This window comes from Protopterus annectens, chromosome 11.part0 (genome assembly GCF_019279795.1).
Source record: "Protopterus annectens isolate FY-2018-M chromosome 11.part0, PAN1.0, whole genome shotgun sequence".
Classification (NCBI taxonomy): Eukaryota; Metazoa; Chordata; order Ceratodontiformes; family Protopteridae; genus Protopterus; species Protopterus annectens.
Window position 1 is genome coordinate 1,351,671,005 of NC_056745.1, and position 144,179 is coordinate 1,351,815,183.

Here is a 144,179-nt window from a genome sequence, read left to right on the forward strand (position 1 = left end):
TGATAGGGTGAGAAGGTGAGGAGGAATGAAAGAAGACAACACAAATACCAAGATATGGAACTACATAACTAATAAATCTGATGTTGTCTCTTATTTCTTCTCATGTACAGGTACAGTCTCCCGCTATGCAACTCCTGGGTCGTCTCAAGGAAGGATATGCTAAAGCACTGCTGAACCGAATGAAGCCCTGCTCCAGGAAACAAGATCCAATTTATAATGTGATACAAACATTAGAGCCTTAGACCATGTGGCTGCTGCACAGACATCATCTAAAGAGGCCCTGGAAGAGAAGGCGGGTGAGGTAGACAGACCTGGTGGAGTGGGCCTTGGGAGGGCAAGGTAGCTGTAAATCCATTTTTATTATAAATGAAGCCGATACAGTCTGTAATCCACTTGGCAAGACTAACTTTTGAAACTGCCTGACCTAGCGGCTAGCAGAAAGACACAAATAACTGATCTAACTTTTGAAAGGGCTTAGCCGTGTGCAGGTGAAAATGTAACTGTCTGTGAAAATCTAGCAAATGCAAAAAAAAGTTATGTACCTACCATAACGTTCTATGTTAGTTGTCTTCATCTCGCCTTCCTTCTTGCTGTTTGGGTTCGGAACCGATCCTCGGCTCCGACTCGGCCATCTTCTACATCTTGAGAGCTGTTTATTGGCTCGAGGCTACCCCTTATCCCAGCGACAGCTACCCAAATCTCATTTGTGATAGTGCACACTAAACATAAGTAGAGTAACCAGTTCCTAAAAACTGGTTGTCCAATACACCTAAACAAGGAAAGAGTTATAAATTACCTGGCATGTGAAGTAATAAAAGATGCTCAGCCAGTGAAAACAAAAGGAAACTTCCTCACAATCCTCTAGGAAGGGGGAAGGAGGGAGGGACGCAAGAAGTAAGGCGAGATGAAGACAACTAACATGGAACATTATGGTAGGTACATAACTTCTTTATGTTAAGTTGTCCATCTCGCCTTCGCTCTTGCTGTTTGGGACAGCGTCCCTAGCACCTACAATCCCGGATGGCTCATTTGAACAGACTCTTCAGAACAGTAGAACCAAAGGAATGTCTACTCCGGGAGACCATATCTACCTTGTAATGAGAGCTAAAAGTGTGAGGGTTTGCCCAAGTGGCAGCTGTACACATTTGAGTCTATGGGCAACCTAGACTGAAATGCTACAGAGGTGGCTAATGCTCTAGTTGAATGACCTTTTGGTTTAGCTGGTAGCTCTTTATTTCGTAACTGATAAATGAAGGCAACAGTATCAGATAACCATCTGGATAAGGTCACTTTAGAAACTGGAAGGCCTTGTTTGTTGAAAGCATAAGAAAGAAATAACTTGTCTGACTTTCTTAGTTCCTTAGTTCTATGGAGATAAAAACGCAACTGTCTGTGTACATCCAGTTGGTGGAGCTTGTATTCTGCCTTGTTGCTGTGATTAGGAAAGAAAACTGGGAGATCTATGGGTTGATTTAAATTGTTCTCTGAGCAGACTTTAGGAATAAAGGACTGATTGGTCCTCAGAGAAACTCTGTCCTTGTGAAACACCAGGTAAGGAGGACGAACACATTGTGCTTGAAGTTCTGAGACACGTCTAGCTGAAGTGATAGCAACCAGAAAAAGTGTCTTCCAAGAAAGAAATTTTAAAGAACATGATGCCGCCGGTTCAAAGGGAGGCAAAATTAAGGAAGCTAAAACTAAATTGAGATCCCAAGGAGGAGGAGGATCTCTAACTGGGGCTCTAAGAAGAGATGTTCCTTTCATAAAGGCCTTGCAGAGCTTATGAGACATTATGCTAGAATTAAACATACCAATATGAAAATTAGAAATGGCAGCTAGTTGTACTCCAATGGTAGTGGAAGTCGCACCAGACTGAAAAAGCTGCACTAGAAATTCAAGAATTTTCATGGACTGGGGCTGAGAAAGGATCCAAATTTCTAGATTCTTCCCAGTAAGAAAACTGTTTCCATTTGCTAGCATACGTTTTCCTTGTAGTAGACTTATGTGAGGAAACAATAATATCACGGACTGCTGGGGAGATATTGGAAAGCCTGGCTAAGGTTGGAAGTGGAGTAACCAAGCTGTGAGCTGAAGAGTTTGAAGGGATTGGTGCAACCCGCCTGGTTGGTGAATCAGAAGATCTGGAACTGGGTCCAGATTCCACGGTTGATCCAGAAGGTGGAGGTGTAGGAATGGGAAACATATCTGGCGAGGCCAATATGGGGCAATGAGGATCATTCTGCAACCCAACGATTTTGCTTTCTGTATGAGTCTTGGAATTAGAGGAAAGGTGTAAAGGAGTCCCTGAGGCCAATCGTGGACTAAAGCATCTCTGGGTATATGAACTGGAAGAGGAAGTGGAGAAGTAGCTGCTGCATTTGTTGTTGAGAGGAGTGGCAAATAGGTCACAGCAAGGCTGTCCCCATTTGTGGAAGATAAGATCCGCAACTTCCTGATTCAGAGACCACTCGTGAGGCATGAGGATAGCTCTGCTGAGCGTGTCCGCTATGACGTTTGATTTCCCAGGGATGTGCATTGCTGTCAGAAAACATTGGGAGGAAATCGCCCATTGCCACAGTCTAAGTGCTTCTCGACACAAGGGGTAAGACCTGGTCCCGCCCTGTTTGTTGATGTACCACACCACTGACATGTTGTCCGTTTGGATTGCAATGGTCCCGGAAGGAAGAGAGTCTTGAAGGGCTTGCAACGCTAGGAGAACCACTCTCACTTCTAGGACATTGATATGCAGATGGTACTTGTGAGGTTGCCAAGTGCCTTGGACTGTCCTGCCTAGATAATGCCCCCCCCCACCCTATCAAGGAGGCGTCCGTGGTCATTGTGGCTACCGGAGGGGGTTGTATGAAAGGTCTGCCTTGAATTACTAGTGGGGAGACCGTCCACCAAGAAAGGTGCCTTTTGCATGTTTCTGTGATCAGGATCATGTGAGACATGGGTAGTTCCTGGAAAGACCACTGCGCGAAAAGAAGCCACTGAAGGATTCTCATGTGGAAACGCGCTAATGGGACAAGAAGAATGGCAGCTGCCATGGAGTCTAGGGCTTGGAGGACATGTCTGACTTGAACCCTTTTGCTCTGCATTAGAATTAACACTTGTTGACGAATAGTGGAACCTCTTTCCTGTGGTAATCCTGCAAACATTTCTTTTGTGTTTAATTCTGCTCCTATGTATGTAATAGACTGACAGGGCAACAAGGCAGACTTTTTGAAATTTACTGTAATGTGTAGTTGAGTGCATGATGTGATTGTATAATCCCGTGCCTCTAAGAGTTGACGCCTGGTGGTAGCAGTGGGGAGCCAGTCATCTAGAGAGGGAATCACCTGGAATCCTTGACGCCTCAGGTGAGCTGTGACTACTGCCATACACTTGGTGAACACCCTGGGGGCTGAGGTGAGACCAAAGGGCAGAGCTCTGAACTGGTAATGACTGGCCCCTACCCGGAAGTGAAGAAATCTCCTGGAGCGTCTGTCCATCTTGATATGGTAGCACGCGTCCTGAAGATCTATCGAGCACATCCAATTGTCCTGACCCAGAAAAGGGAAAATGGACTGCAGTGTCACCATCCGGAACTTTTCTTTTTGTACAGATTTATTCAATCCGCTGAGATCCAGTACTGGTCTCCAGTCCCCTGTCTATTTTGGTATTAAAAAGAATCTTGAGTAAGTTCTGGATCCTAGTTGGTCTGCGGGGACTTCCTGAATGGCTCTTTTTTCTAGCAGTCTTGAAACTTCTGTGACTGCTTAATCCCTTAGACTGGGTCGGACATCTGGAATGGGCTTTTTTGATTCTATGGGGGAATTGATGGAAGGGAATTTTGTAACCTCTGGATATGATGGATAGTACCCCATTTGTCTCTTGTTATATTTTGCCAGGCTTTTGGGTACAGCGAAAGTCTTCCCCTGACTGCCTCCAGAGGTGAGCAGTCGGGCAACCCTTCAGGGATGCTGGAAGGGCTTGGCAGAGAAGGTTTCTCTGTCACCCTGGTTTTGCGGTCCCCCTCTGCCACGAGGGCGGCATCTGTTACTGTTGTTTCCCCCTCTGCCCCTGGGGGAAAAATCACCACATGTGTCAGGCAAGGGTCCCTGGGATTTTCTGAACCACATCTTTCCGCTCTTCTGACACTTGGGATAAGGTCTGGAAGGAGTGGAAAAACGGACTCTCACAGCAGAGAGAGTCTTGCCTTCCTGCTCACACCCGGTCAACGTGTCTTTCACCTGAGGCCCAAAGAGAAAGGAGCCATCAAAGGGAGTATTGGTGAAGGACGCTCGAAAGGGTTCCGCAAACTGACACAGCCGCATCCAAGCACGTCTCCTGAGAGCCACAACTGTCCTGGCGGCTCTGCTCGCGCCATCGGCTGCATAGGAAATCAGCCTCATGCAGGAGTTGACTATGGAATTAAGAGTCGCAAGCTGAGAAGCTACTTTGGCTGGTGCTCCCTCAGCTGTAGGATCTTGAAGGGTATCTCCAAGCTCTTTCAGGAGATCCCTTTGAAGACGTGTAAAATGGCATAGATAGTTCAGGGACCTCATTGAAAAGGTCACTGAAGCAAACATTCGCTTTCCATATCTGTCCATCGTCTGAGACTCGGAGGAGGAACAGATGAAGAGGTTTCTGCTCACTCTTTCTTGGTGGCTGTTGCTACCACCATGGCATCAATGGGCACACCTTTCTTTGCTTGTCCTGGGGGGCTGTAATAAATTGGTTTGGTCTCCTCAGACTAGGTTCCACAGAATCTGGAGCTGACCAAGCCTTTCGAGCCACTACAGACATGAGTGAATCGAAAGGCGGAGATACCCAGGAGGTGGAAGGTCGGGAACCAAATGCGTCCAGGTATACAGACTCATCCTCGATAGGGGCTAGGGAAGTCCAGTCCCTCTTCTGTCTAAGCATTTCAAGGATGTCCGAAATCTTCAGAGGGGGACCTTGGGGACCCTTCCGATTCATCCATGTCTGTATCTGAAGTGACAGACTCAGGAGAGTCTATATGCTTCCTCTTGCACTTCTTCCAGGGATGCTCTTCAGAGTGATCAGAGGAGGCTTCGGAAGAAGAGCGATCACCCAATGTGGTGTCCTGGGGCATAGGTTCCCTACGCTTGAGGTCTAGAGGTGGAGTAGAGGTTGGAACAGACAGCACAGGGGGAGGAGCTGATGGAGCTGGCAGTAGAGCTGTTTCAGGGGACAGCACACTCCGCATGACCTCGAAGGCATCCCGACTTCTAGGCAGAGAAAGCTCTAGCTCCAAAGAAACAGGAGTCTTTCTCTGCGTCGAGGGTGACGGCTCCGAGGCCAATGTTGGAGCCGAGCTCACCTGCACTGAAGCTTCGAGGGGGAGAACGGGGTCAGACATGGGTCCAATGCCACTCCCCTCGGAGCTGACGAGAGAGCCTTGGTGCCCAGATCCCTCGATAGAAGGTATAATCGAGGTAATCGGAGCAGACGTCGGAACCGAAGGAGAGATGATGATTGGCGCCGACGGTTCTACTACCTGCGGATCCATGGTCTCCAGCTCCGAGATAAATGTAGTCGGAGGAGGAACAGAAATAGAGGCTGTTTGGAGCCGACAAATGTTGAGGTGGGCTGGACCGAATTTTTCCAGTGCCTGTGACTTAAGCAACCTACTTACTACTCTCTCCACATCATGATCCGATAATCTAGAGGATCGAGAGGAGTGGGAAGAATGATGGCTACGTTCACTCTGTAACAAAGGTGACTGAGGAGCCAAGTAGATGGACTTAATGGAGACCTCAGTCTCTCATGGCTCCAAGACGGCTCCAAAATAGCAGATGGAGCCGACGGAGGAGTTGTCTTGTCGGTGCCAGCCGGCACCGACATACTTGGTTGGTCAAGTAAAGGAGTCAGCTCCGAAGGTGAAGCTGACAGCTTGACAGACTTAGGGGATTTCGCTGGCTGAGTACTTTTAGCCGGAGAATCCCGAGGCTTCAATAATCCCCGAAGGATTAATTTGTTTCTGCGCTCCTGCAGGACCCTTAGACTAAAAGCATGACATAAAGAACAAGAGTCCTGCAGGTGAACAGCGCCCAAACAATATACACAACTAGTGTGCTCATCTGTCAGAGACATTTTCTGACAGCAGGAGTCCTTTTTGAAGCCAGATACCTTGGTATCTTTAGACATTACAGTAACAACAACCACAACAACAATAATAAAAAACTATTCTACAAAAAACAAGAAACAAATAGACTTTTTTTTTTTTTTTTTACAGTTAAGGAACAGAAAGGAAAGCCTCTAATTTAAATGACTATCCTAAGGGGGGGAAGGGAGAACTCTCTAATTTAAATGAGTTCAAGGAAACAGAAGGCCTGCGAGTTATGGAGCGACGGCCAACAAAGCTAAAATACACAAGAAAGCGATAAGGGATAAAGGAATATTATCTAGACAAAAAATTGACAAATACTTGACAAACGTTCAAGAATAAACAACAATATATTAATAGAAAAAAACTACACTAAGCCTGAGCCAGTAAGGAAGCAACCTCGCAGCTGAAGCGGCAAATGAGATCTGGGTAGCTTACGCTGGGCATGCTGGGATAAGGGGTAGCCTCGAGCCAGTAAACAGCTCTCGAGCTATAGAAGATGGCAGAGTCAGAGCCAAGGATTGGCTCCGAACCCAAACAGCAAGAATGAAGTCGAGATGGACAACTTAACATTAATTGTTCTCCCTCAGAGAAATTTGGGAAGAAAACTGGTAGCTGAATAGTCAGGTTACAATCGGCTTCTGTAGCTAACTTGGGCATAAAGGAAGGGTTTGTATGAAGGGACACTTTATCCTTGTGGAAAATTATGTAAGGCGGTTTAGAAGATAAGGCCTGAATTTCCAATATTCTCTTTACTGAGGTGATGGCAACGAAAAGTACAGTCTTCCATGAAAGAAACTTTAGGTCATAAAGGGTTTTGAGCTAAGCTCTGCAAAACCACAGTGAGATCACATGGTGGAGAGGGATCTTTTACCAGAGATCTGAGGAAAAAGAACCCTTTCAAAAAGGCCTTCCATAGTTTGGAAGCTGAAGGGCAGTTGAGAATGTTGCCGGAATGAAAATAACTAAAGTTTGATGGTAGAGAAGCTGGCGCCTTTGTTGAAAAGAGTCACAAGGAAACACAGAATATCTGAAATAGGTGCCAAAAAAGGTCAATGTTCTCTTTAGAAGCCCAGGAAACAAATCTCTTCCATTTGCTACCGTAAACTTTCTTAGGAGCTGGTTTTTGAGATGCTAAAATAATATCTTGGGACTGTGGAAGCAAGCCTGGACCTTCGAATGATCACTGGAAGTGGAGAAATCAAGCAGTCAATTTGACGGACATCAGATTGGGGTGATAACCCTCTATTGGGTGACAAAGGAGGTCCTGTTTGGGTTGCAGAATCCATGGAGGAGATTTCAGGTGAGACCAGAGGAAGGGAAACCAAATCTGATGAGGCCAAAAGGGGGCAATGAGGATTACAGAGGACTTCAGATGCTTTTCGTTCTGGAGAAACTGTGGGATCAAAGGTAGTGGGGGATGAGCATAGAGGAGACTGGGAGGCCAATCATTAACTAGAGCATCCCTCGGGGACTCCCCCAGAGGGGGGAATCAGAACGAAATAGTTGCTGCACTTGTTGTTCTGGAGGGATGCAAACAGGTCACAGCAAGGTTGGCTTCAATGGCTGAATATCAAGTCTGCTACTGATTGATTGCGAGACCACTCGTAAGGGGTCAGAATGGACCTGCTGAGCTTGTCTGTCAGGACATTGGATTTTCCCACTGTGTGTGCTGCAAGCAGAAAATGGTCCGAAGACATTGCACATTCCCAAAACCTCATGGCCTCTCTGCACAGTGGGTAAGAGCAGGTTCCTCCTTGTTTGTTGATGCACCACACCACTGACATGTTGTTTGTGTGAATCACAATCGCTCCTACAGGGAGAACGTCCTGAAAGGTTTGCAACATGAGGAGGACAGCTCTCATCTCCAGAACACTGATATGCAAACTGGTATCTGCATGCGACCACGTGCCTTGGACTATCTTTCCCTTGTAAGTCCAACTGGGAAGCATCCGTTGTCACAGTGGTGGAGGGGGGGTGGGAGAAGGAAAGGTCTACCTAATGTCAGGTCGTCCGACAGCAGCCACCACTGAAGCTGCCTTTGGCAAACTAGTCAGCTCGGTAGGAACAGACAGAGGGTGGTAGAATATAGACCACTGACCAGATGCTGCCACCAACCATGGCATCCACTGAATACCTTTACTCCAATACGGTCCATCTTTGGGGGAGATAAAAATTTGTCTGGGCACTTGGGGATCAGTTCATTCGAGTTTGGCTCCTTCCAGGCCCAGTTGGACACCAAATCCACTTGTTTGTCCACTGAGGGAACCATGTAGGATATAGACGGGCCCATCCCAAAGGCCTCCAAAAATACTGACTCCTAAGAGGGAGTTTGGGCTAACAAACAAACTCTCTGCCACATGATCTCTCAAATATCTCCAAAGGAGATGTCTTCTGGTGGTGATCTGATGGATCCTGGTGGATCCTTCCCTTCATCAAAGTCTGTAACCTCGGTGATGGACTCCTAGGGGGAGTCAATGTGCCTCTTTCTGCACATCCTCTTATAAGGAAAGGAATCTCCTCTGTGGAGTGCTTAGGAGAGGTCTCGGAAGAGGAGGGGCCTCCTTCTGGGGAAAGTGTTTGGAGGCCAGTCTGGATGGGCTGACTCAGCACAGGAATGACAGGCTCAAGTTTCTGATTTAAGGGAAGTTGGCGGGAAGGGTCATGGCTCAAAGGGACCGGATCCCTATGGGTACAGACAGCCCTTTATCACTAGGAACACTGAAGGACCCGTTGAATCCCACTCCAACTCCACAGGAACACAGGCTACAGAAGAGCAGGCCAGAATCCCTGTGCCCTGGGTCCCTAGTAGAATCGGACCTCAACTGTCCAGCGCAGAACAACTGAGAGGAAGAGATGGCTCTGACAAAGTAGGAGCCGAACCCCTCCTCCCCCGGATCCGATGGGGACACCCTGGATCTGAGACCCACTAGGATCTGAAGACAACAGGGGTGATTAGGTCAAGGCAACAGTTGGAGTGGAGGAAAGCAAGCTCCATACAATTGACTCCAGATCCCTCTGCTGGCTACAAGTCTAAGACTTGTAAACGGATCAGAGGAAGAGATTGGACTTGGAGGGAGAGGCAGAACCTGCAGGGGACAGTGCCGACAAGACACCCAAGCTGGATCTGAGTCTTGAGAATCTTCCTGATCATCTTCATAGGTACTAGGCTATTGGGCCTAGGGCCTATATAAGCCTAGCCAAAAAGGTACCCTGGCTTTCGCCACCCAAGAAAATTATTTTCTTGTGCCCCTGTCGAGCAGAGCCACAGAAGTGATCCCTGGGGTGAATTTCCTATTTCCCATCCAATCATCAAGATTTTTCTTGAAGAGTGCTAATGAGGAGCTCTGTTTGACACAGATAAGTAGTCTGTTCCAGAGTATGGGAAGTCTCTGGGACAGGAATCTATCCCTCCAGCATGTTGTTTATTGTGGTGACAAGGCTTAGGTACCTACAGCGTGTGTAGCTCAGAGGTATTGTGATTTCATTAAGTGGAGCATGTCCAACAGCTCTGGGCTTGACAAAGATTTGTATGTTAGGCAGGGATCGCCTCTGAGTAGGCGATATGCAATGGAGTAAAGCTGGAGTTTTTTGAGATGGTCTGCATAGGGCATCTGTTTGAGGCCAGTAATCCTCTTTGAGAGGAGTGGCAAATAGGTCGCAGTTGTTGTAGAGGTCTTGTGAGGTACATACCAAAAGGGGCGCTGTACTCTATAATGGGTCTAATGAGTGATGAGTAGAGGGGAACAATGACCTCTTTTTTTCTGGATGAGAAACTTTTTGTGATGAGGTCTGCCACGTAGAAGGATTTCCTGACCACTGTGGTGAAGTGATTATCAAAGGAGAGACTGCTGTCCACCTGTGTCCCAAAGTTTCTTATCACACTTTCGGTGTTAAGTAGACTACCACCTATGTGGTAGTTCATGGGTACAGAGTTTTTACCAAAGGGGATGACAATGCACTTTTTGGCATTGAGCTTCAGGCTATGGCTTTGACACCAGGCATCTGTCTCAGTGAGGCCCTTTTGTAGGATGTCCACATCGTTAGGAGTTTTGATTATGACTCCTAGTTTGCAGTCATCTGCAAACTTCGTTAGCCAAAGACCTTCTGTGTTAGTCCATACTTCAGAGATGTAGATACCAAACAGGAGAGGAACCAGGACTGAACCCTGTGGTACTCCACTTGTCACTGGTCTGAAGTCGGATTTGGAGTCTGCTACTTTCACAGTGTGGGTTCTGTTCATGAGCCAGCTGGGAACCCATCTTGTGACACAGGGATTTATACCTAGTTTAGTGAGTTTATCTATAATTCCAGAGTGGGGGGTGGTGTCGAAAGCCTTGGCGAGATCTAGACAGGCTGTGTGAACCACCTTATCCTCATCTATGGCTTTGGTGACTGCTTCAAAGAAGTCTATCAGGTTTAGGAGACATGATCTGCCTTCAACAAACCCGAACTGGGTGGAGTCCAGAGTTTGGAGATGACATTCATAACTCAGAGGCTCCCTTCACTCTGGAATAAAATCCCAGTCCAGGTTAGGCAGAGTCTCTCATTGACTCTCTTCAAGAGGAATCTTGATGAGTGGATGGGAGATCGTAGGTTTACCCCGGGTATCACTTCTGTGTCACTGTTAGACAGAGGCACAGTATACTAACCTCAAAAAAGGGCATAGCAAAATTAATTTAAAATGGGTGGCGAAAGCCAAACACATTCTGGCTAGGCTTATAAATGCCCTAGGGCAGATAGCCTAGTATGAACCTATGAACCAATGTCTTTGTTTATGAGTTCCACGATGATACGTTCCATGGCCTTGCAGGCCAGGCTAGTCAGGCTAATGGGGCGGTAGTTACTGGGGTCCGTCGTGGCTCCCCCTATGTGGAGTGGGATAACTGTTGCGGTGTGCCATTCAGTGGGCACAAAGCCTGAGGTGAGGCTATGATTGAACATGGTACTTAGGTGGGGTGCCAGTTCGTTCTGTAGTTCATGTAGAATGCAGCCTGGGATATTGTCAGGTCCCATGGATGCTGTGTTCTTGGCTTTGGAGAGTATGTTTTTTACCTGTACAGCCGTGATTACAGGAACTTTGCATTCTTCCGGTATAGAGATGGGCCCTCTAGGGGGGGGTGAGAGGGGGCTAAAGTTAGCACTGAATCTATCTGCCAGGATGTTGGCAATGTCAGCTGGTTCTGTATATTTAGTGCCATTGTGCTGTAACTCAGAAAAAATCTGAGTGCTGCCACTGAGATTCTTGACATAGCTATAGAATGCTTTGTAGTTGTCTTTAGAGTCAGTGGCAATTTTTTCGTAACTAGCTTTGGAGGATTTTATGAGGGATCTCAGCTTCTTACTGAGGCTGACCAAGGAGCTCCTCCAGTCATGGGATTTTACTCTTTTTGCAACAGTTTCTTTCTTCTGTTGTAGAGTTTGTTTATGGCAGAGGACCAGCAGACTGGCTTCCTTTTTTTGGAAGATAGCATTTTGGTTCTGTTAGGGATAGCACGATCCATGCACTCGTGTAAGTGCTTATAAAGTGCATCTGTGTAGAATTCAGCAGTCGTACCTCTATTGTCTGTCTGCATGGGTGCCATGAAGTTTGCCACTTCTGTCTTAAGAAGTGTGAATTTGGCTTTGGAGAAGTTTTTTACAGTGGTTTCCCTAATGGGGGGTGGGGGCAGGCTGTAGATGTCTAAGGTGATTAGCTTGTGGTCTGATCTGACCAATGAGGAATTGACCTCTGGTGTGGAACACCGGTCGCCCATGTTGGTAATGACCAGGTCTAGGATATTGCTGCCCCTGGTGGGGGTGTGAATAAGCTGATCCAAGGCGTTGGAATTTATGAATTCCAGAAAACGTTGAGCAAAAGAGTTGGTACACGAGTAGTTTTCCCAGTTAATGGTGGGGTAGTTGAAATTGCCCATTATTAGGGTGTTGGGTTGTACCCTAATATTTTCCAGTGTATTAAGAAATGAGGAGTGGGTATCCTGTGGCATGGTGGGGGGTCCTTAGCACGCTACAATTTGGATTGCGGTCTTGCCCAGAGTTAGTTGCACTTGGATAATCTCGGATGCATTATGCTGTGCAACTAGCCTGGAGGTGTGGATATCCTTAATGAATATGGACACGCCTCTGCCTATTGTGGTTAGGTGTCCGAAAGGTGTGGTATGAGTTATAGCCTGGTAATGCAGGGGTGCTCTCCGGAGCTTTGAGTCAAGTGCAGGGGTGCTCTCTGGAGCTTTGAACTTTGTCTATGTCAGCCTCTGAAAGACTCCTGGAAGAGCTGGAAGAAGCTATGGAGGGGTGGGGTCTGGAGTGCCTAGAGGGAGTCTGCTGTAGTCCACAGCAGAGCCAACTCGAACCCCAGCAGCAGTGGATGGCACCTCATTGTTTGATCTGTAGGCTTAGGATCCAAGGTGGAGGGGGCAGGAGCTTCAGGTGAGCTTGAGATCAAGACCGACTCTGACGGATCCGAGGAAAACTTTGGATCCACCGGAACTGAAGTAGGTCTGTGATCCATAGTGGTCGGATCAGAGGGCCTCCTGATCTTAGCAGGCAGCTCTGAAGACACCCTCAAAGATTTATGAGGGTGCTTCTTGGAGTCGGAGGATCCAGAACAACTCTTGGAGGGGGTCTGAGCCCTTGGAGAGGAAGCAGGCAAAGGCCCTTCAGAAACAGTTTATTTCTGTGGTTGGCTACTGCTCTTGGGTTAAAGCTCTCATAAAAGGAGCAGGCCGACCACAGATGTTCTGCACCCAGGCAGTACAGACAAAGAATGTGCATCAGAATACAGGAACTTGCAGCTGCATTCTGAGCACCGTTTGAACCCAGAGGGTTTGTCAGCCATAACAGAGAATTATGACACTCTCACAAAAGACTCTTAAAGATAGGAAGGAAACCAGATAACCCAGACCAAACAGTACACACCTAAAAATAGAGAGTTTTTTTTTTATATTAATAGAAAGGATACAAGGAGGAGGGAAATGAGAAGGGGAGCCTAACAGACCACTACCCTGACCACGGAAAATACTTTTAAAACAACTGCCGAAGGAGCAAAGGCAGAAAAACATCATGCACACTCAAAAAAGGTAGGACAGGAAGATAAGAATATAATGAAAAAAAGAACTTATCTGGACTGAGGACACCCAGAAGAAAAAAACACTGACAGCTCGAGACTAATGTGACCACGTCTGATTCCGCTGGTGGCAAACGAGATCTAAGGAGGCTGACTGGAGTGAAGGGCATTGTGGGTAGTGGGAGGAGCTCGATACATGGATTCTAGTCTGAAGTGGAGTCAGATCTGTGGATGGATCAGTAACCCACACGAGAGGAGGAATGAAAGAGACAACATCAAATTGATTTTTATTATATGTCACTCCAAAAGGCAATACAATGATACAATGGGTCAGCCGCTTTGATAAAGTCTGTTCTGAGACAGACTATCTTTACTTTTTATATTCTTCAAAAAAATACAAAATAATCTGTTTTTCATAAAGAATGTGCCCTACTTGTACAGTTTCTCATTTTTCTGTATACATTTAAGTCACATAGATGTTATTCAGCATTTGAGTTATTTGGATGGAAAAAGCATTTGAATAGATCAGCTGATAGAAACAGTAGATTCCATTCTTCATATAAAAGGAGGACTGTACTTTACTAACAAACCCTCATTATGAAGATTGTGTAAAGGGGACTGCCCATTAATGACACTGACTCAAGAGATTCCCCCTGAAGTGACTGCTAACAATAATGGAGTTTGAGGATACTTCATTTCTCTCTGAATCTGATAGTTTAGACACAAAACAAGTCTACATTTCTACCATAAAATTTGAGTCCTAGGAAATTTTTTTTTTTGGCTGGTATCAAGGAAAATTCTGCTACTTCAGCAAAAATGAATGCATGCTGAAACCATAGCAATATAGACAACGATAAGATTTGCCTAAGAATAAAACAAAAAGTTAGCCTCAAAAAAAGGTATCCACTCTCTCTTGCACAGACAAGGCATCTGTGCTGCCAGTCCAGCAGGTTCAGGAACAAGCATGGCGCACTGGAAGGAAGGTTGGGACAATGGCAAGCTGTAACCTCTAAGACAGAACATCACATATCTAAGTGCATGAAGGAGAGGCAAGCATGTTGTGCTCATTGATTAACATATAGCTCTGTCAACTATCTGAACTGAATGATGGCTTCCAGCTCCCACTACCTCTGTTCAAACAAGACTTTACATCTTTGGCCTTAGAATTAACAGTTGGAAAGGTATACTGTCCAAGAAATCAAAGGCCGACAGGTGAGCAGGAGCACACATCAGGGATCACCAAGAAACAAGCTACAGAAGCATTTGGGAAGGTGATGAAAGGCTGGAATAACCACTGGTCAGAGGGACATAAAATTAAATACAAGATCTTCCATTTTGCCATTGATTTTCTCGTATTAGATCTATTAGTCTCCTTGAGAATGTTCAACACTTTGGGAGAAAAATATTTTTTCTCCAAGAGGAATGGTTCTACGACTGGATAGGTTTGGGTGAAAAACTATGGAAAACTGCCATCATTTTATTTTGGTGGTTTCATCAGATAAGAAAACCATGCTTGTCTTAGCCAAGCTGGAGCTCTAAAGATCTATTTTGCCTTAACCTATTTCCTGATTAAAGGTACTGACAAGTCCCGAGTTCAGGGAACAGAGAAACTGTCTGTTCTATTAAATATGTGGTGCAGAATGAGGAAGCAAAATGCTGGAAGCAAAGTATAGAGAACCGCATCATACATGTCCACATTTGATGCATCACAGATGCTTCATTAATTGATCTGGATGGTGCAGTGGTATCGTTGAAAAATGCAGGGCCTAGCTGCCATTTGCGTCAGCAATATCTGCCTTTTGAAGGAATTTGTCACAAGATCCTGTTGACCTGGGAGGCAAACACCAGAAATAATGGTATGCTGGATTACGTAATGCAATAGTCACAAATACCTTCTCACTGGTTTGACGGGACCTTATACCCTCACATTACTGTGGTACTAGCTGCATTCATATGGAGTGACTTTGGAAGTAAACAGTTTTGGAAAGCTGCCAAATCCCTTGCAAATTCATTCACCTCCCTCAGGTTAGTGTACAAACTTTTCTTAAGGAGTTCAGCAGCCCTGCAATGACATTTTCTTGAAGTGAGTACCCAAAGTCAAGTCTGCAACTTTTGTTGGATAAGATGGGAGACAAGAGATATTCATGCTGGCAAGTTATGAATGCTCTTGCCATGGTAAAACTACTTCATTAAATTCAGAAGAGAACGCTTGTCGATTGATACCATACATTCATATACTTCAGAACACACTTTCTCACGTGACAGCTGGCAGCGTGAGGAACTGGGAAAGACTGATTTGGCTGAAGAGGGAATGGCTGAACAATGGCAAGGAATGCAGATAGCAATCATGTGAAAGTGTCTGCATGACAAATGCAAGCTATTCCTTTCAGGAACAGGAAATAGAGTGAGATCTTAACTTAGTGGTAGACTCCATGGAGGTACATGTTTAGACAACTGGAATTTTACATCATGGGGTGCATTGCGTAGGCACAGAGGCAACCAGGAGCTGAGAATTTTAATGAAAAACTACAGTATTCTGAATGAAGTACCACTAGTCAAATGCCCAGCGAGCTCAGTTCTTGATATTATAACGGAGTATATTCCAAAATAGCTAAAACCACCAAAAAGACAACAGATAAATGAAAAAGCTTACAATACTGCCCCTAAAATTAAACAGCATGCACTTATAACTGCAAGATAAAAAGCCAACCATGAATGTCAGGAGTCTGAATTCTATTCAAATTTGGAAACAAATTCCAAAATGGTCAGCCCTCTAGAGCGTTGTAGAGGAGACCAAAAGGATACAAACAAACAAAAAAATAGCACAGTCTATACCATATTTAGTTTATTTTGTGTAAAAAAAAGACAGGCACTTGTCACTGCTGGATCTACATGGCAGTACTGGAACAAGTCCAGCAGACAAAAATCTTCCCTCCCTAAACTGTGTGTGTGTGGGGAGGAAACACAAAGTAATGGAAAAATCAGTCTCTCTAACCCATGCTATCTGGGGTAACAGTGATCCCTATACTTGAGTGCATAATGTTACAGATGAATTGCTCACACACATGTATTACATTCATTAAAATGACCACTGCTGCAGTACAACTCATCCTGAACTGGATGAGTACTACAGCAGTACAGAACCTGGCCACAGGTCTAGGAAAGGGAAGCAGACATGCCCTGCAGACATGTAATGAGAAACCTACACTGCTCCTGGAATAAATGCCTAGTTTGCAACATTTAGAAAAGCTGTAAATGGAAGTGCAAGTGGTAGCCTAACATATTATGAGTTGAGTCCTTCCTAAAAAGGGCTGCTGTTGCTATAGAGCCTGCCACTGTGGACGGAGTTTTGATATGTTCCTGAAGAAGTTTCCTATGGTATTCAAAAAAGAACATAATTAGCCAGCCATTTAGAGATAATTTGTTTGGATGCTGTCTGTTTGCCTTAAATCTTGTATCTTCATTGTTTATGCATATCCATCAGATGCAAAAACCTTCTCTGCTTGGTGAAGAAAAAAAAGTAGCTGAATGGTCTTGGTTCACAGCCAACTCAGACTGCCTCAGGTATAGATGAGGGGTTAGTCCATATTAAGACCCCATGTCCGTGAAACACTAAGGTTCTTTCACATCATGACTTGCATATCAGATTCAATACATACAGAGGTTAGTGCTACTAGAAAGAGCAGTATCCAGGACAAAATTTACAAAGCAGCTTTGATGGTTGGTTTAGACGGAGTCAGTCAACTTTTCAATCACACAGCTGAGTTCTCAGGGAGGAGGAACTGTTCTCCTTTGGGGAAATGGTGACTCACATGGAGAATATTATTCTTCTTTCGGCTTTTCCCAGTTAGGGGTCGCCACAGCGGATCATCTGTCTGCTCATGATTGGCAGTGGAGTTTTACAGTGTTGAGTTGCCAGCCCGGCGCCCAACCTTCCACAGAAGGCACACACATGCACACACTCACACCTAGGGCCAATTTAGAGTGTCCAATCCACCTACTGCATGTCTTTGGGATGTGGGAGGAAACCGGAGCACCTGGAGGAAACCCAGCGACCACAGGGAGGACATGCAGACTCCGCACAGAAGGCACCGGTGACTCACATGCAGAATACCTTTCAAAAAACATGTTTAACTATGGGGATACAGTCAAAGGAGGCCCTGTGAGTAGGCAAGCTGAGATCGATAAAATGAACAGAATCGTGTCACCCCTTTTTCAAGCAAGGTCTTCATCTCAGTCCAAACCACATTGTACTGAAGCTTCCTCAAGCTGAGTACAATAAGAGGCACACAATGAGGTACACTATTATCATTTCACAATGCAGGATTTTCCTGGTAGTTCATTTCCAGGCTTTCTGCAACATATGCAGCATCTCTGGTAAGAATGTGTCATAGCATCATTTGAATTTCAGACCCTAAGCTGCTTTTGTGGTTTGATGTTTCACAGTTTCGTCCACTATGTCAAGTAATGTGCATGATTTGGAAGGATTTGTGGGTCATCCTTAGTCATACCAGTTGTGAGAAAAAGTTAAGTACTTACCATAGCAAAAGCTCTGCACTATCAGTTCCACCATCAACTTAAGGACATAAGCAAGCAAGATTTAGACAGCTCACTATCTAAAACTTTCCAAGATACCTAGTTCCTCCTCTTTTAACCATAATGGTATGTGATGTCTGGAAGCCCATGCTAAGGCAGGGAATGAAAAAGCAGGAGTCCATCCAACTTATGAAGGCAGAATGCCCTGGCCTCATCACAAGACAAGGGGGACGAAGGGAAGGTATGGTGACTAAGATGGAACAGTCAGTCTATATCTAGCTACATAAGTGGGCCTCATATCTGAGATTTCCTGTTCCATCTTCGTCACCTTAGAACAGAGTTCAAAACAGCCTCTAAGGGTGGCTTCTCTAGGAATCATGTCACTGACAACAAGTCCGAAAAAGGGTCTCACTCCATGACTGCATTCATGTTAACATTGGAGGACTGTGAAAAGCTGTCAAATATATACAGAGTAAAACAGCAACCCAAACTGAACTGCTAGGGACAAATAGGTAAAATCAGAGGATTACTTGTGGGAAAGAACAGCATACACAGTTTCTGCAGATGAACTTTAAGGTGTATACAGATTGTATACTATGCCTAATTAAATGTAGGAGGTAGAGTCAGTCACAAGTTATCTATAAATAACCAGAGGTATTAAAAGATTCTTACAGCAACAGCAACAAATGGCAGGCTAGAAAAGGCAGTAATTAAACAAGCTGAATCCCTCCAAGCTACACGCTCTAGGGACCTAAACCTTGTCACCACAATAAACAGGACACGCTGGAGGGATAAATTCCTGTCCCAGAGACTTCCTATACTCTGGAACAAGCTACCCATCTATGTCAAGCAAAGTTCTTCATTAGCACTCTTCAAGAAAAATCTTGATGAGTGGATGGGAAATAGGAAATACACCCCGGGGAACACTTCTGTGTTTCTACTGGACAGTGGTACAGGAAAATAACTTTCTTGGGTGGCGTAAGCTACGGTACCTTGCTGGCTAGGCTTACGTAGGTCCTTGGGCTGATAGCCTAGTACCTACCTATGAATACTTACAACTATCATACTGGCAAGGTGCAGACCAGCTTTGGGGCTGAGCGTTTGACCTCTTACGACAGAGGAGTGAGAACGTGGAAATCTCCTTGATGGAAAATACTACTTGTGCATACGTGGCAAATAATGCTGCCTTGTAACTAAAAGTTACTTTAGTAACAATGTGGAAAGCAGTGGCCAAAAAATTGGGTCTAAAAGATACCCTGAAAAAAATGTACACGATGTGAAGTATAGCTGATTTTCTTGGCTCATGAACTGGAATCAGTCAGAAGTACAGTCTCATATTAATACTCAAAGGTGGGCATATGAAAATTAAGTGTACAAATTTATCTACACCAGAGTACACGCACAAAGGACGAAAGAATATTACACCTTTGGTAAATAATAAAAATCAAAGTACCCAATGACAAGATGCACAAAAAAAGTCAAAATACAATCCTTACGCTGGCTAAACAGGCCTGACACTGTGACCTGATCAGTTGCACTGGCAGTGCCTAACAGGACATGCAAACGGAAGGGAAGGGCAAGATTCAATTATCCTTAGCAAAAAAAATTAAAAGAACTGGCTATAAAAATACAATACATAATTAAAAGGTAATGAAGGTGCCAAGCTGGAATGGAGGAAAAGATATTAAACACACTAAGTTGGCAAGTGCAGAAACTTGCCAAAAACAGGGTTGAAAGGGTGCTACACCACTCAAGTATGACATAGATCGCGGCAGAGAGATGATACGGTCACAGATATAAACTCAAAGTTGGAGTTGCCCCATGTAGCCGAAAACTTAAAAATAAATAAATAAGGGAGTATTGTTGGGAAATCTAGACATACTTTTTTTTTCTTTTCCAGGAATAACTGAAGAAACACAACTACAGAAGAAAGCCTTATGCCAGAAACAGAAGGATATGAAACAGAATTGTTTTGTTTAAAAAATAAGGCTTTTTACAAGATGGCCCTCACAGCACAGCCAATTGTGCAGAACAGTCTGAAAGGGAACCAAAAGGACTGAATTTTAAAATGAGTATTTTGATGTGGAATAAGATGCAGGATGACCTAGCTAAAGCTAGAAACCAAACTTTGAAGGCAGTACTAGATGTGCAACATGGTCTGGCAGGAAGGAGGTATCCAGCATGGAAGAGCAACCTGCACCAGGTCCCATTAGGTAACTCACAAATGGACTGTCTAGCAAGAATGTAAATTCTGTTTACATGAAACAAACAAGGTGTGCTATGTAGCACAGTCCTAAAATAACAGGATTTACTCCCCTAAGGTGGAGTCATAAGTGAATGCTGGTCACTTGTAACTTGACAATTGGTGGTGGCTACTATTACTACTACGAATTTGTGTGTGCTGATCAAACAGCAATATACTAGAAAAAAGCTTGTTTAATAATGAGGTTAAAAACTAGAGGATAAAAAAATAGCATATTATGTCTATGTGGAATGCTAGAACATAGCCCACTGACTGGTATTTCTAGAGGAAGGCATAATCGCTCAATGTTGGAGCCAAATGCAACTTCTGAAAGATTACCAAAGGTATACACTCACTTTGAGAGTTGCAGGGAACAAACAGGCAGAAATCAGAGCTTCTCAATCACTGAACTAGCATGGACAGTGATGACACCAAAGAGTATCAAAGTGTCATAATCAGGCAAAAGGATATCTGACATTATCTTATAATAGCCCAATGTGTGGTAACGTTTAGTTATGTACTTACCATAACTTCGGATGTATGGGATCCATCTTGTCTACATTCATAACTGATGGGTTCGGAGCCGATCCATCGGCTCCGACTCGGCCAACTAGTATACTAGAACGAAGTCTCTTATTGGCTGGGCTACCCTCTATCCCAGGATGCACCACACCTGCTTCCCCAGATCTTGTTTGTTCGCTTTCATACTTACATGCAAACACAGAAAAATACCAGTTACTCCAACCAACTAAAGTTCTTCAAGAGAAGATCTCCAAATGGACCAACATTTCTTCTAGATCCGAATGGAAGGGGGAAAGGAGGGTGGGTACGAATGAATGTAGGCGAGATGGATCCCATACATCCGAAGTTATGGTAAGTACATAACTAAAAGATGTAATGGGATCCTATCTCGCCTACATTCATAACTGATGGGACAGCGTCCCTAGCACCTAAATCCCGGGTGGCTCATTGGAAAACACTCCTGAGAACTGTGGAACCAAAGGAAGCCCTGCCTCGAGAAGCCACATCTATTCTGTAATGAGAAATGAAAGTGTGCGGAGAAGTCCAGGTAGCCGCAGCACAAATATCATCTATTGATAATTTGGAGTGGAATGCTACAGAAGTAGCCATTGCCCTGGTAGAATGAGCCCTGACTGGAAAGGGAAGCTCTTTGTCAGCCTGCGAATAAATGAAACAGATGCAATCTTTAATCCATTTGGCTATGGAGGTTTTAGCCACTGGTTGACCCAACCTGTTTACTGCAAAGGACACAAACAGTTGATTTGACTTCCGTCTGAGTAGTCCTGTTCAAATAAAAAGCAGTTGTCTATGGACATCCAACTGATGAAAGATATATTCTGCGTTATTGGAGAATTTGGGAAAAAATACAGGGAGCTCTAGGGACTGTTGAATGCAGAAAGAAGATGCTACCTTTGGTAAAAAAGAGGGATTTAATTTAAGGGACACTCTATCTTTGTGAAAAATCAAATAGGGAGGATTAGAACAAAGAGCCTGGAGCTCTGAAACCCGCTTGGCCGAAGTTATGGCCACTAAAAAAGCGGTCTTCCAAGACAGGAATTTCATATCACAGGTAGCTGCTGGTTCAAAGGGGAGGGCAGTTAAGGCAGCCAGGACCATATTTAGGTCCCAAGGGGGGACAGAATGAGATATCGGGGGCCTAAGGAGCCACGCTCCTTTAAGGAAAGCCTTGCAAAGCTTGTTTGCCATTAATGAAGGTTCAAAAGAAACATGAAAATTAGAGATGGCCGCTAGCTGAACTTTAATCGTGGAAACTGAAGAGCCCAACTGAAAAAGAGAGGCCAGGAAATTTAAGACCTCCGGTACTGGGGCAGTAAGAGGGTCTATACCTCGTTGCTGTGCCCAAAGGGCAAACCTCTTCCATTTGCTGGAATACAGTTTGATAGTGAAAGGTTTGTGAGAAGAGGACAAAATGTGGATAACCTCCGGAGAGAGGGAACTGTCCCTGACTAAGGATGGAAGTGGAGTAACCAAGCAGCCAACCTCAAGGACCTGAGAGATGGGTGAGACTGTCCTGACTGATGAGTCAACAGGTCTGGCACCGGGTCCAGAAACCATGGACCTTCCACCGCATACCTCCGAAGGAAGGGGAACCAAACCTGACGAGGCCAGTGCGGGGCAATCAAAATCATGTCGCTCTCCAGGTAAATTGCCTTCTGTATCACCCTCGGCAGGAGGGGAACCGGAGGGAAGGCATAAAGGAGACCGGGGGGCCAAATGTGGGTTAGAGCGTCCCTGGGAATCTGTCCCTGAGAGGGAGTCAGAGTGAAGAACTCTCTGCACTTCGCATTGTGGGGGCTGGCAAACAAATCTCAGCAAGGGAGACCCCAGTTGGCGAAGATTTTCGCAGCCACTCTTTGGTTGAGGGACCACTCGTGGGGTAACAGGATAGTCCTGCTTAGTCTGTCCGCAATCACATTGGATTTCCCCGGGATGTGCGTTGCCATTAGGAAGCGGTTGGTAGCTACCGTCCAGTGCCAAAGTCTCATGGCTTCTCTGCACAGTGGGTACGACCTGGTCCCGCCTCGCTTGTTTATATACCAAACTACCGACATGTTGTCGGATAGGATAGCAATCAGACCTTGCGGGAGAGCGTGATGGAGAGCTTGTAGTACCAGTAGCACCGCTCTCATTTCCAGGATATTGATGTGTAAATGCGCTTCCTGGGGTTGCCATGTGCCTTGGACAGACCTGTCCAGATAATGACCCCCCCCACCCTACCTGGGAGGCGTCCATGGTCACAGTGGCAACGGGGGAATGAAGGATAAAAGGTCGCCTCTGGTCGAGATTGGATCGGAGGAGCCACCAACGCAGATCTCGACTGCAACTTTCCGTAATCATAACCAAGTGGTTCAAGGGAAGTTCCTGATAGGACCACTGAACCGAAAGTAGCCATTGCAGCACTCGCATGTGCAGTCTGGCTAAGGGGACTAGGAGAATAGTTGATGCCATCGATCCCAATACCTGCAGAATCAGATTGGCCGGAGCTCTTGATAGGGGGAGGCAGGATCGAACTTGATTCTGCAAAACCTGAATCCTTGCTGCCGGTAAGAAGGCGCGCCTCCTTCTTGTGTCTAACTCTGCGCCTATAAAGGTAATACGCTGAGATGGCTGTAGCACAGATTTTTCCCAGTTGAAAGTGATTCCTAGGAAACGGCCCAAGCTGACTGTGGCCATGAGCGACTGAATTAGTAGATGCTTGGAGGTGGCAGTAAGGAGCCAGTCGTCTAGATATGGAAACACTTGGAATCCTAGACTTCTCAGGTGAGCAGTCACCACTGCCAGACACTTGGTGAACACCCTGGGGGCTGTGGTGAGACCAAAGGGCAGTGCTCGAAACTGGAAATGACTGTCTCCCAGGCGGAAGCGTAAATGACTCCTGGACTCTTGACTTATCAGAATGTGATAGTAAGCGTCCTTGAGATCTATGGAGCACATCCAGACATCCTTCTCCAATAGTGGAGAATGGACTGAAGAGTGACCATTCGGAATTCAATGAACTGAGGTCCAAAATGGGCCTGAAGTCCCCTGTCTTTTTTGGCACCAAAAATAGTCTTGAGTAAGTTCCTGATCCGATCTGATCGGCGGGGACAGGCTGGATGACTCCTTTTTCTAGCAGCTTTGAAACCTCTATTGCTGCTTGATCCCGCTGACTGGGTGGCACGTCCGGGATTTCCCTGAAGGGAAGGGGGGGCTTGATGAAGAGAATGAGACAGCCTCCGGTAATAATCCGGAGCACCCAGTGGTCGCTGGTAATAGCTTCCCAAGCTTGTGGGTGTTCTGCAAAACGACCCCCGACTGGCTCCGGAGCTGCACAGTCGGGTACCAACTCAGGGACGGTGAGTGTAGGAGGAACCACAAAAGGAATCGCGGTCTCCAGAGTTGCGGGGGCCTCTGCCACCTCTGGGACGGCGTCTTCCCGAATCCCCCCCCCTGCCTCTAGAGGGGGGATCACTGGGTGGAGTAGGGAAAGACCTCTGAGTTTTCCTGAACCACATTTTCCCTCCTCTCTGGGCCTTGGGGTAAGGCCTAGAGGGAGCGGAAAAACGGGCCCCAACGGCAGTCAAGGTCTTGCCCTCCTGCTCGCATCGAGTCAGTGTGTCCTTCACCTTGGGTCCAAACAAAGAGGACCCATCAAAAGGGGCGTCGGTGAAGGAAGACTTGAAGGCCTCCGCAAAGGAACACAAGCGTAACCAGGCGTGTCTCCTAAGGGCCACGCCTGTTCCCGCTGCTCTACTCGCCCCCTCGGCTGCATACGAGATGAGCCTCATGGACGAGTTCACAATGGATGATAAGGTAGTCATCTGGGCGCCAACAGTGCAGGCTAACGCCTCAGGTAGATTACCTGTGAGGGACTCACCTAGCTCTTTAAGGAGGTCCCTTTGTAGCCTAGTAAAATGACACAGGTAATTCAGCGACCGTAAGGTAAAGGCCGCTGAAGAAAGGGTACGCTTCCCGTACCTATCCATGCTCCTGGAATCCTTATTAGGAGGGTGGATAGACGTTGAAGCCTCTGCCACGTCCTGCTGTGTGGCAGATGCCACCACCATCGCATCTACAGGAACTCCTTCGTTAAAAATTCCTTTTGAGGGGGAGCTGAAAGGAATTTGTTGGGTCTTGCAGGCACCGGTTCCACAGAGTCAGGGTGTTCCCAAGCCCTTCGAGAAATTAAATCAAGTAACTCATCGAAGGGCGGAGACACCCAGGAGGCGGAGGGCTGGGCCCCGAAGGCCTTGAGGAAGACTGACTCCTCAGCGGAAGGGGTTTTGGCCTGCCAATCTCCTCTCTGTCTCAGAATCTCAAGGATATCCGAGAAAGAGACATCATCCGAAGATGATTTTGGGGACCCCTCCGCATCATCGAGGTCAGTGTCAGATGTGATAGACTCATCTTGGGAGTCCACGTGCTTCCTCTTGCACAATTTCTTCCGTGGAGGCTCATCGGAAGCGGTTTCGGACGGACCCCCCGGAAGAAGGGAACCCCCCACGGGGGTATCCTCAGGCCCTGGGGTCCCACTGTCATGGGACTGCAGTACACCAGAAGCACCAGTCTCTAGGTCTAGGGACGGTGAGATGGAAACCTGCTGAGCCGGCAAGGACATGGCCAGCGCGCTCCTCATGACCTCAAAGGCAGGACCTCCAGACTCCATGGAGGTCACTGGCCGAGAGACCACGACGGCAATAGGAATCCCCGCAGCCGATGCTCCGAGGGGAAGACTAGGCACCAAGGCACCTAGCTCCAAGATGTTCCCCTCGGCCCCGGCTGAGGAAGTCCCAGTACCGAACCCGAGGACAGGGTAGGAACAATGGTCGGAACAGATAAACTCCGAAGGGGTCTCGGTTCCGACTGTACGGCTCCGCCTTGCTCCACCATCACCGACTCCAACGGCTCCGAGGAAGTTGGAGGAGGAATCGAAAGCTTCGAGGGGGGATTGGCTCCGGGGCCGAATGGGCTGGAGCCGAGACCATTTTTGGGAAAACCGGAGACTGGAAAAGCCTCTGAATAACTCTATCCAAATCCGAATCAGATAATTTGGAGGATCTAGAGGAAATAGAAAGGGGCCGAGACGACTTCTCTCTCGGCTCAGACAAGGTAGGGGACCGGCTCCGAAAGGGCTCCAACACTATCAGCGCCGGATCCGACACAGTATGAATAAGGATCGGCGCCGAAGAAGCTTTCGTAGCCGAGGGGGAAGAGTCTGAGCTGCACACCTCCATCGGCTCCGAGACCAATGGAACCGAGGGAGGTGATTCGCCTCTCGATGCTCCAACCTGCGGCTCCGAAACTAATGGAGCCGAGGAAAGAGGCATCGAGGCAGACCCTTCGACCCTCGGCTCCGAAGTCAGTGGAGCCAAGGAAGAAGAAGTCGGCCTATGCTTCTTAGTAGTCGGCTCCGACGGACTGGTCGGAGCCGACGACCTTTTCTTTTTAGAAGCAGTAGCAGAAGATGAAGCCAAAGCTTCCTCAAAGGAGGGCTTAACAAGGCCCTTCAGGATTAATTTATTTTTGCGTTCTTGAAGAACCCTAGCGGAAAAGGCATGGCAGACACTACATGTCTCTTGCAAATGCTTTGGTCCTAAACAATAAACGCAAATGGCATGACTATCCATGATAGACATTTTATAATTGCACTTAGTGCACTTTTTAAAGCCAGATTTCTGCTCTTTAGACATTTTCACCAACAAACTAATGAATAGTGGAACAATCTAACTGCCACACAAAAAGCAGTACTTCATCAAAAACTTAAAGCGCGAGAATAGGGCGCGAGCCCTCTGAACACAAGATTTACCTCACAAGGAGAAGGACAACAACAAAGGGAACACAACAACGGGCAAAAGCCCTCTAACTTAAACGGGCTTTACCCGAAGAAGAAAAAGGAATAAAACAGACAACACACTCACTCCACTAAGAAGGGCAAAGGCCCTCTAACTTAAACGGGCCTTGCCCGAAGTACCAACAGATACCAAAAATGCCAATAACACTCAAACAATACACAAACTTAATAGCAGCTGTTAAAACAGCTGTTGATTGAATTTATGAGGAAACCCCAGGTCAAAAGACCAGAAAAAAGAAGAAAATACACTTAGCTCCAGCCAAGTCGAGACCACGTCTAGCTTGTAAAGCGGCAAACGAGATCTGGGGAAGCAGGTGTGGTGCATCCTGGGATAGAGGGTAGCCCAACCAATAAGAGACTTCGTTCTAGTATACTAGTTGGCAGAGTCGGAGCCGATCATCAGTTATGAATGTAGGCGAGATAGGATCCCATTACATCAGGAGGTGCATGTCACAATCTTTATTCTGAAAACACCTAGAATGAATATCAAAAACTGGGGGACATGCAAAAATAGACCTCAATACACCCATATATGTGTATACATGTAAACAAGCACTGGTATATACACATAAGAACACATGCACAGACCATCTCCTGTCAATGTGGAAGGAGGTAGAAGGCTGAAGGTAAGGACTCAGGAAATATAAAGTCAAGGTGGCAGAATCAAGTGCAGACTCAGATAAACTGATCAAAAAACAGTTTCTCCATCGTTCAGTAGAGGAAGCAGGGTTGCAGCTCTTGAATAAACTGGACTGAAGTATAGCGACTTCCAGTAACTGATTAGATGAAAATTAACACAGCTCAGTTCCATGTGCAGTTTGAAGAGAAAAGGAGAGGAAGGTTCTACAAAGGCTAATGAAAGACTTGCAAATTCCACCTCGAGTAAACAGAAGGGGGGGGGGGGGAGGCAGACATGTTGGTGTAACACTGACAGCTACAGTGGAAATCTAACCCAAGCTAAAACACCCGAGATCCATCTATCCAAAAAAGGTCTTTCTTGAGCTGAAATGGAACTAAAATGCAAGTTGTGCACAAAAAAATTAATATGGTTGCACACATTTAATTTCTGCATTCTATGCTAACATGCAGGGAATGAAAGGTCAACTGGTAGGTCTGTTGAAATTTGTGCAAAAGGGAAATAAAGCTGAAGGGGAACTATCACTGGAAACTTACAGTAACCAATATCTTCAGCCAAATCTTTTCCGTAGGATATCTTGAGCCAAATCTTTTCTGTAGGATGGCTAGGTTGACATGAAAACAGTGCAGTACTGAAATTCATTTCTGTACCAGTATTTCTGAATACTAGTGTGGAAACTAATTCCTATACTGTTTCTACATTAGTCCCAGAGTGTGGAGGACTTTGGGGGACATTTTTCATTATTCCTTTTTTTCCCTTCTTGTCTCAACAGAAGGATAACTTGAAGGGGGATGCCAGACTGAAGTATTGCAGAGGATGCCATATTAGCTAGCTACACCTCTAGAGGAATCTCCCCAGCTAATATATCAAGTTCAAGACCAAGAATATCATCTTTGAGTTTAACCTTGAGTAATGCCCATCTCAGATCAACTTGAGAGCTTGATGCTAAACTGGAAGATTCTGTGTCAGTGTGATTGGCCATGAATCTGGACAGCCTAAACTGGTGTGGAAGAAGGCTCCAAAAACATGACCAGAAAAATAAGGAATGAGGTCATGAGCATGGTCAAGACACACAGTCTGATCTTTGACAGGTAATTCCTGACTAAAGAGCCAGATTAAGCATTGAGAAGGATCATCCTAAAAAACTCCTGGAATTTAATGTTCGACCCAAAACAGAAGGTACTGATATCTAAAACAAGTTAATTTTTCAACCCAGAGGCAAGGTAAAAGTCGATATGGAATGTGAAACACAGGGTTGCAAACCTGAAAACAAGATTCAACAAAACCCTGAAAAGAGGTTGATACAGAGAATACTAAACCCAAAAAACAAAGACTTGACAGTAGACCTAGAATGAAAGTTGAAGCTGATATGGAGATGGACATCAAGGGTCTTGACCTCAAGCAAATGCTCACCTGCAGCTAATTCCAATCATTACAAATTTTTCTTAATGAATTATATCACAGCAGTGATCTTTATGATGAGCATATGACCTGCTACGTAGAAGTGAAAGAACTTCCAGGTCCTGTTGCCTATATGACATTTAGGGAAGACATTTCAAGAAGGAACATACCTAGAGCATGGACAAAATGGAGAAGTTGGAAGGCTGACATGCTGGTGAGGCAATTGTATACTACCAAAAGAATGGGAAAATGAAAAAGGACAATGCAGTTCTGCAACCTTGGGGGGGGGGGGGGTAATTGCTTACACATGTAGAAACCCATGAAGGAATACTGCAAAGCTCTAAATCTTGTCTATGCCATTTTCTGTATAGTACTTTTCCACAATCAGTGGGCAGTGAAAAGGGTGTACGAGCGTATAAATATGCATATACCAGAACATATTCACCTTGCTTCCCAAACTTTGATTCCAACACATGCATTATGTGTGTGTGTGCATGTGTTTGTGAGTATGTATATACACACATGTGCACAAATACACATTACATACATTAGGAGCACAGTACTATAAACCTACATATATGTGCTCTATAACTAAACACAGAGGTACAGACACAACCATGGGCATAATAAATACACACACACAAATATCCGCAGATGTTAATCTACCAAACGAAATGCAAAGAGAAGTCATAAAAGCTGTGCAAGAGTCAGACTTGTCTGCAACCTTATGAGAAGATAAAAAGCAGTTGCTTCCAAGGTTTCCTGATGTCTTGCCCTATAGGAAGGCATGAAAAATTCATCCCAGGTCAGACCTCATGTCTCTGATAAGAGGCAGAGAGTAATGCCCAGACTAACATATCCTCTCACCACCCCACATAACCTCTAGAAACTTCCTAACATATCCCGCCTAATAAATGCCCATGATACACAGGGACACAACTGGATCGAATTTCATGTCTAGCTCTGGTGGTTGTTAGCCTTGTATATGCTTATGAACCTATACAAATATGTTACTTTAATTTTTCTAAATATTTTTACCAAGCTGATGTGAAATATTTCTGTGTAGCTGTTCATGCAGATCCTGTGGTATACTCAACACTGCTCAAAAACAGCAACTTTGAAGGAATGAGGACTGCTGATTAAAAGTGGTGCTTCTAAGAAATATCAGAGTCCGGTGTCGACCCAATACACTAACTGCTTCTAAAGGGTTATCACTGAAGTGTAGTAGTAAATTAAGACTGCATCACTCAGTCTCTGAACACATACAACTGTAGTACACATCTTTCTGAGTAAATTTCCAAAGTGCCAGCATCAGACTCCTGTAAGATCGCTCCAGTTTTATTAGGTAACTTAGTAATCCATACATCTAGCTAGAGTGTCCACTGCAAAAGTGGGATATCAATGTAGACTCACTGAAAATTGAGCTACAGCCTGGTCATCGGTCTCTCTCAGACCATGCACAATTCTAAACAATATAATTTCCTGAAAGCTACTGCAAAGACACCGTGCTGAAGAAATGAGGAGCCAAGCTAAGTAGAGGTGACCTCTGTCTGGCATACAAGCCAATCTCGGACCCCGCCCTGATGGGACTGGTGCATATCCGCAAGTCAAGTTCCACTCAAGTAACCCACACATCCGACCTCAACCTGGTCTGTGACATCAATAGGACTTTCTGGCGGGACAGATCTGTGTCCCAGAGACTCCCCTAATCTATGGAATAGACTCCCTCTCCACGTCAAGCAGAATACCTCATTACCCCTTTTTAAGTGCAATCTGGATAGCTGGATGGGAAATAGAAAACACATACCTGGGATTCCACCCGTGTCCCTGCTGGACAGGGGCACTGGGTGCTAATTTGTCTATGCATGGACTAAACTCTTGGCTACGCTTATAAGGGCCTCAGGGCCAATAGCCTAGTAACTTCCTATGATTCTATAAGCATGCCTTTAGGCCTGTTGGAGACTGAGATGGTGTAGATCAGAGTGTGTATGTTCCTTTAAGAGCTATTCTAGTCAGTGAGCAAGTGCATAAAAGTACTGAGCACGTGCAAGCAAGAGTGCCATTTTGAGTGAGCAGCTAGAGTGAAAGCATGTATATGGGCAATAGTCAGTTCATTTAAGTTTAATGTTCCAGTCATCCATCCTGATATGTTTGTGTGTAATAAACTACTTAAATGAACACCCAGCCTCATCGTCTTATTTGAATACACAAAACAAGCAACATGGTGCCAGAATGGGATCTGAAGTAAAACAACTTCAAGACCATGAGCCATGCAGTTACAGTTAAAGGAATATACAGAAGTGGATCATCCTTGCTCAAATGACTTGCACACAAGTCAGAAAGACAAATCCATTTACTAAAATTAATTTAAATGATTTGTTTAGTCAACAAATATAAAACAAAGCATTCAAAATGACTTTCTAATTAAACAAAATGGTCAAAACTATGATATACTGATAAAATACTCAAAATGCTTACAAAAATGCTTGAAATAACTTCAGAATTGCATAAAATATATAAAAAAAGTGAAAAAATATGGTTATTTTCCCCTATGTGCTTATTTTTCATATTAACTAAAGCTATCTGAGATATCCATAGTGTACAGTGTTCACCAGTGTGTGCAGTATTACAGTACAGTTACTTCTCAAAATACTGTCATTTCAAAGGGGCTGTTGTGCAGCTGAATATTTTTCGAGTGCCTGGTGTGCATTTCAACATTATAAGGGGCACGTCTATACTACTGTTGTAGGCATGGCTGATGTATTTCACACACCTCATCCACTTGTACTTAACGTTGCTGAAAACTGGACAGTGTTTGAGCAAGAGTCTGACATTTTCATTTAGGCCCCTTTTTCTGATAAAGATGCATGCACAAATGCATTTTTTCTGCTTAACGTAGCTGGTTTAGAAGCGTGTTCACTTATGTATGCCCCAAGTGTGTATGCAGGAGAGGGGAAAAACCACCATACTGTGGTACTTGCTGTAACCGGGGAAGACCCAGAAAGCTTAAAACGTAAATTTAGAGAAACGTGTAACCCCCAAATGAATACTACAATGGAAAGGCACATATTCTACACAAGGTATCAAAAGCCTGGTGAAACTTCTGCAGTAAATATAACCGACTTGAGAAACAAGGCAAAAATGTGCAAATGTGGTGATCTGAGAGAGGAGTTGATAAAAGACAGGCTTGTTTGTGGTATTAAATATGATGCAGTGTGAAAACATTTGCATGGAGACAGTGATTTAACTGAATATGGCCACTGAGATCGGTCAGATATACGAGCTCACAGAAAAGCACACAAATATGCTTACAAATGAGAAAAGCACGCACGTGGCTTCTTCTACTACTAATGTTGATGGTATACAGCACGTGGTTAAAATATACAGGCTCAAGGGTGGGGCAGCTTCAGTGAAACCCAGAGCCTTTCTAGCAAATTCCAGGGCAGCTCCAGTAAAAGCCAGAGCATGTTCAGTGAAGCACAAAGGTGACTCAACAAAATCAAAGAATATGCCCCCACCTAGCCACATCGTCAGCTGTCGTAATTGTGGTGGTAATCATGAGCCTAAAATGGAAAAGTGGTTAGCTTTTGGATAGCAGTACCACACATGCAAAAAGTGGAATCACTTCAAAAGGTTTTGTAAATCAAATGAAACTCATTCTTTTATTAAAGGAGAACATTCAAAGAGGCAAGATGATCAACTAGAAAGCTGCGACCCTACTTTTTATGTTGATGGTGTCAGTGCTTGATACAACAGTCAATGCAGTAGATTTGTGGGCAAAGAATTAAGTATTTTTGTACTGTTCTGATTAATGGGAGACCTGTATAGCTCGAAGTTGATACTGGCTCAAAGTGCAATGTTATGTCAGCAGAAATGTTTGCCAAAGTAAGAGCTGGTGAGAAGCTTGTTACTTACGGTGGGGAAACAATTCAAACCGAAGGCTCAGTAGTGCTTTCATGTTATTCTGCTGGGAACAGCTATGACTTGGTTTACGTAGTCAAAAGGAACGTGTAGTCACTGTTGGGCCTTACAGTTTGAAAATGGGACTGCTTTCACTTAATGCAGAAGTCCCCCAGGTAAGCACGTGTAACAATGAAAATTTCGCACAAGCTATTTTTTCTGACTATGCTGATCTTTTCAAAGACAAGTTAGGTAAAGTCCCAGCTGTATATTCCATGAAGTTAGACCCTGAAGTAAGCCCAGTCATCAGACCAACAATGAAAGTTCCAGCAGCCTTGCAAGGCAGAGTCAAAGCTGAGCTAGAAAGAATGGTGCATCTAGGTGTAATTTATCCAGTATAAGAACCAACTAAATGGGTATCCTCTATGATGGCAGCTCATAAAAAAAGCTCAGATGATATTAGAATATGTATTGATCCAAGATATTTGAACAAAGCACTAAATCTACCTCATCATCCAATGTGAACAGTCGAAGAAGTTGCTGCTCTTATGACAAATGCCACTGTTTCTTTTTGTCATAGATGCAAAAAGTTCATTTTGGCACATTTTACTTGAATGAAAAGCTTCACTGCTTACTACTTTCAGTACACTATTTGGAAGGTATAATTTTCACTTGGTTTATACTAAAGACAATCTTCTTTATCTTGCTCATACTTTATCCAGATTGCCCAGAAAAAACACTGAACAGCATGAAAATGAGCAGCCTGATTTTTATTTCATGGAAGTGAGAAAAATTTCTTCCTCACGTCTTGATAAGTTTAGAACTCACACAGCTTCAGATCCAATTCTCCAGATGCTTAATCACTTTATCAGTTTAGGATGGCCGTCAAAGCAATCTTGTTTGTCACCAGATGTGAAGCAGTATTTTCCTTACAGAGATGAGATTTTGATGGAAGATGGTATCATTATGAAAGGTCCAAAAATGATTGTTCCAAACTCCTTGCAACAAGAGTACATTGAAATCTTCCGGAACCACATTTTTCCACCTTCTGCCCTTTGGGGTACGGTCTAGTAGAGGTGGAGAAACGGACGCCTATGGCAGTTTGAGTCTTTCCATCTTGCTCACACCTAGTGAGGGTCTCCTAGACTTTAGGTCCGAAAAGGGATGAGCCATCAAATGGGGTATTTATGAAGGAAGACCTGAAGGCTACCGCAAAGGAGCATAAGTGCATCCAATAATGTATCCGAAGAGCTATTGCTGAACCCGCTGCCCGACTCGAACCATCAGCTGCATAAGAAATGAGCCCCATGGACGAGTTAACTATGGAGTTAAGGGTATTAAGCTGGGCTATCACCTCCTCAGAGACACCTCCATCTGTACTACCCTGCAGAGCATCTCCAAGCTCTTTTAGGAGAGCTCTTTGAAGACGGGTAAAATGTGTCAAGTAGTTGAGCGATCGCATAGCAAAAGTCGCAGAACTAAAGATGTGTTTCCCATACCTGTCCATAGTCCTTGAATCTCTATTAGGAGGATGAACAGTAGAAGAGGTTTCAGACATCTCTTTCTTGGTGACTGCTGCCACCACCATGGCATCAACCGGCACTCCCTTGGTGAGGAACATTTTATCTTGGGGGGGGGGGGACGTAATAAATTTGTTGGGCCTCCGAGGGACAGGTTCCATAGTATCAGGACGCCCCCATGCCCTTCGAACAACCAATTCCATTAGTTCATCGAAGGGTGGAGTCGCCCAGGAGGTGGAGAGTTGAGACCCAAAAGCCTTCAGGAGCACCGACTCATCATCAGTAGGGCTAACGGACTGCCAGTCACCCTTCTGCTTAAGGACTTTAAGGATATCAGAAAAGGAGATATCCTTTGAGGGGGACCATGGGGACCTTTCTGACTCCTCTAAATCTGTGTCTGATGTAATAGACTCCCGCGGGGAGTCCAAATGCCTCCTCTTGCAAAGTTTCTTCCTGGAAACTTCAGTGGGGGCTTCCGGTGAGGTCTCAGTAGAACATGGGTCACCCAATGGGGCTACCTGAGGCTCTGGGTCTTGACGCTTTACAGGGACCTGTGATGTAGAGGCAGAAAGAGGCACTTTAGGGGAGTAGGAGGAAGGCCCTGATGATGTGCGAGTCTTGGAAGACATAACCCTCCTCATAGCATTGAAGGCTCCACTGCTCCGATGCGAGGAAGCAGCCGGTTCCGAAGAAGACTGCAATCTCCCCAGTGCCGACACAGTGGGCTCCGACCCAGAGGAAGGAGCAGAGCTCATCTGTGTGGAAGCTCTGAGAGGAAGGGTCGGAACCGAAACATCGGTTCGACCCCACCCCCCGCAGCCATTTCAGTTCGGTTCAACTCTCCCCCCCGGAGCCGACCAGAGAGTGTCGGCTCTCAGACTCCTCGAACGGCACCGAAGTAGTCCGGGTTGATGGAGCCAATAGCAGACTCCGAAGACTGCAGAGCTGGCGACCGCACCTTAACAGCAATGCTTGGAGCCGATAACTTAAGCTCCGACGAAGCTTTAGAGGACTTCAACCCCTTCGATGACTTGGAAGCCTGGTCAGCCTTGTCCAAAGACTCCTGAAATTCTGGTTTCAGCAAACTTCTGTCCACTAGTTTTCTCCTGCGCTCCAGTAACACCCTGCTGCTAAAAGAGTGGCAAATGGAGCAATCCTCCTGGAGATGGACTGGCCCCAAACAGTAAACACAATTAACATGCAAGTCAGTCACTGACATTTTCTGCCCGCACTTGGGGCATTTTTTAAAACTGGACTGTTTCTCTCTCTGATCAGCCATATCAACAACAAAAAAACTGTATGCACCAATCAGATAGCAAATCTAGATTAAGATATGCAAACCACACGAGAAAGTTAACAGCTAATAACACAGCACACACACAGCAAGCTCTACAGAATCTACAGAACTAGCAAATATATATATATATATATATATATGAAAATGCTAACCACAATATAACTAACTTCTAAAGTATTTATTATCAAAAGGTTATAATAGGATAGGAAAAAACACTGTTTAGCAAACAACAAAAACACGGCCAACAGGCCTAAGAGCAGCTGCTCTTAAAAGATGAAATTATCGTCAGAAAAAAGGCAAGGATAAAGCCTAAACTTAAACTAAGGCTAACTAGCCCAAAACACACTATTTAGAGAAAAATTTTTCAATAGCAAGATTATAAGAAAACAAGAAATACTGGCCAGAGCTCTCTCTCGACCTCCGATCTGTTGCAGCGGCAAACTAGATTTGAGGTGAGACAGAGCATCATGGGATAGGGACTTGGCCTCGAGCTACTCTAAGATCTTGAGCTTGTGAAAGCGGCCGACTCTGAGCTGATGGATCGGCTCCAAACCCATGTGTAAGAATGAACGGCGAGATTGAACAACTTCACATTTATTGTCCCAAACTCCTTGCAACAAGAGTACATTGAAATCTTGTGTCGTGGCCACCTTCTACATCAAGGGATATTGAGAAACAACTTTCAGCTTGTTCGGTCTGTAATAGTACTAAACCGCATCAACAAAAAGAACCACTTCAGCCAAGTCAGATTCCTGAACTACCTTGGTTGACAGTAGCTACAGATATTTTCTAATGGAATGGTCAACATTACTTGGTGGCAGAAGATTCTTATTCAAATTGGTTTGAGATTGACCTACTTCCTAATCTGACGTCCAATACTGTCATTGCAAAGTTGATGAACCATTTTTCTTGTATATATTAGCATTGTGCCCTTAAACACGATTTTATTTTATTTATTTTATTGAACATTTCTTTATCGGGAAAATCCAACTTGGAGTGAAGCCAATTTTCAGCAGAGGCCCAGGGAGAAATGCTCCAGACGCATGTCTTTGAAATGTGGAAGAAAGCCCACATGAATGCAGGGAGGACATGCAGACTCCGCACAGAAGGCACCCCAGCCGAGAACCGAACTGGAGAACCTCTTGCTGTGAGGCGGCAATGCTACCGCTGCACCACCCAATTTTATTTCGATATACATTTTACGTTTTTAGTTGCACCACTATTAATACATGCTTATGCTTATATCATTGTGATAGTTTTTACGTTTGAGCGTAAAGTTATTTTTGTTGTTGCTTTAACTGTAGGAATGCAGTGAGCTTCAGAGTGGGAGGGCTTAGATAATCTACATGTTTAGTTGCTGAGCAAATAGAAATTCTCAGATGTTTACTGGTTGCTGCTATAACACTAGTTTCTTGAGTTAAGTATTTAAATAAAGATGGTTATATGCATGTTTCCGATCTGATAAAGAAAACTGTTTTTTGCGAAAGCACTCATCTTCCATTAAACTTTGTTTTAAACAAGTTGACAACGCATCCGTTCGTTATTTGATTTGGTTTATCGGAGTACTGTTTTTTAAATAGTGTTCTCAGCCATGTTTCTACTTCGGTACATGATTTGCTAGTTATATTCAGTTATTTTGGTACCATGCAGTTTATTGCAGAGGGTTTTCTTTTTTTGGAGTTTAAAAGACTTGCTGAAACTTGGGACTTTGTTCATGGTATGAGTAGTCCTGAATACCTACAGTCAAATGGCTTGGCAGAACGTGCAGTTCAAAATGCAACACAGCTGTTGGGAAAATCTAAACATGACAATACTGATATGTTTGAGATTTAGGAGATTTAGAAAAACATCTTATAACAATCTTCTTGGTTCACCTGCCCAGAGGGTAATGTTGGGACAAACCAGAACTAAACTGCCAATCAGTAAGAATTTGTTAGTTCCAAGTGCTAACAACAAAGCAGTAAATGCTCAACTCCTAAAGAAGCATTTGTCTCAAAAGTCTTATTATGATAAAACCTGCAAACCTCTGAATCTGTTAAAAGAAAGACATAGTGAGGATGCAGACAACAAAAGGATTTGGCCAAACTGGACTTGTGAAACATTTGTGTGAAGAACAGAGATCGTACATCACTGAGTCGCAAGAAATGGAAATCAGGCAGAATCAGAAACATTACCGGTGTCTGAGCCAGTGTTGCAACATTTTGCGTGTAACAGAGACTAATTCTCAGAGTGATTTGTTCAATATTCCTGTTCCAGAGAACATTTCATCACCTGTTCCCATTCCTGAAACTATCCCTGAAGGTCCTCAAGAACATCGTTGCCTAGCGACTACCCCGTTGCTAAACCCAGTTCTAGTTATTACGTTACGAGGTCAGGTTGCATCGCAAGACCTACTCTCAAAAACACAGCAACCAGGACATGATTATTTGTACACATCTGTGCAATTTGCATTCTCACATGATTGTCACTGTATTTGCATAACCAACTTTTCAAAGAGGGAGGATGTAGATCAGAGTGTGTATGTTCCTTTAACAGCTATTTCAATCAATGAGCATGTGCATTCAAGTTCTGAGCATATGCAAGCAAGAGTGCCATTTTGAGTGAGCAGCCAGAGCGAAAGCATGCATGTCTGTTGTAGTCAGTTCATTCAAGTTTAATGTCCCAGTCATCCATCCTGATATGCTTGTGTGTAATAAACTACTTAAACGAACACCCAGTCTCGTTTTATCTGAATACACAAGACGAGAGACAATGGAGACTTGGCATTTATCAGATATACTATCCAGTCAAGATGATTATCCACATTTATCAAAAGGGAGTTCTTATTTACCTTGGGCAAGTCCAATTTTCAATTTCTAATCTGTTATGGATAATAAATGTCATTCTCGTCCCTCTTCTGTCCCCCAAAATATGACGCTCTATGACCCACCAGACCACTCCACAGATTTGCAGAAGCTCCCTGCCCAAGCCTGGGCAGCAGCTAGCACTGTCCTCCAAGTCACCAGCTGTGTAGTGCCAGGATGGCCTCCAGGTAGACGGAGTCATTAAAATAATTTATTGACAAGGGTGCTCACATGAAGCAAGGGCCATTAAAGGGCCAGCAAAAAGAAAGCAAAGGTTCCAAAAGATTTTGGAAACTTCAATAAAAATGCCTCCACTTGTGGAAAACCACCTACATTCTACTCTGCACTTTTAATTTTTTTTTTTTGCTCTAAAATTTCAACTTAAATGAGGAAGCAGCAACATAATGCTAGCCTAGCTAAAAAAAAAAAAAGAAAACTCACATGGTACAGTGGAGAGATCATATCTGACTGTACAGATCGGGACATAAGTGACTGTACAGCTTGGGAAAGGAATGTTGCACAAGTCCTACACACCTGTAACAGCAGGCATTCGAATTTCACATTGCGTCAGAGGCACAAAAGTTCTGTGCCTGCACAAACCCATACTGGCAGCTTTCCATAGCTCAAAATTCCCTCCTTTGACTCCCTGTGATAGGGGATAGATTATGGGCCTCCCATCAGGGAAAGCCTAACCCAGTCACAGGAAGTCAACTGTTCAGTCTTTTAGTGATAATAGGAGGAACCAGGAAGCACCAAAAGCAAGAACTGCCTGAAATTAACCAATCTGCAGCCAAAAAAACACCAACACAAATAACCAAAGCCAACCAACAACACAAGGTTAGGCACCACCAAACACTGTATAAAATAAGTGAGATGGTGGGTGGGTGCTGCCATTGGCGCAGTGTGAAATTCAAATATCTACTGTTACATGCAACTAGGATTTACATAACTGTACTATGTTTATCATGCAGCCTATTTCAGTGACATATGGGTAGATTACCAAAGCTTAGCCTTCCTGGGAGGAGGCTTCTTGAATGGTCCTCACAAAGCCTGCTGTGGAATGTGAGAAATCAGTCTGCAGTGCGTCAAAGGTATAACCAGAGGACCAGGTTGCTACCTCTAGAATGCTTCTAGTGTCCACTCCTTTCCAATATGCCACTAAAGAGGATAACTCTCTGGTGGAATGTGCCTTAACCTTACCTGGAATAGATTTACCATGGTGAGAGTAACAAAAACAGCAGCAGAGGACAACCAAAGGCAATCATTTGCTTAGAGACAGAATGACCCTTCTTAGACCCAGAACAGGAAAAAAACAGTTGTCAAGGTAGTAGCTTAACTGCCTGTGCACATCCAAGGTATGCACACTCTAACTGGGAAATTGATGACTTGACTCAGAGTAAATTCAGAAAAAAACTGAGGCATGAAAGATGGATTTGTGCATAAAACAACCCTGTCCTTGTGGAAAATCAGAGAAGGTTGGCCCACCATGAGAGACTCTTCTTGCAGATGTCTGAGCAATAAGCAAAACAGATTTCCACACAGTGAACTTTACATCAGCCTGAAAGGCTGGTTCAAAAGGAAATAAGATCAATTTTAAGAACAAAGATAAGAGCCCGAGGAGGAGGAATTTGCTTTCCAGAAGATCTCAAGAGGGGGAATTCACTTTCAAGGGGATCTCAAGTGCAAAACTCATTATGCAAACTGTTCTATCACAAATTGAGATGAAGTGGGGGGGTGCACAGTCAAACCAGCTAAGATGGCCGCAAGATGTACTTTGACAGATGCTTAAGATAAGCCATTGTTGAGTAGCTCACACGTTTAAAAAAAAAAAAGGGACATACACCCTACCAAGCCCTCTGTTAAAGGTTAGGCACCACCTAGAAAGCCTTTTAGACTCGCAAAGTTTTTCAAGTTGTAGGTTTTCTTGCTTCCCTCAATATCTGCTGAACATCCTCATGGAACAAGTACCTAAAAGGTATCAAGATAGAGCACGTTCATTGGACAGCCTGGATGATTCTGAGACAGGGTACACTAGTCACCCTTGACACCGTATGAGCAGATGTAGAGTGTGAAGAAGATTCTGGTAATGCCCTTGGCCAATTCAATTAAGATAGAGAAACAACTTTGCCTGGGCCAAAAGGGGGTTAACCACAAGGATATTTGGCAATTCTTACCCAAAGTACTTCTGAAGATTCAGTATCAGTGGAAAGGATGGAATAAAAGAACATTCCTGTCCAAATAAATTAGAATGCATCTGTCCTCTGAGTACGGATGCAAGGATATCTCAAACAGAATTTTTCAAACTGCTTGTTTAGAAAGGAGGTGAACAGATCTATTTGAGGTGTTCCAGGATTTGGCCCAGAAAAGGGGAACACCTGTGGCCCAAGTTTCCACTCTAAGGGTCCAGCCAGGGTCTGCTTAGTCTGCCTGTCACTATGCTTTGCTCTGCTGGGATGTAGGAGGCCTGAAGCATCACAGAATGTCGAAAGGTCATCTTCCTGGCCATCACTGTCAACTGGCAAAGAAGGTATGGTATGACATTGTGCTCGCTTGTTTGACAAGGTGCTACATGATTGTGGTTCCGCTTAAGGCAACTAAAAGGGGGCCTGTTGACCATAAGCGGTGAAGAACTTAAGACCTGAATCTCTGCTAGCATTTCTTTGACACGTGCTTTGTAGCATCTGAAGGACTGCATTTGCCTTGCATTTGAACTCCCCTGTACAGTTAAAAATCTTCAAAACCTGACCAAATTTATCTGGACTGATTGAACTGGGGTCAGGAGGGAGAAGGGTAGGCTTGGATTGAAAGAAATCAGATCCCTCCACCACTTTAACTCTTGTTTTATAAATTATAGCACTGGTATCTGGAACTCTGAGGACTGTAGGTGCTGGAAGAAACATCTGTTTAAGTAACACTGAATCCTTCTCAAACAGAGTCTGGTCAGCGGTATCGTGGGGATCACAGATGCCATGAGGCCTAGAATTTTGAAAAACTCTCTTGTGGGAGCCACTTGAAGTGAGAAAGACATGAAATCTCCTGAACAGTCAGAATTTTTCAGTGTCTATCATACACCCCAAGAAGACAACTCTTTGAAAGGGTGTGAGACTGGGCTTTTGCAGGTTCAACTTGAAGTCTAGGTAGGCTAGAATGGTTGAGAACCTGTCTAATGATTCTAAACACCAGTAAACAGACTCCACACAAATCAGGTTATCTAAATAAGAAAAACATGAATGCTCTGGGTCCATCAAGAGTAAGCAACCACTGGAGACAGGCACTTTGTGAATATGCAAGAAACAATATATAGCCCAGAGAGTTATGAGGAACACTGATAATGTAAACCAGACACTGCAAATCTCAGAAAATCTCAGATATTTCCTGAAGTTGGGAGCAACTCTAATGTGATAATAAGCATATTTCAGATCTAAAGTCACCATAAAACAGTGGTTCGGAATGAGGAGTAGAGCCATACGCAGGGTAAGCATTTTGAATTTAGGTACTTTCAGAAGATATTTAGGTATGCTACATCTAATACTGGCCATCACAACAGCTCCTTTTTAAGTACCAAAAACATTCTGGAGTAGAATTGTTTTCCTGTTTGTGGTAAATTAACTGGTTGTATAACCCCCTACTTGCTTGCAACATGTGAAGTAGCTGGGAAAACAGATGTGTCTGAACTGGTGAAGGGAGAAGGATTTTCTGTCCACTGCTAAGAGTTTCCTCTCTGAATTATTCTCAGCACCCATTGGAGACTATTTGTGGTCATACTGCTGGACTGAGTGAAAGTTTGGGAAATGAAGAAAAGGGAGGAGGGGCAGAAAGAAGAGATGGGGATACTACAATCTTGGATTAATCATTCTTTAGCAGGGGACTGATCCTTTTTGAGAAAGGAAAGTATAGTTAAAATTTTACCATAACAGTAGATGTCCTCTTCATTGTTGCAGTATTCCTTATGTAAGGGATCTCCTGCCAAGGATAGCTCAACTTCCAGCCAGTATACCAAAGCCTTTAGAGTTTACAGGTGCCATACGTCACATGTATGCTCCCTGCGCAAGACATAAGTCATAAAGGTGACATATGGATGCACACACCTCAGAACTGAAAAGCCCCAGGGGAAACAATGTCCCTAGGGACAAGGAAAAACATGTACATACAGAAGGAGAAAAATAACCCCTGGCCATCAAGGCAAGGAGAACAGGGCAGTGGAGGGGGAATAGAAGGGATGGAGCAAATACTGCAACAGTTCAAAGGACATCTAGCGTTACGGTTAAGATTTTACACAACTGTACTATGTCATTCCATATCACTGTTGCAGTATTTCTTACGTAAGGAAGATTACAAAAGCTCAAGGGGAAAGCTGGGAGGAGGAAGGTACTGAAGAGGCCTCTACAAACTCATGCAGGATAGTCCTGGCAAAGCCAGCACTTTTTCTGGAAATAACATAAAACTTGTAAGGCTTAGTGAAGGTATGGGCAGACTTAGTGGCCTCAAGGATGGAATTGGTGTCCAGTTCTTTGAAAAAGGAACCAGAATAAGCAACAGCTGTGATAGAATGAGTCTTTACAGAACAGAAAAAAAGACATTTACTATTAAAAATCACAAAAAGAAATGGCCTTAGAAATCCAGGAAGAAAGAGAGTTTGTTTAGAAACTGCCAAACCCAAAGACATGGGATGAAAGGAAACAAAGGTGCTCAGATTTGTGAATAGCCTTAGTCTTATCCAAATAATATCTAAGCTGTCTATACAAATCCAAGGTACGAAGAACCTTCTCACTGGTAGACTGCAGAGAAGGAAATAAAGGTGGGCAAATTGACAGACAACTCACTGACCACCTTGGGCACAAAAGAAAAGACCATGACCCTGTGAAAAATTAAAAAGGGAAGACCATCCATGAGAGCCTGAAACTCAGATACCCCCCTAGCTGAAGTAAAGGTCAAGAGAAGAACAGCCTTCTGAGTACAATGCTGCAAGGAAGCTGAAGCAGCAGGCTAGAAAGGAGACAGAGTCAATTTTTCAAGAACAAAACTGAGGTCCCAAGAAGGAGGAGTAGGCTTACTGGGAAGCCTGATATGAAGAACACCTTTAAAGAAATTGTTTGACCTCAAACCTAGAAGCCAGAAAAGGAACCAAGGGCAGACATGCAGAAACTGCTGACAGGTCAGCTTTAACTGAAGAATATGCCAACCCAGCATGCAGCAGATCACACAAATAAGGGAACCAGGGAATCTCCACTGAAAAGGGATACTGGTTATGAGAGGCGCACCAGTCAGAAAATCTCTTCCAGTTGGATAAATATGATTTCCTGGTAGTGGGTTTCCTGGCCTCCTGAAGGACCAGAAGCACATCCTCAGAAAAGAGGTTCTTAAAAAGGATCAAAAACCTATCACACACAGCATCAGTTGAAGAGTTGATAAGTGAGGATCGATAAGAAACCTCTTGTTCTTGTGTGAGAAGGTTCACCCAGTGAGGTAACTTGTGGTGACTGCCTCTGGGCCATGTGAAAAAGCAGGGGAAACCAATGCTATCTGGGCTAAAATGGAGTCACCAGCAAGATGTTGGGGTTGCCTTGTCTGATCTTGTGCAGGACCATTGAAAGCAGAGGAAGGGGAGGGAATGCATACAGAAACATCCCCTTTCAAGGAAAAGACAGGGCATCCACCTTCCATGCCAGAGGACTTGGGACTCTGGAACAGAAGAGAGGATGTTGTCTGCAAAAAGATCTACCTTAGGAATACACAGTGAAGGACAATGTCTAGAAATACATCTCTTTGAAGCATCCATCTGTGTGCCTTGTGTGCTGGACCTGCTATAAGAGTCTGCCACTATATTCCGCTCTGAAGAAAGGTAGACAGCTTGAAAAGTCATCTAATACTGGGCAGCTACATCCCAGACCTGAACAGTGAGCCTGCAGAGAAGGTAGGACAGCGGTCCTCCCTTACTTGTTGACATAACACATCATTGTGGTATTGTCTGCAAAAACTTTGAGGGGCCCAGGAAGAGAGAGGGCATGAAAGGCCTGAAGAGCTAAAAGCAGAGCTCTCATCTCCTTGAGGCTGATGTGGTCCGATCTCTGATGAAGAGGTCAGCAACCCTGGATCTTGAGAGAACCAAATGAAGCTCCCCACCACCTTGTCTGAGGCATCCAAAAAGATCTCTGGAAATAGGATTACAGATTGGAAAGAAATCCTGGGTTGAGACAAAGCTGATGAATCCACCAATGTAGTTCGAGCCTGAGACAGAGACGAAAGAAAACTAGGAAATCCAGGGGATGGCAGTGTTGAAGCCACACTGACCAAGTGCCACTAGAGTTTTCATATGCAGCCTGGCCAAAGGCATCATAGGAATGGTGGAACCTATACACCAGAAGACCTGGGAAAATCCCAGTATGTGACTGCTTTTTCCCCCAAGTCTCTTCTTCCTCTGGCTTCAGTAAGAAAGAAGCCTGGGGGAAGGCATGGATGCCAGCATGGGAATGGTCTGGATCCTGCAACTGAGAAAAACCATGATCCTGAGAAGGAATAAAAACTGATTTTTGAAAGTTTATGGTGAACCCCAAGCTTTGCAGTAAGGAAAGAAAAATGGAGACCCTGAAACAGAACCTTGGGAGACTAAGCCTGAATGAGCAGGTTGTCCAAGTAAGGAAAGACAGGTAATGATAGGAGCGAGGCATTTGGTGAATATCTCTGGAGCAATAAAGAGGTCAAAGGGCAAAGCAGAGAACTGAAAGTATAAGGAAGTAAGACAGAAAGGCAAAACTTTCCTGAAAACAGGATAGAAAGGGATGTGAAGGTAAGCATCCTTGAGATCCAGAGATACCAGAAATGCCTGTAGAAGAAAGAGAGGGAACAAGGATTGAAGGGACAACATCTGAAAAGAGGGGACCTTTAGAAAGGTGTTCAGCTGAGAAAGATCCAAAATTGGTCTCCAGGTGCCTTTCTTCCTGGGGACCAGAACATTTCTTGAATAAAAACCCTTCCTTTCCTGGGCAGAGGGCACAACTTGAATGGTGTCCTGGGCCAAAGACCATGCAGCACCTCTGGAAAGAAAGGAAGCCATTCCTAAGGATAAATGTCAAATATGCAAAGGTATGGCTCCAGAATAAACAGTTGTAAAAAATCCAAGGCAGCAATAATATAAATCCAAATACTCAAAGGAACTTGATGTTAGCTCAGCTTTATTCATACAAAGCCCTTTCACACAAAGCGCTTTCACAAATAGCTTCGTCAGGCTGACCTGACGAAGCTATTTGTGAAAGAACTTTGTGTGAATAAAGCTGAGCTAACGTCAAGTTCCTTTGAGTATTTGGATTTATATTATTGCTGCCTTGGATTTTTTACAACTGTTTATTCTGGAGCCATACCTTTGCATATTTGACTTTCAATGGGTTTCCATTTTTATTGCAAAGGTTATAGTTGTTGGTTTGGTGAATTTTTTATTCCATTCCTAAGGATGTTGAGAGATGCCTTGAAAAAGGAAAAGATTTCCACATCACGAAATACTCCTGGCAGATGATGGAAAAACCTGAGAGTCTTGTGTGACCCTTAACCAATATGGAAGGGACAGAGAAAGACAAATGGACAAGTGAACCTGGCCAGGGGAAAAACAAAAAATGTCAGCTGGAACCTGGTTTGCCCTGAAAAGGAGGTTTCTAAGAAACAGGGGGTCTGATTATACTTAGCTGGAGGTACTCCCCTAGAACCCTTTTTACCCTTGGGAGGAGGGCGAAACCGTCTGTGAACAAAAGCAGAGTTGGAAGGATAATTCCTCTGAAACTTAGGGATAGGATAAACAAATATTTCAACTCCTGCAACGTCTTGCCCTTATTCTAGAGGGATTTAAAAAGTTCAGTAGCAGAGCCAATAAGACTTTTATTATTAAGAAGTCATCTAATTTTTTGGCTTTAATGTCATCAGGCAAAGCCTGAAGATGAAGCAAAGAATCAGGTCTCAGAACAAACCCAAATGCAGCAGCCTTAGGAGGAGCATCAGCGGCATCATAACTACACTTAATGGAGAGGTGAGCCACTTGAGAGGTAGAAAGGTTCCCTTCACAATCAGTAAGATCAGAAACTACCTGAGAAAGAAGGGCTAAAACATACCTAGTCATAACAGTTTGGTAATTGATGGCCCTAAAAGCCATGGTGGCAGCAATATAAACCTTTTTGCCCAGTTGCTCCATGGGCCTACTATCTTTGCCTGACGGAAGCAGCTTAGTAGAAGGTAACAGCTTAGAGGGTTTGTCAGAAGAGATAGACACCATGGAAGATCAGCATAAGGACATTTATACAGAAATTTATAATCAGGCACTTTCTAAAATCTGTCAGGCTTCTTGGGAGCTGGAGGCTGAGAATCAGGGGCTACAGAAGCTGCTGAAAAGGTATCCAGGTGGGCAGCCAGAACTGGAGGAACATTAGAAGGTTTGAGAGACTCTGTCTGGAGGAGTTCATAATACCTCTTCTGAATATCAGAAACCCGAGAACAATCCTACTTGAAAAATTCCATCAAAGATCCTCATCAGAAGATTATTGATCCCTAGATCTTTTAAGAGGAGTACAGGACCAGGGAGGGGCTGCCAGGCACAGAGACTCCTTGAGGAGTCTTTAAAGCCATCAAAGCACTGAACAACCCCAGAGTAAAATCTTGCCATTCAAGTTGGGGATCTTTAACAGCAGGGTAAATATGCTTTTTTGTTTCTTATTTTGTGGTTCCTTCCACACAAAAGTTCCTAGGAGGGTCAGACCCTTGCCGACACTACCAGCTTAATAGGAATCTCCTCCAGAACTACAAGCTGCAGAATCCCTCCTGGTTCCTCAGAGATAATCAGCCGAGGTTCCCCCTCAATGTCTGAAGCAGACATCTGAAAAGCTTCAGAGGACATGCAAGAAGTCGGATCCATGTTGGCCTCAGACCGGGTCATGGCAGAGGAATCAGAAGCAACAACCAGATGATCCTTCAGGTCTTCACAAGCCCTGAGAGAGATGTCCACGGGGAGGATGGACAGCAGCCAAATCAGACTGGACTTTTCTGGCCTTTTTCTTGGCCAGTGGGTGACCCTCTGGATGAGAAGACTGCCACAGCATCTTGTGCTAACAACTTTAGACACTGGTTTTCTAGGTAAATAGACAAGGAGGAGGTAGGGTCTTCTGAACAAATGCTTATCAAATGGAACACTGCGTATGGTCATGAAAAACACCCAAACAGAAGAGACACCGCTCATGATGATCTTTATGGGTATTCTGCCTCCCACACAGACATCTTCTCTTTCTAGAAGACATGTAAACCAACAACACTAAAATAAAAGAGAAGATAAGAAAGAACCACAATGGGGCAGTTATCTGAAAAAAGCTCGTTAACCAGCACAGAAGAAAGACATACATTCAGTGATTGAGTTTGGACTGGTAGTAAAGAAATTCTGAAGTGTGTGTCCGTACATCACCTTTATGCCCTATGGCTTGCATGGGAGCAGATGCGAGACATATGAAGCCTGTAATCTCTAAAGGCTTTCGTATATTGGAAGGACATTGGTCTAGTCTTGCAAGGAGATCCCTTACATAAGGAATATTGCAACAGTGATATGGAAGGACATCCTCTTTTATTTGGTTTGGAAGCACTATCCTCCTGCCACTTCTACTTGGTACCCTGACTCTTGCAAGGCTAAAAATTTTGTTTCTTCTACATTTGAAGTTGGACATCTTGTTTGGGGAGAACCTGGGAATATGAAACATTCTAGATACCATGCATCAATTTACCTATATCATCCCATTGTTTGAGAACCTGGGTAGCAGCAGGGCCAAACAAATCCTAACAAAGGAGGGCTCAAAACCTCATTTTTAAATCCTCAAAAATGCAGGTTATGTAACGAAGCACACCTTCTCAGTAAAACAAAAGTGACTGTATTTTTAGAATTTTTATCTCAACCTTCCAAGACGCATCTCAACGCACATTTCAAAACCTGAGACACTTACAACCTCATTCATTCATGTAACACTTCTGTTCACCAGGAAAAGATGCAGCAAAGAGCCCCCCTCGAGAATCAAACCACTTGCCAATTTTATCAAGAGGTGTAGGGTTAGAAGAAGCAGAAAACCTTTTGTCAGAGTTAGGACATGGAGACAGTGCAGCTGGGTCAGCTGACAAAGGAGCAAAGAAAAATGCAAGATAAGAGTATACCTTATATTTCACTATAGCCTTTTGAGGAAATGGTTCACTAGTCAAAGGGGATTTGACATGCAATTTTATAGACATCTTCTAAGGCCAGTAACAGATGAATAAAGCCAAGACATTTGGAATCTCACCCTCAATATGATCATAAACTCTGCCGATCTCTGGTGCAGCTCCAGATTGCTTCCAGTCAAATACATCACTAGACCTAGGCTAGAATCTGTGGAAAGGAGAACATCTGCTTGGGGTTTTGAACTTTTTGAGTCTGCCCAATCTGATTTTTTGGAAGGTAAATGAGTGTTCACTATTATCTACATCACAGTCACCATCAAAATCTGCAGCCACAGACTGATGCCAAGAGAAGGTAGCCCCAATGGCATTCTGAACAGGAACACAGTCTTAGAAATAAACTGACTAAAACACACCCTTAGTTAAGGAAACCACATCAGCCACATGTCTGGTAAAAACCTGGTGGTCTGCAATGTGGTGAAATGTCTTTCTTCTCAGTGTGAACTACACTAGCAAACAAAAGATCTTGGGACAGACTATTATGTCTGGCAAGGAAACTCTTATTCCCTACCTTTCCTGCACCTGAAGGGTTTGGTTCTCTGAACCACTTACAGGAACAGAGCTAGAGGATGTGTCTGATCCCAATATCACAGAGGACTGTGGTCTCACATCAGGGGTTGACAGGGAAAAAAAATAAATGGTCTTTGGGCCATTTAAAGCAACAGATTCATAAATTGTAGACGGAGGCATGTTTTTTATTTGTAGGTGCAACTAGATTTAATGGTAGGGCAGCCATATCAGGATCTATCAGGTAAGGGGAAAAAACACTGGCCAGAATACTACACTGACACTACTAAGGGCAACAACAATAGAAAATTATGTCCCCACAGAGTAAATGGGGCTTAATTGCATAAAATATAACAAAGTTTATATGTGCTAAGCCTTGCTTTTTACACTAAACAGATTCTAAAACAGCACATACAGTCACAGTACCAAGTAAATGTGCCCTTAAATCAAATAGAAACTTTTTAAAACAGCATAAATAAGCATTTACATAGATAGTCTTTTGTCAGAAATGAAAAAAGGAGTCTCCACAGAAAATGCAAATAAAATAATTTTCTGTAAACAAAATCACAATTTAATAACAGCTACAGTACTGTTAACTCTGAAGTACATATCAAATAAATTAAAGGGCGAAAAAAAAAAAGAAGTTATGTACTCACCATAACGTTCCATCCGACTAGTTCTACTTCATTTTTCAACCTGTGGGATACTGGACCCGTATCGGATCTGAGCCGGCAACTTTACTAGCATCTGCTCTGAGCTCCAAGCTCCTCCCCCTTACCCATAATACACCTCCACTACCTTCCAACCCCCAGATAGAGTATGCTGAACCTTATATCAATAACCCGACCTGAAAAAAATACTTGTGACCTACAACTGCAGCCCGTAGGCTGTTCATATGCCAAGGTCTAGGGAAAGGGGGGGAGGGATGGCTGAAGACAAATGAAGAACTACTCAGATGGAACGTTATGGTGAGTACGTAATTTCTTTATCTGAAGTAGTTCACTTCATTTGGTCTTCAACCCGTGGGACAGAATCCCCAGCTACTAAACTCCTGGGAGGCCCTCATGGAAAGATATTCCGGAACACTGCGGAACTAAAGGATGCTCTCCTTCTGAAAGTCAAATCCAATTTGTAATGAGAAATAAATGTATGAGATGAGGACCAAGTAGCTGCAGAACAAATATCATCCAAAGACCCTCTAGACCAAAAAGCCACAGATGTAGCCATCGATCTAGTGGAATGAGCTCTCACCTGACCCGGAGACATGCCTCTGTCCTTATAGACCTGAAAGATGCATGAAGAAATCCATCTAGCTATAGTGACCTTGGAGATAGAAGGATACAAACAATTGATCAGATTTACGGAAATTCTTTGTCCTGTGTAAATAGAATCGTAACTGTCAACGAACATCCAACAGGTGAAGTTTGTATTCCATCTTGTTAGTAAAATTAGAAAAGAACACAAGTAAATTGATGGTCTGATTAATATTGATTGGTGATGCCACCTTAGGAAGAAAGGATGGATTGGTCTGAAGGGAAACCCTATCTTTGTGAAAAATCATGCAAGAAACTTTGATGGACAAGGCCTGTAGTTCTGAAACCCTTTTAGCAGAGGTAATAGCCACCAGAAAAGCTAAACAGATAAAAGATAAATATTTCAGATCTGCTGTAGCAGCAGGTTCGAAAGGCAGAGCGACCAAAGCTTGAAGAACCACAGTAAGGTCCCATTGGGGAACAAGGTCCTTAACCGGGGGGAGGGGAGGGGTGACACAGTCTAGAGGAGGTTAGAGAGGCAGAATTCTCACCCACATGAAAATGAGAAATGGCAGCTAACTGAACCGTGACAAGAGGAACTAGCTCCATGTTGAAAAATATCAGCTAGAAAATCAAGAATGGTGGAAATAGGAGCCGTGAAGGGGTATAAACTCCTCTGAGACGCCCAAAGGGATAAACTTTTCCACTTGCTGTGATAAACCTTCCTGGTCGAAGACTTATGAGCAGCCACCAAAACAGACTTAACGGGTCTATGATATATATTCGAACTTTCAAAACGTTGAATTTGAATACCATATGTTCGAGACCATATGGTCGATATTTGAAAGTTCGAAAAAAAAAAAGAAAAAACATACCTGAATGGTGCGAGCAGGGGGGCATGCCCCCCTGCACCCCCCCACACACACACCCTACTTAAATATACCAACTTCGAGACTACACTTCAGTGCAGAAAAGGGAAATTCCCATTGTGCACTGTTAAAGTCAACCTTCGAACACTTGAAATGTTGATATGTTCTCGACCATATGACGTTCGATATTTCAAGCATTCGTTTATTTGACATAGACCCCACCTAACTCAGGAGGATAATTCAGGAGTCCTAGCAATCATGGGAGCTGGAGCAGCCAAGCTGTGAGCTTCAAACTGTCCAGATTCGGATGCGGTACCCCTGAAGGGTGTGAAATCAGATCCTGAATGGGATCCAAGATCCAAGGCAGAGCCAGAAGGTGAGACCAAAGGAAGGGAAACCATACCTGGCGAGGCCAAAACAGGGCAATGAGGATCACTTTGCTCCCCAGTTGATGAGCTTTCTGTAGAAACCTCAGAATAAGAGGTACTGGAGGGTAAGCCTACAGAAGACCAGGAGGCCAAGCATGAACTAGAGCATCTCCGGGGGACTCCCCCCAGCGGGGGTTCAGAGCAAAAAACTCACTGCACTTCACGTTGGAAGGAGATGCAAAGAGATCGCAGCAAGGTTGACCCCACTCCCGGAAGATCTGTTCAGCTACTGAAAGATTAGAGACCACTCGTAAGGCATCAGAATAGTCCGACTTAGCCTGTCCGCTAGGATGTTGGACCATACCGGAATGTGGGTTGTAATGAGAAAATGACCGGTGGAGATCGCCCATTCCCACACTCTCATGGCCTCGCGACAAAGGGGGTAAGATCTAGTCCCTCCCGGTTTGTCGAAATACCAGACCACTGACATGTTGTCCGAATGAATTGCAATCGTTCCCAGAGGAAGAAAGGAATGAAGGGCCTGCAACGCTAGAAGGACCGCCCTCATCTTTAGGACATTTATGTGCAAGTTGGTCTCTACAGGGGACCACAGGCCTTGGACTGTCCTGCCCAAACAATGCCGCCCCACCCGAGCTGGGAGGCGTCCATGGTCACTGTGGCTTGGGCTGGAACAAAGGGTCGTCCCTCCAAAATGTCCGGAGAACACATCCACCATATGAGGGACGACCGACAGACTCGACTGAGTTTAACTGGATATGCCAATGGCAATTCCAACAGGGACCACTGTACAGCTACAGTCCACTGTAGAATTCTCATGTGTAACTGGGCACATGGGAGAAGTGTTAAGGTCGCCGCCATAGAGCCAAGGCCCTCAACACAGATTCCGCCATTGGGAGATGAGAGTGGTAGATCAGAGAGACATGCATCCTCAGGTTTTGCACTCTCTCCGAAGTCAGGAAGATTTTGCACTGTAAAGTATATATCCTGGCACCAATGTAGTCTATCACCTGTACAGAATCTAGGAGTGATTTGGATGCCTTGATTGTAATCCCCAAACGCAGGGCCAGGATCAGGAAATAATCCCTGGTTTGGGAGAGTAGACACCTGGTGGGAGCAGTGAGGAGCCAATCGTCCAAATACGGATAGACCTGAATCCCCTGAAGCCTCAGGTGAGCCGCTACCACCTCCATCACTTTGTTGAACACCCTGGGGGTTGTGGTGAGACCAAAGGGTAGGGCTCTAAATTGGTAATGACTGACTCCTAGCCAGAAGCGGAGGAACCTCCTGGAGCTTCTGTGCATCTTTATGTGATAGTAAGCATCCTGGAGGTCTAACAAGCGCATCCAGTCACTCTGTTGCAGAAACGGCATGATGGACTGTAGTGTGACCATCCGGAACTTATCTTTGGCAACTGACACGTTCATGGTAGAAAGGTCCAGAATGGACCTCAAGTTTCCCATTTTCTTTGGCACCAAAAAGAACCTGGAGTAGAAGCCCGATCCAGACTGATCTGGGGGGACGGTTTTGATGGCTCGTGGTTTCGATGGCTCGTTTTCCTAGCATGGGAAATATGTCTTTTAGGCAGCTTAGCTCAAGCTGATTAATGGTTTGATAAACCAAGAAAGTTCACAGGCTCCAAATGGAAAAACACCAGTTTATTGTAGAACAGGTACAGATAAATTCCAGTTAGCGCTTTCGTCTCCCTCAATTTACATACAGACTTCTTCAGACTGAATTATCTGGAAACATCCAACATTTTAAATACTCTAAAACCACATGATCTTAGTAAGTCACATGACTGATATAAAAACCATTTGTTAAAAAATACATAACTAATAATCACAAACCTCTTGCACTTAATCTAAAACACACTACTAATGCTTAAATATTTTCCTTTTAAGGTACATTACAAATACTTCGCTGTTATTAAGCCCTGGTGGGAAGCAGGCATTCAGCCTGACTTGCCAACAGTATTCAAGCCAGCCTAGCTCTTCCTCAATATTTACAATATTCAGACTATTGGAAAGTGCTTCTGAAAATATAAATTTAAACTCAAGCTTACATTTTTTCACTTTATAGTGTTTACTCCATGCATTCTTTTCATCCCCAGATTGAACAGCATACTTGCGCTCATAAATCCTTCTATATAATTCACGGGTAGTTCTGATCACAGAGAAGGAGTTACATTCTACACAAAAACTCAAATACACATTTTTGGACTTACAACTGTATAACCCTGACATTTTAATTATTTTTCCTCCAATAACCACTTCACTGGACTCTGTATAAATATACTTGCACATATTACAATTGTGGCATTTAATCATCCCACATTTTTGTTTATTTTCTTTAGGTTTTTTTCAGTTTGCCTTGAAAATAATTTTTGGCTTTTTCTCTGGGTGAACTTGGGGTAATTCCCTAATCTATTAAGTATTTCACTATTTGCTTTAAATAAACCTCAATTCCTGTTTATAACTTTTTTGATAGCTTGTGAATCCACACTATTTTGAATAGCCATAGACGTTCCATATCTAAATGGGGGCCTCCATTCTCTATTTCCTTCTTTACTTACTCTTCCTTCATTTTCTTCTTTTAACAATTTTTTTTATCTCTAATTCAGGATACCCTCTTTTAATAATTTTGTCACAAAAAAGATTTGCTTCTTCCAAGAAATCTACTTGTTTTTTCATTAATCTGCTTATTCTTGAAAGTTGTCCTTTTACTATATTCATTTTAGTTTTTCTAGGGTGCATACTCGAAAAGTGCAGGTACATGTTATTCTGTACTTCTTTTTTAAATATCCTAGATGCTAACCTATTGTTTTCCTTGTACACAATCAAATCCAAAAAAACTAATCTCCTTGTTATTAACATGGTGGGTAAATTTCAAGTATGTACATATATTATCAATGTATATAAGGAACTCTTCAAATATTCTGTTCTTTGCTGCTTTGGGAGTGAATAATGGTTTGGTCATGTGAAAGGTGCCTTGAAACTTTGGAAGCTGGTCTGCTGTTACATCCTATGCAGGATATAACCCAGACTTCTCAACCACACCGAATTCCAATATATTTACTGGTTTTGAGGGCAAAATATTGGGATGTCACGAATTCCTGAGTTCCCTCCTTAATTTCTGAATTTTATTTTATTTATTTATTTTTTTTAATTATTATTACCAGTTGTTACCACTTTAAATTTTTGGCTGATGTCACCACGCATCACCAACCTATAGGAAGGTGCGTGATGACATCAGCTACTGTCTGTTGGACTCTGAGGGAATAGGGAGGAATATAACAGCGAGGGTGGGGGCTGGGCGGCATAATTTAAATTTTGCAGAGACAGAGAGTTCTCCAGGTAAGAACAACTGTTATTTATTGTGCACTCCCATATTGCATTATTTTATTTATCTGCTGGCCTGTCCAGCCAAGATACTGTGCATTCGTTGTTGTGTATTTACTATTTATGGCATTATAACTCCCGGCTCTAATTCAGCAGTTGTTGCATTTTTAAGTCCACTGTCTGCTGGCCAAGAGATACTGTGTGCAAGTTGCAGAACTGTGTATTTGACCTGCATTTACCGTTGCTTTCATTGTGTGTGTGTGTGTGTGTGTGTGTGTGTGTGTGTGTGTACACTACCCCCCAAACAAGGATTACCCCGACTGTTTCAGACACAAGAATGTGAAATAACAGTTAGAACATGGCTGCTGAGCTTTGTTTGGTGCCAGGCCACGATTACGAGCGCTCTGCTGCTTACACTTAATGTGGTGAAAATATACATTGTTTAAATGTTACATGACTTATATTCGTGCTTTTTGTCTGCCATATGACCCGCTTCTCCGGGGTGTTTTTTCTTCCCCTTTTCTGACTTGCTGAAAAGTGACAAAACTGGCTTTTTGACAAAAGTAATGCAGCCTGAATCTCTTGACTGATGGGATGTAGTTTTAACTGCTTATTTCAGTTTACTGCCTAAAATACAGTACAGATTCCATTTAGGATTCTCCTTCAGTCATTCATCTATCCATCGCCGCTGCATGTGAACTCATGAGCTAAACGTATACTAGCGGAGCAGCTAAATACACATTGGTGCTTTGTATTTATTTACTGAATTTGTGACTTGTGGAATTTAGTAATACAGTTTTATTTCACAAGTTATCCTATGGAGTAGAGATCCTTTGGTCAGCCCTGTAAAATAGAGTTTGGTTTACTTCATGTTTAACTACAATAATACGATAGACATATCCCCAAGAACCTCATTTCAAACACCTCAAGATTCAGGAGAATATAGGCATTAACATATTTAAAATAAATTCATCATTTTAGGTAGACTGCCACAGCATCGCTTAGCCCCTGTGGACTGCCGCATCAATCAGCTTAACAGCAGAACTCTTCAGGGTTCTAATTGATCTGTTTATTTGTATGCCAAGGTCAAAACTTTGCACCTAGCTAATTTTGGTTTAATAGGTCTGTTTTGCATCTGTGAGGTGCACCGTTATGTAACCCAGGACTATGTATGTGAGGATAATGTTAGTACATCTGCCCAAGAGCTGTGGTGATATGTAGTATATACAAAAAATGCTGTCACAGCACACATGCAACAGCAAGTAATGGGAAGCAGTGCATTGTGTATGGAACTGGATGCTTTGCACTCAGCCAGGTGCAAAACATGCCTTTAGCAGGGCATAAGAAAATAATTTAAAGGATTGAGAAGTTACAGGAAAATAACTAAAAATGTAGCCATCCATTTCATTTTTTCCATCACTGAAAATATGTTTTCCAGAAATGTAAACAGTCTAGGATAGGGTGGGAATTACACTTGGATGAGGGGAGGGGGGCTATACTAATGATAGCTGGTGTGCAGTTCCAAATATTCTCACTGTGTCCCTGACTTCAAATACTTTAAAGTTGAAGGCTTCAAACAGCTAAAGACAGTGGGTAAATAGGCTGAAGCTATAAGCATGGCTTTAAGTCAGGGATAATGGAATCTAAAAGGGGTGGTGTTTTAAATTTAATTCCTGGAAGCCATTTGCTATAGTATCACATCAGAGTCTTCCTTACAAGATAACCCCCATATGGACTAAACACTGTATTGGGATGTTTTCCAGTTACCTGGATCTTATAATGTGACGGTTGGACAACCTTTTCTATCTCATCTGCAATCTGTACAATTTGCTGTTCCTGAAGGACCTTTCTTGGGACCACTTGTGCTCACCTGTTTATAAATAACTTTAGCCATTGTTTTCCAGTCAGCAAAATAATGCCTTATGCAGATGAAGTCAGCTCCACGGGTATCTGCTCTTTTCTCAGAAACACTTTATGAGGTTCTTGATTCAGATCTGTTTGGAGCGGTCAGACTGGTCAATTTTATCTCCACTAGTAGAAGAAATGGCATGTTAAATACTACTTATTACTCTCTGGTTGGATTCTTCACTTCTATTCACAATATGCATTTGGCAGACCATTGCCAAAACACAGACCCTCTTAGGTACCTGCTGCAGTCTACAAACTTTGCATAAAAGAAGCCAGGATTGCATCAAGTAAAGGAATGTCATCCACATGCAGGAATATAAACTGGTTATTGTAAGGTTGGTTAACACTAACAGATTTCACATCAGATTGCCTTATCTCATTCACTCCAATGGAGCTCAGGAAGTTTGCACCAACTTCCAAGGGGCGGAGCCTACACTTTTTCACAGACTCAAATTATGTCCTCACATTTCAAACAAATGTTCATATCTCTGGGATCATAAGGATTATGAAAGTATAAATGGCAAACTCTTCCGCACAAACTATTTTTTATAGTGGCATTATTCTTTAGGTTCTAGGTCTTAAACCAAATTTTATAAGTCACAGCAAACACAGTAACTATTACATTTGTAATATTTTGTAAACAACTTATAATATCTCAGCAACCACTCTAGTTACACACATACTGTCAACATCATTTTATTCATCTAGCTGAGAGCTTTCATATGAGGCTAGGAAGTTTTGTCTGTGTTGCTTGGTTATTGAAATATTTAGAAAAATGAGAAAATTGTATCTATATAAACTAATATCATAAAAACAACAGTTAATATTTACCTGAACCAGACAGAGGTCAAATATCAATACAGTTGAGTTTTCTATTGTGTAAACTTTAAAATGAACCTAGTACATAGCATGGTTTTCAACTTATTGATGCACATATGAACAAATATTTGATACCCTGAGGCATCAGCAGGAGTTAGCTGCATATGCACCTGGAGGCGTCACTCGGATGTGTGTCTGTAATTGCGACATGTAATGTCTGCCATTTCTTGATCAACTCACCAAGGATGGAATACCACTGTATTACCCTTCAAAGGGCAGGGAGACTTCATTTTACCTATAAACTGGACCTCGTTTTCATATTTGCACAATACTTTTAAAAATTACAGCCTCCAACATTGTGCATTTCTTGACAAGATTCCAAAACTCAAAATGTAATTCTGTATGTCCTGCACATCTGCCTTCCGTGCTTTAACCATTACTCCTTATTCACTGGAGTGCTTGTCTAAAGCTTTTCTGGTCTTTTGTCCCAAATGTTGAAACTTCATACCCTCTCTTATGAAGAGCCACCGTTTATACTGCAAGAGTAGCATGGTGGCTTCTGGTTAGTGTCTACATAGAGTTAATATTCACTTCCTGGGTCCGCATGTTTTTTCTCGGAGTACTCCTTTTTCTCACACAAGTAATAGGCTGGTTGACTGGCTACACTAAATCATAGTTATACCTACCGTATTTATGGTTGCACTTATTGCCCAGTTCATGACTTATTCATCTGTTTAGTAAATGAACAATAAGGGTCAAATTATTATTCTTCACACATGCTTACTGCAGCTTTATTACAGATATTACCACAAAGAAATATGTAGGTTACCCAAGTTTTTTTTTATTCCACCATCAAGTTGACATATATTTGCAACAATGAAGGGCAATTAACCAGGTCAGAATGGTGAATTGAATTATACAAAATATGGCTTTTTTTAATTTTTATTTCTTGAAGATACTTTTAGTTACAGTAAAGCCTGCTTAGTTGTTTACTAACCTTGAATTTAATTTTTGTTTGCATTACTATGTTTTCTACTTTTGTTAATTTTATTTAATAAGTAACTTCAAGTTTCAAGGGCAGAGAAGTTTTAATGCTAAGTCTGTTTTCATTGTGAGACTGTATTCCTTTGTTTAGTAGATGTCTATTAGTGTTTGTGTTATAAAACGTAAAATAAAATCCAAATAATCATAAAGAAGCAGTATGCACATTACAGTGTTTATGGTAAATGGGGTGAAATAGTCAAGTAAAGGGACATTGGAGTGGTTGCAGGGGGACTATGGGGCCATTTTTTGTTGTCTGTTCTTCAGTTTGCATTTGAAAGTTGGTATCCCACAATTCCATTGGAGTGGGTAGGGTTACATAATTATGTATGCAGATTTTATGTTAATCAGCGTGCAGATTTGTACCTATTTTTCATGGACCTTTGTCCAGATTTTTGATCTTTCCAGGTTAAGAGGTATGACATAACTTACATAGCTTAGGCTACTGCAGCAGTGATCAATATGCACACTGTTATTATCTGACAGCACGAATTGGGAACGTATCTGGTGGAACAAATCAAGAACATTACAGGTTTAGCATCCTGGCATTCAAATCTGGTTTTGGAACACCATTTGGTAATCCAGCACAGTGATGAACAAAAACTACTTGCGTATGAAGAAATCATGTCTTCAAGCTGTGGTCAATCACAGCGTGGATCACGTTCCTCATCAGAGTGTAGTCATTCTTTCTCCAAGAACACTGATTTCAAATGGTGCTAGACACAGCATAATTAAATCTAAACCACCATATGAAACCAGTTTCCTGAAAAAGTCTGAAATTGCCTTCTGATATTCCAGATACACAAGAAAAAAATTACAGGACTCATGAAGGACACATCTACAACACAGAGTCAGTTAAGACTGCAAGCATACAGGAAAAAAAAAACTGCTGATCAAGATTTGTAATCAATCCAAGACACATCCCTGACCAATGACACTTGTGCTAGTGTGCAGTTCTTCAAAAGGTACAATACTGACAGATACACATTGGGGTGAGGGACAATATCCAGAATTTCTGAATGACACTTCAAATTCTCTGTTCCACTTTCTTCCACACTATTAAAAGTGTACAAATCACCTTTCCCGCAACTTATTTTTGTTACTTTTGTTCAACCATGTGCATTCTCTTTGGCAGAAATTATTTTACAGTTTAGCAAAGTGACTCTCCGGAGCATCTACACACCTCAGAAATCAAAGGATATTTCCTTTCTTTTTTTTTTTTTTTAAATAAGAAAATGTCTATTAAATGTCATTTATGACACAGCCAATCATACATTTATATATATGAAAACAAACAATAATGACATATTTTTAGTTGCAAACATAAATCATTTATGATCTACCCAGCCACTTAGTCAAACATTACATAGCTCATTCAAATCCAACCTTCTTATAGACATCATTCCTCCTCCAGAATGTTATTTTGTGTGTATTGTTCCCACAATTCCCATTCTGTTCTATGCAATTTGCTCCAACCCTTTTCTAAATATCTCAGTTCCAGTTGTTCTATATTTGTTACTATATTCACTACTTCTAGGACATCTGGTTTAGACTTTGATTTCCATTTTCTAGTAATTGCTTTTTTTGAAGCCATCATAAGACTCGGCAAGGCCTTACTATGTCTAGGCACTTTCAATTCTGTATCATAGCTCAAAAAAATCATTTACTTAGTTATACCAATTTGCTCATCCAGTAGTCTGCAGGTAACTTTTAAGCTCATTGCAACACAATGCAGAACTTCTCACAACATTTCTCATGCTTCCCCTGACTGACCCGTTTTACTTTATTTGCTTGCTTTCACCCTTTGTTGTTAGACTTTTTTCCACTTTTTGTACATTCATCTTTCACTTTAAATTATATATCTACTTCATGCAGCAAGTTTTCCCATTCTTCTGATAACACACCTGGCACTATCTTATACCATAAGAACCATGATGGCTCAACTAAACTCACAGACCTTGGCTAGAGTCAATGTTCTATGCAGAACCTTGTACCCTCAAGAAAAAAAACGGACATCTACATTATTTTTTTTTCTTGGCTCAAAGTTAAAATATCAGTGCAAGATTTTCTGCCTCCTTCTTGAAGCTGTAACATACTATAAATTTACAAGATTTCTTTCCCCTGCAGTATGTAAAAATAGCGCACACTATGAATACAGTTGTGAATACCACAAATTTATGGATCCACAGCTCTGTTTACTAAAACTGCACTATTCTTAAGCAACTGGTGACAAAAAGGCAGAGTACTACTGAGTATGTAGCATTTGTATTTGCCAACACAAAAGGAAAACTCTTGCCTTCTCCTACAGTTTAACCCAATCCTTAGGTCGCTTTTCTCCAAACAATATGGTTCCAGTACTGTGTAGGTATCAGACACTTGTTTGTACTTTATGATACTTTCATTCTCTTGTCTTGGAATCAAAGGAAGAGAAAGCAGACCTACCTTTTTTAAGCTTAACTTTTCACATACTTTGCTGAGTAATTTGTCTCTGCCTGCATGACACGCTACAGACAAAGAGAAATCTGTAGTTTACCCCGTCAGGTACTGCTGTCAACTTTAGATGGGCAATTAATCCTGCTGATGTCAGGAGCACAGCAGCTGCTATAAAAAAAAAAAAGACAAAAAGCTGTGGAACTGTTTTTCACCGTTTTACTGGAGACAGGAGAACGTAACACTCCCCTTTCATGGTAAAACAAAGCAATTAGGTCAGTCAGGGGTTTTAAAGGCAGTTGTCAGCTCTTCTGACAATTTTATATAAGCAGCATCACAGTATTAAAATGCTAAGATTCAAATGTTGGTTATTTATAACAGTTTCTATATACTAAGATAACTTAAATGCAGTTATCCAAAATTTCTGTGACATTTACAAAAAAGTCATAAAAAATTATTATTTCACCCCCACTCACACTCACACACACACTGGGCAGAACTGCACAAATCAGGACCAGAAAGAGCCAGGAGGTAACCCTATCAACCAGATGCACTGATACTGTTTTTTAGTCTTTTTTGTGACATCCTTCCAGAGAGGGATGTAACCGAATGATTTGGGTCAGTCCTTACAGCAGTAAACTGCAACAGCATTTTCTAATCCACAAAGGAAGTGTGACTATTAATGGCAATAATGATATACAACTTAACATATGTCTGCTATGTGCCCTTGCATAAAACCATCAAGAAAAGGAAATCAGAAGTACTTTATGTACAATGCACATGGGGGCCTGTGTGTGTGAAGGCAGAAGTGTAGCACTGAATTGAGAGAGATGGTGACAGTTAACTAACACAACACCTTAACCCCATGTAGAAAATGGGTTGATGACACATCTATATACATAGACATTCCAAAGACATGCATCTGGAATGTTTCGACCCGGGCCTCCGCTGAAAATGGGCTCTTTCCCTGTAAACAAATAGGTTCACATGTTGGTATTAAGGCTATCGGCCCTACAAGCCTAGCCATAACAATTCCCTGGATATTTCTTCCCACGATATTTACTTCTCTGGACCCCTGTCTAGCAGGGCGACTGACATGATCCCCGGGGTGAATTACCTGTCTCCCATCCAATCATCAAGGTTCCTTTTGAAGAGGGCTAAGGAGGCGCTCTGCTTGACATGTATGGGCAGTCTATTCCAGAATATGGGGAGTCTCTGGGTCAGGAACCTATCCCTCCAGCATGTTTTGTTCATTGTGATGACAAAGTTTAGACCCCTGGAGCGTGCGGCTCTGAGGGATTGGGATTTCTTTAAGTGGAGCATGTCCAACAGCTCAGGGATTGACATGGCCTTGTATGTTAAGCAGAGATTGTCTCTGAGTAGACGATATACCAGAGTATAGTTTTTTTTTTTAGACGGTCAGCATATGGCATCTGCTTTAGGCCTGTGATTCTTTTAGTGAGGTATTTCTGTGGCCTTTCCAGCTGTTGCAGATGTCTTGTGAGGTACATACCAAATGGGGCATTATACTCTATAATGGGTCTAATGAGGGATGAGTACAGTGGGACAATGACCTCCTTTTTTCTGGATAAAAAGCCCTTAGTGATGAGGTGTGCCACATAGAATTTCCTGACTGTTGTGGCGATGTGATTATCGAAAGTGAGACCACTGTCCACCTGTGTCCCTAAGTCTCTCATCACACTTTCGATGTTTAGTGTACTGCCACCTATGTGGCAATTCCTGGATACATGTTTTTTTCCAAAGGGGATAACTATACATTTCTTGGCATTAAGCTTGAGCCCATGGCTCTGGCACCAGGCATCCGTTTCTGTAAGGCCCTTTTGTAGAATATCCACATAATCTGGGGATTTAATAATGGCTCCCAGTTTGCAGTCATCTGCAAACTTTGTTAGCCAGAGTCTCCCTTAGTGTTGGCCTGCACTTCAGAGAAGTAGATGCCAAAAGTACAGTTTTGTACCTACCATAAATGTAGATGTCCGATAGGAATGCATCTGCAGTCCTTACAAATGGGTAGTCCTGTCGTCAGGCAGCCCTTCGGTCGGCCGGATTCCAAAGTCTGGGTCTGGCTTCGGCTGGTGTCGCACTTCACCCGACGTCATAGCTGCAGTTTTTCAGGTATAAAGGCATCAGCCGACGCCATCTTCCTCAGTGTTTCTTGCCCCAGATGCCAGGTGCCCTCTTTGATGGCTAAATTTGGATAAATGCCAATGTTTCCAAATAGTAGAGAGCAAACACATAAAATAAACATGTATGTACATATATACAAACAAATACACCATAATAGATCCCCCCCAAGCTAGCTGAAGGATGGCAAATACCCTAGGAGTACCACAGAGGGGAAGGTGGGTGGGTAATCCTGACTGCAGATGCATTCCTATCGGACATCTACATTTATGGTAGGTACAAAACTGTACTATGTCCTTCAAGGATGCATCTGCAGTCCTTACAAATGGGTAGAATACCATAGCTAAACTAGGGGAGGAGGAAAAAAGTAGAGATTATGGTGTAGTTAGGATCCCTTGAAAAACAGCAGTGGCAAAACCTGCTCGGGATCTAGAGTATAAAGGTAAATTGTAATGCTTAGCAAATGTATGCACGGAGGTCCAAGTAGCAGCCTCTATAATGTCCTTGGTAGCCACTCCTCGTAAGAAAGCTGTGGTAGTGGCTGTAGCCCTTGTGGAGTGAGGCCTGATGTTCTCTGGAGTTTTCTTTCCATGGTAGGAGTAATAAAATCTAATGCAATTTCCTATCCATTTGGAGATTGTCTGTTTTGAAATAGGTTTTCCTTCCTTTCCTGTTGCATATGCTACCAGAAGCTGGTCAGTTTTTCTATTGGACTTGGTCCTGTCCAGGTAGTAGCGTAATTGCCTATTTACATCCAAGGTATGCAACAGTCTTTCTCCCCTGTTCTGTGGGTTGGGGAAGAATGTAGGTAGGTGGATAGCCTGATTTAAAGATACTCTGGATACCACCTTAGGCATAAATGTGGGATTTGTTCTCATGGACACTATCTTGATGGAAGATCAGGAAGGGTTGCACTGCCATTAATGCCTGTAGTTCAGAGACCCTTCTTGCTGAGGTGATTGCCAGCAGGAAAGCAGTCTTCCAGGATAAGTATTGTAATTCTGCTGTTGCTGCTGGTTCGAAAGGGGGAAGTGTCAATTTTTCTAACACAAAGTTCAAGTCCCATGCTGGCAATGGTGGTTTCCTGGGAGGTTTTACATTTTTAATTCCTCTCAGAAACTGTCTGAGCAGAGGATGAGAGAAAAAAACACACCTTTATCAAACACAAAGCTTTCAGGTACAAGACCCTTTCTCAATGTCTATCATTGAGAAAGGGTCTTGTACCTGAAAGCTTTGTGTTTGATAAAGGTGTGTTTTTTACCTCAACTTTTTCGTTGTGCTTTGTACAGAGGATGAGAGAAGACAGGAGGATCCAAGCTGTATTCTGCTGAAATAGCTGATGCATGTATCTTGATGGAAGAATAGGACAGGCCTGCATGGAAGAGCTCTGCCAAGTACTCCAGGATGTTGGCTATGTTTACTAGCGCCACATCTTCTCCTTTTGCAGTACTCCAAATGAGACTGCTTTTCCATTTTGCTGCATAATTCTTTCTTGTTGAAGGTATACGAGCCTCAAGGAATATGTCTTTAACCCTTTGGGATAAATCTGGGTTAATTGTCCTTATGTAATGTACCAGGCAGTTAGCTGCAGAGTTTTCAGGTTTGGATGCAGGATGTTGTAGTTGTTCTGTGTTAACAGCAATGGGATCAGGGGCAGTGTCCATATTTGTTCCCGAGACATGCTCCTCAGCAATGGGTACCAATGTTGTCTTGGCCAGTTTGGAGCTATCAGAATGATCCTTGGACGTTCCTCTTTGATCTTCAAAAGCACCTTGTGCATCAAAGGAAGTGGTGGGAATGCATAAGCTGTCAGGTTTTTCCAACTGAAAGATAGGAGTCCACCTTCCAAGCAAGTGGGTGGTACGTCCTTGTGCAGAATTTCTTTAGCTGGTGATTGAGTGGGGATGCAAATAAGTCTATTTGTGGTAATCCCCATTCTCTTGTGATGGCTTTGAAGATGTCCGGATGCAGCATCCATTTGTGGGCATCTGTGGTAGTTCTGCTTAAAATGTCTGCCAGAATGTTTTCTTTTCCCGGTACAAAAATTGCTTGTAACTGAATGTTGTAGCTCAGAGCCACATCCCATAGGTCCAGTGCCAGCCGGCATAGAGGATATGAATGTGTGCCTCCCTGTTTGTTGATGTACCACATAACTGTGGTGTTGTCTGTCCTTATCATCAACTGACCTTCTTGGAGAAATGGTCTGAATGACTGGATTGCCAATTTTACTGCCAGCATTTCCTTTAGATTTATGTGCAGGCAGCTGGTCTTGAGTCCATAAGCCTTGTATGCACTTGTCCAGCATGTGTGCCCCCAACCGAGGTCTGAGGCATCTGTCGTGATGGTTTGGCTTGGTTGACTGTTGCAGAAGGGCAATCCTTTGTTTGATTGACAGACCTGAGCCCACCATAGGAACTCTTGTTTCAGGCATGGGATTATTGGAATTTTGGTTTCTAGGCTGTGCTTGTGTTGGGACCACAAATTCTTTAGGTACCACTGTAGCTTTCTCATATGCAGTCTGGCATGAGGGACCAGAATTATGCAGGATGCCATGAAGCCTAGGGCTTGCAGTACTTTTCTTGCAGTTAGATGGTTCTGCTTTGTTAATGCCAAGAAGTAGAGAGGTAGTTGCTCTTGCTTTTCTGCAGTTAGGAATGCCATTTGTTTTGATGTGTCCAGCTCTGCACCCAGAAAAGTTATTCTTTGGGATGGAGTCAGCCTTGACTTTTTTATACTGACTGTATATCCCAGGGCTTGCAGTAGGTAAATGACTCTTTGTAAGTCTTCTGTTAGTTTGCTTTTCTTGTCCGCTTGAATCAGGTAGTCGTCCAGGTAGGGATAAATTTGGATCCCCTGAAGTCTGCAATGAGCAATTACTGATGCCAGGCATTTCGTGAACACTCTGGGCGCAGTAGATAAGCCAAAGGGCAATGCTGAGAATTGATAATGCTCTGATCCTGCAAGAAATCTGAGGTATCTTCTGCAAATTGGTCGTATGGGGACGTGCAGGTATGCCTCCTTGAGATCTAGAGTTACCAGCCAAGACTCCTTGCCCAGCATGGGAAGAAGCTGCTGTAGGGTCAGCATTTTGAATTTTGGAACAATGAGGAATGTGTTTAAAGCAGACAGGTCAAGAATAGGCCTCCATTTGTTCTCTTTTCTTGGTACCAGGAAGAGTCTGGAGTAAAATCCCTTTCCTTGCTCCATAGATGGTACCTTTTCCACAGCTCTCATTCTTAATAATTGAGATATTTGCTTTAGAGCTTCTGCCCTTTGAGTAGGTGGTAGGTTTGGCATTCCTCTCTTTCCTGGTAGAGTATGGAAATGGAACCTGTAACCTTGGTCTATAGTTTGCAAAATCCATTTTTCCCTTGTGATGCAATGCCAGTTCTTTGAAAATAAAGTTAGCTTTCCGCCTAAGGGTGCTTCCAGTTGTTCCCTGGTAGGCGGTGCCACATCCAAGTCACTGTGATTGTGTTGTTGTAGTGGTGGTGGCTGCGTCCGTGCCTCGCTGGTTGTTACCTTGCCACTGGCGTCGCCTGTAGGCACCCCTGGATTGGTTTCTGCCTCTTGAACGCCTATTCCTGCCTCTCTGTGTCTTAGAGGAGTCTGGAAAGGACCAATTTTTGGAGGGCCAGTTCCTGCTAAACCTTGGAGGTTGAACCTGTAAGAAATCTTTCACTGTTTGTACAGATTTCGCCTTCTCTTCCATCTTCTTTAGTACCTGCTGTGCAGGGGAACCAAATCAATTGACCTTGTCCATGGGTGCATCCAAAAGCTTAGATTTGACATGGTCTGGTAATGCCTGCTCTTTCAACCATGCATGTCTCCGGATAACTGTGCCAGTCATGGCTGATCTAAAGGAAGCCTCCAGTGCATCATAGCCACATTTCAAAGAATGGTTACTAACCTGTTGTATGTTATGTACCATTTCCTGAACATATTTTTTATCTAGAGATTCTTCAGAGGACAGCTTTTTAGTTAACTGGTCAAGCATAAACTCTTGATATTGAATCATATGGAATTGGCAGTTCAAAGCTCTAGCTGACAAAGTAGCAGAAGTGTAAACTTTTTTACCCCATCTCTCTAAGGATCTGGATTCCCTTTCAGAGGGGAGGGGGTTTTTAGCAGATGTAGTTGCTACAGCTTTAGGACCCTGGGAGATAGTCTCTGGATCTGCAAAAGGAGCCTTGTATAAATGGTGATGAGTGTCCGGGTCCCTGTAGAACCTATCGGGCTTAGCAGGTGCCGGAGGTAATGGATCAGGAGCAGTGCAAGCATCATTAAATGCATCATCTACAACAGAAAGAACTGGAGGTATAGCTAAAGGCCTATGCTGTGGCAAATGTAGGAAGGTTCTAAGCCTTTTTCTGGAGTCTGAGAAATCTTGCCCCTGCCGCCACTGAAATTGTTCCCTCAGAGCATGCAAGGTTTCCCCAAAGGAAAATTCTTCAGGTGGAGAGGCTGAAGGAATGGACTCTTCAGCATCAGAGTCTTCGTAAGGGGAATAAGGAGCCTCAGGAGGGTCTGTATGTTCTGAGTCATCAGAGGAGTCATCTGTGGATACTGGTTCAGGGGGCTCTGCTCTAGGCCTCTTCTCTGGAGGTGGATGAGAGGCCCTGTCTGGATGAGGCTGGGAGCCACGAATTAAAGAAATGAGATCCTCAGCCAAAGAAAGCATATGGGAACTGGTGCTGGGCCTGTGAGAGGGGGGTTTAACAGGCACCGTTTTGAAGCTTTAGCTGCTTTAGCCCTGGCAAAGGCCTTAATAGACATGGCTGCAGGAGGCCTAGCAGCTCCACGTGCAGGGGTTGAAATATCCAAGGGAATAGTGTCTGATAATTCCTGAGAAACCGCAACAGAAGGTTGGATTTCAGAAGCCGATTCCACCAGGCTAGAAGAGGCCTCGGTAGAAGGCATGTTTTCGGCCAGGGGAAGAACCGCTTGCTCGGTTTCAGCCGAAACCGAGACACTCGTGGTTGGCTTAACCGCGGTTTCGGCCGAAACCGCGGACCGCGAGTGTCGGTCCTTTTCCCTGCGTTTTTTGGTAACTTGTGAAGTCGGAGGGTCCGACGGCATGATATAAGCAAATTCAGAGCCGAAAAACTGTTCTGCAAATTCTGACCGACGTCTAAGCATCCGTCGGTTAAAAGAAGCACAGGCTAGACAAGCTGCTACGTCGTGGTCTGGGCCTAAACAAGGTAAGCAGTAAGAGTGGAAATCTTTATGAGGTATTTGTTTCCCACAAGTTAAACAGTTATTCACTTTTTCTGACATCGGCTGAGGCAAGAAAGAGTCCCCAACGGGGTACTTAGCTTTTTAGAAGTCTTTGAAGTAGTATTCGGTATGAAATCTCTGGTTCTGACCGACCGGCACTTGCGAACAGCTTCTGCTTCGGGCGCCACGCGGCAAGAAAGACTGAGGAAGATGGCGTCGGCTGATGCCTTTATACCCGAAAAACTGCAGCTATGACGTCGGGTGAAGTGCGACACCAGCCGAAGCCAGACCCAGACTTTGGAATCCGGCCGACCGAAGGGCTGCCTGACGACAGGACTACCCATTTGTAAGGACTGCAGATGCATCCTTGAAGGACATCAAGAGTGGTCCCAGGACTGAACCCTGAGGTACTCCACTTGTTACTTGTCTGGAGCTGGATTTGGAGTTGGCTAATTTACAGTCTGGGTTCTGTCAGTAAGCCAGTTGGCAACCCATCGAGTGACGGAGGGATTTATGCCCAGCTTAGTAAGTTTATTTATGATTCCAGAGTGGGGGATGGTGTCGAAGGCCTTGGCGAGGTCCAGATAGGCTGTGTGGACCGCCTTACCCTTGTCCACAGCTCTGGAGACTGATTCGAAGAAGTCAATAAGGTTCAGGAGACAAGATCGGCCCTCAACAAACCCAAACTGGGTGGGGTCCAGTGTTTGAAGGTTGCCAATGTCTTTGATTATAAGTTATATGATAACGCATTCCATGCCCTTGCAGATCAGGCTTGTCAGACTGATGGGACGGTAGTTCCCGGGATACGAGGTGGATCCCTTGTGAGTGGGATAAAGTACAGTTTTGTACCTACCATAAATGTAGATGTCCGAGAGGAATGCATCTGCAGTCCTTACAAATGGGTTGTCCTGTCGTCAGGCAGCCCTTCGGTCGGCCGGATTCCAAAGTCTGGGTCTGGCTTCGGCTGGTGTCGCACTTCACCCGACGTCATTGCGGCAGTTATTCGGGTATAAAGGCATCAGCCGACGCCATTTTCCACAGTGTTTCTTGCCCCAGATGCCAGGAGCCCTCTTGGTAGGCTAAATTTGGATAATTGCCAAGGTTTCCAAATAGTAGAGAGCAAACACACAAAATAAACATGTATGTACATATATACAAACAAATACACCATAATAGATCCCCCCCAAGCTAGCTGAAGATTGGTAAGTACCCTAGGAGTACCTCAGAGGGGAAGGAGGGTGGGTAATCCTGACTGCAGATGCATTCCTCTCGGACATCTACATTTATGGTAGGTACAAAACTGTACTATGTCCTTCAAGGATGCATCTGCAGTCCTTACAAATGGGTAGAATACCATAGCTAAACTAGGGAGGAGGAAATGAGAATAGATTATGGTGTAGTCAGGATCCCTTGCAAAACAGCAGTGGCAAAGCCAGCACGGGATCTAGAGTATAGAGGTAAGTTATAATGCTTGGCAAATGTATGCACGGAGGTCCAAGTAGCAGCCTCTATAATGTCCTTGGTAGCCACTCCTCGTAAGAAAGCTGTGGTAGTGGCTGTGGCCCTTGTGGAGTGAGGCCTGATGTTCTCTGGAGTTTTCTTTCCATGGTAGGAGTAACAAAGTCTAATGCAATTTCCTATCCATTTGGAGATTGTCTGTTTAGAAATTGGTTTTCCTTCTTTTCCTGTTGCATAAGCTACCAGAAGCTGGTCAGTTTTTCTATTGTTTTTTGTCCTGTCCAGGTAGTAGCGTAATTGCCTGTGTACATCCAAGGTATGTAAGAGCTTTTCTCCCTGTTCTGTGGATTGGGGAAGAATGTAGGAAGGTGGATAGCCTGATTTAAAGAGACTCTGGATACCACCTTAGGCATAAATGTCGGATTTGTTCTCATGGACACTCTATCTTGATGGAAGATCAGGAAGGGTTGTACTGCCATTAATGCTTGTAGTTCAGAGACCCTTCTTGCTGAAGTTATTGCCAGCAGGAAGGCAGTCTTCCAGGATAAGTATTGCAAGTCTGCTGTAGCTGCTGGCTCGAAAGGAGGTAGAGTCAGTTTTTCTAGCACAAAGTTCAAGTCCCATGCTGGCAATGGAGGTTTCCTGGGAGGTTTTACATTTTTAATTCCCCTCAGAAACTGTCTGAGCAGAGGATGCGAGAAGACAGGAGGATCCAAGCTGTATTGTGCTGAAATAGCTGATGCATGTATCTTGATGGAGGAATAGGACAGGCCTGTGTGGTAGAGCTCTGCCAAGTACTCCAGGATGTTGGCTATGTTCACCAGTGTCACATCTTGCCCCTTTGCAGCGCTCCAGATGAGATATCTTTTCCATTTTGCTGCATAACTCTTTCTCGTTGAAGGTCTACGAGAATCCAGGATTATGTCCTTAACCCTTTGGGATAAATTTGGGTTAATTTCTGTTATGTAATGTTCCAGGCAGTTAGCTGCAGAGTTTTTAGGTTTGGATGTAGAATGTTGTAGTTGTTCTGTGTCAGCAGTAATGGGATCAGGGGCAGTTTCCATATTTGTTCCCGGGACATGCTCCTCAGCAGTGGGTACCAATGTTGTCTTGGCCAGTCTGGGGCTATCAGAATGATCCTCGGACGTTCCTCTTTGATCTTGAGAAGCACCTTGTGCATCAAAGGAAGTGGTGGGAATGCGTATGCTGTCAGGCTTTTCCAACTGAAGGATAGGGAGTCCACCTTCCAAGCAAGTGGGTGGTAAGTCCTTGTGCAGAATTTCTTCAACTGGTGATTGTATGGGGATGCAAACAAGTCTATTTGTGGTAATCCCCATTCTCTTGTGATGGCTTTGAAGATGTCCGGATGCAGCATCCATTCGTGGGCATCTGTTGTAGTTCTGCTTAATATGTCTGCTAGAATGTTTTCCTTCCCTGGTACATAAATTGCCTGTAACTGAAGGTTGTAGCTCAGAGCCACATCCCATAGGTCTAGTGCCAGCCGGCATAGGGGATATGAGTGTGTGCCTCCCTGTTTGTTGATGTACCACATAACTGTGGTGTTGTCTGTCCTTATCAACAGCTGGCCTTCGTGGAGAAGAGGTCTGAATGACTGGATTGACAATTTTACTGCCACAATTTCTTTTAGATTTATGTGCAGATGCAGTTGGTCTCGAGTCCATAGGCCTTGAATGCACTTGTCCATCATGTGTGCCCCCCAACCAAGGTCTGAGGCATCTGTCGTGATAGTTTGTCTTGGTTGACTTTTGCAGAAGGGCAGTCCTGTGTTTGATTGACAGGCCTGAGCCCACCATAAGAACTCTTGCTTCAGGCATGGGATCATTGGAATTTTGGTTTCCAGGCTGTGCTTGTGCTGAGACCACAAATTCTTTAGGTACCACTGTAGCTTTCTCATATGAAGCCTGGCATGAGGGACCAGAATTATGCAGGATGCCATGAAGCCTAGAGCTTGTAGCCCTTTTCTTGCAGTTAGATGGCTCTGCTTTGTTAATGCCAAGAAATAGAGAGGAAGTTGCTCTTTCTTTTCTGCAGTTAGAAATGCCATTTGTTTTGATGTGTCCAGTTCTGCACCCAGAAAGGTTATTATTTGGGATGGAATCAGCCTTGACTTTTTGTATTGACTGTGTATCCCAGGGCTTGTAGCAGGTAGATGACTCTTTGTAAGTCTTCTGTTAATTTGTTTTTGTTGTCCGCTTGTATCAGGCAGTCGTCCAGGTAGGGATAGATTTGAATTCCCTGAAGTCTGCAATGAGCGATTACTGATGCCAGGCATTTCGTGAACACTCTGGGCGCAGTAGATAAGCCAAAGGGCAATGCTGAGAATTGATAATGCTCTGATCCTGCAAGAAATCTGAGGTATCTTCTGCAAATTGGTCTTATGGGGACGTGCAGGTAAGCCTCCTTGAGATCTAGAGTTACCAGCCAAGACTCCTTGCCCAGCATGGGAAGAAGCTGCTGTAGGGTCAGCATTTTGAATTTTGGAACAATGAGGAATGTGTTTAGAGCGGACAGATCTAGAATAGGCCTCCATTTGTTTTCTTTTCTTGGTACCAGAAAGAGTCTGGAGTAAAATCCCTTCCCTTGCTCCATAAATGGTACCTTTTCCACAGCACGCATTCTTAATAATTGAGATATTTGTTTTAGAGCTTCTGCCCTTTGAGAAGGTGGTAGGTTTGGCATTCCTCTCTTTCCTGGTAGTGTATGGAAATGGAACCTGTAACCTTTGTCTATAGTCTGCAAAATCCAGTTTTCTCTTGTAATGCAGTGCCAGTTTTTTGAAAATAATGTTAGCTTTCCGCCTAAGGGTGCTTCTAGTTGTTCCCTGGTATGCGGTGCCACTGCCAAGTCACTGTGATTGAGTTATTGTAGTGGTGGTGGCTGTATCCGTGGCTCGTTGGTTGTTACCCTGCCACTGGCGACCCCTGTAGGCACCCCTGGATTGGTTTCTGCCTCTAGAGCGCCTATTCCTGCCTCTCTGTGCCTTAGAGGAGTCCGGAAAGGACCAATTCTTGGAGGGCCAATTCCTGCTAAACCTTGGAGGTTGAACTTGTAAGAAATCTTTTACTGTTTGCACAGATTTTGCTTTCTCTTCCATCTTTTTCAGAACCTGCTGTGCGGGGGCACCAAATAAATTGACCTTGTCCATAGGTGCATCCAAAAGCTTAGATTTGACATGGTCTGGTAATGCCTGCTCTTTCAACCATGCATGCCACCTGATAACTGTGCCAGTCATGGCTGATCTAAAGGAAGCCTCCAGTGCATCATAGCCACATTTTAAAGAATGGTTACTAACCTGCTGTATGTTATGTAACATGTCTTGAACATACTTTTTATCTACAGATTCTTCAGAGGACAGCTTTTTAGTCAACTGGTCAAGCATAAACTCTTGATATTGAATCATATGAAATTGGCAGTTCAAAGCTCTAGCTGACAAAGTAGCAGAGGTGTAAACTTTTTTACCCCATCTCTCTAAGGACCTGTATTCCCTATCAGAGGGGAGGGGGGTTTTAGTAGAAGTCGCTGCTACAGCTTTAGGGCCCTGGGAGATAGTTTCAGGATCTGCAAAAGGGGCCTTATATAAGTGGTGATGAGTGTCCGGGACCCTGTAGTACCTATCTGGTTTAGCAGGAGCCGGAGGTAAAGTATCAGGAGTAGTGCAAGCATCATTAAATGCATCATCAACAACAGATAGAACTGGAGGAATAGCTAAAGGCCTATGCTGTGGTAAGTGTAGAAAGGTCCTAAGCCTTTTTCTAGAGTCTGAGAAATCTTGGCCCTGCCACTGAAATTGTTCCCTCATAGCATGCAAGGTTTCCCCAACGGAAAATTCCTCAGGAGGAGAGGCTGAAGGGATGGACTCCTCAGCATCAGAGTCTTCGTAAGGAGAATAAGAAGCCTCAGGAGGGTCTGTATGTTCTGAATCATCAGAAGAATCATCTGTGGCTACTGGCTCAGGGGGCTCTGCTCTAGGCCTCTTTTCTGGAGGAGGGAGAGAGGCCCTGTCTGGATGAGGCTGGGATCCACGAATTAAAGTGATGAGATCCTGTGCCAAAGAAAGCATATGGGAGCTGGTGCTGGGCCTGTGAGGGGGGGGCTTGGCAGGCACACGTTTGGAAGTTTTGGCTGCTTTAGCCCTGGCAAAGGCCTTAATAGACATAGCTGGAGGAGGCCTAGCAGCTCCACGTGCAGGGGTAGAAATATCTAGTGGAATGGTGTCTGATAAATCCTGTGAAATCGCAACAGAAGGCTGGTTTTCAGTAGCCGTTTCTACCAGCATAGAAGAGGCCTCGGTAGAAGGCAAGTTATCGGCTGAAGAAAGAACCGCTTGCTCGGTTTTGGCCGAAACCGAGACACTCGTGTAATGCTTAACAGCGGTTTCAGCCGAAACCGCGGACCACGAGCATCGGTCCTTTTCTTTGCGCTTTTTGGTTATTTGCGTAGTCGGAGGATCCGACGGCATAATGTAGGCAAAATCGGAGCCGAAAATCTGTTCAGCAAAGTCCGAGCGACGTCTAAGCGTCCGCCGGTTAAAAGAAGCACAGGCTAGACAAGCTGCTACGTCGTGGTCTGGGCCTAAACAATGTATGCAATAGGAGTGGAAATCTTTATGAGGTATTTGTTTCCCACAAGATAAACAGTTATTAACTTTCTCTGACATCGGCTGAGGCAAGAAAGAGTCCCCAACGCGGTACTTAGCTTTATAGAAGTCTTCGAAGTAGTATTCGGTAGTAGTAATCTCTGGATCTGACCGACCGGCACTTGCGAACAGCTTCTGCTTCGGGCGCCACGCGGCAAGAAAGACTGAGGAAAATGGCGTCGGCTGATGCCTTTATACCCGAATAACTGCCGCAATGACGTCGGGTGAAGTGCGACACCAGCCGAAGCCAGACCCAGACTTTGGAATCCGGCCGACCGAAGGGCTGCCTGACGACAGGACAACCCATTTGTAAGGACTGCAGATGCATCCTTGAAGGACATCTGTAGCTGTGCACCAACTCAGTGGGCACGAAGCCTGAGGTGAGGCTATGATTAAACAGGACACTTAAGTGAGATGCCAGTTCATTTTGTAGTTCATGTAGTATACAGCCTGGGATGTCATCTGGTCCCATGGATGCTGTATTCTTAGCTTTGGAGAGCACGGTTTCTACCTGTGTGACTGTGATTACTGGAATTTGGCAATCTTTTGGTACTGAGATGGGCCCTTTAGGGGGTGAGGGGGGGGGTGAAGTTGGCACTAAATTTGTCTGCCAGGATATTGGCAATATCCTTGGGATCACTATATTTAATGCCATTCTGTTGTAGCTCAGAGCAGATCTGAGCATTGCCATTTAGATTCTTGACATAACTATAGAATGCCTTGTGGTTGTCTTTGGAATCTTTGGCAATTTTATTTTCATAACTAGCTTTTGAGGATTTTATGGGGGATCTCAGCTTCTTACTGAGGCTGGTGAAGGAGTTTTTTGCATCCTGGGATTTTCCTCTTTTCAGCAACAGTTTCTTCCTTCTGTTGTACAGTTTGTTTACAGCAGGGGACCACCAGATTGGCTTCCTTTTTTTGGAGAAGAGCATCTTGGTTCTATCTGGGATGGCACGATTCATGCACGAGTGGATGTGCTCGTATAGTGCCTCAGTGTAGGATTCTGCATTCGAACTTTCAGATCCTGTCTGAATGGGTGTCATGAAGTTCATCACTTCTGACTTCAGTAGCATGAACTTGGCTTTGGAGAAGTTTTTTTTAAGGAGGTTTCCTTACTGGGGGGTGGGGGTGGGATGTGGATGTCAAGGGTGATTTTATATATGTACACACAAAAACACACACACTCCTGTGTAAATGTATATGTTTATATGAAGTATGTGTGTAGCACAAATCTTACATGTATGTACAGAAACATACAAGAGTGTGTGTGTGTGTGTGTGTGTGTGTAATGGAGAAAAGAGTATATGCCTGTGCGTACTTCATGTTTTTAAAAACAAATCAAAATGGAAATTGTGTGCAACAGTATATGTGCATATACACACACACGTTAATACATATTATATATACACACACAAAGACGCATGCGCATGTACATATATACATGTATAAAATGTATATGTATAATGCTATGTGAGATTCAGTACAGTGTGAATAAATCTAGAGAGAAGTGTGCAATAGATACTCTTGCAAATAGACACGTGCACTGATATATGGATCTGCATGAATGTGTGTATGTATACATAAAACACACACACACGGAGTGTACATGTGTGCACTTGTGGACTGTATCACTATCATCCTCATCAACCTCCTTTTTCCAACTTTCGACATGTCCCAAATCTCTGTCACCAGACAGAGATCTGCTTTCCTGGACATGTGCACGAACCACCATAATCTGTTCTGACATTCTCTGCATTTGGATTTACTTGGGCTTCTGATCTGATGTCCTCATTTCTTCTTCCGTCCCAAAAAGTGAGCATACTACCATCCATCCATCTCAGGTATTTCATCTCAGTCACCTCTAGCTTTCCTCAGCTGATCTGCCTTTTCTGCTAAGGTTTGCGTACCATACAGTAGTACTTCTCAAACCTCTGTTTTGTATACCTTACATTTTAACTTCTTTGGCTTTCTTCTTGACACACTATCAGTTGGCTGCAGCTCCTTAGATTCTAGTTTTGACCTCATTCAGACTTCCCTTCTCCCCAGTCACCCCTCCAAGTTACTTAAAGCTGTTAACATGTTTTACTATTTTCTATTCTGTCTAAAGTTTCAGCTTTTTGATGTCCCTCATTTGCTGCCATTACAACTGTGTTTTCTGTACTCTGTTTCATTCCATGTGCCTTCAGTTTCTGCACACCATTCCCCTTATGACTTGCTGAAGTTCCTGTTCAGAGTCTGTCTGCATACAACAGCTTTGTTGACCTGTCCCCTTCAACCAGTTTGCTAATGTAGTCCATCACCAGTATGTATAGCAGTGGGTTCAGAAAACCCTGACACGCTCTCTTCCAATTCCCACCGAGACACCTCAGAGTCCAAGCACAGTTTAGTCTTGTCAACAGCCTTGTATACAAGCCTGCACTAATTCTACCAATGCTTCTTGGATTTCAAACTATTCCAGCACTGCACAAATGATCTTTCTTGGGAGCCTGTCATATACTTTCTCAAAGTCAAGGAGTGTACAAGTTGGACTTTCTCACTCTAGCGTCTTCTCAACTCTCACTACAAACATCTGGACAGTTGTGCTGCATCCTGATCTGAATCCGAACTGCACATCTCTCATCTTACTTTATACTACTCTTTATGTTCATTTATCACGTTCTCCAGAGCTTTTCATGTGGCATGATAGTTGTAAGATACCTGTGTACTGCCACAGTTGTGAATGTCCCATTTGTTCTTGTACACTGACACCAGAATGCTTACTCTCCAGTGATCTGCAATACACCTTTCCTCTTCTTTAATTGTAGGCTGTCTGGGGTAGTATAGCTAACCTTGGGTTTTGTCTTCATCCAGAAGCTGCTGGAAGTACTCCTGCTGTCTGCTTTTGATGTCCTGTGGACTGCTGAGAAGGCTGTTAGCAACTCTTATGAAGGTTGTCTGATGAGTATCTTCTTTATTTTTCAGTCTTTGCTTTGCAACTTGATAGTTTTTTGAACCATCTGCTAAGTCACTTTACAGAAGCTAGTAGAGTGCTTCCGATGCCTTGTTCTTTGGTACTGCAATCGAGCTCTTAGCCTCTCGGTTATCCACCGTGTACTTCTTAGCCTGGTCCACATTTTTTTCTCATTTTTTCCTGCAATCCTTCTTTAGAAGGCTTCAAGGATTTGTGCAGTCCATCACAAGCTTTCCTAATGTACCTTATTTCTGTACTGGCTCTGTCGCATATCTGTTCAACAGTTTGCACACATTCTGTTTTGATGCACTGCCATTCTTCAACTCAGTCTACTTCCTCTTCTACCAGAGGTGCTACAGCCGTATTTCCTTGAAAGCTTGTGCTTTCTCTCTAGTCAGATTCCAGGTCTTCAGCCCAATCTCTGTGGTATGTTCTCTGTCAGCTGTGCAAGTGATAATGGCTGGATCACATGACACCTTGAAATATGTACTGCAGTGTGCTACTGTCACAGATGCCCATTTTAAGAAGTCCATATACTGCACAACAAAGGTTGCACTGCTTTTTCATAGCATGGCCAGCAGTGGGTTTCTGTATTGGTGTATAATACAGAATTATAGGCATCTACAAAAGCATTGGTATGTGTCAGAAATTGCAGGTTTTCTTGGGCTAATTAGTACTGTGGTGCATATAAGTAGAGAGAATGTCTTGTCTATCTCGCATTATCGCTGTCACTGGTAGTTCTGCCAGCGTCATGATGAAGTGGGTTGCAGTGATATATACATATAAAAATACTTGTTGCACTGACACAGCCTCACCAGTCTCATTACACACACACACTTCAGGTAGAAAAGATGACAGTTGTAGAAAAGCAAGGTTTTCCATGTTGATGTGCGTGTCCCAGTTGTTTTAAGGTAGTACCTTCTTTGAAGCATGCATGCAATTAATGTACTATTGATAGAAGATGAGCAGATATGCCATTTCTGGAATGCATAGCAGTGACCATCTTTTTCAAGATGTTTCAGCCATTTAAAATGATAAACATGAAGGATTGTGGCAAAAAAACAATAGTTTGTTGACAATATAAACCTGAATACCATGCTCTGGAAGTGCACGACATCTTACCCCCACCCCCCTATCCACCCATATGATCCGCTTAATCCATTCTAAAGTTTTACAGAGCACTGCAGCACTGATACATACGCCCAGCTAAGTAGCATGAGCATCACTGCACTACTCTCACCTCCAACAACTGACAACCAAAAATGGCTAGAGTAACTATTGCTCAATATCCTTGTCTACAAAACAACAAATGATGGCTACTGTCCAAGACTCCAAAGAAAACAGCAGTTTCAAAACTTGTCCTGTATTTTTGATTTAGTTAATTAGGCTCCCATTTACACTTGGTATGTCTGAAAATAGCTTTCTTAAAATAGTTCCAGCTGTTTGCAACAATCTCCCAAAAAAGATGAATTATATAGACTACTGACTGACTTTCAAGAAAATGTTCAGAGGGAAACTATTCAAATAAAGTAAATGCAGTGCAATAAAGACATGGGCTAACACAACCACATACTAGTTATTTTCCACTGTAATGGTTGCTCCATTCCAAAATGTATAGATTTAGTATATTTTCATACTATCTTAGGACAAAAAAAGTTATGCAAATACATTTATCCCCCCCTTTTCTTTTGTGAAGCCATAAAACATTCACTCAATTCCTAGTCCGTTACAGAACAGTTAACATCTTACAGTGTTGTGAGTTTTGCAAGATGTGTGCATACTATTTGTTATTTTTAATAAAGTTGACATAGTATAGAGTATGGAGTCTAGTAGATGTTTAATGTTTTACTTATTCACTATCACACCTTGGCTATGCCTTGTATATGGAGTGTCTGTCAAATGTCTTTATGTCAGTATTTCTTTTTTGTATTTCTAAGTGCATTTATTACTTATCTTTGCCACGATAGCCTGGGTTGTGGCTGAAAAGAGTCCTGGGACCGGTTCATTTTCCTGGTTAACAAAGAATAAATACAAAATAGACAAAAAAGCGGGGGTGGGGGTGGGGGCAAACATGAAACAGAAATAATTCTGGAACTAGTAAAGCCCTTTTTTAATTCTGCATCATTCATGAGGTGGGAAAACAATTCCCACTCTAGGCACAGGGAAGCAGCAGACAGACTTACTTTGAAGTCTTTTCCAGTAGCTGTTGCCACCTGTGCATTTTACAGCAAGGATCATGTACTGCAGTGAGAGTTTTCACACCTTATGATGAGAGTGTGAGGGAGGGTCTGTCAATTCCTTTTAGAACTACAAAAGAATCTCTTTACAAAAGCCTTCTGCCTTCTACTTACCTATTTTCTTTTGCTGGAAGTAGCTAATAGCTACTTATAGCATAGAACAAGCTCTGGCAGACACATAAATGAACCTCAATCAAGGAAACAAACTGGTCAATTACAGAAAGGTATGTCAGAGGACAGTGCTTCCACACTCCTGCCATTCCATCTTAATGGCATGAAAAAACAACGCCACTTCTTTATGTCCAACATGATTTGTATAAAAAGGACTTGAAATATATTCTGGGAAGAATGAATGAAAGCAAGAAAACAAGATCACCTTACCAAGGCAGGTTCCATTGGCCACCATTCTGTGGGAGACGCATTAAAATTGTAAAAGAAGCACTTTGAGTGAGTTTGAGGCATTAAAGCAACTCAGAAAACAAATATACGATGAAACAATATATTTTTTAGTTATGAATGAGTTTTCCTTACTCCCAAACTCTTACTTTCAGTCTGTGTGGTACTGCGGATTATAAACAGACTGTGTGATATGCATACAGAATTCTGAACAGGGCTATAGCTGCCAATTTAAAAACAGAGACACATGTTAGAAGTAACAGAATAAAAAAAAAACTTTTCCATTAAGACAAACAACGTTCTACTAGTACGCTTCCAAACCTGATCATTACAGGTCTAGTTTAATGAAAGCAAAGCAAGTCTCCAACATAAGAACATTTTGGCTGAGCCTACAAGAAAGTAAACAATGGAATGAGAGAAGTAATGTAACATGCCCAGAAATATAGTGACCTTATCTTATCAGCTGGGACGTACTGGAGACACAGTCCTTTGCATGGATGAATCTTGGGGACTTTATCCCCATGTAAACAAGGGCTGGTCAGTTACCTGTCCAGTCTTGCAGACTTGACCAAATAGGCTTTATTTAGAGTGTCAGTTTCATAACTGCATATAAAAACACACTACTGGGAACAATGACTTCAGACAAGCTGTGAAGTGCAGATCCCACAGAAGGAAAGACATAGTACCCTGCCCCAATATTAAAACAGATCTTGCCTTATGGAATGCCAGAAATATGGGTCCACGATGTCTATAAGAGAAAATGACAGCAGTCTTAGCTACAGGGATCTATGATTACCTGTGCCCCTTTCCTTTATTCCATTTAGTAGAATTCCTATGATAAGTATAAAAAATGAAGGCAGACACTGGGTAGATCTCCCTTCCAAGACTTCACACAGCATTCTGCACTCGTCAAAAACTACAGTAATAAGGCAGTACACAGAGTACCCAGGTGGAAATCAGATGATAGGCACCTCTGGATTGAACTGCCCCTGTGGTCCAAACAGTGCATGGCTCTTGTCTGCAAGTGTATTTTGGTTTCCTGGTAGATAAACTGCCATCTCCCCCAATCTAGATGGATGCAGAAAGCAAATGCTTGGCTTCATTAGCATCAGTGCCATCATGATGGCATGTGCCCTGCTTGTCTATGTACCACAATACTGTAGCAATGACAGATACCGCCCAACTTCATAGACATTTTAAAAGCTCTGAATGCCATAACACTTGTCAACATCTGTTTCACACTGATGTAGCACCACAGTTTTGACTGGAAGCACATGTCCTAAACCAATTTGGTTTGTAAGTGCACTTCTACATCTGATACGTCCATTCTGTGTAGTGGACTGAAGGAACACAAACAGCTCACCACATCTGCCTGCACTGCTTATACCCATAAAGAAGAACTCTGTGATAAAAAGAAGAAATCAGTTGTTGTACTTTGTTCAAAAGTTCTTGAAACTTGTGCCAGACATTCTTCCAAAGACTCCTGAGAATGAAAGACTGTTGTTTGGCTCTACACTGCAGATAAAGGACTTGGATAACAGGCACTGCTACAATGACAGGACAACTGAAAACACACCAACACTGCCAAGTCCACAACAGTTCACCTATAAAGGCTTAAAGAGACTGAAGCTCTTGGAAAACAAGAAATAAATCCTAACATACACTGCTGCTGCTACTCTGCCTGCAACTGTCATTTGTCCAGCTACAGAAATGCTACTGTACCTGTGGGTCACTGCAGTAAACAGCCAGACACTTCAAACACTTTGGAAGCAGCTGCCAATCCAAAAGGACATTAAAAACAAAGCACAGATGCTGCATCTGAAATCTAAAAATACCTCCTGTCAGGCCAGAAATACCAAAAAAGTGCCAATAAGCATCCAACAAATCTAATGTCACCAGCCAAGCTCCAAGGGCAGCAAAAGGAAAAATGTACCAAAGCATGACCATTTTCAAGCTCCTCACTGGCATAGTGAAATTGGAAAAATTGCAAAGTGGTCTTCACTAATCTTTCTTGGACAGCAGAAAGAATAAGGAAACAACCTACTCCTTCAAAAGTGAAAGGGGACCATTTCTATGACTCCCTTTTTTTTTTTAGCACTCAACTTTAGAAAAGGCCATTCCCTGGCAAAGAGGGACCCAAGTCTTTTTTGAATATTATGAGTAGTGCACCCTGAAATTTGGGATGTTTGAAGAGAATGTGCTAGCTTATTAGTCTAGCACTTTACCAGACTTCTTGTAGCAATTACTGTAGCACACAAAAGTGCTACCAGCACTAAATGTTCTACAAGGAAACAGATCTAGTACTTATCAATGCCCACCCCTCAAGGCATGTCTAAATGTCAGATCCCTGTGCTTTCACCTATTAACCTGGTAAACATGGGCATCCTAAGACAATGTAGTAACTGCCTCATGTACACAGACAACCCTCTCCTCTTACCTCCCAACACTCAGACTTGGGAGAGATGCACTTATATATCCAAATTGGAAGCCACGCACTCTCCAGCCAACACAGGAATAGCTGGTCAAGAGGAGCTCAACACTTGCACCACACCACATGGAACACATGCCCCTCCAGAACACATACCAAAGCACTGCCTTCACATAAAAACACAAACCACACACCCACCTTCACAGAGGCTCTCAAAAATCTACCCAAGCAGCAGAGACCTCCAAGGTAGAAATGCACTCAACCACCACAACCCAACACTAATCACGAGACGCACAACTCTCCTAAACAGTGTGCCACTCAACCAAAGCCCCTAAGGCAAAACAGCATGCCCAACTTGGATGAGTAAGGAGAAAGCAACAGTCAGCTGCCTGTCAGGTGCCAGGATCCGTCACATAACGTACGCACTCAGGTCCCTCAACAACAGGTACAAATATGACTCTGACATTGCACATGTGGGTGTGAATGATCTGAGACGTACTTCCCTGGACTACATGAAAAGAGACATGAAGGAGCTATCTGATTATATAGCCCAGGCGGGTATGACCCTAGCCCTGAGCAGCATCCTACCATCACCCAGAATGATTCCACAGTACAAGCAGAAAATGACTGATTTCAACAACTGGCTAAGTTTCTGGTGTCATTCTAAGGGGATCCAGTATCTGTCTGCCTGGGATGACAAGATTGACTGACCTCGATGCTTTGCCAAAGATGGCCTGAAACTGTCACCCCTGGTCTTCTGGACACTGGCCAAGGCTCTTTCCACCCCATAGTGCCTTTTTTAGGCAGAGTTCCAAAGACCATATTACCACTGTAACAGCTACAAACAAATGCAATCTTGCAATCTGAGGGTCATGCTGCTCAATGCTAGAAGTCTAAATCTCAAAATGCACTCGCTATAAGCACTCCTTAAAATGGAGAACATCAACATTTGTGCTGTAACAGAGACCTGGTTTAAGGCAGCAGAAAGCATCTCTGCACTACCAGGCTGTAAACTCATTCCACATCTTTTGGCCCCAGAACTTGGACCGAAGCTCCAAAGGCGGTGGTGTTTCCATATTCATAAAGAATGCACACACCTCCAGACAGGTAGACCAGCATCACGCATCAAAGATACTTCAGGTGCAGCTAACATTGAGTAAGACAGCGATTCAGGTCATAGCCTGCTATAGGTCCCACCCCATGTCCCAAGACTCGCACTCCACATTCGTAAACACCCTGGAGAATATTAGGATCCAACCTAACACTCTCTTGCTACGCGACTAACTACCCCTCCATTAACTGGGAAAGCTACTCATGTACCAACACACTTGCCCAATGTTTCCTGGAGTTCATTAATTCCACTGCCCTAGACCACCTCGTTCTTACTCCCACTAGAGGTAGCAACATCCTTGACCTGGTCATTACTAACATGGGCGACTGTTGCTCTACACTAATAGTCAGCTCATCCCTGGATAGATCCGACCACAAACTAATCACCATGGAATTCCGCACCCCCCCCCCCCCCCCGCAAAGGTAACCACCATGAAAAACTTCTCCAAAGTTAACTTTGGGCTCCTAAAAACAGAGGTGGCTAACTTCAAGGCACCATGCACATGCAGAATAGTATATGACTATATAGTGCACATTGGTGTATGATTTAGCGAACAAGTACACAAACGCATGGATCTCGCCATACCCAATAGAACCAAGACGCTCTCCTCCAAAAAAAGGAAGCCAATCTGGTGGTCCCCTGCCATAAAAATTTCTACAACAGAAGGAGGAAACTGATGCGGAATAAGGTGAAGTCCCAAGACTGGAAAAACTCCCTTATCAGCCTCAACAAAAAGTTGAGATCCCTCATCAAATCCTCTAAAGTTAGCTATGAAAACAGAATTGCAGCAGATAGTAAAGACAACCACAAGACCTTCTATAGTTATGTAAAGAATCTCTACGGTAATACCCAGATTTGCTCAACGGTACCTCCTATACCGAGCCAACAGATATTGCCAGTATACTGGCTGACCGATTCAGTGTCAACTTTACCCCCCACCCCCGGACCAATCACACCACCAGTAGATTGCCAGGCACCCAGTATTACTGCTGCACAGGTTAAAACAGCACTGTCCAAGGCCAAAAAGACAGCTTCTGTGGGACCTGACAATATCCCTGGTTGCGTTCTACATGAACTACAGAGTGAACTAACACCTCACCTGTGTGCCCTGTTCAATCACAGCCTCACCTCAGGCTTTGTCCCTACCGAATGGCACACTGGTACAGTCAACCCGTTACAGACCCTGGGAACTATTGTCCCATTAGCCTGATGAGCCTGATATGCAAAGCTATGGAATTCATCATCATGGACCTAATAAACAAAAATATAGGGAATCTCCAAATTCTGGATCCACACAGTTTGGTTTTGTGAAGGGGAGATCATGCCTGCTCAACTTGGTCAACTTCTTTGAGTCAGCCACCAGAGCTGTGGATGAAGGCAAGTTGATTCATACAGCCTACCATGATCTGGCCAAGGCTTCTGATACCATTCTCCACTCAGGAATCCTAGAAAAACTCACTAAGCTAGGCATCAAGCCCTATAGCACTACATGGGTTGCAAACTGGTTCACACACAGAACCAACAGTGTGAAAGTAGCTGACTCCAAGTCAGACTGCCGAGTAGTCACGACTGGAGTCCCAGAGGGTTCAGTCCTGGGTCCTCTTCTGTAACTACTTCTTTTAAGTCCAGGCCAATATGAAGGGACTCTGGCTGACAAAGTTTGCAGATGATTGCAAGTTGTGAGCTATTATTAACTCCCCCAAGTGAGTCTGACATCCTACAAAATGGCCTCACTGACACCAATGACTGCTGTTAGAACCATGGCCTTAAGCTCAATGCCAAATAAATGTGTCATCCCCTTTAGGAAAAACCCAGTTCCCATGAATTACCAAATTGATGGTAGTCCACTGAACACAGAAGGCATTATAAGAGATTTGGGAACACAAGTTGACAGCAATCTCTCTTTTGATCACCACATTGCCACTGTGCCACATCTAATTACTCAAGGTTTTGCATCCAGGAAGAAAGAGCTCATTGTCTCCCTCTACTCTCCCCTCATTAGGCCAGTCATAGAGTACAATGCCCCATTTGGCATGTACCTCACTAGACACCTGCAACAACTGGAGGGGCCGCAAAAGTACCTCGCAAAGAGGAGCATAGGCCTTAAACACTTGTCCTATATGGACAGACTCAAAAAACTCAGCTATTCTGTCTCATATCACCTACTTAGAGGCGATCTCTGCTTCACTTACAAAGCCATGTCTGACCCAGCTCTGTTAGAAATGCTACATCTAAAGAAATCCCAATCCCTCCACACCACACGCTCCAGAGACCTCAACCTCATTACCACAATTGACAGAACATGCTGGAGGGACATAACCCAGAGACTGCCTATGGTATGGAATAGACTTCCCATACATGTCAGGCTGTGCACCTTGCTGACCCTCTTCAAGAGAAATCTTGATGAGTGGATGGGAAACAGAAAATTCACCCCGGGGATAACTCCAGTGGCTCTACTCGACAGAGGCACTGGGAACTAAGGTCGGGTGTCACTATGCCAGGGTAATCCTATGGCTATGCATGTAAAGGCCCCAGGGCCATTAGCCTAGTACACACCTATGAACCTATGAGAGGCCTACACCACCAGACAACATTCAGCAAAGGTTCCTAAAGGTAAAGTCTAATAACTGCAACTCGACCCCACTAAGAGTTAAACATGCACTATAAAATCTCACATCAGGCTGACCACTCTAGATGGGCAGAGCGATGCCCCTTAGGGAAGCAACTTTCAAAGTACATCAATCAGCAGCAACCTTTCTATTTCTGAACTCACTCTTCATAATCAGGTTCGGTGGACAGAAGACCATGCTGAACAGATGGGAGAAAAGTAATATGAACATTCTGTGATGTTATCACATAGGCTGAGAGCTAGGGGTACACCTCTCAAACATTCCACACACGGCTCTCGACTGTCTCCAATTTCACATCATATTTTTGATCTGTTCTTAAACAATTCTGGATTTCTGACAAACTAAGGACTGCAGTTACTAAATTATGACAAATATTTTGTGTTTTAGAATTTGCATCCTTCAGAAAATGCATGATAATGCAACACCTGTCATTTTTAGCAGCTATAAGAGAAATATATAAAAAAATGGTCCCTGATTTTGGTCCTTTGCTTCATTTTTTATGGGCACTTTTTTCAACACCCTTCCAAAATTTTGCCTAAAAGCTCTACTGCCACTGCTCAACTAGCCTATTTGTTCTAGGGACAAGGGACAAGGCATTCCTTAGCAAGGCTCTTTATAGCCCCTTTGCTCCCACCTGGGAATTCTGATCAGTCCCTCTACTCCCTGGTGAAAGTCAGGTGGTAGGTAGCAGGGCAGCTTGCTTGTCCCGGGGCACCATCTCCCCATTGAAAATATCACCTCCTCTGAGCCTGCTACTGCTGCTTTCCAAGGGGAAGCATGCTACTGCTTGCTGAAATTTCCCTCTGCTTTACTGGTGAGAAGCAGAGACACAGATCTGGCCCAGGAGACTCGACTTCTCTAGATAAGTCCTAGTGCTCTTGTTTGTTGCAACCCTTGTGCAAACCACAGCCATCTTCTAACTCCAGGATGGGTAAGTCACCAATGGCCACTCACTCTCATCCTCCACAGACAGCGGACTGAAACAGAATTAAACATCCATCAGTCAAGGATGATCCTTGTCCATGGAAAACTTGAGAAGCCACAGAAAGCCTTCTTTGAGGCAAAAGCCCAAGCTGATCCAAGCACAGTTATAGATGGAATTCTGATCCACCCCACTGTTTTTCCAGAGGAATACTGTGAATGGTCTTGAAGGAGTCTCCTAACTCCTATTCTTACTGAACTCAGATAAGCACCAGTGTAATAAAAGGGCATTCAAATGCAACAACTTTTATTGTCTAGAGGACATCCAAACTGTGTCATTAGAAAAAGAGAACTGGCAGACATAGGAGACAATTGAGCTTATGTGGTGGATAATATTCGTAATAGCATGAATCAAAGTTATGCATTTGTCTTCAACTGTCTGAATGCCCAGAAAAATAAAAACAGGAGCCTGAATGCTGACAGGTGGAGAAGATAAAGCTGAATACTAAATACTAAATAATACTAAAGCTGGATGAAAAATGATGTACACCATTAAGGAAGACAACAAAGTTTGATGTAGATGGCAAGTAAAAATGATCTCAGGTGAACAATGATTATTATTTTTAAAAGATCATATGCAATGAATGTTTTACTTACTTGCAAGTAGTTTTCCTAATTCCACCAATATGGCAGGAAGGGCTTTCCACCCTTAATCTCTTACCATACGTTCATGTTCCAAAATTTCAGCACTTCCACCAGCAATACTTCCCGTTTATGCTTCAAGGCAAAAAGCGTGGTGATGCAAAGTCATTCCCATACTTCCTTCTCTGTTCTCTATAGTTTACTCAGCTGCTGGTCTTCGGACTTTGCTTTGTGAGAGTGACAAAGTTGTTTTGCAACAGCAGAGAGACTATCTGCAAAAAACGTAAATAAGTAAACAACTAAGTAATACTACATGGGAATGGTGGTTTCACCACACCAGCCCTGTCAACTTCTAAGCAGGGATAAAAGAAAAAAAAAATCAATGGACAAAGAGACAAAGTGAAGGACTGATTTTAAATATTGTTCTTATGATTTTTTTATAAGTAGGTACAAAGTGTTTTGCACTGTAGTGGATTTCTGGCAGGGTATCACACCTAAAACTAACATCTCTCTCGTTAGTGACCGACTGCAATGCTCACGGACTGGCCACTAAACCACCAGCCCTGATGTGATGTCAGCCATTCAACAAGGAAGTGGAGCTTCCTGTAGAGGAATCAGCAAGAGGAGAGCACTCCATCACTGTACAGGGCACCTTCTTGTCCCAATTTTTACTTAAAATAAAAAAAGAGAAAAAGAAGTTATGTCTTACCATAATGTTCCATCTGAGTTGTTGATCTTCTTCCAGTCATCACTGATGGGTTCGGTTCCGAGCCCTCGGAACCGAGTCGGCCTTATACCAAGCTTGCGTGCATCAAAAACTCTCAAGTTAAGCTGCTACCCACAATGTCCTTTGCTCAGTTACCTCAGATCGAGTTTGCATGCAACATACAGAGAAAGAATAAGTCAGAAGCCATCTCTGCGCAGAAACCCTAATACACCACAAAGACCCAGAAGATCCACCAGGAACCTTGGGGGGGGGGGGGGTCGGTGGCAGGGTGTGATGACTGGAAGAAGATCAACAACTCAGATGGAACGTTATGGTAAGACATAACTTCTTTATCTGAAGCTGTTTATCTTCTTCCTATTTAAAACTGATGGGATCAAGTCCCCAGCTACTTGGAGAACCTGAGTGGCCCTTATGGAAGAACATTCCTGAGAACCATTGAACCAAAGGCCGCTCTTTCCCTGGAGATCAGACACAATTTGTAATGCTTGATAAAAGTGTGGGGCTTAGCCCAAATGGCAGCAGCACAAATGTCATCCATGGAGGCCCTAGACTGGAAGGCAACAGATGCTGCTATAGCCCTAGTTGAATGAGCTTTGATTTGGCTAGGCTTGGATCTCTCCATAAGTGAACATGTGAAGGCAATGCAATCCCCGAGCCATTTAGACAACATAACCTTTGATACTGCACCTCCCATTCTACGGCCCGCAAAGGAAAGAAAAAGCTGGTCAGACTTGCGAAATGATTTAGTTCTCTCCAGATAAAAGCGCAATTGTCTATGAACATCCAGGGAATGTAGGCAGTATTCTCCCTTGTCAGAGTAATTTGGGAAAAACACAGGGAGTTCAATGGACTGGTTAATTGAAAAGTCAGAAATCACTTTGGGGAGAAAGGATGGGTTAGTTCGAAGTGATACTCTGTCCTTATGAAAGATCAGATAAGGGCTCTTGATACATAATGTTTGTAATTCAGAAATTCCATGATAAGAATTTTAGATCACAGATGGCAGCCGGCTCAAACGGTGGCAGGGAGAGAGCCTGCAGAACCCAGGACAAATTCCATGCCTCTACTGGCTGTCTGATGGGATGTCTGCTGTGAAAAATACCCTTGAGGAAGGTCTTGCGAAGATGAGAGGAGGTAAGTGGTACTCCTTCAGACCCATTACGGAAGTTGGAAATAGCTGCTAGATGGACTCGAATGGTAGAAGCAGAGGCCCCTCTGTCAAACAGCTCAGCCAAACAATGAAGAATAGTGGCTACGGGAGCTGAGAACGGGTCTAGCTCCTGATTACGTGACTAAATAGAGAATCTTTTCCATTTATCCCTGTAATGTTTTCTGGTGGATGGTTTATGAGAAGCCAAAATAATATCCCGAACAGGTGAAGAAAGGGTTTCCTGCCTGGCAACTAACAGAAGTGGAGAAGCCAAGCTGTCAGCTTGAGGGTGGACAGATTCGGAGGAGTCAGCCCTTGTGGGTGAGAAATTAGGTCCTGATGAGTGCTAGGATCCAAGGAGGTTGTAACAGATGAGATCGAAAGAATGGGAACCACACTTGATGAGGCCAGAACAGCGCGATGAGGATCACTTTGCTTCTCAACAGAATAGCCTTCCGTAGAACAAGGGGAATCAGAGGAATCGGAGGGTAGGCATAAAGAAGACCCGTGGGCCAATCGTGGACTAGAGCATCTCTCGGTGACTCCCCAAGAGGGGAAAGAGGGCAAAGTAGCTGCTGCATTTTGTATCTGAAGGGGAGGCGAAAAGGTTGCAGCATGGCTGGCCCCAGCGGCTGAAAATTTTGGTCGCCACACTCGGGTTGAGAGACCACTCATGAGGATGAAGGATGCATCTGCTCAGTCTGTCCGCAATCACGTTGGAGCTCCCTGGGATATGCGTTGCGATCAGGAAGCGGTTGGAAGCTATCACCCACTGCCAGATTCTCATGGCTTCGCGACAAAGGGGGTAAGACTTGGTCCCTCCCTGCTTGTTTATGTACCAGCCCACAGACATGTTGTCTGACTGGACCGCAATTGTTCCAGATGGAAGAAGCAGATGAAAAGCTTGCAATGCCAACAGCACCGCTCTTAACTCCAGGACACTGATATGCAAATCAACCTCTACATTTGACCACGTGCCTTGGACTGACTTTCCCTGAAAGTGCCCCCAATCAGGGAAGCATCTGTGGTCACCGTGGCACTGGGCTGTGGAACCTGGAAGGGACGACACCAAAGATTTTCGTCTGTACTCATCCACCAGAGGAGATTTTGTTTGCAAGTGTTGGTGATGAGCATCTTTGAACTCAGAGGATAGAGATTGGGTATCCAGTGGGCCTGAAGGAGACATTGTAGTAATCTCATGTGTAGTCTGGCAAAGGGGACTATGGGGATGGCTGCAGCCATAGATACCAAGGCTTGAAGAATCTCCTTTGCAGACACCTTGCTTTGACAGAGTATCAACTGAACTTGTGCTCTAAGTCTCTGAAGCCTGTGGAGAGGAAGTGAGATTAAGCTTGACTACGTGTTGAATACCAGCCCTATGAATTCCAGTTGTTGTGATGGTTGAAGGATTGATTTCTCCCAGTGTATGGTGATGCCTAATGACTCCGCTAGAGCCAATATGTAGCGGAGGGCCCTGACCAGAAGATGCTTGGTGGGGGCGGAGAGGAGCCAATAGTCTAGATATGGAAAAACCTGGAATCCCTGAAGTCTCAGATGAGCTGTTACCACTGCAAGGCATTTCGTGAACACTCTGGGGGCCGTCGAGAGACCGAAAGGCAGGGGTCTGAATTGGTAGGGACTGGCTCCCAACTGGAAGCGAAGGAGGTTCCTGGAGTGCTTCTCCATCTTGATATGGTAATACGCATCCCGGAGATCTAATGAGCACATCCACACACCCTCCCGCAGAAAGGGGATGATGGATTGAATCGTGACCATGTGGAACTTGGTCTGAACGACTGATTTGTTTAAAATTGACTGAGATCCAGAATGGGCCTCCAGTCCCCCGTTTTCTTTTGCACCAAAATGAATCTTGAGTAGTACCCTGATCCGCACTGATCTGAGGGGACCTGTTGGATGGCTCGGTTTTGAAGTAGCTTTCGTATTTTGGAAGCTGCCTCCTCCCTTTCACTGGGTGGAACATCAGGAAGGGATTTCGGAGGTCTTGGATAGGATATTAGTGGAATACGGTAGCCTCTGATAATGATTCTCTGTACCCACTGCTCGTTCGTAATAGATAGCCAGGCAGCTTGGTGGAGACAGAAACGCAGCCCGACTGCTTCCAGAGGAAAGCAATTGGGCAGCGCCTCAGGAGCGCTGATATGGTCTACCAGAGAAGGAATTTCTGCAGCCCTGGGTCTGGGAACCCCCTCTGCCCTGAAAGGGACGTCTTCCATTATTGGAACCCCCTCTGCCTCTGGAGGAGTCCTCACCACGTGCGTCTCGGAAAGGACCTTGTGACTTTTTGTGCCACATCTTTCCACTCCTCTGATTCCTGGAGAAGGAACGCTGAGGTTTGGTAAAGCGTAGGCCAATGGCAGATAAGGTCTTCCTGTCTTGCTCGCACCTGGCTAGTGTCTCCTTGACCTTAGCGCCAGAGCAGAAGGCTCGATAGGGGCACTTAGAAAGGAAGACCTGAAGGAGTCCACGAGGTCACAGATGCGCATTCAGGCATGATGTCTCATGACTACGCCTGCACCCGCAGCTCTAGCTGCTCATTTGGATGAATTAGGCATGGAATCTAGGATGGCAAGTTGGGAAGCAACTTTATCTCATGCTCCATTCGATACTTGACCTGTGAGGGTTCCAGAGAGTTTGCAGATAAGATCTTTCTGGAGCCTCGTAAAATGTGCCAGAAAGTTCAGAGACCTAACCGCGAAGGTCGCTGATGCAAAGACTCGCTTCCCTATCCTGTCCACTGCCCGGGACACTCTGTTGGGTGGGTGAACAGCAGGACTCTTTCTGCAAGGTCCTTTTTCGTAGCAGCCGCCACCATAGCGTCCACTGGTATGCATCTGGACCAATGGAGTTGATCCTCTGGAGGGGAGAGTACTTTGTCTGATCTCCTGGGGATGGCCTCAACAGAGTCTGGGTACTTCCAAGCCTGTTGAACAAGGAGTTTAACCAACTCATCGGTGGGGGTCACCCAAGAAGTAGAGGGCCGAGAGTGAAAGGCCTGCAGGAATACAGACTCCTCTGAAGAAGGGGTTGAGGACTTCCAGTCACTCCTCTGTTTCAAGATTTCCACGATGTCCCCGAAGGAGACATCGTTAGGGGGTGACAGTGGGGACCCTTTCCCATCATCATAGCCTGTACCCTCTGTGAGGGACTCCTCCGGGGAGTCAATGTGCTTCCTCTTACACACCAGTTTCCGAGGGGGTTCTTTGGTGGGAACATCTGAAGAAGACTTGGAAAGTGAAATGCCCTGGACTGGGGTCTTCTGGGCCTTGCGCTCTCAGAGTCCTGGGGGGGGGGTAGCCTTTGACAGCTGTGGCTCAGAGGGAACTGGGGGAATAACCAACTGTGGAGGATTGCTAGCAGCAAGCGCCCTCTCCATCACCCGGAAAGTGGGCCCACCCAAAGAGGAATGGGAGCCCGGAACCAAAGAAGACAAAATCGGAACCAGGGTCACACCCTGCTCCAGACGGTCTGCCCCCGAGGATGGAGCCTCAATCAAGCTCGGAGCGGTAGTCGCCCTCTGATCCGAAGTTGGGGCCGACACAAATGTCGGAACAGACACCGGAATTGAGGGCTCCACCCCCCAAGCATGAGATTGTGGAAGGGTGGGCTCCGACAGAACCGCACCCAAAAGGATCTCAGAGCCTCAGACAGAGTTGTTGTCGGCGCCAAGGAAGGAATTCCTCTAGTAAAAGTTGGATAGATGAGCCTTGGAACCGAGGGGTCCAAGGGAGGAGAGTAAGTAGGGGTTGCTGGAGAAACTGACCCAAAGCCAAGAGTGGGATAGGGTCTAGGCGGATTTGAGATTCCCCTAGCAGTCAGCAGCTAATCAGAAAGGCGCACCATATCCAATTTGGAAAGGCTCCTGGTGGATCTCACCGACGCACCTGGGGGGAGTCAAGCCGGTCCAAAAAGGGGCTGTAGGCTTGTCTGGCAAACGGGTCTACACCGGATGAGTATCGGGTCCGTGGTGTGTTGCAGAACGGCACAGACGATTCCAATTTTGCAACAGGTAATACAGGTATGGTCAGAGCCATGAACGGGCTCGGAGCAGGCGTCACTATAGGGGTGGATGACAGGAACGGTTCCGAGGTAGTTGTCAGAGCCAATATCGGAGTCGAAATGGGCGAAGTCGGTGCCGATAAAGAAACCGATACACTGGTCGGTACAGAGGTCGTAGGCGGTGCCGTAACTGTTGGTGCCAGGGAGGGCATCGACGAGGCTACCTTGGTAAACTTCATTGGAGCCGAGCTCGGAGCCAATGGGGTAGTCGGCACCAAGGAGGCAGAACAGTGTTCAGATGAGAACTTATGGGCCTTGTGCTTGTGACCTTTATCTCTGTCACCAGCCGGTGAAGAGGGGTCTGATCGAGGACGTTTCTTGTCCGAAGGAGGGGGTGAGACCTCCGTAGCAGAAATGGCCTTCGAAAAAGGCGAAGCAAGCACGCCCTTTAAAATAAGTTTGTTACGACGTTCATTCAGCATCCGCTGACTAAAACTAGCTCAGATATCACACGGGGGTTTCGCCGACAAATGCGGAACCCCTAAACAGTATACACATTCTTCATGGAGATCACTATTCGGCAGTTTACCACTGCAAGAAGAGCAGTGTTTAAACCCTTTAGTTCCTTTCTTTTCAGACATCCCAGAACACACACTCGCACACAAGGGAAAGAGACAGAAGAGAGAAAATGAGTAAGAGAGGAAAGCAAATACCAACAATGGTAACAAGATACCGTAAAGGTAGAAAGTTAGAAATACCAAGAAATTACCAACAGTGGTAAGAGAGAAATACCTCTAGGTAGAGCTGAAGCAATATAGAACAACAAGAACAAATTATAAAAGGAGAAAAAAACTTTTTCAAACTAGCAAATATATCTGAAACAAGCACTTAGCTGGAGAGCTCGGTGAAACGCTGCTATATGGCTGCGTGGCAAACGAGATCAGAGGTAACGGAGCAAAGGGCATTGTGGGTAGCAGCTTGGCTTGAGAGTTTTTGGTGCATGCAAGCTTGGTATAAGGCCGATTCGGTTCCGAGGGCTCGGAACCGAACCCATCAGTGATGAATAGGAAGAAGATTAACAACTTCAGATCAAGGATTTACAATGACACACAGCGAAAGCAAGGTAAGCAGTTAAAGAGAAACCACTTTAAAGACAGTTACTGAACTTTGATTTTGGCAATTGTACATGATCTTTAATTATATATTGAAGTAAAAAAAAAAGTTATGTACTCACCATAACTTTCCATCTGTGTTGATGTCTCTCATTTACTCTTCAAACTTTGGGTCTCGGACCTGAGCATGAAACAAAATCTCTTTTAGAAACTGCTATAAGGCCAAAAAAGAAGACAGGAGACTGGGAAGGCAAAATCTAAATCCAAGCTAAGATATTAAGCAAAATTTACTCCTGAGCAACTAAACAGCCCTGAGGAGCTCAGAGTGCGAGAACCAGATGCTTAGCGAAGCGCGGCAAACGAGATCCGAGGGATGTGAAGCTTTGGTATGCGTCCAGGTCGGATTCGATGCTCGGATCAGAGACCCATAGTTGAAGAGCAAATGAAGGCAACAACATCAGATCATTCTTTTAACAGTTGCCACATTTTAACACTGTACTGCTAAATCTATTACATGCATACAACTGTACTTATCATTAATAGTGTACACAGACCAGTACTGATAACTATACTGATTTGAAATGGGCCGGATGCCTCAAGTTCAAGCTGTTAGGAGCAGAAATCTGCAGTTGCCTGATGGAGTCTGACTGCAGTACTGACATTAATTTAAGAAGCCACAGATATCACAGCTTCTTAACTTGTGCTGCTTACACTTGTGTCAATGTTTTGTTAGGTCAATATTTTATATTCTTATTTTTGTGGAGTTTTTCCTCCTTGGGACTTTGCTGAAAATGGGCTTTGGCTCAGTCTTAACTTCCCCAGTAATTAAAGGACAAATACATTCTTCAGTTAATATATTCAGTAACTTGAGTGTGCCAGTAATTCTAGCAACTAGCTTGTGCATGCTCTTTACTACAATTCAGAGTTCATTTCTTAGACCTCAAGCTTGGGTAAGGCTTTCTTGGACCTAGGTATGGCCTGAGAAAATACTACACATGAACTCAAGTTCAGTCCACATTCATTTGCAACAGCACTGTGTAATTCATGTGATAATCTATTCACAACTCTCAGAAGAAACTTTTATAAATCATCATCATACACATTTCATAATCAGGTGAATAAACTGGTCACAGACCACTTTCTAGCCACTCCCACACAAGTTACAATACTTTTCTTTTTGGTTTCAACTGTATAACATTTGTAAACAGTACATTACAACTTCTGCACATTTGCCTCCAACTTGCCAACATTTGGGCATACTTTTGATGTTTTTTTTTTTTTTTTTTTTTTTTTTGAATCTCTGGGCTGAACTTGGAAAGGATTTATATTTCTACCTTGGTTACAGTTTAGTCACAACCGCTATCAGACAATGTTGGCAGTCACGGCACTAACAGTTCCTTATGCCACTATACCATATACACAACGCAGTAAAGGTTCATATGTAGTTGGCATGCAGTCCAGGAGTCCATTAAGGAGCCTACTCCAATTCCCAATTGTCTTAAAGCATTATCTGATGAACTTCTCAAGGTCACACAATAGCTAAATGAAGACAGAGAATCAAACTCTGTACCACAGGGCGTAGCTCGTTAACAGCCCATAGCCTTAATCCTCTGTGCCAAATTTATACAACAAACAAAATAAAAGTTAAATGAAGTAAAAACAACACACAGTTATCACAAACACTACATTTTTACTATATGTTCAGGGTTTAACAACTAAAGAAAACACTGCCTACTCAAGCAAAGATGGTACTAATGAATGACAAAGTGAAAAAATATCCATGGTAAAACTAACTGCAAGTGACTCACACATTAAAGACATTCTTTCTATAAACAAAGTGGCAAACGGCCAAAGTCACTTCTCACCTAACTACTATAATTCCAGTGCTCATAACAAGAAAGCAACAAATTTATGACTGAGAATGAATGAATGCACACCCCCACCCCACCACCTCTCTTGGAAACCAGAGTTCTGTACTTGGTGATTTGATCCCTTTATACAATGAACTTCAAGAGCCCTTCCAGGAAATGCCTATGTTCCTTAAATATGATATCTGCTCTTGTGAAATGACTACTCAGACTTTCCGATGGTTGGGCGTCGGGCTGGCAACTCGGCACCATAAAAATCTACTGCCAATCATTAGCAAACCATTCCGCTGTGGCGACCCCTAAACAGGAAAAGCCGAAAAGACAAACAACAAGAAGCTGTTAAGTGATATGGCCCACCAAGTTAAAAGTGGTAAAGTACTTCACTTTTGAGAACAAATATGCACCAGCATTTACAGAAATGCTATTACAGTAAAATGAACTGCAAGCAACTAATCAAAACTGGTATAAAATATTCATCATTCTTTTCTAAACATTCCTCTAGTGTCTCTTTTGTCAGTCTGAGAACATAATACATTTCCACAGTCAGTGATTTACTCTCATCACAACAAACTTCATTTCCTGGTACCCATTTTGCTATACTCTGGATCAATAAGGAATTGAAGCCAATCCTGGCAGGCAGCAGACAACAGAACCCCAATCCTGGATAGGGCTACAGTCCACTGCAAAACAACATATACCTACCTACAATGCACAATGATCACAATTCATCCACAAGCACAGAAGGAAACTAGAGACACTGGCAAAAATCTATGTGGACATGAAGGAAATGTACACTCCAGCAACGTTAATTACAGCACTGCTGTGACAAAGTTAAACTCTCTATATAATGGGTAAATTAAAAGCACCATACAGAATACCTTCCCCAAAAAGAAACAGTAAAAATGAAGAAACAAGTTACCTATTTTTATGTGCAAAAGTAAAAAAAAAAAAAAAGTTCTGAAAGAGGGCCCCAATGAATGTCTTTATTAAAAGAAAACCAAAAACAGTTTTGTCCCCCAACAAGCAGGGACTTCACAATAGAAGAACAGACATACCCAGGTTCCTTAAATACACAACTTAATCAATCATGTCATAATTAAAACAATTAAGTTAAAGCAATATTACAAACTTCACAAATGTACCCAATGTCTAACTGAAGAAAGAACACATCAAATACCACAAATAAAATAGAGATGTGCCACTAAAAAAATGAATACAAGTATCTTAAGTTAAAGCTTCATAAACTTGTAGTTTATTCAACCTGGTCTTTAAGGCTGAAGCAATAGAAATAGGGTCATTTAGCCCTGGGGATAATATGCAATATGGCAGCTAACCTAAGCTGCCAGCAAAGTTCCCTACTGTGTAATAACATTCTTCTAGTCACCCCCCCTCCCCCATGGTGCAGCCACAGGACAACTATCTCAAAATCTAAACTACAAGGAAAGCATATGTAATATATATATATATATATATATATATATATATATATATATATATATATATATATATATATATTTTTTTTATCTTAAGGTAAAATTCACAAAGCACAAGCACATCTTCAGGGGAGGGGGTACTGTCAAAGGTTCACAGATGTGTACTAGGCTAATGGCCCTGGAGCCTTGACAAGCCTAGCCCAACAAATTGCCCAGGCACCGTGCCACCCAATGTTAGTTCATAGCGCCCCTATCTAATAGGGCAACTGGAATGATCCCTGGAGTGAACTTTCTGTTACCCATCCACTCGTCAAGATTTCTCTTGAAGAGGGCCAGCGAGGTGCTCTGATTGACATTAATGGGAAGCTTATTCCTAAGTATGGGCAGTCTTTGGGAGATGAACCTGTCCCTCCGGCATGTTCCATTAATTGTGGTAATGAGGTTGTGATCTCTGGAGTGTGTGGTGAGGGGGGACTGGGATTTCTTTAGGTGTAGCATTTCAAATAGGGCTGGGTCAGACACGGCTTTGTAAGTCAAGCAGAGATCACCTCTAAGTAGAAAATAAAAGATTGAGAACAGCTGAAGTTTCTTGAGTCTGTCCATGCAGGACATGTACTTAAGGCCTAGGATCCTTTTTGTAAGGTACTTTTGTGGCCTCTCCAGCTGTTGTAGCTGTCTGGTCAGGTATATGCCAAACGGGGCGTTATAATCGATGCCTGGTCTAATAAAGGGTGTGTAGAGAGGGATGATGACCTCTTTCTTCCTGGATGTGAAACCATTGGTTATAAGATGTGCCACATAGAAGGACTTTCTGACCACAGTGGCAATGTGGTGGTCGAAGGTGAGGTGGCTGTTGACCTGGGTGCCCAGATCTCTTGTGGCCCCTTCAGTGTTCAGTGGGCTCCCATCAACGTGGTAATTCGTGGGAACTGAGTTTTTTTCCAAAGGGGAAAAGCTTCAGGCCATGGCTCCAACACCAGTCATTGGTCCTCAAGAGGCCATCTTGTAGCATGTCTGGATCACTTGGGGAGTCGATAATGACTCCTAGCTTGCAGTCATCAGCGAACTTGGTCAGCCAAAGTCCTTCTGTGTTGGCCTGGACTTATGAGAAGTAGATAAACAAGAAAGGGCCCAGGACCAAGCCCTGTGGGACTCCACTTGTGACTGTTCGACAGTCTGACTTGGAATCCGCAACATTCACTATGTGGGCTCTGTTTGTAAGCCAATTTGCAACCCACCTAGGGATGTAAGAATTGATGCCTAGTTTGGAGAGTTTATCAATGATAACGGAGTGGGGAATGGTATCAAAGGCCTTGACCAGGTCGAGGTAGGCTGTATGCACTGCCTTACCCTCATCTACAGCCTTGGTGACTGCTTTGAAGAAGTCAACCAGGTTCAGCAGGCAGGATCTCCCCTTGACAAAGCCAAACTGTGTGGGGTCACGAGTTTGGAGATTGCCTATATCTTTGTTAAACAGGTCCATGATGATGTGCTCCATAGCTTTGCATACCAGACTCGTCAGGCTAATGGGGTGATAGTTCTCAGGGTCTGTAGTTGCTCCCCCTTTATGGAGCGGGATGACTGTAGCAGTGCGCCATTCGTTAGGGACATAGCCTGAGATAAGACTGTGATTGAACAGGGCACACAGATGTGGTGCCAGTTCGTTTTGTAGCTCATGCAGGATGCAGCCAGGGATATTATCAGGTCCGGTTGTCTGGTTTAAGGACCTGCTCAGAGTTCCACAGCAGGAGGATGAAACCCAAAAAGCATTAAAGCCAGAATTAAATTAATCAAACAGCTGTTAAACACCAGTGTCCTGCTCATAAAATCCTGCACTCCAGATGGTGCCCTGATGGTAGCACATTTGACACTATAGCATGCAACATATACTCCTTTGAATAACTGTTGCTGATACCATGCCTTAGGAATCATGTAACAGAGGCAGACCAGATTGTGCTATTTTGTCTTTGTTTAAATCTCGCCCCCAAAACAGCCAAACAGCACCCAAAAACATCACAGACCACCACCAAACCAACCCTTTCAATCCAGTTTTCTTTCAATAAGAGACAAAATGCAACATAGAATATGCAGATCCTCAAATACTCAGAGGCTCTTATAGGCCCCAGATCACAAAGTGCATACAGGCACTGTGAACCAAGTGGTACCAGTTATGTCCCAACAGTTAGGTGTGTCCCTGTTGTGCTCTTTAAGAAATGGAACCAGGAGCCACCACTCATTACAAAATGCAGCTTAACAGCTCATAGCACTTACCTTCTATACTAAACTGCCAGACATCTTTAAATCAGTGTGGACGCCTAGTCAGGAGATACTATACACTGGTTAATTACAACTTGTATTTGAAAGCCAAAGGGTGAAGAAGGATTTTGACAAATGACCAGCAATCAGGAAAAATAAAAATCTCAAGGTGTTTTCCATCCATCATACAGCCATACAAATACTCTAGGTAAACACTGATGCTGGCTGGAATCCTTGCTACCAAATGTGACAGTGCAAATGCACCACTACCACCAATGTTGCAACCAGATGGTAGGATGGAATCCAGTGGTCTCAACATGGCTGGCACTGAACCCACCACTGCTAACCAAGGATGGAGTAATATGAAATCTGTTTCAATAACTAACCCAAAAAAGTAAAACCTTTCCCCAATAGCATAAAGCAAAAATGCATTGCTGTCCCGGCTAATGGCTTCAAACCTCCAGACTCTGACAAGACTGCACACACAGGCCACTTACAGAGCTAAGTCTTTGGTCAAAGCACTTCTCAGCTCTTTCTGCACACTAATGTCTTTTATTGCTCCTTTATCCATGGTAAATGCTTTTCAAATAAATTTTTACACACAGACACACACTATCCCCATGGAATGTTGGCAGAATTCTCCAATTTCCCACAGCATTCTTCTTGACACACTAGTACTGCCACATCTCTTATGTTTAGGGCCAGAGACTCCCAAAAATTACCCAGTTGCTCTTAAATTAAGACAGATATGACATCATACCCATTAATATCTCTTGACTGGTAGCAGGCCTTATGTGGTCTAGTTTGAGATACGAGCCATAGAACTTACTAACAGTGAAAACAGTTGTGTAAAACCTTACCATAACCACAGACATTCCTCTCTTCCATGTGGGGGATTCTCCACCTCAGGCGACCTGAACATCGGCTCCTTATACAAAAGCTTAAGCCTGGTTGCTATAGGTGTGTGGGACGTCACAAGTAGGGCCATAAACCAGGGACCTTAAATGTGATGTCTCCACTCAAATGCTCAGTCACAATCCAGTAGAGAGCCAAATGATGTCCACAAGAAGGGCAAAGTGCCATTTGCTGGCAAGTCTGGCCTCAGTCTAGGGTGAGCCCCATGCTGCTCCTTAGACAGGTGAAAAGGAATAAAGGGGGATAGGTGGTGGGGGTGGGGGGGGGGAGAGAAAAAAGTACAGTTTTGTACCTACCATAAATGTAGATCCTCCACCCATCCTTAGCTTTGGGATTCTACCCAAGTGTGATGACTGCAGCAGGGTAACACGATAAACATAGTACAGTTTTGTACCTACCATAAATGTAGATGTTCGAGTGTACACCCTGCTGCAGTCCAGGTTACCCCCCCCCCATCCCCTCTGATCTAACTGACTAAATCTCTACAAAACCTTCCTGATGTATTTGCTTATAGCTAGAGGGATTTTGTGTTTGTGCTAAAAACTTCATAAATTGGTACTAATTACGGACCACCTTTTTGGGGGCACCTGACATCTGGGGCAAGAAAAACTGAAGAAAATGGCGTCGGATGCATTATATATACCCCTGGCGCATTGACGTCAGGGAAGAAGCGACAGCAACTGACGCCGGACCAAGACTTTGGAATTTCGGCCGACTGCGGGACCGCCTGACGACAGGATAACCCAAGTGTGGGTAACACGATGAACATCTGCAACATGGAAGAGAAGGGCATCTATGGTTATGGTAAGATTTTACACAACTATTTTATGCCTTTCTATTCCTATATGTTGCAGTACTCTTAATGTGGGAGAGTGCCACAGCTTAGGAAGAAGGAAGGGTGGAGGAAGTAGCAGCTGATTCCAGAAAGCTCTGCAGGATTGCCCTAGCAAATCCTGCCCTGGCTCTGGAGACATGACCCAGTTTGTAGTGTCTGGTAAAAGTGTGTACCAGGTGGCTGCCTCCAGAATGGAGGCTGTGTCCAGGCCTTTGAAGAAGGCTTTGGAGGATGCCACGGCCCTGGTAGAATGAGCTCTTACTCTCTGAAGTGGGTCCTTGCTGTGGTGGGAGTAGCAGAAAAAGAAGTTATGTCTTACCATAACGTTCCAGCTGTATTGTTGATCCTCGTTCAGTCATTACGCATGGGTATCGGTTCCAACCTCGGAACAGAGCCAGCCATTTTCCAAGCTCGCGTCAGCTTCAAACTCTCGGGCTAAACTCTTACCCATAATCCCCCTCTCCCTGTTACCTCAGGTTGAGTTTGCAAGTCAAAAGCAGGTAGAGGCTACCTCTGATCAAATAACCTAAGAAAACCAGATGGTGAGATCCACTAGAAGCCACAGGAGGGGGAAGGAGGAGGGTCGTAATGACTGAATGAGGATCAACAATACAGATGGAATGTTATGGTAAGACATAACTTCTTTATCTGATATTGTTAACCCTCGTTCATTCCTTACGCATGGGACAGAGTCCCCAGCTACCTCTATTCCTGGGAGGCTCTCATGGAAGGACATTCCTGAGCACCATAGAACCGAAAGATGCTTTTCCCCTGGAGGCTAAATCCAATTTGTAATGACTGATGAAGGTATGAGGCGTAGCCCAAGTTGCAGCTGCACAGATGTCATGTAAAGAAGCTCTGGCATGGAATGCAGCAGAAGTTGCCACGGACCTTGTTGAATGAGCTTTCATGGTAGTAGGCAACGAGATATTACGTTGTGTATAAATGAAGGTCACACAGTCCTTCAACCATCTCACTAATGTGACCTTAGCAACAGCAGCTCCTAATCTAAGTCCAGAAAAGGCCAAAAATAACTGGTCAGATTTACGAAAGGGTTTAGTCCTGTTTAAGTAAAAACAGATTTGCCTGTGGATATCTAGGGTATGTAGGCAATACTCTCCTCTATTTGAATGATTGGGAAAGAAAACTGGCAATTCAATGGTTTGATTAATGGACATTTGAGAGATCACTTTAGGCAGAAAAGATGGATTAGTTCTCAGAGACTCTATCTCTGAAAAATCAAGTATGGACTCTTGATACATAAAGCTTGAAGCTCAGAAATACGTCTGGCAGAAGTAATGGCGACCAAAAACAAGGTTTTCCATGACAAATACTTGAGGTCGCAAGAAGAGGCTGGTTCGAAAGGTGACATTGTCAGAGCTTGTAGAACTAATGATAAATCCCATGGTTGAATAGGTTCTCTAAAAGGTGGCTTCAGATGATTCAAACCTTTTATGAAGGTCTTGCACAATTTATGGGACATGAGAGGAATCTTGGACACCCTCATGAAAATTAGAAATTGCAGCCAAATGAACTCTAATGGCAGAGGCCGACAGACCCGATTGAAAAAGGTCGGCCAGATGGTCTAGTATTATCGACACTGGTGCTGAAAAGGGGTCTACTTGTTTATTTTTCAACCAACAGGTAAATCTTTTCCACTTGCTCAGATAAGTAATTCTAGTGGAAGACTTACGAGAAGCAATGAGAATATCACATACTGGTAAAGAAAGATCATTCTGCCTGGCAATCAAGGGAATTGGAGTAGCCAAGCTGTAAGCTTCAGGCTGTTCAAGTTGGGATGAATCGGGTTCTGTGGATATGAGATCAACTCCGGTGTTGTATGGAGAATCCATGGCCGATCTAGTAGGTGAGGCCAAAGGAAGGGGAACCAAATCTGTCGAGGCCAATATGGTGCTATGAGGATCACCTTGCTCTTCAACAGACGGGCTTTCTTCAGAAACTGTAGAATGAGGGGGAAAAGGTGGGAATGCATAAAGGAGACCCAGGGCCAATCGTGGACTAGAGCGTCCCTGGGTGACTGCCCCGGAGGGGGAATCAGGGCGAAGTAGTTGCTGCATTTGTAGTCGGTCAGGGATGCAAAGAGGTCGCAGCAAGGACGGCCCCAGCAGTGGAAGATCTCCGCCGCTATCAAGGGATTCAGGGACCACTCATGAGGTTGAAGAATGCACCTGCTGAGTCTGTCTGCTATCACGTTGGAACTCCCGAGAATGTGCGTTGCTAGAAGAAAACGATTGGTAGCCATCGCCCACTGCCATATCCTCATGGCCTCTCGACAAAGGGGGTAAGATTTGGTTCCACCTTGCTTGTTGATGTACCAGACCACCGCCATGCCATGTTGTCTGATTGAATCGCAACTGTCTCAGACGGCAGCAGGGGATGGAATGCTTGCAACGCCAGAAGCACTGCCCTCAGCTCTAGAACATTTATATGCAGATGGGCCTCCAGTTCGGACCAAGTGTCTTCTGTCTGTCCCTGACATAGCTCCCCCCCCCCATTCCATCAGGGAGGCGTCCATGGTCACTGTGGCCTTGGGTTGCTGGGGGGAAAAGGGGCAAGACCATTGTGACGGATTGTGTATCATTCACCAATTTAAATCCTGTTTGCACCTGTGGGTTACTCGAATCATGGCTGAAAGAGGATGCTGAAAAGGATACCATTGGGTGAGCAGTAGCCATTGCAGAAGCCTCATGTGAAACCTGGCTAGGGGAACAATGGTGATGCAGGCTGCCATTGAACCCAACAGCTGTAGAACAGAGTGAGCCGTGGATTTTTTTCCTTGAAATGACTGGAATTAGTTGTTGCTTTATCCTTAGAATTCTGTGCTCTGGAATAGCAGCTCTGCAGTATTTTGTGTCCAAGATAATCCCTATGAATTCTATCGACTGAGATGGGGTGAGAATGGATTTTTGCCAGTTTATGGTTATGTCTAGCCTTTGAGCAGCGAAGAGGGAGTATGCCAGGGCTTTTTCCAGTAGATGTCTGGTGGGGGCAGAAATGAGCCAGTCATCTAGGTATGGAAACACCTGGAATCCTTGAAGTCGCAAGTGAGCTGTGACAACTGCCATGCACTTTGTGAACACTCTGGGGGCTGTAGAGAGTCCGAAGGGCAGTACTCTGAACTGGTAGTGACTGGCTCCCGCACGGAAGCGCAGAAATCTTCTTGATGGCCTGTCCACTTTTATGTGGTAGTACACATCTTGAAGATCTATCGAGCACATCCAATCGTCTTTTTCCAAAAGCAGGAGGATAGACTATATTGTGACCATCCGGAATTTTTGTACTCTCATAGACTTGTTCAATACACTGAGATCCAAAATTGGTCTCCAGTCCCCGGTTTTCTTTGGCACCAAAAACAGTCGAGTAGAATCCGGATCCTATCTGGTCTGGAGGGACTATTTGGATGACTCTCTTTCTTAGCAGCTTTTCTATCTCTAGTGCTGCTTCTTCCCTTTGACTGGAGGGAACTTCGGGAAGGTTTTTTGAAGGGGCGGGACAAAGATCGAAGAGGATATGATAACCTCTGGTTATAATCCTTTGTACCCAAGAATCGGTGGCAATGGTTAGCCAGGCAGAAGGGTACAAGGAGAAACGTCCCCCCAATCACCTCCAGAGGAAAGTAGTTGGCCCGCTCTTCAGGAGCGCTGGTAGGATTGACCAGGGAAAGAATCCCTGGAACCCTGGTTATGCAGACCCCCTCTGCCCCGAAAGGAGAGTCTTCCCTGTGAGATTCCCCCTCTGTCTCTGGGGGAGAACTCGGCCTGTGTTGTCACGGAAAGGACCCTGAGATTTCTTGAACCACATCTTCCCACTCTTTTGGTTTCGGGAGAAAGCACGTTGAGGGGAAGAATAATGGATACCTACGGCAGAAAGGGTCTTACTGTCCTGTTCACATCTGGCCAGTGTGCTTTTACCTTTGGGCCCAAACAACGAGGAGGCCTAAATGGGAGCGTTAAGAAAGGAAGCCTTAAAGGGTTCAGCGAAATTGCACAAGAGCATCCAGGCGTGTTGTCTCAAGACCGCAGCTGAACCCGCTGTTCTAGCTGCTCCTTCTGATGCATGAGATATCAGTCGCATAGAGGAGTTAGATCTAGATTCAATGGTGGCCAGCTGAGATGCCACTTTGTCACAGACCTCATCAGACACGGCACCAGCCAAGGTTTCAGACAGCACAGAAATCAGATCCCTTTGAAGCCTGATAAAATGTGCCATATAATTCAGGGACCTGATAGTAAAGGTCGCTGAAGCAAATGTGCACTTCCCTATCCTGTCTAGGACCCGGGACTCCTTGTTAGGTGGATGGACAGTCTGGCTTTCTTCTTCTGCCAGATCCTTTTTTGTTGTGGCCGCCACCACCAAAGCATCCACAGGAAGACCTTTGGACCTATGGGGATCCGAAGCAGGAGGGGACAAAATCTTATCTGGCCTCCGGAGAATAGCTTGAACAGTATCAGGAGCCTTCCAAGCAAGCTGCACGATGAGCCGGACAAGTTCATTGGCAGGTGGAGTAACCCAGGAGGTAGGGGGCCAGGCGCGAAAGGCACACATATTCCTCAGAGGTCGGATTAGAGGACTGCCCGTCACCTCTCTGTTTCAGGATTTCGAGGATATCACCAAAGGATACCTCAGAGGGTGACTGAGGAAATCCTTCCCCCTCATCGAAATCTGTGTCTTCAGTGAGGGACTCTACTGTGGAGTCCACGTGCTTCCTCTTACACAAACTTTTCCAGTGGACTTCCTCAGTGGGAGAAGTTGGAGAAAACAGCGGAAAAGGGGATTCCTGTGGGAATATATCCTGAGGCCCTTGCACCCAGTGTCCGCTAGGTGTGACTTGTGAAACCAGTGTACTAGAGGAGGGTGGAGGTATAGACACAGTCCAGTATCGCCAGCAGCAGCGAAGGCCTTCTCCATCAGTTGGAAGGCTGGTCCACCCGAAGAGTGCATGTCTAGGACAGGGGTCACCCCTCCCCTAAGTGGCTCAGCCTGCCGACTCAGAGTCCCTGGATGGCTGTGGAGCAGCAAACAATGTGTGTCACAACTGACATCCTGTGTCGCAGCACAACTTTCCTGCCACAAAGGCAACTGCGGTTCCTTAGTGAGATCCATAAAGGGGACCGCAGAAGAGAAGACTGTGCTATTTCCATGGACTTCAAAGGCAATGAAGGAGGAGAATAAGAAGGGGTCTTTGGAGACGGGTGATCACCTCTCAAGGAAGGATAGTTCCTGAGGGGTGGGATACCTCTGGCCAAGAGCACCTGATCCACAAGACGCAACAACATCATGTTCGGAAAGGCTTCTAGTGGACCTCACGGAGACTGAGGGAGAAACAGGCCTGTCCACAGAAAAAGTAAACACGGTGCCCATCTCATCTGTCCACACAGAGGACAACATTGCCGATATAGACTGGACTATGGTTGTTTGCACCGAAGAAGTCATTGGTGCCGAGGTGCGGAAGTGGTCGTTGGTGCCGAAGCTGGAACTGAGAAACTGGAGTCAACAATAAAGGCGTCGGTTCCGAGGAAGATCTCGGAGCCGACGCAGTCAAGGTCTGCGCTGACTGAACGTCCGGTGCCGATACAGTGGTACTAGTCTGAACCGAGGAGCCCCTCGGTGCCGATATAGTGAAGGCTGCAGGAGAAGACGGACCTGAGATCACTAATGGAGCTGAAGGTCTAGGCACTGAAAGCACTGGGGCTGACTGAGGTGAGCTCCGGAGCCAAAATTTTAGCCTTTTTAGGTTTTGGTTGGCAGGAGTCCCCAGCCGGGGACAAAGGCAAAGATTTAGCCTTAGTAGGAACATCCAAGATTTTCTTATGGGTTCTAGGAGGGTTTGAGGCCTCCGATCCAGAAATAGCTTCTGAAAAGGGAGCTTTAAGTATTCCCTTCAGTAACAGCTTGTTTTTTCTCTCCAACAAGGTTCTATTTGAAAAGTTCTCACAAATAGTACAGGGTGGGTCAACAGACAAATGGGAAGCTCTCAAACAATAAACACACAAAGAGTGTGCATCAGAAGTAGGAAGTTTGTGTCCACAATCAGAACACCGCTTAAACCCCAGTCTACCTTTCTTATCTGCCATGACAGCAAATTAATTAATAGAAAAGGTACCAGCAATGGTACAAGAGAGTACCCGGAGGTATGAGAAAAAGGGCAAAGGATTACCAACGATGGTAAAGAGAGATACCTCGCGGTAAAAGTGGTAGAGAAAAGATTAGAAAAACCTGAAGAAATTATGTACGCTAAATGCGATAGGGTAAGAGACAATGAAATATAAACTTTTCTGACAGAAAAGTAACCTGAAAAACTATCAAACAACAAATAACTGTACTTAGCTCAAGAGAAGTAGCTTGACACGACCGAATGGCAATACGGCAAACGAAATCTGAGGTAACAGGGAGAGGGGGATTATGGGTAAGAGTTTAGCTCGAGAGTTTGAAGCTGATACGAGCTTGGAAAATGGCTGGCTCGGTTCCGAGGTCGGAACCGATACCCATGCGTAAGGAATGGACAAGGATTAACAATATCAGATGCATCGTTTTTCTGATCCAGCAGGAAATGGTTTGTTTGGAGACTGCTTTGCCCAGGGCTCTGGGGTGGAAGGCTACAAAGAGTTGGCTGGATTTTCTGATGGACTTAAGTTTTGTCTAAATAAAACCTTAGTTGCCTGTGCACATCAAGTAAATGGAGTATCCTCTCACTGTCATTAGTGGCACAGAGAAAGAAGGTGGGCAGGTGAAGAATGGACTGGTTTAAGACAGTTCGTTCACCACCTTTGGCATGAAAGACGGATTAGTACACAGCGTCACCCTATCCTTGGGAAGATAGTGTAGGGTAAGCAGGCCATGAGAGCTTGTAACTCTTGACACCCTTCTAGCAGAGGTGAGGGCCACAAGCAATACAGTCTTCCATGTGCACATTTGGAGCGTTGCAGCAGTGGCTGGCTTGAGAGGAGGCAGTGTGAGTTTTTCCAGGATGAAGTTAAGGTCCCAAGGAGGTGGGATGGGCTTTCTAGGAGGCCTGATATGCAAGACCCCCTTCAGGAATAGTTTAGCATCTAGCCTGGCAAGTAGAGGGGGGTTCTAGGGGTAAGCAGGCAGAGACTGCACACAGATGTACTTTCACTAAAGAGTGTGAAAGTCCAGCCTTGATGAGTTCACACACACAAGTAAGAACTAGAGGGGTATCCGCTTGAAAGGGATCCCTGTGCCTATGGAGACACCACTTGGGAAATCCTTCCCACTTTGATATGTAGGATCTCCTTGTAATTGGTTTCCTGGCCTCCCTCAGGACTGAAAGCACATCCTCAGAGTAGTGGTGTCTGAAAGGAATTAAAAGTTTATCACTCAAAGTGTTAGATGTAACATCTGTAGGTGAGGATGAATGAGAGATCCTTTCTGGTGTGAGTAGGTCCACCTTGTGGGGTAACTTGTGGTGATAGCCCTTGGCTAGTGAGAGTAGTAGGGGGAACCAGTGCTGTCTTGGCCAATTGGAATTCACCAGCAAGATTTATGGTTTGTCCTGCCTGAGCTTCAGGAGGACATTTTGGATGAGAGGGAAGGGTGGTAATGCATATAGAAACTGTCCCTTCCATGAAATGCTGAAGGCATCTATCTTCCAGGCAAGTGGAGAGTGATCTTTGGTGCAGAATTTCTTCACTTGTCTGTTCCAGGGGGAGGCAAACAAATCTACCTGAAGTGTGCCCCACTGGTGGACAAAGTTTAGAAAAATGTCTCTGCTCAGCATCCACTCGTGCTGTAGACAGGATGTTCTGCTGAGAACATCCGCTTGTTGGTTGTCCTGGGAAGGGATGTAAGTTGCCTGCAGGGATAAATTGTTTCTGGAGGCAAGGTCCCAAATTTGGATTGTTTTCTGGCAAAGAAGGTAGGACTTGGTACCTCCTTATTTGTTGAGGTACCACATGACTGTGGTATTGTCTGTGGAGATTTGAAGGGGGCCTGGATGCAGGATTGGGAGAAAGGCTTTCAGGGCCAAAAGACTGCTGTAATTTCCCTCACATTGATAGGTTTCTTTTGGAGGGTAGGATGCAGTGTCTCCTGTACCATGGAGCCCTTCATGATAGCCCCCCACCCTAGGTCTGATGCATCTGTATGCATGTACTGGGTTGGGGGTTGAACTGCAAGGCCTGGGTTCATTTGTACTTCTTGAATCCACAACCTTAGCTCTGCTTTGAGGCAGGGTAAGAGTGTAATCTGAAACTCTAGAGGGTGTTTGTGTTGAGACCACACAGTCTTCAAGCACCACTGCAATTTTTGCATATGCATTCTGGCCCAAGGCAGTATAGGGATGGTGCTGCCATCACCTTCAGGACCCTTAAGAATAGTCTTGCAGATATCTGCTGAATCTGCATTAGGTCTTGGAAGTGGGCAGAGAGGGAGAGAATTTTGTCCTGAGGGAGAAATGCCCACATCAAGTCTGTTCTGATCCTGCAGCCCAGAAAGATTTTGTCCTGATGGGAAGGGAGGGATTAGTGATGATTTTGGAAAATTGAAGGTGAACTCTATGCTCTGAAGCAGGGAAATGGTGTACTGCAGATGGTTTTGTAGGATGTCCTCTCTGCTAGAATGAGGATGGTGTCTAGGTAGGGATGAATTTAGACACCTTTGGTTCTGCAAAAGGCTATAGCTGGAGATAGGCATTTTGAGAAAACTATGGGTGCAGTAGATAAACCAGAGGGCAAGGCTGTAAACTGAAAGTGTGAACAAAGTCCAGTGAAACGCGGCCTCCTTCAGGTCGAGTGTGGCCATAAAGACCTGCGCTGGCAATAGCGGAAGAAGGGTTTGAAGGGATAACATTCTGAATGATGGAACTTTTAGGAATAGGTTTATAAAGGACAGATCCAGTACAGGCCTCCAAGGGCCATCTTTTTTGGGGACGAGAAATAATCTTGAGTAAAAGCCTTTTCTTTCCTGTCCTGGGGGGACAGGTTCTATAGTTCAGTGATACAGAAGGTCCTGCAGGACCTGTGGAATAAGGCACAGTTGATTTCTTTTTGGGGGGGGGGGTGTGTGGAATGCCCCTTGTGAAGGGCTTTTCCTTCCAAGAGAAGAAATATCCTTCTTGTACTATGACAGCACCCAGCAGTCAGAGGTGATGGACCTCCACAGGGGAAAGCAGTGGGAGAGGCGGGCTGACAAGGGGAGGTGGACAAGGCAGTCACTCATTGTTGGAGCCATTTCAGGCATGAAAGGGCTGTTTTTGAGTAGGCTGTGAGGCTGCTGGTCTGGAGGTCGTCTGCCTCCTGGTCCCTTTCCTGTGCCTGGACGAGGATGGAGTAGCTGAGGAGGGTGTTCTCCTGACAAAGGTAGTCTTAGCAGGGTAATTTGTATAATATTTAGGAATGGGAGACACCAGTAGGCGCTTGATGTCTTGAAGCTCTTTACTTTTCTCCTGAAGGATTTTAAAGAGGTCTGCAGACTGTTTACCAAACAAGAGGTTGTGGTCTAGAGGGGCATCTAGAATTTTGACTTGAAGCCCTCTGGTAGGGGTTGAATGTGTAGCCATAACCATCTATGTAGCACAGATGCAGTAGTAGCGGACTTTGTAGAGGCCTCTGCTGAATCATAACTGCATCTAATAGAATGCCTTGCCACTTGAGAAGCCAGGGACAGGTTTGATGCTACCTCTGTCTTGCTAGGACAGTCCCATATGGATAACAGGAGGGTAAGAAGCTTGGAATACCAGGTCCAAAGCATATTTTCATATGGGTTTGGTAGCTGATAGCTCTGAACACTAGGATGGAAGAGGTATAAACCTTTTTGCCTATCCTGTCCATGTTTTTCCTGTCTGGCAGTAGGTAACAGGGATGACGTAGGAATCAGTCTTGATTGCTTGTCAGGGGATAGAGCAATCACTGCTGGGTCAGCCATGGGTGGTTTGACCAGGAATTTTTACTCATCTGGTACTATATAGAAATGATCAGGCCTCTTAGGAGGCTCAGAGTCTGGGTTTTTAGATACTGCTGAGAATGCATCTAGGTGGGCAGGGATAACTGGAGGGGTGGCTGTAGGGGAGGGAGATTCTACTTTGAGACTCAAAACAGATACTTTGAGTTGCTTCATCAATTGGGAAGTGTCCCATTTAAAATATTCTTTCATTTTTATGATGGTCTCCCGAAAGGTGATATCCTCTGGTGGAGAGTCCCCTTCTATGGATAATATGATAATATGATGCACCACACATATTTATACCATTCATCAATCAATTATAAAAAACTTCTGCATATTAAATTTTAAAGTGACTTCTACATTTTAAACCAACTTCTGCATTTGAAATGACTGCAACATTTTAAAGTGACTTCAGCATTCTAAAATAGCTTTATCATTTTAAATATATTAAACATTCTTAACATTTTAACCTTTTAAAGATTTTAAATGAACTATACATATTTTATCAGCATCAGAAAATATATATTATAATTGTGACAATGATGTAAATATTACTTATACACATTTTTTATTAATTAGGCCACATATTTATATAATAGTAATATTTGCCTCCAAATTTAAACTCCTAGGGTATAGAGTACCATAATTTAAAATTAATCTACTTTCCAAACTTGATAATCTATGCTTTAAGTCACCCCCTATAATATTGCTAGGACTGGCAAGTACACTAAAAAAGAACGTGTCATAATTACCCCCATGAAACCTGCAAAAATGTTCTCCCACTGGACTATTAAAATTCCCCCTGATATATCTGATATATTTACAGAAACTAGAAATAGATTATTACAAAGGGGTTATGATAAAACTTTGTTGGATGAAGGGATACATCAGGTATTGTGTGGTGATGAGTAATTCTTGGGGGGGGGGGGTAGTATGTTAGTAGTAATTTGTAGCCCAGTAGTGCAATGAAAAAGAGTTATTCTTCGTGACTTAAAGCATAGATTATTAAGCTTGGAAAGTAGATTAATTTTAAATTATGGTACTCTATACCCTAGGGGTTTAAATTTGGAGGCAAATATTACTATTATATAAATATGTGGCATAATTAACAAAAAATGTGTATAAGTAATATTTACATCATTGTCACAATTATATTATATATTTTCTGATGTTTATGAAATATGTATAGTTCCTTTAAAATCTTTAAAATGTTAAGAATTTTTAATATATTTAAAATGGCAATGCTATTTTAGAATGCTGAAGTCACTTTAAAATGTTGCAGTCATTTCAAATGCAGAAGTTGGTTTAAAATGTAGACGCCACTTTAAAATTTAATATGCAGAAGCTTTTTTTTATAATTGATTGATGAATGGTTCACCTGGTATAAATATATGTGTGGTGCATCATATTAATTAACCTTGAAGGCGATATACCGAGGTATCAGATGCTCGCTTGGTACTAATAAAGCGTAAACACCATCTGTGGATCTTGTTTTTTATTTTAACATTTTACCAGATTACATAGGGCGGCCACGGTGGTGCAGTGGTTAGCATTGCCGCCTCACAGCAAGAGGTTCTCCGGTTCGATTCTCGGCTAGGGTGCCTTCGGTGCTGAGTCTGCATGTCCTCCTTGTGGTCGTGTGGGTTTCCTCCGGATGCTCCGGTTTCCTCACACATCCCAAAGACATGCAGTAGGCGGACTGGACACTCTAAATTGGCCCTAGGTGTGAGTGTGCACGTGCACGTGTATGTGCCTTCTGTGAAAGGTTGGGCACCGGGCTGGCAACTCGACACTGTAAAACTCCACTGCCAATCATGAGCGGACAGATGATCCGCTGTGGCGACCCCTAAGCGGGAAAAGCCGAAAGAAGACAGAAGGATTTTATTAAGGAGTTATCAAATACCCTTTCAGATGCTATTTTTAAGGAAGTTAAAGTCTCCATAACTTCCTAGCTAGTTACCCTTCAGTCCATATCCAATTCTTCCATGAGGTTGACTTCAAATGCGGCAGAGAGAAACTCAAGAGCAGTGGGTTCAGGCATTTCTGTAAGGAGACATGCCTGGATGCACCTTTGTGAGTTTACGGAGCCTTTCAAGTCCTCTTTCACTACTGCACCTTATGACGGAACATCTTTATTTGGCCTCAAGGTAAAGGACAATCTATCCAGGTGTGAGAAGGATGGAAAGATCATGTCTGACGTAGGCTTGTATTTTTCGACCCCTCATCGAGCATTTTCCAGGAAGTCAGAAAATGTGGTTCAAAATGTCTCCGGGTCCTTTCCAGGACACACAGGGAGTGGGATCCTTCAGAGGCAGAGGAGGGACCTCAAATGGACCCCACCATCCACACTTCAGAAATAACCCGCAAAACCAGGGTTTCAGAGATTCATTCTTTGACAAGTCCTACCAGCACTCCTGAAAAGAGGTCCGACTGACCACCTCTGGAGGCAGTCGGGGGACGATTATCCCCGCACCAGAGAGCCTGGCTATATATAGCAAAAGATAGTTGGGTGCAAAAGGAAAAAGGGAAAAAATACAAACAATGGTAATGAAAAACTACAGAGGAAGAGATACTAACAATAGTATCAGGAGTGTACTCAAGTACAAACGAGGGAAGAAAAATACAAAGGTATTACTAAATAGATGGAAACTGAAAGTAGGGTATGGTTTCGGATTAGAAAGACAATCAACAGTAAGGAAATAAACTATATAAAGAATATAATTGTCACTTATCTCTACAAAGCTCAAGAATAGTAATAGACCATGTGTTTTCGCTGAAGCGGCAAACGAGATCTGAGGCAATTGGGTTTGGTGCATTATGGGTAAGGGAGAAGCTCGAGAGTCCTGGTTGCCATGAGCTTTAGCAATGGCCAAGTTGGATCAGACTGACTGGATCCAAGCCCATCAGTTGAAAAATGAATGAAAATTAACATCAGGTACTGTATTTAATGCTGAGCTACTTTCAGTGTATTTATGTACTTTTACATTATGTTCTACACTACACACATCTGTACTCATCTTCTAGCCTGACCAGCCTTGTCATTGAGCGTAGATATAATAATAATTTAGTTCTGCCTTAATGCTAACATACCTGATTTTTGTTGTGTAATAAGGCAATCTGAAAGCAATGTCAAATTTTAAGCACAGCAACAGTGATTGCTCAGAGTGTCTGGAGCAGTACAGCATAGTTATTTCAAAAAAAGAAGTTTGCCTTTGTGTATATTAGCATGTTTTAGTAAGGGTGTTCTCAGCACACAAATACATATACTTCATTTAACTGTTCTGACTTGACAGATGGCATGTGTGTTAAGAGCAACTCGCTTGTGGAGAGTAAGTTCACTATACGAGTTATTTGCATGGCTCAAGTTCAGAGTAGGAGCCAGTACAAAAGTTATATTTAACCTGCTAAACTGGATAAAAGCATTAGAAGAGAATTCATTTTGGCATGTGTGGAAATGAGGGGCCTAGTTTTAGAAAATACCAATGACATCTGGCACCTGCATGGAATTGCAGATTAAATGAAGTACTTGGCAATAAGACACACTGTGGTAGAGTGAGTCAAGAGACTGAAATGTTGGTTTAAGAAAACACACGGATGTGGTCACTAGTTTTCTTTTATTATCAACACAACCACTTTTTATTCATTCATTCTGAATTCCTGTGGTTCATTTTCAGAGATGGAGTGACAGCCTCAGATGTTAAACTGACAAAGTAGCAAAGTTTGGAATGTTGTGTAACATGACATTTTTGTGGGATAATAGATGTCAAAGCCACTTTGACTTATATGAATTGGTCACAGAAAAGAACCAAGTGGACTGCATTAATGAATTTGCTTTAAGAGTCCCATTTCCCATCAGCAGCTTTCTTCTGGGATCAAGACTTCTGCCTTCCACTTGAATGTGGACATGTTGCACCTACGGATATAACAAATGTTCAAATTACTGTACGAAAACAGTCAAACTGTACTGCCTGCACTACTACGTCCGGCAAAAATCTGGCTCAAAACTCCTGGGTCATGCAATAGCATATATCTGAAAGGATGATTTCATCATTTAGTTATAATATGAAGTCCTTTGCCTTTCTTGGTCCCTTTTATTTAATATGTCGTTCCTTGTAGTGCTTCTTGCACAGTGCCATGGTAGCTTCCAAAGAATAAAAGGGTAGGGTTACTGAAATTTGCTCGAGAAGAACAAAGTGAATGAAAAAATGTAGAATGGTAGAACAAGTTTTTTTTAAGAACACCAAGTTCCGAAAATTGTATTCTCTCTCACATGGTACAATATTTGCGTGCCGACGTGTTGGGATTTTTTTTTTTTTTTCTACTGTTTATTTCTGTGTATAATAAGACTGATTTTTTTCTGTTTCTGGTTACTGTTAAATATGTGATTCAGCAAAAACGTGTGGGGGGCTTCCACAAATACCTGAATAACTGGAAGCACTGCAACTGGTTTACATGCCTTCAGGCTCAGTAGATTGATGTATCTTTAGCCATCACACATATCCTGGATTCCCACCTAAAATGCTGCCTCATTAAAGGGAGAGGGATTTTTCAAATAAAAGACGTCTTCTATCAGAAAACAGGATTACTTTCATTTTCTGAATCATATCCTGCTGGGAAGATGTCTGCTGTTTACATGTAAGCTGAGCTCAGCAGGTTGATCTTGGCTGGCCTATTATATGAAAGAAAAACAAGTCTTACATCAGTTTCAGCTAATCTACCCAGGTTTCTTTCCCAGGAGTGGGACCCGGGCAGAGGAGATGCCCTGTAGTTGACACTTAGACTGGCAAGGCCTGTGTAAATTACTGGTGTCGAATTCAAGGGCATGTATATCCTCACTACCAAGAGAGGGACTCGCAGCAAACAGTCTAGTTTCTCAACTATGACAGTCTTTTCACTTGAGGGTAACAGGATGATCCTTATCCCTCAAAGCAATATGCAGATGCTTGGAAAAGTGTGTCTGGAATGACTACAGGGACAACTTCTTCAGCCCAGGAGAATGTGCTTACACCTGACAGCATGGTAACTTCCCTGGAGGCAACATCAGACATCTGCTTTAACAGGTGCCAGGACCAGGGTTTACAGGAGCACCTTTGCACAGCTGACTCTCAGATCAGAAGAAACCATCAGGGACAGTGATGTTGGTCCTGATCCCATAAATTTTCCTTCTCTCACAGTCCTGATTCACTATGCGTTTGTTTTTTCACAGGAATAACTGGGGAGGGTACAAAATGTTAGAACCTCACCTGTTCCCAAAGGTAATCACAGCGATCCATATGAAGATCACATCCTGCAGTTGAGAAACTAGACCGAGTCATTTGTTTTCATTGAATCACCTCTCATACACAGCTATACATGCTCTATAAATTTATAGTGTCACTAAGTCTACTTTCTGCTTGCTTTTTAAATAGGAATGGGTAGTCATTTTAGACATCCATCTGCACTTAACTACAAAGGACTGTGAAAACCATCAAATAATACGGAGACTGCCCACAAAGTTAAAGGCCTATCATTCTTAATCAATAAAATTCATTTTCTTAGTGTCAGAATAAGCCACGGAAAATCTTCAAGTACTGGCAGTTCTCATTTTATATCTGGGACGGATGCCAAGTTAAGAGTCTAAGGGCAGTGAGAGGTCAAACATGTCAGGGCCACCCCACCATTACCACTTTTATGTCTGCACTGCTGGATTATGGTGATATACTAGAATGAATGTTGATAGCAACAGATGCCCTGCTGAATGGCAGGACTGTCAATATACATGGGTAAAGTGGTGGCATCAGCATTTGAAGAAGCGGCAGCTAAAAGGGGACAACCTGGATTTAACCACACTGTCAGCAAACTACCTGTAATTAGTGTTTCAATGAAATCACTCCCAAAATGTCCATGGCTGTATCAAACTAAAGTCCCTTCACCAGAGGGAATTTAGGAAATTCTGACTTGCTCTAGTTAACAATGTTTTTATTTGCAGGAAGAACTACACCATGAATTTTACTCTATTTACTTTTGGAGAAACTTTGTGATGTTTTTCTCTCTCTCAGTAAGAGATTTACTGTCTGCTGCTGTTGTACTTCAGTGAGAATGCAGTAAAGCTGTAGCAATGCCTTCCATTCTCATAATCTCGAGCTAAGCTAAGTCAGGTTTGGGTGCCAAACCCTTCATAGCTTTTCTGCCGCTGTAGATAGCACTCTTCTGTACCCTTTTAAGGTTCAGCTGTTGGATAATGCTACTCCACTGCTGGGCAGATAAGTTCCCTTTTAGGAAAACATTTTCCACTTTAATTTTTGTGACAGAAATCTTTTTTTTTTTTTTAAATATTTACATTGACTGGCTTCTGACTTTGTTCTCTTTTAAACAGCAGCATCACTTTTTTCTTTTGTGGTAAAACATTGTTGAAAAAGCAGGACATGTTAGCTTAGTACTAATCTATGTAATCTATGACATAACCCATGCATCTTAAGCTACTACAGCAAAGATCAAATGAAAAATATGTAAAAGGCCTGCTCCTCAATCAAAAGCTGGCATCTGCTTCCCCAATCAAGAAAAAGTTTTTCATGAACTGTGGAGAACAAGAACCACAAGGTAATTGTTTGTGTCTTTCGGCTTTTCCCGGTTAGGAGTCGCCACAGCGGAACTCCGGTCCGTTAATGATTGGCAGTTGATTTTTACGTACCGGCTTGCCAGGCCTGACGCACAACCTTCAATGAAGGTACGCCCATTCACGCATGTCTCCACGCAGAAGACGCTCTAGCTGTGAATCGAACCGGACAGCGTCTTACTGTGAGGCAACAACGCTACCGCAGCACCACCACCAAGGTAATACTATGCCAAATCCTCAGAAGACAGACTAAAGCATTTCAAAGGACAACACAGCCCACCAGGGAACAGAGGCTACAGGAATCATTGTGCATTTTAAAACAGAGCCAAAGCTTTTTAGAATTGTCTTGTGGTTACCTTAGCTTCTTTCCCTTCATGCTTTTGCCTAGGATCCCAGGATGACGTCTCCAAACAGGTTTATGCACTGAAAGTACTGGTCAATAATAAAGGCCTTAGAGCTGTCTCAATAGTTGTACAGTGATAGTTAGCAGTGCCATGATCTGCAGTCAAAAAGGACATAACCGATTACCTCAAATAACAGGTCAGGACTGTGGGTACATTTGAATGTTTATTCTGTGTGCATCAAATTCAGAAACTTTTAAAATAATACACATTAGGATGAAATAGAAACTATACAAGTGGGATTCCTGAACATCTCCATCCTTCCAATGCAGGCAAAGGGATGTTATGCAAGCCAAAGGAAGTGGGGATTGCTTTCTTCAGTGCGTGATTAGGATGTTTAGAACAGCCAAATGAAAAACCACATTGCAAAGGATCCGTCAATGACTTGCACTTTGTAACATGCTAGAAGTTACAATGGCTAGCAGTATATCACCATTAACTATTAAAGAAAACAGCAGATATATTTCAAGAAACAGAACTGACTGAAAAAGTACCTTAAGTCTTATAAACTAGTAAAGGCTACTGATAATTTCATTTACTCCATAAAACCAAAGTGTGTCACATTAAAGTTCAGTTGTGTAAGTATTCCCACCACAGCTACAGATGTCTTTTTTTTTTAAATAAAAGATTCACTACTGTAGTAAATACAATGGTCCTTATGATGGACGTTTACTGATATTATGAAATCAGCAGCTGTTAGTCATCCAGAAACACTGTTTTAATTATTGTAAGATGCTTTTTCAAAACAAAACTTTAATACAAGCATTTTTGAGGTTTCTGATACATGATTCCAGTAAACGGTATTAACACACTGGCTAAGAATTTATAGCTTTTCTAAGGACGTGTCCTACACAGCTGTTTCTGATATGTTAAAGAAGCAGAAGGTAGCTAATGCTCAGAGGCCACTTAATCCAAAAGGATGGCTCATAATGTAATCCACTCTTTTCATAAAATGGTATTATGTAGTGTGTTTACACAAGAGTCCATTCAAACACTTGAAGTAACACAATGACCATAACAAAACAGTTTTAAAGAAAAAAATCACTCAGCAGGGGAATAAACATCAGTGATGTGCAGTGAAATTACACCTTTGTGCTGAAATTCCAGAAATTAGTACTAGGATAGCAGTGCTGACTTCCAAGCACAGTAGTGCCTTATATATCACTTTAGTAAGCAAACTAAAAGCGAACTCCTAATATGAAGTACGCCAACAGAAGTGGAACAGATATGAAAGAAGACATCTAGAAACCAGGGCAAACAGAGAATGAAGTACAGTAAACTCTCAGTTAACTGGCAGACCATGGGGATTGGTAGATACCAGACAGGGCAAGAAAAACTGATGTAATGGCGTCGGCTGCATGTTTTATACCCCTGACAACCTGGCATCACGGAAGAAGAGACAGCAACCGACGCAGGACCCAAAACTTTGTTAATCAGGCCGACTGAGGGCTAATGCAAGCAGATAACCCAAATGTGAGGACTGCAACAGTGAAACATGAAGAACATCTTCACAGTGACAATCATTCTGTGGAAGATCTGAAACACAACTGCACAAGAGTCATGGAAAGGTTATTATGCTAGTGGCAAATTCCAGTAACTGGAGGAGGGCTTCTGATGACTAGATGCTATCCAGCATTTCAGGCTTCAAACTTAAGAAAACCAGGAACCCTTCCATTAAAAAGGTGCTCCCTGGTTCCAACCTCTAAATGTATTTAATGCTTTTCAGTCCTACTCCCATGCCAATGAAACAGAGGAGTTCTGATCAAACCTGAAAGGAAGAAGTCTGTGGAAGGGAACATTATACTGGAGGGTACTAAACGCTAGGAAAATAAATCCAGTATTAAAAAAGGGTACTATCAATCCAGTATATAAAAAAATGCTACAAACATTTTAAAAACTGACATCTGTAGAAGGTGATGAAACAAAAAAAAAAAGGTAACCCTCACTTCTCCTTATCCATTATTCTAAACTTCTCAGGCACCACCCATCCATGCTCACATCATTTCGACTGTACTGGAACCCTGGACTGTACTGCAAAACAATGGCAGTGAAGAGCAAAGTAATTTTGTCTGATGTGAATCTTAAATGTTCACTCATCAAGTTGGCACCCATACTTCTGCTCCTACCCGAGTATTGCCATTTCAATTCTACATCAGTAATGTTTTATACTTTGGTGCATCTTTTCATCTTCCCATGTCCATTTTAAGCCTTTCTTCACTCTTCACACTCAATGTCCCAATTTTGCCAAGCAACATCTTGATGACCATCAGTTGCACTTTCAGTCAGTACAGCTTTTCTATTTGGCTTCCAAAACTGAAGAGTAGTATTCCAGAAAAGGCTTCCCTGGTGCCTCAAAATGGAAGGATGGCATCTGCATATCAGTTGAATCAACTATCCTATCGGAGCATTACAGTATGCTGCTGGCGTTTGATGCTGCACTCGCATACTACACAGCAAGATTCAGCTTGAGGTGATTAACCATCAAATTTGTTTGTTCCACTTTTCAGTCGAAAGTAATCTTCTGAACATATGATCTATACCCTGGCTATCTGCCAAAGCACATAATCACGTGGTTTTCTTTGCTTACCTTCACATGTCATTTATCTACCACAGTAGTTATATGCAGGAGTGTAGCTGCCCAATCATTCATTACTACTCCAATCTTGGAGACACTAGAAAAAATAAGGATCATCTTCAGTGAGGAAGACACCAGATACAAGTGAGGCCTTAACTGAAATTCTGGGTTCACTTCTGAAAACTATAATCAGAAAAGTGGTTTGACTGTACACAAGAGCTTAACTCCTGCCTTATTTCTCGTGTCCCAAGAGAAGAAATTCATCCTTTTCATTATTTCCACTATAATGTCTGATACAAACAGGGTGATCTCTAGACGAGACAACATGGAAACTTGCTAGACACCATCAACAATCTCCCTCATACGAAATGCTGGTATTTGCTTGTCATCAGCTAACCAATTTCATATTTACCTCAATAAACTTGATCTTAAAGCTTTTCCGAAGATCTAATAGCCAAATCCACATGAAATAAAAACAAAAGAAAAACACTGGTCGACTCAAGATAAAACGGATCCATAAATCTTTTTAATATTAATATCTCACTTAATCAGAACAATAAAACAATTAAAAACTGTTGGTACACACTAAGCGCTTTCATCCAGATCCACCAGAGTTGTACACAAAAGTAGCAGCATTAAATAACTAGTTCAATTAACTAATCAATTCTAAATACTCAATCCCTACAAAGCCCTACAAACAAACAGGACTCCCTTAGATCTTCCCAAGATCTCACTGAAGTCCATACATTTTACTTAGATAAACTGAGGTATAGAATTGATCTACATGAACATCAAGATTCAGCCCAACTGCACTGTCTGGTTAAGTAAGTTGCTTAGTCATGCAAACGGTAAACAGAGACTACATCCCTCTCTCTTGCTGACAATCTGATTGAAGGCACAGTCAAAGAACTAGAGTAAGTTTGACTTGAGGTCTTCCTATGTGAATACATACTATTGCCAATCTAATAGGCGATATGCATTCAGAATGCCACTCGCAGAACTCTTCCCATAACCTTTCCTGTGATGAAGCAAAGTTGACTGGTTCTCGAATTACTTTTGCCTAGGCCTGCCCTAAGGGACAACTGCTGTCAGTACCCCACCCTGTGGCAGCACACCAGAGCTTTAAGTGACTTACACAGACCTCTGGCAGAGTTTCATTCTGCACATCTTCCCTTTCGCTCAGGCACAAAAGATGCATCTAGTCAACAACACGTACTTCCTAAAGAAGACAGCACAAAAGAAAAGAAACCAAAGGCTAACTGCAGGCATACACAAGGTAAATACCCAAGCCCAGCAATACAATTAAGAAGACAAAATAAACGGCTCAGGAAGCCAGTAAAAATTTTATTGATCACTCTCTCAAAATAAAGTAAAGTTGCATAAAAAATATTTGTTTAAATACTCGTGACATGACCAATTACATTGTTAATATCTGATTAATGTTTCAATATGCTGCACCTTAACACAGATTTCAAAACTACCGCGGTAGTGGTGCTGCGGCATCATTGTTGCCTCACAGCAAGACGTTTTCCCATTCGATTCTCAGCTAGAGCATCTTCTGTGTGGAGGCATGCGTGAATGGGCGTGCCTTCGTTGAAGGTTGTGCGTCAGGCTGGTAACTTCGGCACGTAAAAATCCACTACCAAACATTAGCGGACCTGAGTTCCGCTGTGGCAACCCCTAACTGGGATAAGCCGAAAGACAACAACAACAACCACCTCCTTCATTAGTATCTGGTAGGGTGTCAGCATACAACAATAGCATTCAGTGATCTTCTTTACACTCATACTCAGTTTCACCACATTCTAAATCCTGACTTACAGCAATAATTGTTCCCATTCTCTCAAATATGAAGTACTCTGATTTAAACAGATGCTCACCTATTTATAAATTCAAATGTCATACTACTGTTGTGCAACTGTAATTTGTGGCTGTGTGCCATAAACATTAGGTGCTTTACCTGGCAAATTCTACTTACCTGTAACAGCAGATATTCAAGTTCCTTACTGCCTCAATGGCATTTTGGGTTATCTGTCAAGGTAACCCAGTACTGGCAAGCTTTCATAAGCTCAGACTACCCTCCTGCAGGTTACTGACTGAGCATATCCTGACAGGGAAGCCTTCAGTCATCAACGTTTCAACATTTTTGCTTTCAAATTCATCTAGCAGGAGTAAATTCTCAGCCAATCAATACCATACAAAAATCAAATCCAACAGCCACTGAATCAAAGAGGCTGAAACCCACCTCAGCTATTCACAATTGGGGGATGGTGGGTTGGTGGTGCAACTGAGGCAGTGAAAAAGTCAAACAGCTACTGTTACAGGTAAACAGGACTTGCACAGCTGTACTACGTTCATCATTCTCACTGCCTCAGTGGCATTCTCAGTAGATTCCTAAAACTTATCCTACCTGGGAGGTGGAGGGATAAGGATCTGATGGTACTTGGGAGAATGGTCCTAGGAAGGTCTGCTATGGACATTGAAAAACAGTGCTTTGTGAAGGTATGAACTGACAACCAGGCTCTGCCTCTAGAATGTTTCTAGAGTCCATCCCTTTCCAACAGGTCATCAAAGATAAGGCCCTAGCTACGTGGAGTTCCCACTCGCAAGGGTCTGTCAAGGATCTGCTTAGTCTGTCTGCCACTGTGTTCTGTTTTGACAGAATGTACAGGGCCTGAAGAGGCAGAGAATGCTGTAAACCCAGCAACTGATAAACAGGGTATGACCTTGTACCCCCCCCCCCCCCCTTGCTTATTCAGGTACCACATCACAGTAGTGTCTGTGACCACTAGAAGGGGACCTGGAGTCCATTAAGTGGTGAAGAACTTTTAAGGCATGAATCAGTGTTACCATATCCTTTACATTTATGCGCTTTGGAGTGTCCCAAGGACTCTCCTAGGGACACTGCTCCCAAAACAAAATCTGAAGAGTCCATCTGGACTGATTTGAATGTGGTCTGAAGAGAGAATTTGAGTCTTGGATTAACAGACAATTGATACCTCCCCACCACTGCAGTTCCTGTTTCACAAATTCCAGTGCTGGTGCCTGAAAACGCAAGAGATGAAGATGATGGGTCCAATGTAGTATGGCTAGTGGTATTTTGAGGATCATAGATGCCATGAGGTCTAAAACTTTGAGGAGCTCTCTTACTGAAGCCCTATCCAAAAGAGAATAATCTAAAAAAAAAAATGCCCTAATAAGTCAGAAAGTACAGCTGTGTACACTTACCATAAATGTAGATGTTCGAGTGTATTCACTGTTGCAGTCATTACATTTGGGTAATCTGCTGGCAGGTTTGCCCTCAGTCGGCCTGAATTCCAAAGTCTTGGGTCCTGCGTCGGTTGCTGTCTTCTCTTCCATGACGTCAGGTCGTCAGGGGTATAAAATATGCAGCCAATGCCATTTTCTTTAGTTTCTTGCCCCCGATGTCAGGTGCCCCCATACATGCATCTATATAAACTTTACATTCACCTACAAGCAAATACACCACATAGGTTGTAGAATATAGAGAAGGAAAGATAAACTGTAAAATGACAGGGGAGTGGTGGGAGGGTAACCTGGACTGCAACAGTGCATACACTCAAACATCTACATTTATGGTAAGTGTACACAACTGTACTATGTTCTTCGTGTTTCACTGTTGCAGTCATTACATTTGGGTAGAATCCCAAAGCTATGGTTGGGAGGCTGGAGCTACAGCATTAGGTGCGGGTATAAGGCCCTGCAGCACTGCAGTGGCAAAGCCTGTCCTGGACTTAGAGTAGAGAGGCAAATGGTAATGCTTTGTAAAGGTGTGAACAGAACTCCAAGTAGCAGCCTCTAGAATGTCTTTGGTTTGTACTCCTCTGAGAAAGGCTGCTGAAGTAGCTGCAGCTCTGGTGGAATGAGACCCAATGCCCTTGGGTACAGGTTTACCATGGTGTAAGTAGCAGAAACGGATGCAGTGGCTTATCCACTTTGAAATTGTCTGCTTTGAAAAAGCCTTTCCTTCTGATCCTGCAGCATGTGACACTAGTAATTGCTCAGTTTTTCTTAGAGCTTTAGTCCTGCTCATGTAGAACCTTAGCTGTCTGTGTACGTCCAAGGAATGCAGAATTCTATCCCCTTTGTTCTGCGGATTTAGATAAAAGGTTGGCAGATGAATTGTTTGGTTAAGAGCCACACTGGAAACCACCTTGGGCATAAAAGTAGGATTTGTCCTCAGACACACCCTGTCTGGGTAAAATATGATAAAAGGCTCTACAGCCATGAGGGCCTGTAGCTCTGAAACTCTTCTTGCTGAAGTAATTGCTAGTAGCAGAGCTGTCTTCCATGATAAGAATTTTATATCAGCAGTAGCAGCTGGTTCAAATGGAGGCAGGGTGAGCTTTTCCAACACATAATTGAGGTCCCATGCAGGTAATGGTGATCTTCTAGGAGGCCTTACATTTTTGGCTCTTCTAAGATACTGCTTTAGTAAAGGATGAGAAAAGATTGGTGGCTCTGTATTGTAATGAGCCGAAATGGCAGAGGCATGGATTTTGATTGATGAGAAAGATAGGCCTTTGTCAAGCATCTCAGTTAAGTATTGTAATATCTGAGGAATATGTGGTTCTGCTGTATCAGTTCCTTGTGCTCGATTCTAAGCACAGAATCTCTTCCATTTATCAGCATAAGATTTTCTAGTACTAGGCCTTCTGGCTTCCAAAATGACATCCATCACAGCTTTACTGAGAGGTGTCGTTTGTATGATTACCTGATTAGTCATGCTGCCAGGTTCAGAGTCTGTAGCTGATTGTGCAGGATCTGATTGTTTTGCTGGGACAGTAGTTGTGGTCTTTGAGGCAAGGTCCAAGCAGGTATTGAGACAAGTTCCTTAGGATTGGGTACCAGTATTGACGGGGCCAGTCCGGGGCAATTAATATCATCTTTGGCTTCTCTTGTCTGACTTTTAGGAGTACCTTGGGTAGAAGAGTCAGAGGAGGAAAGGTGTAAACTGATAGGTTTTTCCAACTGAAGGATAGGACGTCCACTTTCCATGCTCGTCTGTGATAAGTCCTTGTGCAGAATATTTTCAGTTGATAATAGGACGTCCACTTTCCATGCTCGTCTGTGATAAGTCCTTGTGCAGAATATTTTCAGTTGATAATTTTGAGGAGAGGCAAATAGATCTATGCCTGGGTTCCCCCATTTCTCTGTTATCATGTTGAAGACTTGTGGATTTAGTTTCCACTCGTGAGTATCCATAAGGTTTCTGCTTAAATCGTCTGCCAGAGTGTTTTGTTTTCCTGACAGGAATTGAGCTTGAAGATGTACTTGGTAGGTCAAAGCTGTGCCCCACAGTGCCATGGCTAATCTGCAAAGGGGTATGAGTGTGTGCCCCCTTGCTTGTTTATATACCACTTGACTGTGGTGTTGTCCGTCTTTATCAGTAATTGTCCTGGATGAAGTCCTTGAAGGCTGTTACAGCTAGCATCTCTTTCTGGTTGATATGTAGATGCATTTGTTTTGGTGCCCATATGCCCTGAATGCATCTTCCTGCCATGTGGACCCTCCCAGGCATAATCTGATGCGTCTGTTAAGGTTTGGCCAGCAGGGGGTAGAGTGAAGGGCTGTCCCATGTTTTGATGACAGGCCTTTGCCCACCACAGAAACTCATGTTGCAGGCAGGGAATGAGAGGAATCATTGTTTCCAAACTGTGTGAATGTTGACTCCATAAACTTTTTAGGTAACATTAAAGTTTCCTCATATGCAGTCTTACATATGGAATTAGTAGGATGCAGGATGCCATGAAGCCCAGAGCCTGCAGAATTTGTCTTACAGAAGACTGGGTTTTTGTTGCCATCAGTTTGAAGTAAGTAGTCAGTTGCCTTTTGTTTGTCTGGCATGAGGTAAGCTATCTGGGCAGTTGTATTCAAGCTTGCACCCAGGAATTTTATCTTTTGAGAAGGTACCAGTTGTGATTTCTTTTCGCTTATTATGTACCCTAGGCATGTTAGAAGCCTTTTCACAAACGCCAGGTGTCGAAGAGTGTCCTTGTTCTCTGCTTGAATGAGACAGTCGTCCAAGTAAGGGTATATTTGCATACTTCTTTGTCTGCAAAATGCAATTACTGGTGCTAAGCACTTTGTAAAGACCCTGGGCACAGTAGATAAGCCAAAGGGCAGTGCAGAGAATTGGCAATGCATTAAGCCAGCCTTGAATCTGAGGTATCTTCTGCACGACTGTCTTACTGGGACATGCAGGCATGCCTCTTTTAGGTCTAAAGTCACCAGCCAAGCATTCTTGCCCAGCATGGGCAGAAGCTGCTGCAAAGTCAGCATTTTGAATTTTGGAATGTCCATGTATGTGTTCAAAATCAATAAATCCAGTATTGGCAGCCAGGCCTCGTCCTTTCTGGGTACCAAGAACAGTCTTGAGTAAAAACCTTGTCCTTTTTTCCTGTTCTGGTACTGTCTGAATGGCCCCCATATCCATGAGGGACGTAACCTGTTTCTGTGCCTCTGCCCATTGATTTTTTAGCAGATCTGGCCAACCATTTGCCATTGGCAGAGTGTGTAAATGGAATCTGTATCCCTGTGATACAATGTTTAGTACCCACTTGTCCTGGGTTATTAACTGCCAATTTTGAGCAAAAAGTGCTAATTTTCTCCCTATGGGTGCTGCCAAAAGATAAGTGCTTGGTGTAGGCAGAGGGAAGTCATTGGGATTGCTTTCTGTAAGTTTACGCTTTATCTCCTCCAGATTTGGAGGTGGATGTGTCCCATTGCTTTGACCTGTATGAGTCTTTCGCCTGGTATCTGGAACCCTTAGGGCATCTGGATTTGCCCCTTTGAGCTCTGACACAGGAAAGGACCAATTTCTTGTAGGCCAGTGTCTACTGAATCTTCGTGGCTGCACTTGTAAGAAGTCCTTAACAGTTTGCATAGACTTAGCTTTCTCTTCCATTTTCTTTAAAACCTCTTCTGCCTTAATATCAAACAGAGAATCATGCTGTAAAGGTGCATCTAGCAAATTAGCTTTAACATGATCAGGCAAATTTTGTTCCTTTAACCAGGCATGCCTCCTAGTCACAGATCCAGTAACTGCGGCCCTGCAGAAGGCCTCTAAAGAATCAAAACCACATTGCAAAGTATGCTTTCCAACTTGTTCAGCTGCATGCAATAATTCCTGCAATTCTTTATTTTCTGCACATTCTGAAATCAACATCATTTAATGTTTCAGCAATCGCATAACATGTTGTTGGTACTTAAGCATATGAAATTGACAGTATAAGGCCCCGATTGCCAAGGTTGCAGATGTATAAACCTTTTTCCCCATCTGTCCAGTGCCCTTGAATCTCTGTCAGAGGGGGCAGGAGTTTTTGCTATTGAGGCCTTAACTCCCTTTGGACCCTGTGAAATAGTTTCAGGATCAGCAGCAGGGTTTCTAAATAAAAATTTATGTGAGTCAGGGACCCTGTAATATCTGTCAGGCTTACTGGGAACCGGAGGTAAGGAGTCAGGGGTCAAGCCTGACTCCGAAAACGCATCATCCACAATGTCTAAAACAGGGGGAATGGCTAAAGGCTTGTGCTGAGGGAGAAGGAAATCCCTGAGCCTCTTTTTTGATTCTGAGAAGTCTTGACTCTCCCAGTGAAAATGCTCCCTCAAAGTATGCAAGGTTTCTCCAAATGAATAATCCTCTGGAGGAGATGCAGATGGAATAGACTCCTCAGCATCTGAATCCTCATAGGGAGGTATAGATAATTCCTGATCAGAAGAGGAATCAGAAGAAATAGAAACCTGATCTGAAGATTCATAATCAGTGTCGTGCCTAGGCCTTAGGGGGATGGGTGCCCCTGATCAAGGTAATAACGTCTTCAGCCATTTTGATCATCTGTTTTTTAGGCATAGAGGCCTGTGCACGTGGCTCATGCGTCAGTTTTTTAGTTTTAGAAGTTGCTTTTGTCTTTGGTTTTGCAGCTGTTGTCGGTTTGATATACAAATGTTGAGATCTGAATACATCCTCAGAAGCTGGTGCCTGCTCAGCGGCTCCGGACCCATCAGAGGGAGATACATCCATCGGTCCAATACCTTGAGTATCTTGTGGCATGCCGGACTCCACATGGGTGTCGGTAGAGGCCTGCGACTCGAAGGTAGCGGGTATTAGGGGTTGCGAAAGCACCTCACTGAGTACCAGCGAACCGGCGACTGGCTTAGGAGAAGCTTCGTCGGTTTTGGATCTCGATTGCCTTTCTCTGTCATTTTCTTTGCATTTTTTTATGTACTCCGGTAGTCGGATTGCTATCTGACGACATTTCTGGGTAGTTAAATCTGTTTCCAAAATACTCTGATGCAAAAATATACCGACGCTTAATAGTGCATTGGTTAAATCCAGCACAAAACAGACAGCCAGGCACGTTGTGATCAGGGCCTAGGCAAGGAATAGAGTATAAATGGAAATCCTTATGAGGTATTTGCTTCCCACAAGTAATACAATTATTAACTTTTTCCGACATTGGTAAAAAGCAAGAAAAAAGTTTCCCCAATGGGGTACTTAGCTTTAGTGAAGACTTCGGTTCTGAAACTCAAACTCGAATATTTCAGTAGTCGGCCAACCGGCACTTGTGAAATGCTTCTGCTTCGGGCACCATGCGGCAAGAAAGACTAAAGAAAATGGCGTTGGTTGCATGTTTTATACCCCTGATGACCTGACGTCATGGAAGAGAAGACAGCAACCGACGCAGGACCCAAGACTTTGGAATTCAGGCCAACTGAGGGCAAACTGCCAGCAGATTACCCAAATGTAATGACTGCAACAGTAAAACACGAGTATTCTGGCAGGAAGACCATCATTTTTACTGTGTCAATCCAACACCCCCGAATAACAATTCATTGAGAGGGTGTGAAGGACTTTGGATGGTTCAATTTGAAGTCCAGGTGGCAAAGGAAGGATGCAACCATGTCTATGGACTTCAAAGCACCTCGACACAGAATCATCATAAGTCAGCAAGTCATCTAAATAAGGAAAAATGTGAATGCCTACAGTTCTGCAATAGGTAACCACTAGGGACAGATACTTTTGTAAACATCCAAAGTGCAGCAGGATCACCTGAAGGGTAATGCAGAAAACTGACAGCAAATCTCAAACATTTCCAGAAAATGGGAGCAACAGGAATACTAGTGTCCTTAAGTCTACAGTTACCATAAAACAATGGCCCAGAAACAATGCTAGCACTGCCTGTAAGGTGAGCACTTTGAATTTCGGAACTTTTACAAAGGTGTTTAGAAAGGACAAATCTTGGATGGGTTTCCTAGACTGCTCCTTTTTTGGTTATCAAAAAATTCTGGAGTAAAATACTTGCCTTTCTGTATGACCCCTGCTCCTACACTGCAGAGAACAGCTCCATCTGGGACTGGTGTTTGTGGGGGATATTTCCTTGCAAAAAGGAGAATTTTCTATCCATTGCCAAGTGTATCCTCTGAATTATTCTCAGAACCCATTTGTCTGAGACTATCTGCTGCCAGGCTGCAGAGTTGTGAGAAAGCCTGAGAGAAGGATGAATAGAAGAAAGGGCAAAAAGGGGGGTAGGGGTGCTCTGTGACCTGGCACAACCATTCCTTTGTAGGGGGTTGATCAGTTTTCAGAAAGGAATCCCGCTTGTCTGGTTTCTAAGAATTATCCCCCTGCCATTTCCTTTTGGATCCCCAACTTTTGTTTGGGATTTTTAATTGTTCTGCCCTAGAAGGAAGGTGCCTTGTTTAGGGAGGCCTTGGGTGCAAGAAACATCCTAGACATCCCATGCATTAATTTGATTCCATCATCTCACTGTTTGAGAATTTGTTGTAACAGAGGGCCCCCTGACCAATTCAGAACTTAAAGGTGCATTCAAAATTTTGGCTTTAAAATCAGAGTTGTTCTGATTACGTAACCACGCCATACAGTCAGATGCAGCAGCATTTCTCGAGACTGTATCTACACATTTAAGCACACCTCTCAAAGCACAATTCAAAACCAGAGTTAAATTAGAAAATTCTATTCATACAAATTCTATTCATACAAGACTTTTGCTTTGCAAGTAAGGATGCAGCAAGATTATCCGAACTGTACTTGCACTGTAATATAATTTTCCACATTCAGTCAGGATAGTTAAACATTCTAAAGGCTACAATACTAGAAAGAGACGTCATTTTGCCCTGATGTTCTAACCATTTTCCCTCTGACGGGGGCGGTGGATTAGACAAAGCCAAGGATTTTTATTTGAGCAAGAAGCTGGGGAGAACGCAGCTGGGTCAGCAGTCAAATGGGAAATGAGACCTGTCATGACCAATTAGACCCTATATTTTCTCAAAGCCTTTTTAGGGACTGCAGGAATAGATGCTGGTGTCCGGCAGGCAGCTTTATAAACATCTTCCAAGTCTGGTAAGAGATGGGATTGGGGGGGGAATAGCCAGAGGAAGTACAGTTGCGTACACTTACCATAAATGTTGATGTTCGAGTCTATTCACTATTGCAGTCATCACACTTGGGTTATCTGCCTGCAGGTAGCCCTCAGTCGACCCGAATACCAGAGTCTTAGGATTTCTGCATCGGTTGCTGTCGCTTCTTCCATGACGTCAGGGATATAAAACAGACAGCTGACGCCATTACATCAGTTTTTCTTGCCCCAAATGTCAGAAGCCCCCAAATAGGAAGCTAGTATATGGTGGGGACCACCACCAGTACAAAATAAATGCCAATGCCATTAGGAATGGCCATAGAGAGGAGAGGTAGAAAGATAGAGAAGCCAGGGGGATGGAGGGAGGGAAACCAGGACTGCAACAGTGAATACACTCAAACATCTACTAAGTGTACACAACTGCACTATGTTCTTTGTGTATCATTGTTGCAGTCATCACACTTGGGTTGATTCCCAAAGCTGAGGAAGGGTGGAGGCAGTCAAGAAGTGTTAAGGCTGGCTAGTAGGCCTTGCAAGACTGCTGTAGCAAATCCAGCTCTGTATTTAGAAAATACTGGTAAGTGGCAATGCTTGGTGAAGGTGTGAACAGAACTCCAGGTTACAACTTCCAGAATGCCCCTGGTAGGGACTCCCCTGAGAAATATTGTAGAGGTGGAAGTAGCCCTAGTGGAATGTGGTCTGATCCCCCTGTGGGATAGGTTTTCTATGGTGTTTGTAGTAGAAATGGATGCAGTGTGCTATCCATTTGGAAATAGTTTGCTTTGAAATGGCCTTACCCTTTGCCTCTGTAGCAAACCTGACTAGCAGTTGGTCAGATTTTCTGAAAGGTTTTAGTCCTGTCAAGGTAGAACCTGAGCTGTCTGTGCACATCCAAGGAGTGCAGGATCCTTTCCCCTTTATTCTGTGGGTTACGGAAGAAGATTGGCAAGTGGATGGATTGGTTTAGAGCCACACTGGACACCACCTTAGGCATAAAGGACGGGTTAGTCCTAAGGGAAACCCTGTCAGCATGGAAAATAATGAAGGGTTCCACAGCCATTTGTGCCTGTAATTCAGACACTCTTCTTGCTGAAGTTATGGCTAAAAGCAAGGATGTTTTCCAAGAAAGGAATTTTAGCTCTGCTGAAGCTGCAGGTTCAAAAGGGGAAGTGTGAGCTTTTCCAGTACAAAGTTAAGGTCCCAGGCAGTGGTGGGAGCTTTCCTAGGCAGCCTTAAGTTGTTAGCTCCTCTCAGGAAATGTTTGATGAGAGGGTGAGAAAACAGATGTGGCTCAGTATTATAATGAGCTGAGATGGCATAGGCATGAATCTTAATGGAGGAGAAGGATAGGCCTCTGTGGAGTACCTCTGCTAGATAATCCAGGATTAGAGGTAAGGAGGGCACTGCTGTGTCCTTCCCTTGAGACTGGTTCCAAGAACAATATCTTTTCCACTTTTCAGCATAGGACTTCCTAGTACTAGGCCTTCTGGCTTCAAGAATGATGTCCAGCACCTGTTTGCTGAGGGCTGCTGGTGGTGTACTCAAGGGATAAGCCAGGCTGCAAGGTTTAGGGATTGCAATTGTGGATGCAAAATCTATCCCTCCTGCGGGGGCAGCAGGGTAGGAGTCTGGTGAAGGTGCCAGGGTGGCACTGTTGTCAGACTGCGCATGAGTGGGTACTAGTGCTGGCATGGCCAGTCTGGGGCAATAAGAATTGCCCTTGGCCTGTCCTGTTTTATCTTTAGGATTACTTTTGATTGGAGGGGCAGAGGGGGAAAGGCATAAATTGAGAGGTTTTCCCATTGAAAGGACAGGGCATCCACCTTCCAGGCCTTGCTGTGAGGGTTCCTGGTGCAGAATTTGTTCAACTGGTGGTTCTCGGGGGGAGGCAAATAGGTCCACCTCTGGTGTCCCCCACCTCAGGATCAGAAGGCTGAAAGTGTTGGGCTCCAATTTCCACTAGTGTGGGTCTAGGAGACTTCTGCTTAAGTTGACTGCCAGTGAATTTTGTTTGCCTGGCAGGAACTGAGCTTGTAGATGCACTTGGTTGCTCAAGGCTGTGTTCCACAGGGCCATGGCTAACCTGCAGAGTGGGTAAGAATGTGTTCTCCCCTGCTGGTTTATGTACCACATAACTGTGGTGTCCGTTTTTATAAGCAGTTGTCCTGGAAGGATTAGGTATTTAAAGGCTGTCAGAGCATTCTGTACAGCTAGCATCTCTTTTTGATTGATGTGCAGGAGATTCTGGGTTGGGCTCCAGTGGCCCTGAATGCATTTGCCTGCCATCTGAGCCCCCCATGCATAGTCGGATGCATATGTTATCAGGGTTTGGGCGGGGAGGGGTTGAGTGAAAAGCAGTCCCTTGTTGTGGTTGCATGCTTCTGCCCACCAAAGGAACTCTACCCTTAGATAAGGTATGATAGCTGGCTTCCCCTAATTAGGGTAAGAAGATCTTCAGCCATTTTAAGCATTTGTTTTTCTGGCATGGGAGCTTGATCATGCGTTTTGGTCGTTGGTTTTCTAGGTGTAGTGTGTACTCTGGGCCTCAGAAACTCGATACTTTTAGCTAAAAACAAAGTTGTCCATTTAATTCGAACATTGGTTGGTTGGAATACACCCTCAGAAGTCCGTGCCTGCAGAGTGTCTCCGGACCTATCCAAGGTACAGACATCCACAGGTTCCACAGTCGAAGCATCTCGTAGCATGCTGGACTCCAAATGGGTCTCAGCAGAGGCCTGTGAATCTGTAGAAGCAGGTATCAGGGGCTGCAAAAGCACCTCACTGAGTACCGGCGGACTGCTGACTAGCTTACCGGAAGAGTTGTCAGCAGTTTTGGACCTATGCAGTCTATCTCTGTCTTTATCTTTACGTTTTTTCAGAAGATCGGTAGTTGGATGGCTTATCGAAGCTATTTCGGAATACAAAGAATGAAAACGAAAGAATTTAGTGACAAAGATACCCCGATGACGAATGGTTCGGGCGTTAAACGAGGCACAAAACTGACGGCGAGGGACGTTGTGGTCTGGGCCTAAACAGGTGACGCAGTAAGAATGAAAATCTCTGTGAGGTATTTGCTTTCCACAGGCAAGACAATTGTTAACTTTTTCTGATATTGGTTAGAGCAAGAAAAAAGGATCCCCAATGCGGTACTTAGCTTTAGAAGACTTCAGAATTACAAACTTAAAAACAAAAATTTCAGGTAAAGGTCGACCGGCACTTGCGAACTGCTTCTGCTTCGGGCTCCTCCTCGGCAAGAAAGACTGATGTAATGGCGTCGGCTGCCTGTTTTTTTTTTTTTTTACCATTGACGACCTGACATCAGTCCTGAAGCGACAGCAACCGATGCAGAAATATTAAGCTTCTGGTATTCGGGCCGACTGAGTTCTACCTGCAGGCAGATAACCCAAGTGTGATGACTGCAACAGTGAAATACGAAGAACATCTGGGCATCTCGTCCTCTACAAGGCCATATACCCTACCTTGCTCTGGGGTAGGTCCCAATTGCTCCCATGAAAAAAACATCACTAAATCTAGCAATCTAAGGAAATGTGAACACTTGTTTGGGCTTAAGCTCAGGTTAATCTTAAGAATCGCAGTTACTGGACTCTACAACAAAAAAGTCTCCACTCTTATCAGACTCATCATTCTCTGAAATGGAAAGGTCTCTTAGCCAAACTAATGCTAGAGCCATATATGGGAAAATAACCACAAGAATTAGTTGTCCACATCAACCTTATAAAAGCTATAATCTTATCAGCTATACGATGAAGCTTCCATTTCTTTTTCTTTTGAACTTCTTACTAGATAAACTATCTGGTGACAGTATTATGTCTGGCAAGGCTCTTACCCAGATTACTTCGGCACCTAAAGGGTTTGGTTATCCCATACCCGTGCTAGATACTGGAATAGCCCAACAGGATGTGTCTAAACCCCATTCCCTAGTGGCCAATAGAGCTACACTAGAGGGACATGAGGCAAAAGGTAATTGGTCTGCTGTCTAATCAGTGGCATGGACAGAATCACTTAACCATAGGCTGAGGCACATTTTTTTTTTTTTGATGGTGGTGGTTGGGGAAAACAGGATCCATCAAGTGAGGGGAGAGAACACTAGCCAGAATAATAAACTGACATTACTGGATAAAATATCATGACAGGCTCTTAAAAGTTTATAGTAGAAAGTATTTTGCCACATAACTAAACTCTAACTATCCTATTATCACAAAAAAAGACTGAAATGTATTCAAAATTATTTTACAACTGACAGAACTTAAATAATTTCCAGTAGACAAAGTTCAAACACCAAAGCAATCAATTTACCAAACCAATGATCCACACACTTTAAACTGGCACAAAATTACACTTAATAGCAATTTAAACTATATTTTCTTGACCAAGAGATTAAAATCTGCACAGCATATTTAAATAACTTAGTTTGCAGTAAAATCACAATCTGATGTTAAACGCAAGAGCAGAGCCATACATACATATAGTAAATAATGTATAAAGTATAAATGCTGAAAAAAATCCAAATTTTATAATACTTTCCTGTCAAAAGATGAGACTAAAGCAAACTAAACATAAAAACAGGCACAATTAATTTGTGGTTCTGACTGCACGAGACAGCTCCTAGTATAGAACAACATACAAACTGCACTTCGGAAAATAATACTGAAAGTTTCCTCAGAAACAGTAAAAACAAGCATTTGTCAAAGACAAAAGCAAAACACTGCTGCAAGTAGAATTCCCATGGGAATTACTGATTACATGATAAACAAAATATTAAAGTAAATCTATATTTTTTAAATTAACAAACTAGAGAATAATAAATGTATTAATAAAATGAACGGAAGGGGTCCTCAAAAGGGGATTATCTGTGCAGTAACTCTGAATAATCACTGGATCCTGTGAACAGCCAGGAGACTTTCTTCTTTGGGTGGCAGAAAAAAGATGGAACACCCACTATGTGACAGCTGAAGACTTCCCCCCTCAGGATATGCTTAGCAAATCTGCAGTCACAGGAAGACAGAGCGAGGGGAGTCTGAGCTTTTGAAAGCTGGCTAGTACTGGGTTACCTTGGCAGATAAGTCAAGATGCCACTGAAACAGGGGGACTGATGGAGAATTTACAGCAAAGTCCCCATGGTCATTCCCAACTTCTTGTTGACAGCTCATGATCGATACTGCCAGTCTCCACAGTGCCTAATCCAATGGTCTATTCCCTTGTATCTATGGCCCTCTTGGCAACTTGCCGAAGTCAGTTATAAGAGCACACAAAGTACAGTTGTGTACACTTACCACAAATATAGATGTTCGAGTGTATTCCCTGTTGCAGTCATCACACTTGGGTTATCCTGCCAGGGGTAGCCCTCAATCGGCCCAAATACCAGAGGCTTATTATTTCTGCGTCGGTTGATGTTGCTTCAGGACGGACGTCAGTGGTAAAAAACAGGCAGCCGACACCATTACATCAGTTTTTCTTGCCCCAAATGTCAAGAGCCCCCAGACAGGGAGCTAAGGTATGGTGGAAAAGCACCACCAGTAAAAAGTAAATACCAATAACCCTCAAGGAGTGAGGCAGAGAAAGAGAGAGAGACAAGGGGGTTGGAGGGTGGGAAACCAGGACTGCAACAGTGAATACACTCGAACATCTACATTTATGTTAAGTGTACACAACTATACTATGTTCTTCGTGTTTCACTGTTGCAGTCGTCACACACGGGTTGATTCCCAAAGCTGAAGAATGGGTGGAGGCAGGCAAGAAGAGTTGGGGCTGGCTAGAATGCCCTGTAGGACTGCGGTTGCAAAGCCCGCCTTGGATTTGGAAAAGATAGGCAGGTGGTAATGCTTGGTGAAGGTATGAACAGAACTCCAAGTTGCAGTTTCCAGAATGTCTCTGGTAGGGACTCCTCTGAGAAAGGCTGTAGAGGTTGAAGTTGCCCTAGTGGAATGTGTTCTGACCCCCTGAAGGGGTGGTTTCCCATGGTGTTTGTAACAGAAATGAATACAGTGTGCCATCCATTTGGAGATGGTTTGCTTTGATATGGCCTTGCCCTCTGTACCTGGTGCAAAGCTGACTAGGAACTGGTCAGATTTCCTAAAGGAAAGGTAGAAACTGAGCTGTCTGTGCACATCTAAAGAGTGCAGGATTACTTTCCCCCTTATTTTGAGGATTAGGGAAAAAGGTGGGCAAATGGATGGATTGGTTGAGAGCCACATTGGACACCACTTTAGGCATGAAAGTTGGGTTAGTCCTGAGGGAGACCCTGTCAGCATGAAAAATAATGAAGGGTTCCACAGCCATAAGTGCTAGTAGCTCCGACACTCTTCTGGCTGAAGTGATGGCCAGAAGCAAGGCCATTTTCCAAGAGAGAAACTTTAACTCTGCTGATGCTGCAGTGGGGGTGGCATGAGCTTTTCCAACACAAAGTTAAGGTCCAAAGCTGGGGTAGGGGGTCTTCTTGCTGGCCTTAAAAGTTGTTAGCCTCTCTCAGTAACTGCTTGGTGAGAGAAGAGAGGTGGCTCAGTACTGTAATGAGCAGAGATGGTAGAGGCATGGATCTTAATGGAAGAGAAGGATAGGCCCCTGTGGAATAGGTCTGCTAGGTAAATCCAGGATGATAGGTAAGGTGGGCTGTGCTGGATCCGCTCCTTTAGTGTGGATCCAGGAACAATACGTTTTCCACTTGTCAGCATAGGATTTTCTTGTACTGGGTCTTCTGGCTTCACATATGACATCCAGTACCTGCTTGCTTAGGCTGGCCACTGGAGGAGAGGTCAAGGAATAAGCCAGGCTGCGAGTTTCAGGGTCTGCAATTGCGGACGCAAGAACTGTCCCTCCTGCTGTGGCAGAACAGTTGGGTTCTAAGGGAGGTGCCATGGAGGCAACTGTGACAGACTGGGCAGTAGTGGGTAGAAGTACTGGCGTGGCCAGTCTGGGGCAATCAAGCTTTCCCCCTTGGTCTTTCCTCCCTTATCTTGAGTAATACTCTTGTAAGAAGAGGTAGAGGGGGGAAAGCATAGATCATTACAGCTGAGTGACGTCTCCAGGCGTTTCTGCAGTTACACCCTACTGCTCCTCTAGGCGTCAAATACTGCCCGTTTATATTTGCATTAATAATTCCAAAACCATGTTACATACAAGGTAGTGGAAAATTTTATCTTGAAGTATACATGATAGCAAACACAATTGGATTGATATATGACCTCTGTCAATGGATATTTGTTAAAAATGCAAGGTGCTAACTTCAATTTTTAAATGTTGAAGCCACACCCACTAGGAGTTAAAGGTACACACTCAAAGGAGCTCTACTGGAGGGAATGGGTTTGCCCACTGGAAGGCTAGGGCATCCACTTTTCAGGCCTTGCTGTAAGGATCCCTGGTGCAGAATTTGCTGAGCTGGTGGTTGTAGGGGGAGGCAAATAGGTCCATCCTGGGTCACAAGGCTGAAGGTGTTGCACTTTAATTGCCACTTGTGTGGTTCTAGGAGATTTCTGCTTAAGTTGTCTGCCATAGAGTTTTGTTTGCCTGGCAGGAACTGAGCTTGCAGGTGAATATGCATGGCTGAGGCCATGTTCCAGAGGGTCATGGCTAGCCTGCAGAGTGGGTAAGAGTGGGTTCCCCCCCTGCTTGTTGATGTACCACATCACTGTGGTGTTGTCGGTTTTGATTAGTAGGGGCCCCGGAGAGAGTAGGGATCTGAAAGCTGTCAGAGCGTGGTGAACAGCTAGCAGCTCTTTTTGGTTGATGTGCAGATGAATTTGATTTGGGCTCCAGCTGCCCTGAATGCTCCTGCCGTCCAGATGTGCACCCCAGCCATAGTCTGATGAGTCTGTGGTTAGGGTCTGGGCGGCATGGGGGTGCGTAAAGGGAAGTTCCTTGTTGTGGTTGCATGCTGCTGCCCACCAGAGGAACTCTTTCCTTAATCAAGGTATCATAGGTATGACAGTTTCCAGCTCCTGAGAATGTTGGCACCAAAGACTTAAGTACCATTGATGTTTCCTCATATGCAGTCTGGCATATGGAATTAGTAGAATGCAGGAGGCCATGAACCCTAGAGCTTGCAGGATTTTCCTTGTGGATAACTGGGTTTTGGTGGCCATATGAGAGAAGTGGCCTGTCAGATAGGTTTGTTTTTCTGGAATAAGGAATGCCATCTGGGATGCTGTGTGCCATCTGGGATGCTGTGTCCAAGCTTGCTCCCAGGAATACAATTTTTTGACTGGGGACAAGTTTGGATTTCTTTTTGTTTATAATGTACCCCAGGGAGGTTAGAAGGTCCTTTACAAATGTCAGGTGCTGCAACAACGTTTCCTGACCGTCTGCCTGAATCAGGCAATCATCCAAGTATGGGTAAATGTGAATATTTCTCTGTCTGCAACAGGCAATGGCTGGAGCAAAGCATTTTGTGAAAACTCTGGGAGCGGTGAATAAGCCAAAGGAAAGTGCACAGCACTAATAATGCATAGGTCCTGCTCTGAAACGTACATATTTCTGCAGGAGACCCTGATTGGGATGTGCAGATAGGCCTCCTTTAGATCTAGAGTGGCTAACCAGGCACCTTTGGACAGTATAGGGAGAAGTTGCTGTAGGGTGAGCATTTTGAATTTTGGTACCACCAGGAAGGTGTTCAGAATGGATAGATCTAAGATTGGGCACCAAGTGCCCTCTTTTCTGGATACCAGGAAAAGTCTGGAATAAAAACCTTGGCCTATCGGTTTTGCAGGAACAGGATGAATTGCCCTTATGGAGAGCAGGGACTGAACTTGGTTTTGTGCCTCAGCCCACTGGTTTGTAGGAAGGTCTGGGAACCCTCTGTGGGGTTGCCAGTGTGTGGAAATAAAATTTGTACCCCTAGGATACTATGTTGAGGACCCATCGATCGTTGGTGATAGAGGTCCAGTTTTTTACATGATGGGCAAGTTTTCCTCCTAGGGGCATGAGCAATTGGGCAGAGGTGAGGAGAGGAGTTGAGAAGTCATTGTGAATTCTTTCCATAAGGGGGTGGCTTAGCACTCCCTGTTTTAGAAGTGGAGGTACTCCATTGCTTAGATAGTACAGTTGTGTACACTTTCCATAAATGTAGATGTTCGAGTCTATTCACTGTTGCAGTCATCACACTTGGGTTATCTGCCTGCAGGTAGCCCTCAGTCGGCCCGAATACCAGAGTCTTGGGATTTCTGCATCGGATGTTGTCACCTCTTCCATGACATCAGTTCGTCAGGGGTATAAAACATGATGCCAACGCCATTACATCAGTTTTTCTTGCCTCAGATGTCAGGAGCCCCCAAAATAGGAAGCAATTACATGGTGTGGAAGACCTCCAGTAAAAAGTAAATACCACTGCCATAAGATATAGCCAAAAAGAGGACAGGTGGAAAGAATAGAAAAGACAGGGGGCTGGAGGGAGGGTAACCAGGACTGCTACAGTGAATACACTCAAACATTTACATTTATGGTAAGTGTACACAACTGCACTATGTTCTTCGTGTTTCACTGTTGCAGTCATCACACATGGGTTGATTCCCAAAGCGGAGGACGGGTGGAGGCAGTCAAGAAGTATTGGGGCTGGCTAGCAGGCCTTGTAAGACTGCTGTGGCAAATCTAGCTCTGGAAGTGGTAATGCTTGGTGAAGGTGTGTACAGAACTTCAGGTTGCAGCTTCCAGGATGTCCCTGGTAGGGACTCCCCTGTGAAATGCTGTAGAGGTTGAGGTAGCCCTAGTGGAATGAGTTCGGATACCCTGTGGGTTAGGTTTTCCATGGTGTTTGTAGTAGAAATGGATACAGTGTGCTATCCATTTGGAAATGGTTTGCTTTGAAATGGCCTTGCCCTCTGTCCCTGTAGTGAAGCTGACTAGCAGCTGGTCACATTTTCTGAAAGGTTTAGTTCTGTCAAGGTAGAACCTGAGCTGTCTGTACATGTCCAAGTAGTGCAGAATCCTTTCCCCTTTATTTTGAGGATTAGGAAAAAAGGTTGGTAAATGGATGGATTGGTTTAAAGCTACACTGGATACCACCTTGGGCATAAATGATGGGTTAGTCCTGAGGGAAACCCTGTCCGCATGGAAAATAAAGCCATTAGTGCCTGTAACTCAGACACTCTTCTTGCTGAAGTGATAGCCAGAAGTAAGGCGGTTTTCCAAGAGAGGAATTTTAACTCTGCTGTAGCAGCAGGCTCAAAATGGGGAAGTTGAGCTTCTCTAGTACAAAGTTAAAGTCTCAGGCAGGGGAAGGAGCTCTCCTCGGAGGCCTTAAATTGTTAGCTCCTCTCAGGAACTGTTTGATGAGAGGTTGAGAAAATAGAGGTGGCTCAATATTGTAGTGAGCTATGATGGCAGAGGCATGAATTTTAATTGATGAGAAGAATAGGCCTTTGTGGAGTAGCTCTGTTAGGTAATCTAGGATTTGACGTAAGGGGGGGCACAACTGTGTCCTTTCCTTGAGACTGGCTCCAAGAACAATATCTTTTCCACTTTTCTGAATAGAATTTCCTAGTACTAGGCCTTCTGGCCTCAAGGATGATGTCCAGCACCTGTTTGCTGAGGGTTGCTGGTGGTGTATTCAGGGGATAAGGTAGGCTGCAAGGTTCAGAGTTTGCAGCTGTGGATGCAAAATATGTCCCTCCTGCTGGGACAGCAGGGAAGGGGTGTGATGTAGGTGCCAGGGTGGCACTGCAGTCAGACTGCGTAGGAGTGGGTACCAGTGCTGGCGTGGCCAGTCTGGGACAATAAGGATCGTCCTTGGCCTGTCCTATTTGATCTTGAGTAGTACTTTTGAGAGGAGAGGCAGAGGGGGAAAGGCATAAATTGAGAGGTTTTTCCTATGTAAAGGATAGGGCATCCACTTTCCACGCTTGCCTGTGGGGATTTCTGGTGCAAAATTTGCTCAACTGATGGTTTTGAGGGGAGGCAAAGAGGTCCACCTCTGGAGCCCCCAAGTTGCGGATCAGAAGTTTGAATGAATTGGGTTCCAGCTTCCACTCGTGTGGGTCCAGTAGATTTCTGCTTAAGTCGTCTGACAGTAAATTTTGTTTGCCTGGCAGGAACTGAGCTTGCAGGTGCACTTGGTTCCTCAGGGCTGTGTTCCACAGGGCCATGGCTAACCTGCAAAGAGGGTAGGAATGAGTTCCCCCTGCTTGTTTATGTACCACATAACTGTGGTATTGCCTGCCTTTATCAGGAGTTGTCCTGGAAGGATAAGGTATTTGAAGGCTGTCAGAGCATTCTGTACAGCTAACACTTCTTTCTGATTGATATGCAGGGGGAATTTGTTCTGGGCTCCATTTGCCTTGAATGCATTTGCCTGTCATGTGAGCCCCCCACGCGTAGTCTGATGAGTCTGTTGTCAGGGTTTGGGCGGCGAGGGGTTGAGTGAAATTAAGTCCATTGTTGTGGTTGTGTGCCTTTGCCCACCAAAGGAACTCTGCCCTTAGACAAGGAATGATAGGAATCAGTGTTTCCAGGTCCTGAGAATGTTGACACCAGAGACTATGTACCACTGAAGCTTCCTCATATGCAGTCTTGCATATGGAATTAGTAGAATGCATAAGGCCATGAACCCTAAGGCTTGCAGTATTTTTCTTGCAGATAGATGGGTTTTGGTGGCCATTAGTTTGAAGTAGTTTGTCAACTAAGTCTGTTTTTCTGGAGTGAGGAATGCCATCTGGGAAGCTGTGTTCAAGACTGCTCCCAGAAATACAATCTTTTGGTTGGGCACCAGTTGTGATTTCTTTTCGTTGATGGTGTACCCCAGAGAAGTTAGAAGTCTCTTTACAAATGTCAAGTGCTGAAGTAGCAATTCCCAGCTATCCGCCTGAATCAGGCAATCCTCCAAGTATGGGTAAATTTGAATATTTCTCTGCCTGCAGTATGCAATGGCTGGAGCCAGGCACTTTGTAAATACCCTGGGCACACACTAGATAAGCCAAAGGGAAGTGCAGAGAACTGATAGTGCATAGAGCCTGCCCTGAAACCTAGATATTTCCTGCAAGATTCCCTTATGGGAATGTGCAGATAAGCTTCTTTTAAGTCTAAGGTGACTAGCCAGGTGTCCTTGGCTAGCATAGGAAGAAGCTGTTGCAGAGTCAACATCTTGAATTTTGGGACCACCAGATCTAGGATAGGGCACCAAGAGCCCTCCTTTCTGGGAACCAGGAATAGTCTGGAGTAGAAACCCTGTCCCTTTTTGCTCTAAAGGCACAGGTTGAATAGCCCTGACACTGAATCAAAAGTACTTGCTTTTGAGCCTCTGCCCACTGGTTTGAAGGAAGGTCTGTCAACTCGCTTGGGGTTGTCAGTGAGTGGAAGTAGAATCTGTATCCCTGGGATACAATGTTTAGGACCCACCGGTCCCGGGTAATTGACATCCAGTTTTGTGCATGCAGGGCGAGTTTTCCTCCTAGGGGTGCAAGTACTTGGGCTTTGCTGAGAAGGAAGGTAGACAAGTCATTGTGAACTTTTTCCATAAAGGGGTGACTT